This window comes from Erithacus rubecula (assembly GCF_903797595.1).
Source record: "Erithacus rubecula genome assembly, chromosome: 6".
In the NCBI taxonomy this organism is placed as follows: Eukaryota; Metazoa; Chordata; class Aves; order Passeriformes; family Muscicapidae; genus Erithacus; species Erithacus rubecula.
This window is the reverse complement of record NC_136688.1, coordinates 17,894,245-18,033,421: the sequence shown is the minus strand read 5'-3', so window position 1 is coordinate 18,033,421 and position 139,177 is coordinate 17,894,245. Positions and strand designations below refer to the sequence as shown.

The 139,177-nt window shown below is 41.9% G+C and overlaps 3 protein-coding genes and 1 long non-coding RNA gene across 18 annotated transcripts; 1 reads left to right on the top strand and 3 right to left on the bottom strand.

Moving 5' to 3' along the window:
* Nucleotides 1-804: 804 nt before the first annotated feature.
* Nucleotides 805-1,266, bottom strand: LOC306803989. The gene is made up of 2 exons (XR_013774760.1): nucleotides 1,188-1,266; nucleotides 805-927 (listed from the first exon to the last, which is right to left on the bottom strand). It is a non-coding gene; the product is annotated as an uncharacterized lncRNA (long non-coding RNA).
* A 31,628-nt stretch (nucleotides 1,267-32,894) lies between these two features.
* BMAL1 (basic helix-loop-helix ARNT like 1) lies at nucleotides 32,895-81,314 on the top strand. 9 transcript variants are annotated; one of them, XM_079310149.1, is made up of 19 exons: nucleotides 32,895-32,949; nucleotides 56,711-56,834; nucleotides 57,474-57,621; nucleotides 59,473-59,493; nucleotides 60,382-60,420; nucleotides 60,766-60,807; nucleotides 61,860-62,017; nucleotides 63,822-63,901; nucleotides 64,877-64,969; nucleotides 65,960-66,077; nucleotides 67,996-68,145; nucleotides 70,076-70,322; nucleotides 74,358-74,464; nucleotides 74,804-74,954; nucleotides 75,488-75,576; nucleotides 76,382-76,490; nucleotides 78,092-78,185; nucleotides 79,643-79,745; nucleotides 80,612-81,314. In XM_079310149.1, the coding sequence occupies exons 3-19, from the start codon at nucleotides 57,482-57,484 to the stop codon at nucleotides 80,770-80,772; spliced, it is 1,902 nt and encodes a 633-aa protein (XP_079166275.1). In that variant the 5' UTR covers nucleotides 32,895-32,949; nucleotides 56,711-56,834; nucleotides 57,474-57,481; the 3' UTR covers nucleotides 80,773-81,314. The 9 variants fall into 9 exon arrangements, with proteins under 9 accessions (XP_079166275.1, XP_079166280.1, XP_079166274.1 ...); XM_079310148.1 differs by having other exon boundaries at nucleotides 32,946-32,987; XM_079310151.1 differs by lacking the exon at nucleotides 32,895-32,949 and adding an exon at nucleotides 32,969-33,103 and having other exon boundaries at nucleotides 70,079-70,322.
* Nucleotides 81,315-81,601: 287 nt separating this feature from the next.
* Nucleotides 81,602-108,886, bottom strand: BTBD10 (BTB domain containing 10). 6 transcript variants are annotated; one of them, XM_079310169.1, is made up of 9 exons: nucleotides 108,794-108,886; nucleotides 102,461-102,619; nucleotides 91,249-91,442; nucleotides 90,311-90,596; nucleotides 88,606-88,708; nucleotides 87,775-87,895; nucleotides 86,649-86,846; nucleotides 85,966-86,076; nucleotides 81,602-82,618 (listed from the first exon to the last, which is right to left on the bottom strand). In XM_079310169.1, the coding sequence occupies exons 2-9, from the start codon at nucleotides 102,559-102,561 to the stop codon at nucleotides 82,314-82,316; spliced, it is 1,419 nt and encodes a 472-aa protein (XP_079166295.1). In that variant the 5' UTR covers nucleotides 102,562-102,619; nucleotides 108,794-108,886; the 3' UTR covers nucleotides 81,602-82,313. The 6 variants fall into 6 exon arrangements, with proteins under 6 accessions (XP_079166295.1, XP_079166294.1, XP_079166298.1 ...); XM_079310168.1 differs by having other exon boundaries at nucleotides 108,631-108,813; XM_079310172.1 differs by lacking the exon at nucleotides 102,461-102,619 and having other exon boundaries at nucleotides 108,631-108,864.
* Nucleotides 108,887-114,141: 5,255 nt separating this feature from the next.
* PTH (parathyroid hormone) lies at nucleotides 114,142-116,092 on the bottom strand (the record flags this gene model as incomplete). Of its 2 annotated transcripts, none has more annotated exons than XM_079309361.1 (2): nucleotides 114,142-114,614; nucleotides 116,007-116,092. In XM_079309361.1, the coding sequence occupies 2 exons, from the start codon at nucleotides 116,090-116,092 to the stop codon at nucleotides 114,368-114,370; spliced, it is 333 nt and encodes a 110-aa protein (XP_079165487.1). In that variant the 3' UTR covers nucleotides 114,142-114,367. The 2 variants fall into 2 exon arrangements, with proteins under 2 accessions (XP_079165487.1, XP_079165488.1); XM_079309362.1 differs by having other exon boundaries at nucleotides 114,142-114,617; nucleotides 116,007-116,036.
* Nucleotides 116,093-139,177: the final 23,085 nt, after the last annotated feature.

Genomic DNA, 139,177 nt, shown 5'->3' with positions numbered 1-139,177 from the left:
CCCAAAAACCAACCACTAGCATCCACACACTACAAAACATAACACCATCGTGGATGGAGTTTCAAGGAGAATGGGCTTAGCACCCTCTTTTGGTTTTTTAATGTCAGGGATTTCAGGCACAAGGGTGAAGTGGAATTTTTGTGTCCCCAAAAAACACACAAAGCTTTGCTTCCCTAGGCATAGCAGGCAGCCCAGACCCAGAGCCATCACCTTTTTCTCATTCCTTTCTACCTGCAAAAGCAGGAGTTCCACTTTCTTCCTCCTCCCCAACAGCAGTGGAGTTTTCTTTGCTTCTCCTCAGCTCAAACCAGGGAGAGATGAGAAGGTTTTGTGAAGGTAACTCAGGGTTTATGTGATATTAGAGGTGATAATTGTCATGCTCCAAGAGGATTAGTAGAGGTTTGATAACTGATGAATTCACTGGTAAAGTCTTGGGCCAAACATTCCCAGGAAAAAAATTTCCAGAGCTTGGTCATACAGGAGAATCTTTCTGTGCTTGAAGTAAGTTTGGGGAACTTGATATTGCTTGAGGAGTAATAACAAACCAAAGTGCATTTGTTGTTTCAAGCAGATGAAGACAAACCCAGACAGCCCTGGGAGCCTGAACACTTCCCCTGGATGCCAATTATAAATCCCTGCCCTTGATCCACAGAGTAGGATCAAGGAAACCAGCAAGTCAGGCTTTCTCAGATGTAAGGAGGTCTCTGGATCCAAAAGTTAAAAAAAAAAGCAAACAAAAACCCCCAAAACAAACAAACAAAACCAAAAACAAATAAAGAAAAAGCAAACAAAAACCCAACAAAGCCAAGCAGAGAGTTTTTTCTGTTTGGGGTGCAAGGGAAGGAGCCCTGCAGAAGGCAGGAGTGGCAGGGGGGTCACAGGTTCTGGAGCAAAGCTGTGGCACCCACACAGAGGCTGTGGCTGCCCCTGCAATGAGAAACATCAGAAATGCTAATGCTGTTATCACACATGTGGAAAGCTGAGGGGGCTGAAAGGCTTTAACAACCTGAGCAGGTTGTTCAGAAGTTAATTCTGCAGTGACTCATGGGCAAGCACTGGAGAGCTCTCCAGAACAAAGTCAGGGCTCATTACCCCATATAAACTTTTTAGCACTTCTATTTCCTGCACAACAGATTTCAGAGTTCCTTTTGAACCCTTTATGGCCCAGAAGTTATTCCAGAATGTACCTGAACAATCACAGCTCTACTACAGCCCAACTACTGGTTTCTCACAAGCTGTTGAACTTCCTGGCTCATTCCTTATTTTTAGTTGGTTTTAGCTCTCTTCTTGATGTACTAGCTGCAGGAAAAGGCAAGAGCACAAAGTACCCTTTCCTAAAGAGCTCTGCTGTGATGCTGTCTGCAAAGTCCAACACAAATCTGGATTTCTGACCCTGTGTGGCTGCTGCACAGACACACACCAGCCCCAATTCCCAGCTGGCTGGAGGAGGACAAGTTCCCTCTGGCTGCCCCCTGTCCATTCTGCAGCAGTTTTAATTCCTGGGCTTGGCTGTGAGAGCAAGGCAGGGGCTTTACCTGACCTCTGCTGAATAGTCTATGCCAGAATTACCAAAGGCAGCTTTAATGCATGATAAAACCATGAAGGTGTATTGGCAGCACTGCCATAACTAAAGTTGCTGTTAATCTGCTGTATTTTTTGAATGGTTAGTGAATAATTCTTCCACCAGGTTTTCTAATTTAAAAAAAAGATCATTATTAGTGGCAGTAAAATTATTGGTTGTTGAATAGTAAATAAGGCAGGGTTTGGGAACTGGAAGGATTTTATACTGAGGAAAACACCTTGTGCTATATCAGAACTTAAACCAGGGTAAAAATAAATGCAAATCTTTTTCAAATAAGTAATCAATGTAAATCAACCCCTGAGTTCCAAATAACAGTGTCCCTTTGTACATATCATGTGCTTATTAAACACAAAACATGGAAAAAATGAAGAACACTGTTAGTTTGCCAAGGAAATTTCAGCAATGCTTAGAATGAAATTAATAGCTGAAGTCCAAGTCTCTTAGAAGAAGCTGGTGGCTTCTAAAGATCATCTGCATGGGGTACTACAATTCTGGATATCCACTGCAGCTGCTTGGGGCACCTGGCCTAAAATTTTTAGTTACTTGTTATGGCTAGAGAGAATTTTACAGAAATATCTTTAGCAGAATGTCAGGGAAAACAGAGAATACTGACAATTTCCAGTCCACTGTGCCTTATCTGTGGTGCAGCTGAGAGACAAACAGGCAGCACAATCCAGGTTTGGGTGTCTGTGCTAGGGAAGGCAGCACAGTGCTTTTATTCTGGGCTAAATCCTCAAGAGCTTCTTTAAAAGAGAGCTGCAAAAAGAAGGGGGATATGAGTTCTCACCAAAAAGCCCCTCTATTTCTGGCCTTTATTTCACTCTCTTTCCCTTATAAGTGAGGCTCACTTTAGTTTCCAATTTTGAAGATTCCAATCAATCTTTCTACAAGGGCATTAATTATTTAGATCAATAAGTTTATAGGCAGCTTTTCATCACAGCATGTTTTACACAGACACACAACTTTTTGGGTTTTTTTTTTCCCCACCAGAACAGCACAAAATTATTCTGATCACACAATGTAAAAAGTCAGTGGGCCAGGCAGCTTAAGCCAATTTCCTAGGGCTGCACAAAACCAGACCATGAGTCCTATTTCTGTTTCCTGCCCTTTGCTGCCTACAATATGAATGGGAAATGCCAGTTACAGCACACATGATCCTCTTTGGCAGATGGCAGATGGAGAGGGCTCCTTCTCTTAGCAGCTGTGATGCAAACAGTAGCTCAATTTGAAACATCTCCAATGTCCCTCCAAACAGGCATTATAATTCTTCAACAGCCCATAAATGTTTGGGAACACACAGTTGATTTCTGGGCACTCTGGCAGGTATGAAATGCAATGTGTCAATAGCCTGTTGCTGTGTGAGACCTGGGGGCATTTTCCAGAGTCAGGGTAGCTGGGATCCCATATGGCACAGCCTTTGTGAGACACAAAAGCTGCTGTCACAACACCCTGATCTGATGAACCTCCAGCAGATAGGCTCCAGCACCTATCACAAACCTGGGAGAGAAATAAACTGTGATCCTGTTTTTCCCTAGTTGCTTTCAGTCCATGGAGTGAAGCCCTCTGCCAGAAGAAACAACCTGTGCCAGTTCAGCACAATAATAGTCAGAAACTCTCATACACCCAGACTACAATGCCAGTTTTTGTGTGATTTCCCATGCTGCGGAGACAGGGCACATGGAAAACAAAAGGTTTAGCACACACAGAGGATAATGTGCTAAAACAGTGACAAGTAACATCATGAAGGAACAGGCTCTGCTCCTTTTCATGTGGCTCTGAGTAAAGCCCAGCAGATTTTCCCTCTCCTTCAACAGCAAAATGTTTCTTTGCTGCTGCTGCCCACACATTTGAGGAGTGGAATGAGCAGGAGTGAAGGGATTCAGGAGACCTGAGGCCCCTGATGGCTTTGACTCATGCTGTGTGCACAAAAATCCATCATCCACTACCTTGCTCTGCCTTTATCCTGCATTTTCCTGCGAGCTTCTTCCCACCCCTACTCATTTTCTGCCAGGCAGATTTAAAAATGGACAAATTGTCATTCCCAATTAAACTAACAAAACTAAAACAGGAATGCAGCTGGAGTGTTTTTCTGGAAGTAGAGCATTCCCACCATAAACTTGCATTCAGTCTCACCTGTTTACCTGGCTGCTTTGTCTCATGCATCATTAACAGAGCTGTTAATTAGTGTCCCAGCTCTGCAAGCACTGGGAAGCAATTTTTGTGACTGGTTCCTACATCCTGCCTGATCTCTCTTTGCTGCTGAAGGTTTCCCAGCCTTGACTCCAAGTAACCAGAACAAGTTTGCAGAGCTGATAGATAAAGAACTTTTATGTGAAAATTGTAATCTGAAAGAATTGACCTTGTAAAAGGGGCCTTTTAAAAAGTCACTTTTTAAAAATGGGATCTAGCCTACCACACATATTCAAAGGGAACAGAAACGGTTCATTGAGAAATTGCCCAAGAAGAAGACCATGGGTCACAAAAGTACTGAAAAAAGTTTATGCACACAACATATCAGCTGTCTTCTGTTTCTTCTGCATGGACAACACAAAAATAATTACACCCAAAGGCACAAATGGAGGTGGGGGTTTTTTTGTTTTGCTTTGATTTTTTTTTTTTTAATTTTTTAATTTTTTGCAGGTGTTCATGGAATTGCTTTATTTGCTACCTCTTCTGGAGTATTTCAAACAGAATGTAAACTTATGACCAGAATTATAAATTTTGCCTTAAGATTTAGAGGTCCACACACAGAGCAGTTTAATTGATTGCTTTTTTCAGAATGCCAAGAATGCACAGCAACACCTATCCTGTAATCCATTCATCCCTTCTTGAAAAGATAATTGATTCATGTCTTGGAAAACATTTACAGACTGCAAACCATATGACAGTTGGAAGTTATTAAATACCAGAGCAGATGTGTCCTTCTCAAAGAAGTGTGACTGCAGAAATGAGAGCTCTCCTTTTTTTTTTCCCTGTGTCTAGCACAGAGCTAAAAATTGCTTTTGGAGTAAAACACAACATGCAGCTGCTCCCCTGCACCCCAGCAGATGACTTATTGTCATCAAACACAATGTTTCACATTGGCTTCAGATTTCTCCACTTTCAACCCAATAATTCTGGATGCAGCATAAGTCAATGTGGTCAATGGAATAAGGAAAAAAAATGAGTATGGTATATCAACCAGCAATTATTTAGCTGGGGGAGAAAACAGGGAGATTAGTTGGCAAGCAAGAATTTGTTCCTGATGATGAAGATGGACACAAAGACAGAGGAAACATTGCTAATTATTGCATTGAATCATCAAAAATGACCACAGCTTCCAACTGAAGGGCAGGACAACAGCAGCAATTGCAGGCATGTTTCACAAACAATTTCAAATTAATACAAATTGAGGCATTTCCTCCAAGCAATGTGTGCATTCACAAAAAGGGCACGTGTCTGCATAGTTTCTGTGCTTCTCTACAGCTACAAACAGCAGATCAAAAATTCACCTTTCTGGCATGCAAAAAAGAATTCTTGCTCCAACATGCAGAATTCCAGCTTTCAGAAAACAAATTTATGATTAATCTGAGAATGCACATGCATAAGATGTATATCTATATTAAATCAAATGCGTTTATACTAGATAGATTTACCTTAAAAATGTAATTAAAATGCTGATTCATATGGGATTTCCCCCAAATTAGTCAATAGGAATGAAAAACATCCAAAGTAATAGTTCCTGTTCCCTTAGACTTCTGATTACACAGAAGGGAAATGGCTACACCAAATTCAATTTTTCCCTCCTAACTATGGTAGAACATACTTTGCACTTAATGATTTTCTTTTCTATGTCCATGTGTATTTCACAGGCATTGTAATCTAAATTATACCTAAATTATACCTAAATTTTACCTAAATTTTACCTAAATTTTACCTAAATTACCAAACCATCCGGGCTCATTTACTATTTTGTTTATTTTGTTTACAAAAATGCAGAAGACCAGGATGTCTCTGATGATTGGAAGAGGATCAAACTATATTCTCATTTCTCTTCAAAAACCTCACCTTGGCAGAAGCAACTTGAACAGATAAGGGATGTTAAACAGTGAATTAATCCCTAATTCCAGAAAAGCTGCTAGAGCAAAATTACATATGTATTTGGCAAAAAGAATATAAAATAACAGAAAAAAAGGAAAATAAGTTTAAAACTTTCTGTTAGAGACTACAGTTGTTAAAAGCTGTTTTAAGGATTTAATGAAAAATCTTCATAATGGAATAAATGAACACCTATTAATAAAAAAATAAATTTATACACAGAATGATGAGGCCAAGAAAAAAAATGCCTGAGTGAATATAAATAAAGAAAGAGGTAAAGTGCATCAAAAGTTTGATGATTTTGGATATATATACACCCTCTCTTGATTTACACTGGGAGGAATTACCATATTTTGTTTATTTAAAATATATTTCAAAAGATCAACAGAAAGAAAGAGATATCAACATTTTTCCTTAAGTTCTCTACAATGCAGTAATTATAAATTTCTACAAATGCAGAAATTTACTTAGAAAAAGTAACCAAAATTAAAATTTTGATGGTAGCTTTTTTGAAATGTTTCCCCTAATCATTTCTGTATTTTAAATACTTCCTTTCAGTTTTAGAATTAAATCCACACAAACTTGCTACAGAAGTTCCAGCTGAAATAAAATGATTATTAAGTGAAATCAGCTTTAAAACTGCAGGAGTGTGGAGAAAGAACTCTTTCACTACCTGTAAAAGCCTTACATTGCAAAAAAATAAGTTCCAAGGAAAGTATCAATGTACTTTGTTCTGAATAAGGTACAATTCAGTGCAGTTTTAGTGCTGTAATATGATCACATATTTGGCAGATAAGGCACAAGATTTCCTAAGGTAATGCAATGTTTCCAGCTCCTGGTAGCCAGGATAATTTTATTATTCTGTTGGTTAAATCTGCTGTGTGTCAAAAAGTGCTGCTGGTTATTCCTAATTCAGCTCTCTCAGGTGCTCAGAAGGGCAGGATAGCAAACAGCATCATTAGTAAATATTTGAATATTACAAATATTAACACTTGTTTGTAGGACACTTGGAATTACCTTGGAGCCCAGTAAAGGGACAAGATATTGGGGCTAAAAGACAGAAAAACTTTGGAGCTTTACACTTCCTTAAACTTCTTTTCAGCTGACAAACGTTGATAAAAATGAAGTCATCTCCACCCTTATCTTCTATTCCCCTTTCCAAACACCATTTTGTTTTCTTCACATGCAGCTCAAAACCACTTTTTATCCCAATGGACAACATTTTCTGCTGGCTTTTGTTTTATTTTTATTTTGTCCAATACCTCCTCTTAATATCCACTAAGTGCATTTGTATCAGCTTTACAAACATTCAAAAAATAGATTAAAAACTTTATAACAGGGCTTCAAAAATAATAAAAAAAAAGACAGACTGTACAGAAAGCCTCTCACCAGGGAAGCCAGAAGAGGCCCTGTGGTGTTCCCACACCCAGTCAATTAAAGGATTACCACTATTAAAAAACAAGTCTTTCTTTGGGACTATAGATTTAAGCGCATTATCTGAAATTGGTAGGGATCATCTTTGCTTGTAAAATGCCAGCAGGGCTTACAGACAGCAAATTTTGAGTGAGACCAGCACAAAAAAAGCCTGAGTGGCTTCTGTAATAAACCAAACCAGACCTCACACCAGCTCCTACTAGAGCAGAAATGTAATTCCTGTATTTTGTTTCTTTTGATAGGATCATTTATCAGCAAAAACCTCCTTCCATTTTCTCTCCCATGACTAAGGACTTGTGTCCAAACTGGAAAGCAGATCCCATTTGTTGTGTCTAAGGCAATTGATCCTTAAAAAAGAAGCATTTATTTGATTATCAAGACTATGCAGGCACAGCACAAAATAAGGTGTGGGTTTTTTGGTTTTTTTTTTTTTCAGTTTGGATTTTACATAGATCCAAAACTAATTAAAGAGCAACCAGGTGTCCACTGTTTTTATATCACAGAGTGGTCTAAGTGCTTTGGTAGCTAGAGAAGAAGTTGGTAAAGAATCAACCGCATGGTAAGAACAGAGCAAATAATGTGTGTATTGCACAGTGTGATTTAAGGCTGTTATCATCTCTCAGGACTGGAAAAGGAACACACAGGGACAGATTTTTTATATAAACCTACATTCTGTATTTTGTTATATAGAAATCTTTTCAACATTTTTTATATAGGAAAGATGAATAACAGAGATCCAAGCACACTCCAGGCCCAGCCTCTGCCCTTAGTGACATTAAGCCAAGCCACAGCAACACTTTTGGGCTCAGTTTGACCAGTGTGGCTCTCAGACTGGCCAACCACAAACCACAATTGCTGTGGGAGATGGTGCAACTTCTGTCCACAGCCACCTCTGGATTAAATACTGACAGAGGGCTCTCACAACTGTAATTTACTTAAGCACCATTGCAAAAGGTGACAAATGTTCCTTATTTCCTCACAAAGGTCACGACTGAGGCTTTGTACCTAAAAACAGCTGCAAGCAAAATATATTTTTGTGGGGGGGAAGAGACACTCAGCAATAGTTTGTCCTAAAGATACTCCCATGATAATAAAAGGTAACAGCAAAGCAAAACAGAACATCCTAAAACAAAGAGACAGCCTTGGGGCAAAGAAATCAAGGGTCAAGAATTATTCATGAACATACCTCTCATTGTGTTAAATGTGTCTCAGCAGCTGACAGGATCAAAAGTAGCCTTGATCTGGATGTGCCTGCAAAATGAAGAAGAAAAAGAAGGAAAAGGAAAATAAAAATAAAAATAAAAAGAAGAAAAAGAAAAAGAAAAAGAAAAAGAGAAAAAGGAAAAAGAGCAGATGGATGAAACAAAGCATTTAAGCAGCTTACTTTACAGTAATACTAAATTTTTTCACTTGATGAGCAAATACTGGATTAGTTATGAGTCCTGCCATGGCAGGTGGCACCTACAGTTGTGACTAGCATAGAAAACATATTTAACCTCACCTGAAAAAATTAGATAAAAGTCAGTTACAAAGGCTGGGAAGAATTTAGAGCCAACTTTGAAATAATAATAACTACAGAAGTTTAAAAACTGTAATCTTAACATCATTAAAATTAGAATGATTTGATTAGAATGGTATTGATTTCATATACAGGGATGAAATATCTCAGTGATTATTATTATTATTTATTATACATAAGTTCTTTGTAGAATATATTTTATCATCCTATATCCCATAGCAGAACTTTTCTACTTATGCTTTTGGAGTCATTTATCTTGATACAGAATACAGAACAAGCTCTTTGCTCCAGAAATACTCAATTTTAATGTGAGCTAAAGCAGTTAAAATTCTTTAGTAAAGCTCACTGAAGAGAAGTATAGTATAGGCATTAAAATTCTTCAATGACACACATAGTCCTAATCATTTTAATTTTCCTGATCAGCTTCAGACAGACAGCCCAAAATAACATTCAGGAGAGTTGCAGCTCCTGATCATGCAAAAGACACGGGATCAGAGATTCCTGGGATGGGAAAACCTTACTAATGGGGCAGATTTGGAACCTCTCCATCTAAAAATGGAAGAGTTACTTACAGGATTTACCTGCACTGGCAAGGCTCAGCACTTAAGAAAGCATTACAATACCATATAGTTTATCTTAAGTTTATATTATGAACATAATAATAGTAATAATAATATTAATAATATGGAGTTAATATCGATAATAATTTATAGTGATATATAATTAAAATAATAACATTATGTTCTTCACTTATTTGTGTGTTCAAAACAAATGTCTTTGGTTTTCTCATTGTCTTTTGGCTGTCTCATTTCTGCAGGAAATTAGGACACCTGAAGCTCCCTAATCACCACTCAACCTTGTTCCTAATCATTTCTCTCTGAAGTTATACACAATCTGCTTTTCATGGTTAAGGAATTTTTTGCAAGAATCTGAAAACCTCCCTGAAAAAAAAAAAAAAAAATTAATGAAATAAACTGTGTCTTCCTCTTCCAGTGCAAAATGAACCCAGAGGGTTTTCAGTGGAAAGCAGTTTCCAGCCAAGCAATGCTCCACCACACTAAACTTTATGCCATGCACAGTAATATAATCTCTGGGATAAAGTGCACAGGGGCACTTCTGGCTGTTAAAATCAGGTAAAATGCCTCAGAATAACAAATATAGGTACTGCCAGAAATGAGGAGCAATACAAAGTCACTATTTATAAAGGAAGGATGTGCTCATAACATTGTTTTATCTGCCCTACAAGCATTTTTTTCCTGCTGCTTTTTATCCAATTTGCTCATGTTCCTGGCAAAAATGCAATCTAAAATGATTTCTAACTTCCCTACTCCACCCCCTGCTTAGCACAGGGCTCAGCTTCCAGCTTTATCTGAAAAAATTAGCTTATCATTAGATCTGTGGCAAATTCCCTCACAGATGGTCTTCCTTTATCTTTTCAATGCCTTAATTGGATCTTTATTTTGTGGTGATCAGGCTTAATAAAGGTCCATTTCACAAGACATCCTCCTTACTGTTATCACATTGTCTACAATGTTATCACATTGTTTTCAATCTCAAAGATTCTTTCAGGCATGTTTCTTTAAATATGATAAATATATATCCAAATATTTTCCAATGTAGTTTTACATACTCTCAGAATACAATTGAATTTTTGCAGACTATTAACAGACTGCATGTGTTGGTGATTAAATACTTGGAAAATTTTATAGACAGTCTTTATCCCACCATTTTTATTGCCCTGGCTTCCTTAATTTCTACTTTTTGTACTAACTCTTCAACCTGCACATTTAAATTTCAGATTAATTTTTCTCTAGGCTTTTTCACAATTACAGGTTATAGTAGTTATACACTTGCAAGTTAAATGCATCAAAATTTGCTATGCCATATTAGTGATCAACCAAAATCAGTTCCTATGATTATTTTGTCCAGTTTGAACAGAAATCTCAATTAAATTGCTTAAGAGAAGCTCAATGCAAAATTAAATCAGAAGGGAAAGGTTAGGTTTACTGTATCTGGGAATTAGTTTCTTGAATTATTCTGTCATGGGTTGGAAAAGTAAATATGTTTTTGGGAATCACAGTATCACAGGATGGGAAAGGGTGGAAGGAACCACTTTGGGGCATCTGGTCCAATCTCCCTGCTCAAGCAAGGCCTAAACCTAAATCAAAGAGAATTTAGGAAATTGCATTCACCCTCTTTGGGAAATTTACCTAAGCACATTGCTATTTTCTGGTAGTATGTGTGCTTCTAACAAAAATACTGCTATTTTCTGTAATAATGAGATCTCTTTATGACCCCTAGGACATCATAGTTTCCTTCTCCCATTTTGCAATGAAGATAATAAATCTTCCACATCAGTCTAGGGATGTAAACTATTCCTTCCAGAAGCCTCTCACATTATCACTTCCAAATTTGTGTAACATGCTAAATTCTAATAGGATTAGCTGGGTATCAACTGTAACATGAACTAATGAACATCTAATGAAGTAGCCCAAAGCCCCTGTGATAAATAAGTAGATAATTAGATAAGTTTCCCTTCCACTTGTTCATCACCTAAATATTTTGCCTCTTAGGAAACTGAGGGATTTCACAGGCAAGCAGAAACTGAGGAGAGGGACCTAGAAATAAGTGAAATCTGCTTATTATATCAAAACTATATAGGTTGCTCATGCTTCTTTGGAAATACTATTAGTTCCCTATCTTAATCATTGGACACTTCTAGGTCTTTGAAAATATGACCCTAATTCTCTTTCTCAGATGAGATTTATGCCAGAATCTCCCAAAGGGCTTCAGGGTTGCTCCATTCAACTCTGCAGTGCCTGATTTCAAGTGTCCTGCAATGTCCTGGAAATCAGAGGAAATTGCATTAGATGGATGGGACTCAGCATTCTCCAGGTGAGTTTTAATGGAAGTTTTAATAATAAGTTTTATTTCAGGCACACAACAGCAGTGTATTTAAGAAAAGCCATGTTGAGTTCAGTGTTCAGTGCTGTTTGAATTCACTATATCAGGTTTGCACTGCTATTCTTGCACACTCAAACTGCAGAACTCAGAGGTCCCAATCAAGGAGGGATGAGAGGACAATGAAACAGCACTGGGGGATTCTCAGTTAATGCCACACATTAAATAGCACAGGGGGAAAATGTAAAGCTGCTTGCTGGAGACACTTAAAAAGGCAACAAGGATTGGCACTGCAGATGCCACACAGTCAGCAGTGCAAGCAAATAAGGTGTGGTCTGGAAAGTTAAAGAAAATAATCCCACAGCACAAGAGAGGGAACAATGGAACAGCAGCATAACAAGATGAAAAATATTTTCAAGGGTACACGTGTTGCAAGGCAGTATTTGTTGGGACTGGAAGGGAGATGACTGGAGCTGTCAAGACATGAAATAATAAGGGCCTGAGTGAGAGTTCTGGCCATGTGAATGGAAAACAAAGGCTGAATCAGACTGAGCAGGAAGGAGCAAATGTGCAGTGCTAGAGAAAGAGAAAGAAAAATTAAGAGAAAAAATGAGAAAGAAAAATAGAGGGTTTTTTTTTTTCATTCAGCAAATAATTTCATACTTTATAGAACTAAACAAAGCTTAATACTTTTATTTTTAAAGAATAAATTAATAATAGAAGGCAATTAGCCTGCATTTAATTTTCAGAAATCCATTCTTGCTTCTTTTCTGGCTAGAGAACTGTGTGCAGCTCAAAGCAGTACTTTAATTCTTGACCCACTCTTGAATGACTCAGTGTTGTCCCATTGATTCAGAAGAATTTGTTAAAACTTGGAAGAATGAAAACCTTTATGTTAAAAAAACAGTCACTCCAAAGACTGTATGTCATTGAAGACAACACCATTCTTCTTAAAAGAGAGATTTTTGGCATTTTTTCATTAAAAAAACCCCAAACATAAAATCACTTTGTAAAATCTGACTGAGGCTGAATTAGGATAAATTTTCCCCAGATTCTCCTGCATTTAGAAATGTGAAGGCACATCCTTGTTTTCTTTGGTTCTTTACTGCTGGTGACCTTAAACTCATGTTTTAAGATGACTTTTAGATATAACATCCTTACAGAAACTGTGCAAGGATTATATTGACTCATGAGACAGTGCCCTGGTCTCTGAAGATTGGTGGGATAAGTTTGGCAGCAATGAAACTTTTTGTTAAATTAGAGAAATTTTAAAAGGGATGGTGAACCCCAAACTGTTACTCATCAGCCACACCAGCTGGACAGGCAGTGCTGAGATAAATTTTTTTAAGCAGCAAATTCTGAGTCAAGAATTTATGGAGCAGTTGCCCAATTCAGTTATACAGCAAACAATCAAGAGAAAATAAAAATAGAAGAAGGAAATACATAAATCTACTCCAGTAGAAAGTGACTGGCTCTTTAATTTTGTGATGTTTAGATGCTTCCTTCCTGACATTAACAGCTTTATACTCCCCACTTGTAAAAATAAAATGAACAAAAGTGAAAAGGAAAAAGGCATAACTTAAACCAGCCAGGATTATTTTACACAAATTTATCTAATTAAAAAAAAAATAGTTTTGTTGATTGTTCAAATTTTTTGAAATTGTGCCTTTGTGCAGGCAGGTTTAATTGCTGGGCTGTGAAGTCATGGGATGTGCTCAGCAGAGCAGAAAGGTGAGCTCCATCCTGCTCACTGAAAGCAAAGAGGGCATTTTAGGGATGGCTCCCTAAGCCAGGGGCTGTGTCCCCAACAAAGGGCTCTGATTCCCAGGCACATTCCCTCCCATCACACCCCAATCCCCAGCTGCAAAGCAACTCCACTCTAACAATGGTTAAGCCTCTGACTTGTGGCTTGAAGCGATTTCTTTGTCAGACTTTTGTCTGTGGGCATAATTAGTTGTTTAGCCAGGGAATTTCTTGGCACATCCCTGTAGCCTAACACTTTTAAAATCATTGCAGATTTCTACCCATTGGGAAAAGGGGTCCAAAATGCCTCCATCAGAAGCCATTCAATTAAGGATATAATTAATTGGACAGAAAGCTTTGCTTGAAGGTATTGGTGCTATTTCTGGCAGGCTCACAAGGCAGTTCTATAAAATCAAAAAGAGGAAATGGAATTATTAACTATTTATTTGTGCCTAACACGCCATTTAGCAAGGCTGCTCCACATCTGCATTGGGATGGGTGGCACTGAACCATGCCTGGTACCTGGAAATCCCTGGTGACTTTCCTTTGTTTGCTAAAACAGGAGAAGGGAAAGGAAAAAAAAAAAAGAAAAAAAAAAAAGGGAAAAAGAAAAAAAGGAAAAAAAAAAAAAAGGGAAAGGAAAAGGAAAAAGGAAAAAAGAAAAGGGAAAGGGAAAGGAAAAAGGAAAAAAGAAAAGGGAAAGAAGGAAAAAGAAAAGGGAAAGGGAATGGGAGAAGGAGGAGGAGGAGAAGGAGAAGGAGAAGGAGAAGGAGAAGGAGAAGGAGAAGGAGAAGGAGAAGGAGAAGGAGAAGGAGAAGGAGAAGGAGAAGGAGAAGGAGAAGGAGAAGGAGAAGGAGAAGGAGAAGGAGAAGGAGAAGGAGGAGGAAGAGGAAAAGCAAAAGAAAAAGGGAAAAGGAAAAAAGGAAAAAGGAAAAAGAAAAAGAAAAAGAAAAAGAAAAAGAAAAAGAAAAAGAAAAAGAAAAAGAAAAAGAAAAAGAAAAAGAAAAAGAAAAAGAAAAAGAAAAAGAAAAAGAAAAAGAAAAAGAAAAAGAAAAAGAAAAAGAAATAAAAATACATTCAGATGAGAAGGGAATCAAATTGGAAGTTTTGAAAACAGTCAACCAAGGAACATAAGATATGAACAGATTTCAAGCATAAGACATAGAGATAATTATTATGGTAAAACCGAAATAATTTTATTATTATTAATATTTTTAACTTTCTGTAAAAAAAAAAAAAAGCTGGAATAATACCCTATAAGTGAAATATTTAAGTGAAATAATTATATATAACTGCTTTTCAGGAAATATTACTAATCAGGAATATGTGTACCAATATTTAAGATCTGCATCTGGCAGAAAAATCAGATGTAGAGGTTGGATTCACAAATCCAGCAAAGAAGCTGCTGACCACATTTCTTGGTGTAAAATCAAATATTAAAAAATCCAAACGTAGAGCCTTCAGCATAACAAACTTTCACATAAAATCTTTTTTTTTTTCTCAAAAAAGATTTTTGCCCCCTGCTTATAAGAAATTCACAAAGTATTAAAAGCAAATCAATATTTCCCTCCAATCACTAGGCTAGAAAGAACTAAAGATTCCCAAAGTGTTAAAAGAATTCACATTATTCTGATTATCACAGATACAATCTTGAAAAATTACAATCCAAATAATACTTAATCAACTTTTAAAATAAAAAATCATCAAAAAGCAAAAGCAAGGTCATGAATTTTTAAATCATATTCAAATAAGAATGAAAAACAGAGACAAGGGAACATTTTCAACAGTTTGGAATTTAGCATCCATAAAATACACAATCCATACAGCAATGATTTAATTTGGTTATTTTTAAAGCAGGTAACACTTGGTATAAAAATGTGAGAGAATCTAGACAAAAATTTAATTTAAAAATACTAATGGAATTATTTTGCTTTATTAAAACATCAAATTCAGAATAGCTGTTTGCTCCTTGTAAGATAAATGGTTTATATATTATATAGTGTATGTACTATATAATTGAGTTTCAATTTTTATTTTATTCATATATTCATATTTTAAAATAAGTTTCAATATTACTGTAAATATGAACTGATGATTCATAGGGAATTATCTAAATAACTAAAAAATACTGCATAACTATTTCTAAGGTTTGGCCATCCCCAGTCAGATGACAACACAACTTGGTTCTAGCCTTAGTTTGAATGCTTGTACTTTTACAAATAAAGAACTGACTCAAAGGAACAATCCCAAAATACTGAAAACAACAAGTTGAAAGCAGTTTTATGAAACTATTAATTCTTCAAATACTATTTCATGGGATTTTCAAAAATTCAGTGACTTAGGAGCAAAAGTCTCCACAATTAATGAGGTTAGGTTTCTGTGATTTCATACAAATCCTCAATTCTATTTCATGTAGCTTAGATGGGAAGTTAAATTCTAAGCTGCTGTCTCTGTGTAAAATGCAAAGAGCACATTTTATTTCAGTTTATCAGTCTGAAAATGGACTCTACCACCAAGACAGCACAGCTGAACAAGTGTCTGTGTACTACCATTTTTCCCATTAAAGACAGTGTAAAATTGTTCAGCAGTGGAGAAATTAATATGCAAAGCTCCAGTACCAATTTCAGACAGATTTCAACATTTCTACTCAGTGCTTGAGTACAAAAAACACTCTCCAGCATTCAGGTGGGCAGAGGCCAAAATAAGACATACTGCTGGTAAACAGCTAACATAAATATTAATTGCAGAAACAACCAGATTAAAAAAAAAAAAAAAAATTTAACATCTGTCTCTGCTTACAGAAAGAACAACAATTCATGGCTTTGAAGAATTGAAATCTACATTTCATTTACAAGTAGTTGCATACAGTTCTAAATTGAGCACATGAACCAGATTGCAGAGTTGTGGGCGACTTTTCCAGTGAATAAACAATGGAATTAGCCAAGCTGCCAACCCTTTTCCCTAAAATATCACATATAAGGCACTACACTCCCCATAAGCTTCCATTTCTCTCCTGCCAGGCTCATTTTGTTATTATTTATTGTGTTAAGTGGTTTCATGCAGTGTTCTGGATGGAGCAGCAGCAGAAGAAAGTATGTCCAAGCAGAATTGACCTATCTAAGTTTTCCAACAAGAATAGAAAGTGCAATTTAGCAGGATTGGCCCATTTTTGGTTGATATCCCATCCATAAGCTCCAGCCCAGCAGAAACTGATGGATCTGCCCAAAAATGGCCAAATGCTGCAGAGCAGGGGAGTGTGAGCACACAAACAATGGGAGAGGGAAGAAAGTGCAAACAAAGGCTCAGTGAGGAAGGAAACATAATGAAACACTTTACCACTGCAGACCATCAGAATTCTACAGGCTTCACCTCCTCCATGCCCATCAACTTGGTAACTCCAAAATACTTTTGGATAATTTTTTTGTTTTGGTAGCTATTGAGTCACTGCCAATTGGGCAAGACAATTTCCTTTTGTTTCATAACAAACATCACAGGATCAGCATCTTTACAAAAACTAAATTTTGACCTCAACATCCACGAAACCAGAGCTGTCCTAAACCAGCAAACCCCTAAGCAGCTTACCCCTCAAAAATGCATGCCATGAATAGAGTCTCCAGAAGGAAACAATGCCAGCTTGGAAATCAGAACATCTGATCTCAACTGGAGAGATGTCAACTGAGCATAAATTGTGAGAGGTGATACCTCAGCAGGCAGAATTACAGATGGTCATGAGCAAATGATGACAGCAGGTGCAGCACCCAAGGGTTTTTGAGCTCACTGAAACTCTAAGAAAATTTTTATCCTTGGGAGCTGAACAGGGCATCTTGTTTTTGGAAATGCAAGGCTAAGGACTGTCCACAAAATTAAAATGAAAAGAATTTCCTGCTTCATGTCAAAAATGCAGCATATCAAGTTACATCTAATCCACAAAAATTCAAAAAGAAATTCTCAGAGGAAATTTTTCTAGATGCAGTAAACACTGATTCTTTGTTTAGCTACAGAATGATACAGTTATTTCCTAGAACTCCAGGGGAGCAAGCTATTCTTTTTAGTAGTAGCAGAAATTTGTAGGTAGAATTCTGATCTTTCTTAAACATGCTAGGAGTTCATAAGCAGGGAAATGCACATTGATCTCTAGAATAGGACATCTATTTGATTTGAAGATACAGGAATAAAGTCTCCCATTGCACAAACACTCTTACCTTCCCAAACAATAAAATAATCAAGATTTTCAGGTGACAAGGGATAACACCAGCTACTGTCTATTGTCCACTTATTTGAATCAGCTCTCGAGAGTCACTGATGGAAATTCAGGAAGGAAAATCACTCTGAATATAATCTGCATTAGGTTTGAAGCAGTGTTCAATGTGACCTCTGTATTTGAGAATAAACCCTGCAATTCCCACTCAGTCAAAAGCATTTCCAGGTCTTTTGGAAGAAGTGACTGAAAATTGGCTAGGAAATTCATAATGACTAGTGATGAAGTTTTTACCCTACTGCAGAGACCAATGAGTTTTATGGTTCATTGTGGTACAAATCTGAGAAATGTGAAAGAAACAGCGTCTCAGCAAGTTAATTTCTCTAAATTTTACTAATTTATATGGCAATTTACCTGGCAAAGAAGAACATGAGAAGAAATGCTTGAGGCAGTTCATAAGATGGTAAAATCCCAAACAGGTAATGCTAAATATTCCAGGTTACAGGTGAAAACAAATTGAATAAATCTACCATAATTTTTGGTGGCTTCAACATTATTCATTCACTAACCATTAATATTAGAAGAGCATTTTTAATTGGAAGCCATGAATGAAAATATTTACATAATTATATCTTTACTTGGATGCTACTAAAATGAAAGGGAGACTGAAGGAGACTAAAAAGCCAAGATAAACATGTATCATATTTTTTTTTCACTAAGGAAAGTGAAGCAGTACACAGAAGATAAGGCTCTAAAAAATTCAGCAGATTCAATTCTCAAAACAATATTTTCAGGCAATTACAGCCTTGGCTTCATCTGTTGATCCAAATCATCCAGCAAGTTCATATTGACAAGTAAAGCTTGTGTTTATTTGCATTTCAAACAGCTAAAAATTAACTCAAGATGCTATATTTATCTGGATCCTTACATACAGATCTTTGCACAGGGCTATGAAATGAAAACATTCAACAGGAAGTTGGAAGTTCTGTCAGATGAAATTGCCAAGAACAGAGTTAATATTGGAAGCACTTTTAAACTTTAGCTCAGGGCTTTTGTTAAAGTGAGTTAAGTGAAAATGAATGTGGGCATAGGAATAGCCAGGTTTGGGCTGCCAAGCCCTCATGCTGAGAACCAGGGGAGAATGTCCTTTCAAAACGTTTGGTTTGCAGATGCAGAAACACAAATTTTTTGTGTTTACACTCACTTCAGGTTGTTAAGAAGTGTCTCTCACTGTAGGAAGGAGCAGCTGGATCCTGAGGCAAGGCTCTGCAGGAAAATGGGCAGTTTATGAAATATCTGAATTTCTCACATCAGAAAAGTGCTGGGTTTGTGTTTTGTAGCAACACATGTTCTGTAATGGGGTTGGTATAAAAATACTACACAACTCTATGAGTTTATCAAGTGAATTTCAGCAACAGAGGTCACACAACTCATAAAAAGTCAATTTATAATGGGAGGATGTCAGTCATGATGGTAGCAATAATTTTCTGTGTGGGAATTCCAGCACTCCTCTAAATCCAAATGATGAGATGGTATCTCATGAAACAGCAAGGCAGAATTGCTGATACAGATGACAAAATACCAGCCTGGATGATAGATCTGAACTGACAAGGCTTTGGGGACAGAGATTCTGGGAGATCAAACTCCCTCCCCTCCAGCTTGAATCTGGGCTGAGCCAGCCCCATAGGATCTGCAAAGTGTCAAAGTTTGCATTCCTGACCCAGCTTTAAACAAACACCAATCCTCCCTTAGTTGAGACACAGGTCAATATTAATTAAAGCTCCCAAAACAGCCCTTCTGCAACGGTATTGCTATTTTTTGTCTGCAAAATGTTGTTTTGTTTTTACTGTGAGGGATTTAAACACCCCCCACATCCCTCTGCCTACTCACCTCCAGACTGTGATGACATTTAAGCCATTTCATTTTGATGAAATTTGATGAAATTTGATGAATTGATCAAAATTTCATTTTGATAGATTGAGCCAATTACACTTTATACAACTCAAGAACTTGCTTGAGCACACTCCTGCCATTTTTTTAAACAAACAAAAGAAGGCTCAAGTGCAATGCTTTTATAATTGGTTAATTATAAAATAAGGTTTATTACAGCTGCTTACCATCAGCATGAATGATTTTTCTTGCAGCATAAATAATAGGATTCTTTGATTATATCTTTCTATTGAATTCCCAGCAGGTGGAAAAAAAAAACCAATCCAGAAGAGCTTTTGCTAGAAAGACATAATAATAAATATAAAATATTTATAAAATTTAATATAGAATAAAATTAATGTAAAATATTTAATTAATATAAATGTTAGAGTATTTATATTTGCAATAATAATAATAATAATAATAATAATTAGTCACCCTTTCTCTTTACTCAAGCTTTGGGGGAAGAAGCCTTCCTTTAGTTTTGAAAAAAACCCCACTTTATCAAGTTTATCAAGTTTACCCAAAGTACACTGATTGATTTAAATCACTCTGAGCCAGGAGCCCTTAAATCATGTTCTCTACAGAAAATAAAAGTAACTGTTCCTTTCCATTCCATTCAGGTTTACAAGAGAAACACTGATTTCAATCTGTTTTACAGGTAGTGTGGCTAGTATTTTACAATATATATTAAAAATAGGTGCATTGGTTTAGAGCCTTTTATTCTAAAACTGAAGGAAGGGAATAAAATAAACAAATTCCCTAAATAATTACATTGGAAATCAGACAATAGTTAGGGGGGAAAAAATGGAAAATAAACTAGATTTACAGTAACATTCAATAGTGAAAATGATAACTTTGTTTCAAGCAGACTCTGAATAACCCAGTTAAATGCAGAAATCTTTTCCTTCAGAAACGTTCTGGGGCAGCAGAGCAGCAATGAAACCCTTATGTATAAAACACATAATTTCTGGATATCAGAGTAATTGATTTTAGGTGAAGAATAAATAAACTCTGCCAGCAAATCTGCTCACAGACCTTCTCCACTCATGGTTTACTCACCCAGCACAGAGCTAGTGTAGCTCTGCCCTCTCCTGGTGCACCCAACTCATGCAGCAGACACAGGAAACACACAGAAAAATAAATTATTGTGTAGAAATGTCGAGCTTTTCATGGGTTTAGGTGTTCAAAGAGACAAGAGCAGTTGTTGGGTGCTGTGAAGTTGTTTATTGTACAAGCACATCAGTCTCAAAAGGTGAAGAGTCCAAAGTCTGTGTCAGAACTATTTGACATAGAGCTTCTTCTTCTTCTTCTTCTTCTTCTTCTTCTTCTTCTTCTTCTTCTTCTTCTTCTTCTTCTTCTTCTTCTCCTTCTTCTATGTGTAGTGATAGTGATGATGATGATGGTGGAGGATTCAAGGATATATTCTCACCCCAATGCAGGGGTTTTTACTTGTAAATCACCCAATGAGCTAAAAAACACAAAACATTTCTTCTACACTTATTTAAATAGGCTTCAATTTAAATTTAAATCCTAGCTCTATAGTAGGAAAGTGTTGTCAATTCTTCTGTTCTATCTAGAAAATGTAAGCAATACTCTTACTATGTTTCCATTATTCTCTGGCACTGTTTTTAACTTTTAATGAGGCCTAAACTTTACACTAGATTCAAGGGCTTTTTACTCTCTTAAGGCACTTAAAGCATATCCTCACTTACTTAAAACTAAGATTTACACTTCCATTTCATATCCATGTGGCTTAATAATATTTGTACTTACTTATAACAAAATCTTACACTTCTACTTCATGTCTGTGTGGCTTAATGTATTTTAATTTCCTTAAAGGTTTTAATTCAACCCCTGCATTCTTTTCTCTCTCTGTTTTACACACTCCAATACAGCAACAAGAAACCAGCCAACCTGACCACAGGCTAATTCACTGGAGTTTATGTGCACTGCACTGTCTTAAAATCACTTCTCTGGGTTCTGATCTATCCCTTGTTAAGTGTTTATGAATAGAAGAGGATCTTTCCAAACACAAGAGAAATTAAATCTTATATTTACACTGCAAAAAAAAAAAAAAAACCAAAAAACCAAAAAACCACACATTTGTTTTTGCTCTCACTTCATTTGTAGAAAGACCTCAATAAATGCTTTATTTTATAATTGCTAAATATTTTTTGTCTTGATCTGAACAAAGTTTCTCTCTGTAACTGCTTTAAGCATTTAGATAATGAGATTGTTTTGAGAGATAGCCACATGCTCAGATCTGAGTGGTATCTCCTGATTAAGCGAGTTAAAAATCTGAAGTTTCATTTAATTTGATATTTTCTTTTATCCCAGCACTATGACACTGCCTTGTCATGTTCTCTCTTTTTAAGATATTTCTTGCACACATCTGACAAACTCCAGGCTTGAGTCCCAAAAGTGCAAACACACAAATATAAAAATGTTCCTCATGAGTCAAAAAACTTAAGAAAATTTGCCAAACCCTCCCTCGTGTCTGTGGTAGCTTTTCCACCTTCACCAGCAGAAGCAGAGTGTGTGGAGAAGGAAGAATTGCAGATTGTTTTGCACAATTGGCTCCTGGGAACCTCAGGATCTGCTTTAACAATCTACATTAAATTCTCAGATAAGCACTTCAGGTTTAATTTTAAAAATCTCATTTTTAGGACATTTGTGCAGAATGAACAATGATAAGGAAAACTTGTCACAACATTGCAGAATAACAAGAAAGCTCTTCTATAAGTTTTCTATAAGAAGAGAATTCCTTATTTTCTGTTTCTGCTTCCCTGAAAGTAACAAAGGGATCATCTTTGGGCCTTGGCCTCTCACAGTGATCCAAAGGTTGCAGCTGAATTTAGAACCTTAACAAGCTTTTGCAATAAAATAAACATCTGACCCTCCCCTCCAAAAAAAGTCTGCTTTCCAAACAATAATAGCTGGAAAAGTGAAGAGAGGTTTGTTCTTGTGAACACCAAAGAACAAATTCTTCCAATTTGTAATGCAGGTGATCTAGTAAAAGGCTTATAAATAACTAAACAGTTCTTCACAGAGGGAGTTAGCCCAAAGTCTTGGCAGAATCAAAAACTCCAAGTCTGTGGAACCTAGGAAAGGAAAAGCTCTAACCTCCCATCCCTATAGGACTATCTTTGTATTTCTATAAAATAGTTTTTGTCCTATCCTTGCTAGCATAGTCTATAAAGGAAAATCTTCTCTTAATAACAATTTTTGTCATATAGAGGAGTCAAGGATCTTCCCCAGGCAAAGAGCAAAACTGCTCTGAGAGGAAAATGTGTATTTATACGTATAGATTCACAAGCTACACAAAAGTTCTACTGCAGTCAATAACAGTTTTAGAAACACTGATGTCACAATATCTTACAAAAATGTGTATATATATATATATATATAAACACACACATATATATAATAGGTGTTTTTTGGTCCATTTCACCCATTAACATACTTTTTCTCCTATAGCTGTACTGTTTAAACATTATTTTACTGTGTTGCCTGCTACTTTACCATTAAATCAGCTCATGCCTCCACTGGCCTTGGAGACTTGGTAAATGTAGCACCTCCAGCTAAAAAGAAACCTGCCAGAAAGAAAGGAAAAGGAGGCATTTTCTCCTCTCCAGTTGGGAAGATTCTTTTGCTGTGTGCCTTGAAGCAATAACACTGTATAGGTGGTAAGAGTTTCAGCCTCCCTCCCTGGCAGAGCTTTATTTCACCTTTTCTCCAGTTCCAGTCAATGCTTCTATCACTGTACAAAACCTTTTCAGCAGGCAAGATATTCTCTTCCAATTAGGGACTTTTCTCCAGCTTGCTTTTATCACTCCCTCTCACTTCTCTGCCCTCAGCAGATCACTACCTGCTCTGTCCAGGGAAGATGCAGAAACTTGATTTAGAGCTCTTCATCACAGGATACCCTGACAAATCACAGCTACCTGAGTCTAATCCACTGAAAAAGTACCAAAAATCTGCTACTGCTTCAGTCTGAGAAAGCTTGTCAGAAAAAACACTGCTCCTTCCAGCTGCCTTCTCCTATTAAGGGTCTTTAACAGCTCTTATTACTCACAGAAGCTGCAGCTCTCTGCACTTGATTTATTGGGATGAATCTAGGCTTTAACAAGACCTGAAAGTTAGAAGGGACTTTCTGACAGTCTGTTGTTAAAAAGAAATGCAGCAATTTGAGATCTGAAATTCTGATGTGGATGTGTCTACATCTGTGCTCTTCAGCAAGCTGAGGAGTTTCTTACCTCCACTTGTTCTGTCTGTAAAAATAAGCAATATTACACACATTATGGTCAGTGGTCACTGCTGATTATTTAATCACAGCATAGCTCTGAACCTGCATTGTTTACTCTAAACCCACTACCTTCAAAACAGATTGTTAATCCCAATCAAAATTAAAAGGGAAAGAAAAAAGATCCTTCAGGTTTTCAGGTAAAAACTCATCTTTACAAAAAGTGTGACACAGGCATAAATGTGACAAAAGACTCCAACAGTTCTTGAGTAAGTGATAATTAAAAGTTTTTATTGAAGTGTTTTAAACAATCTTTTCATATCCATAGTGTAATTTGTTCATTGTCTGCTTCTTATGACAAAAAAAAAGAGAAACATAATCACTCTTCCTTTGGGGGTTAACAGAACCCTTGTGACTACTTGTAACCATGGAAATATGAAGAGCTTCTCAGAGCCCAACATCAAACTAACAGAGGTGCTGGGAGACAGAAAATAGATATATGATGAATTTGCTACACATGAAAGCCCATTGAATCTGAACCACCTGCATTAACAACATAAAAAACAAAGTCACAAAGCCTTTTAATTGCTTAAAAGCATATGGCATTTCCCGTGGCTTCTCACAGAAAATAAAGGGAAATGCCTTTAAAGGTTTGTTTTTAAAGCACTGAGAGTGTCTGAACTATTTAAAAGCAGAGACAAGAGATAAAATGGTTTTTATGTGAATAGCAAAAGGAAGAATGGGCATGAAAAGACTGAAAAAGGCCCCTTTGAAGAAGCAGGGTTTTCATGGAATATGATTGCAATTGTGGAGATGATGCCCATGGCCAATGACATCTGAGCTAGTCTGCACCAAGCACCACCAGGAGTGTCTTCTCATCCTCTGCTGAAATACCATATATATATATATATATATATATATATATATATATATATATATATATGTATATGATTATCATAACAAGAAATGCACATATTTACCTGCCTTCCCTGTGGCAGCCCAAGCCACAAAACACTGTTTAACCAACCACAACTCCAGTCCTCAAACACAGCCATCCTCAGAATGAAACACCTTTGGAAAAAAAAAAGAAACCAGGTGCATTCCTTGCTGTAGGAAGCAAGACACGACCATCAACAGGAAAAAAATCACTTCAGTAACTTGTCTCAGCAAATTACATCTACTTGGGAGATAAATTAATGAATATAATAAGAAAACCCCCTACAACCTGTGTGCACACTCTGTACATTATCCAGGGGCAGGGTGACTCAAAGAGCCAAAATTTGCCAGCACAACCAAACAGATTGTCTGTCACTCCTGTAGCTTTGGCACCATCAGACAAACTGCTCAGCCCTCACTGTGTGACCACTTCCTTTTCTTTAGCCCACTGATAACTACAAAAATCAGAACTGTCTTCCAGGAGTAATTGTAGGTCAAGAGTGAGACATATGGTAGCTGGATGAAATACACATTTACTGTCTCTCACAGCTATGATTTATTCATCACACCACCATCTATTTTCCCCATTTGCCACAACCTGTTTTTCGGGTCTTCATTAAATTTTAAACTCAGGATCAGGTTAATGCCATGAAAAATGAAGATACCACCTGGACAACGTTTTCTTGCAATTTCTTTGTCATTTTATTTGTACTTTTGGTTTCAGAGCTACCTTGCATACATTTGCAGAAATGTTGAGTTAGGGTAAATTCATTAAACAAACCCACAAATTATTAAAATTCCTTAGGGTTACATGAGATGTATAAAATGGATTTTTAGTGTGCCAAGAGAATCTTGGCCACCCTTCATATTTCCAATAAGTGTGTAATTTCTTTTCTTAGTCATATTTGGGAACTCAATAATCATGAGAAATATCAAATGCAACATATAGAAATGTCTGAATACAGGTCAAGTAATAGAAGTCTGTGTTTTTTTATTAGTGCAAAATCTTCCCATTGGCCAATTAATAAAATGATTGATTAACTTTCATTATTATTTGTGGTGTTTTAGCCTTTTACTCTCAGAACCTCGACCTAATACCTAAAATCACAAACAAAACCCAAAGATAACATGAAAAAGGGAATTAGGTGTAGCACAATAAAACACCAGCAAAAAGAGCAATGATTTTCATTTTTATCTTGTATTGCAGTGGAGAATCTTGAGAGACTTTAAAAATATTTTAAAAATATTAAAAAGAATGCTTTATGTTGTTTTGTGCCATTGACATGATTGAGTATGACACAGCTTCAAGATTATGGAAGCAAACCTAAGGAAACTCAAAATAATTGGCTACCCCAAGCTGCTACTTTCACCTTGGAGTTTGAATTAATTAAAAAATCAGGCATAAAACAACAGCAGAAAACCACATACCTAAAAAGATCACTCTCCTGAGGAGGCAGGAGGGAATTTTAGCACAGATTTTCTTTCCACAGAAGGAAGAAGGCTGCAGGTCTCACACCAAGGCTGGGCTCTGTGGTGAGGAGCCTGCAGGAGGATGTGTGAGAAGGCACAAAAAGGTTTGATTTTGGAATCACTTCTCCATCTCTGCTTCAAACATTGGTTCATAGGACATAAAGCTCATAAATAAACTTCCTGGAAACACATCCAAAGAAGCAAGGAAATGGGCAAGGAAATAAGGTAATACACAGAGTATCTTCAATTTCATTGGCTTTATGTGAATGTCATTGAAGTTATACTGGACAAGAAGTGCAACTGCCCATTGGCAGTTTTTTAATTAAAGAAAATGGCATTGTTTTGGTCATTAAAATGTGTTGATTGACATATCCTATAGAAATCTGTAGCACTCAGAGCAAGGCATAACCATGTGCTTAGACTGTACCACAGTCAGACTATGGTCCAGACTAGTCCTTCCATGCCCTTCTTGTCTCCAAACACATGTTCACAGTGAGGGGATAGGTCTGGGTTGTGTTCAAGATAAACAGTGTAACAGGTCACTTTGATGATTGGTTTTTTGCTCATCACACTGAGAACTACAGAAGGAAAAGGAAAAAATAAAATACAAGGGAAAATAATTACTCACAAAGCATAGAATTATACATTATATGAGTCAAAATCATTCCAGGAAGGCCCTAATGTTCATGTTTGTGGACTATTTTGTCATCTGTTTAGAGCTGACTGGGATTCAAAATCCACAAGGATGGAAAAGGCTTTTCTTTTTGCATGAACAGATAGATGAAATCCTAGGACTTTATGGCAAGAGGCAAACTACTTGATAATTGTTGGATTTTGGAATTAGGTTGCAACTTGGCATCTGCTTCATCCTTCCACAATGTAAATATTTCCAAGTGAATCAAAATGATGTATGTAGCTCATCTTTGTATATAATTATTAATACATAGCACCTTTTCTGCTGTTTGTGCTAGTTGCTGGAATTTATCCCCAACATATGTTACTATGGATTCCTTTTCATTGCCTTTTGCAGTCACCAAAACAGCACATCCATTTTATGACACATGCTGTATATATATTTTTTTTTCATCACATCACCACAAAACATCCCTATAAAGCAGTTGATACAATGGCCACTTTTTAACATGAAATGGACAGAAAATATCCACGGGGAAAGACAAGACACTGAGATGAAACATGAGTGACTGAGCACAAATATGAGAATAGGTTTTACAGGATTATGTTAAGTATCCTTTAGATTGTAAAGATGTCAGCTAAAGCAAAACTCTAATGTACCAGCTGCTGTCCAAATAGATCACAAAATGAAAGTCCTCATGCTGAGCAGGGCTTAAAATAGAGCAGCTGATGAGTAAGACACTGTCTCTTATATAAACTTCACGTTTCATGTACTAAGACATCTCATTGTCAGATATTCGTGGGGTTGCTGCTTGCCATGAAAAATCTGCAGCGGAACAAAAGCATCAAACTGTTTCACTTCTCAGCTCCCAGATTGTTATTTTCATGCCACACAGAAACTCCCTTCTAGTCTGCTTTGTGATTCATGTGTTTGGCTGAATAACTTCCCTGGAACTCAGAACAAGAGGGAAACCTTCCCTAAGTGCTTCCTGTCTTTCTACATGTACTAATAACAAGACAGAGTCCTCCCACCCTTCCCATTTACAACACTCCAGGCACACCTACTGCTTGATGCACTCATAAGCCTCAGAATTAGTCTGCTTTTCCTCTGGTTTTTAAATAGCAGCTTTCCCTCTAGCAACAAAACAGTTTTTTTTGTCTAACATTAGTATGTACCAAAGCAGCATTAATAGATTGTTTAATTAATAGACAACAGAAAAGTCGTAGCCTGGCATGAAATATGTAAGATTCCTTGCTCTTTCCCTTTTTCCTGTCTACAGCCACTCAGGGCTCTGAAAGCACCTTCATCTCAAAACCCTGGACAGAAAGATGTAATGCTGAGGGGAAGAGCAACCTATGTCATGTGTTGGACCCTCACTGCAGAGGCCTGATGGAACAAGCAGGAATTTTGACTGTAAGAATGACATAAAAACTCCAGAATGAGGTTGAGTAGATTTACAAGATGAAACATCAAACAATAAAGTTGCTGCCCCACTACCCCACTATATCTTGTCAATCTGGAAACCCATCTTCCCACCATGGATTGTTAAATTCCTATTAGAGTTATCAGCACTAACTGAAAAGAGAATCAAGCCCACAACTTTTGCAGTTTACAAAATTTATTTTCAAAATGTGCCCTAGGCTTCACGATTTCCTTGTGAAAGTAAAATGTTTTGTCTAATTGATATGGGAAACCAAGTGGAGGTGCTGAGTGACTCCCCAAACTCTTTAAAAGGCTGCCATGAGTTGCCCCAGTTCTAATTGTGGCTTATTATGTGGGTGTAATCCTGACCAACTCGTTAATCTCCAGCCCTGTTTTTCCAACCTGCAAAAGGGAGGATATTATATACTTATTTAATTAATAATCTGTGACTGTTTAGTTAAACAAAACAAAACAAACTATTTAAATGACATTTACAATCCCAGCTGCACTTTTCTGTCCAACTGTTTCTGCTTCTTACTGACCCTTTAAATCAAGGCTGGTTGGAATCCAGTCTCTGTTCATTTCAGTACCAAAAGCAAAAGTTTTGGTGTTTAATGGAAATTAAAAAAATTTAAGACCCCTACCAAGAAAAGGCAGCAAAACTCTACCCTGAATCTCAGTGTCCTCAGTAAATCCTGAAGAAACACTGTCAGCAGTTTTCAAGAGTGTCTTTGGCCCAATCCTCTTCTAACAGAATGTCTAGGTTTGTATGTGATACATTAAAAAAATGTAAGCAATAAATACGGCGTTGATTCAAAATTACTCCAAGAATGAATACTTATTTCTTATCAACAAAAGTGATAAAAAACTCCAAAACATTTTAATAAAATCCCAGGGGGGAAAAATGCTGTTATTTAAAAAGGCTGCAGCTTTTTAGGATTTTCAACTTAAAATATTATATTCATTAAAGTTTTCTTAACATGTTTAAAGTTCACCACATCCTCTTAAAGCTCACACTTCCAGACTCTGAAACTCAATTCCATATATTTTCAATGAAGTAAAAACTCTGAAGTGCTTTTACCTTCATTAAGGTAAAATCCAGATAAAGACAGAAATTCTTTGTCCTGAACCTTCTGCAAAAATTGAAAATATATTGCAAAGAAGTACTTAGAATTTCTTAATTCCCTGGATTTAGTCTGATTTTCCTCCTCAGATTCTTCTTCCTGTTCATGCTATGCTGCCAGACAGTGGATTGCCAAATCCTGGGAGTTTCTCTGAATATTAATTGGTGGTCTCAGAGACCACAGGGCTGAAATCAATGGATTGGATAAGAATCTTCTCTTTTTGCCTGAAACAAGCTTTTAGCCCTTTAAATTATGATAAAGGCCAGGAGGAAGAAGAATGGGTTTTTAAAAGCCCAGAAGGAAGCAGGCACATGAAAAAGTAATGTATTGCTTTATGTTTATGAACTTAATGCTCAAATGTGGAAACATTGTGGTAGAATGTGCATCCTTTAAAGCAGCAAGTGTTTGTACACACAAAAGCAGAAAAATCTAATATTTCTCTGGCTTAGGTTTAGAGACAAATGGAGGAAGAGATTGGATAAAAGGGTAAGACAGGTTATTTAATATTGCATGGCTGAAAACCTATAAACAAACAGCAGCTGGTTAAAATGCTCTAAAGCAGCTGGATCCACAGCTAGGTGCTGAAATAGTTACCCTATCTTGGACATATTTTGGAAGACATGAAAAAAAATAAACACATATAATTTTATCTCCAAACCATTTCACAAAAATTCAGCCTCCAAAGACTCAGAAATCTGTGTCCTCTGAGTCTCTAACTCATGAATCATGTTTGGGAGATAACACAACCAAAGCATCAAAGAACTAATTTGGCTGGTTACTTCTGAAACATCCGTGGGTGTTCCAGAGATATATCAAGACTGCTTGAAAGCAACTCCTGCCCAAAAAAACTCAAATAAAAAAAACAACTATCAGTTTTTGGGTTATCAGCTGAGAAACCAGGCTCCTTTTTCTGCAGGGAAATTGTTATCTAGATTTAAAAACTCACAGATTCTAAAGTGAAACTGCTGATATGGCTTTATCATACCTTAGGTAGGCTGCACTTCATGGAGATTGTATCTGCCACTCTTGACACAAAGTCAAAATCCTAAGACCTGGAAAGTTTTTACTGTGGTTAAAAAAACCAGCTGGAACATGAGCTACTTTGTCCAATATTCTATTAATAAACCACAATTTTCAGCAGCCACATAGCACCCCCTCTTCCTGCTTTTAAATTGTCATTTTAAGCCAAAAACGAGTGTAAATTTTAGTGTTTAAACATGGTGTAACCATTAGCATATTAACATAGCTAAGGAGGCAGTTAATGTTCTGCCTAAGATCTAATTCACTACATTCTCAGAAAGAAAAAGCATAAAATGTGAAAATCAATCAGGTGAGAGTTATCTGGATGAGGAAATGCTTCTGCTGTAGTGTCAAACACAGCAGTGCACAGCAGTGCCCTGAGCTGAGCACACAATTCTCTGCCCAGCAGCTCCCAGGATTGTGTGGTGCTCTACTTCAAATGTTCCCTCCCTGGCAAGGAGAAAATGCTCCACCTTTGGTCAAGCCTCACCTCTCCTGTTTGCCTTTTGTCTCTTGAAACCTGTGGTGCAAACTTTTTTGGCATCAGGAGCTGAACTCGGGTCTTGTCAAATTTAAAATTGTCGTTTCTTAGCTCCTCAACCTTTAAAATTTCAAGGTATAAGATGCTTGATTCAGCTGCAGGTAGAAATTCCCTGCACTGACCTGACAATCTATTTCAAAGGAAGTCACAGAACAGGACTGATACAGATCATCACACGCTGAGATTTGGAGTTTGATTAACCAGATGCTGTTATTTTCTCTAATATCTCATGAATAGAAACCACGGTGTAAAAACAACTCAAAACAATTGCTCACTGGGAAATCTGACATATGGCCCGCTAAGCTGCTCTCCTACAGAAATAGCTAAAGATCATTACTCTTGGCATCACTCCCTACTACAGGCACTGGGCTCATTAAAACAGACACTATGTGATCGAGCCCATAAGGGAGATTATTTCTACAGGAGGGTAGAAACAATGAGCAGAACCACAAAGGCTCACTTGAAAGAAGTAGTCAAGGAGACTTCTCCACCTCCATAACTTCTGTGAGTTAAAACAAATCAAAGCAGCAGCATTTTGCTGGAAATAAAAGGATGCGTTTTCTCCTCTCTCTTCACGGTGTACATTCCCATCCTGCTAATGTATATTTTATTTCACAGCTTCTGCTGGAGGGTTTCGGATGTGAGCAGAGTTTGTATCCAGCAGGGGCCACTTGTTGCCTGTGTTTAGTCCCCACTCAGTCAGGTGGAAACGAGCTTTTAACCCTGCCCAGGTCAGGGATGGTGGACCGGGATAACCACAACCACCGTGACTCAATCCTGCTGCAATCCACACTTCCTTGGTGATGTTCCACTAGGAAACATAAACCAAACCTCTGGGACGTGGCATCACAGCACAGGAAATGTTAAGACAATTCGGATGTGGCAATGATAATCTGATGCAGGGATCACGCAATCACGTTCAGCAAGTGTTTGCCTTTGGAAGCAGCTGCACTGTGATTATGTGCTTGCAACACATCATCTCTAGGCTGCCCCGTGGATTATCTAAATTTAGAATAGAACGTGGTGCTCAGGGTGGCTTTACCACATTCCACCGATGCCTCAAGTTTTAGCTTTCATATTTTCCAGATTCTGCACTGCATTGGTGTGTGACTCTGAACTTCATATAAAGTGTCAGCAAGTTCTCCTCCCAGCTCAGTCACACAAAACAATCCTTTTCCAGCCCCAGAAACAAGGAGCAGCTTCAGCCCCAAAAGTGCAAACAGCAGGAAATTGAGGAGAGAATCCTGGAATTGGACAATTAACCCCAAATATGGGAATGGACCAAAACTCGAGGCTGGTTGTTCATCTTCTGAGTAGCCACAGCCCAGGCTCTTGCACTGCCCAAGGTGAATCCTTGGAAGGGCTGTTAAACATCCCTACTTTATTCCTTTAACTCTGTGCCCCCTCCAGCCATCACTACCGCCGGCCTTTCTGCCCACGCCGCTCCGGTGCGGTGTGAGAGCGCTGGAGGCGATGCAGCATCGATGGCAGGGACACGGTGCCAGCAGCACAGCCGTGTGGGGCCCAGGGCCGGCCGGGGCTCGGGGTGCGACACCGCCCCGCGCCCCGCGCACGGCCCGGGGAGAGGCGGCGCTGCAGGGCAGCGCAGAGGAGCCGAGCCTGCAGGCGGGCGGGCGGCCGCAGCACGGCACCGGCTCCCCGAGCCCCGGGCCCGGCACGGGAGGAAGGAGACGAGGCCCGGGCCAGGCTGAGGCGGCGCCGCCATGACCCTCACACCTCGGCGCGTGACGTCACGGCCGCGGCTGACGTCACGCGGCGGTGACGCAGAGGTTCGAGCGGGCGGCGCCGGCGGCGCAGCAAGCGCGGGCGAGGCCGAGGGCCAGGCCGAGGGCGAGGCCGAGTCCCGGCCGCCACCCCGGGCACACCCGCTCCCAACCCTCCCCGACCCCGCCGCCACATCCGGGTCCCGGCGGCGCTCCCTCGCCGCCCCTCAGCCCCGCCCCCGGGCGGGGGGCGGGCCCGGGCCCCGCAGCCGCGCTCCCGATTGGCCGGCGCCGCGGGGCCGCGCGGGGATTCGCCGGCGCTCGGGGGGGCGGGCGTTGCCCGCGAGGCGGGCGCCCATTGGGCGAGGCGGGCGCGGAGCCGCGCTCCCGTTGGCGGGCGGGCGCGTCCGGTGCGGGGCCGGGGGAGGGTGCCATTGGCTGGAAAGTAGGTTAGTGGTGCGCCGTCGGGTGGCAAGCCAGGCGGAAAGTAGGTCAGGGACGGGGGCTGCCTGCGCCGGGCGTGCGGCGCTGCCGGGGGGCCGCGACCCCCGCCCGCCCTCCCTTCGGCCGGGCGCGGCGCGGCCAGGGGCGCGCGGAGCCGCGGTGAGCGCCAGGGGCGGCGGGCGGGGGGCGCCGAGGGGCCGGGGGGGGGGGGGGGGGAGCGCGGCCCCGGCGGAGCCGCCGCCCCCGGGGGCCGCGGGAGCCCCGGGAGGGGCCGGGGGGGCGGCGGAGGAGGGGGGCCCGCGCCGGGAGACGGCGGCGGTGCGGGACCCCCCGGCGGCGGAGCCGGGCCGCGTGCCGGGGGGGCCCCGGAGCGGTGTGGCGGCAGCGGGGGGCCGGGGCCGGCCGGCGGGCAGAGGCGGGCCGGGGTCCCGCGGGGGGCGTGCCGGGCGGTGTGGGTGTCCCCGGGCACGGGGGGGCTCGGGCGGCTCTCCGCGGATCCGTGCCCCGCGGCCGGGGTCTCCGGCGGCGCTCGGGGATTCCCCGGTGCGCGGCCGTGGCCGGTGCCACCTGCGGGCAGGTGCCAGCCCCGCCGGGCCAGCATCCGGCCGCGCTTCCCTGGGGATCCCCTAATCCCCGGCCGCACACCTCGCTGTGCCTTTGCTGCTCCTGTCATCGGGCAAGCAAGGCTTTCTTTCCTCCGGCAGCACAACGGGAACACCAAGGTTTTCACCATTCGGGAATACCAAGGTGGCTTCCCGATTTTGCGCTTGAGGAGGCAAGGGAATCGCTTTGCATTTTTAATTGCTGAGGTTTCTGTTACTCCCGTGCCTCGATTCTAACAGTTCTGGGAAGATTTTCGTACTCGGAAAAACAGCGGTGAAGGAACAAGTGGGTGTGTTTCCTTGCCTTGGAAGCAAATATGCCTGCTGGAATTTTGAAGTATTTCCTTAGTGTGTGAGGTAGAAAGGGTCAGCTGTGGAGCGTGATCTAATCTCTTTTCAAAATTCAGTCTTTAAGTAGACTTCTAGTTTTTACAATTTTGGAGCTTCAACATTCAAAATACCACCTTTTTTTTTTTTTTTTTTTTTTTTTTTTTTTTTTTTAACGTGCTTATATTAAATGTGTATCTTTTCTTTTTAAACGTGACTGATAATACACAGGCTTCAGCTAAGTCTGTAGGGGAGAAAAGCAAGAGTTTTTGTTTTTAATTCTGGATAACTGTCTCTGTAAACGGTCTTGCAGAAGGCTGAGTTTCAACTCTGCCCTCTTCAGAAAGTATGTTTTGTATCCTCCAGGAATATGCAAATGTAAATAACTCTTTGAAGCATCAGGAACTACAGACCTCTCTCTGGTTACTCTAAACCACAGCTGCTTATTAAGGAGAAGGCTTTACTTCTCCTGGCTTCTGTGGGTTTGTGCTTCTTGTGACCATTCATGGGTTTTTTATCCCTGCTTGTAGAAATTGAGTGTGTAAAATAATCCACAGCCACAGCATTTCATTGGGGTTTTATACTGTTTTATCCCATATTCCTTCCATACTGTGCATTCCCATTGTCTCTGTGGTGTGTGTGGGGCTGTGAATGATCACGCTCTAAAAGAAGTTCCTTGGGAGAGCAGACCCACAGAAAACATGAAGGAATCTGCTTGGTTTGTGTTTTAGGAAACTCAGGTGGCTGGAGCTGGGATTCCACAAAGCCAGAGCAGGAATTAGGGCCTGCTGCCACTTCCCTGAATCCACATGCTCAGAGAGACCTGCTGTGCTGGGGGACCCTTGCTGGGGATGTTTTAGGAAGGTGGTGTTTGTAGGGGGACTTTAAAGGAGATTAGCTTTTCTCCTTCAGATACCTGCTCTCAAGGATTCTTCTGGGCAGCCAGGAGTGGAATCAGAGAGCATTCATAGGATTTATTTGCTGGAGCTTAGAATTGCACACAGTTCTTTGATGCTGTGCAAGGCTGATGGCAGAGCTGAGATCTGTGAGAGGTGAGGAAGGCAGGTTTCCCAAGGGAATTGGTATCAAGGATACTGGAAGTAGCAGACGTGCATTGTTAAGTGAAACAAAGTAAATTTGGTGCATTTTCTGTTTCAGTTCTGTAACCTGCACGCTTTTCATTCTTAACCTTTAGCATCACTTTTGTCTGTAGCTCTGTTTCTAAAAAAGGGCAGAAAAGTAGTAAAAGGCAGCTGCCTGTATCTAGTGTTAGGAAGTTTTCTGAAGTTAGTTGTCTTCAATAAAAGCTGTATAAAGGCATATCATATGCAAGTGGCTGCAAGGAGAAGCCCAAAATAAATACATATTTTTAATCTTGTATAGCTTTGTGGTTCTCACCAAGTTTACAGAATGCAATATTTAAGCTTTCTCTATTTACTTTGATACATTAAACATGTTTTGAAACTTTAATTTTTGGCTGTCATCATATTTTGAGAGCTTCAGCCTGAAGTACTTGATTTTGATAAATGCAGTAGCTGACTAGATGATGCTGGCTGGAACTCAGTTACCAGCTATTGAAATGTGGTTATTGAGAGTTGTGCTTGATCAACCCACAGAAGTTAGAGCCTGTGCTTTGGAGGTGCTTGAAGATGCAAATGAGGTGGTTGATGGCATTTTCAAACCTGGTGAAAGAGCTTTCAGTGTGGGTCTTTCATAGATCTGGGCAGTAGGTTGATGATGGATAAAACAAAGCAAAGGAGTGCTCTGCCTCTGGATCAAATCCAGACTGATGCTCAGCTGTTACATAGCTGAAACTCAACTTATTGAAGCAGAAAAATGATGCACTTAAAAAATCAGGAGGCTTTTCTCCCTAAGAGTTGGTGTTTTGAGTTATTTAGGAAGCCTGTTTAAGTTTTGTGGATAATTTTTGTGCGAGGAAGAAATCTCAGTTGTGATTATCCATTTGGTTTTATTTGTATTTAATGACTCTGAACATGGTCAGATAACCTGTGACGTGTATTAAATTGAGCTGCACATTGAATGGGATGGGTATTGAGGTAACTCACAGCCATTAACTGCTTATTACACCTGCCTTTTTTACCTCAATTTGTTGGAAAAAATGCAGTAAGGCTACTTATCCAAGGCCCAGACTTCATCTCCTTGGAAACCTGATCTTTCACCAGATGTTGAGAAATGTAATTTCTTTTTTAATCCATTCTGCAGAAGAACACAGATCAAAACAGCATCTTCTGGCTTTGTTAGTCTGGAATATCCATTGCCTAAAAAAACAATCTGACATTTCAGTCTTTGCCCCATAGAAGATTGATAGTTTACGTTGTGTTTGGTGTTATTTGAGATTTATTGTAGCTGATGCTCAAGTTGCTGGTTTATAGCTTAATGTGATTGAAGAGCTGGCTGATGTTGGGTTCTTCACGTGTGAAGTACAGGATTGTTTGAGCACCCATGCCTGCAAGGATTCCTCTTTCTTGTCTCTCTGTTCAGCCCATGCTTTCTACTTTGCAGTGCAAAAGGATATTTCTTAGGCAGCACACTGAGAATTTGTAACCTTTTCAGCCTGCTGCCATTTGAGAAGCTGTTATTCAATGTCTGCTGTGTCAGATGCACTTCTGGGTCAGCTGCTGATGTCAGAGCAGCTTGTGGCCCTGTGCTGGAGCTGTGCTGGACTTCCCTAGGTTGGCCTTGTGCAGGAATGGTGCCAGCAGGCTGCTTGGAGAGCAGGAGATCTCCTTGGCAGCACTTTGGAGGGGAGAGCTACCAAGCCTCCTTTCTTGGGGCACAGGGTGTTGATGTTCTCTGCTGCCTGCAAGGGGCCCATTCATGGCCCAAGCAGCTGAGGCTGATGGTTGTAGTTTTTGGGGTGATTTTTTGGCTTTGTTTTGTACAGGCACAGGATGTTTAGTGGCACTGGGAAGGGCAGCACACACATGGTTAAATCTTTAACGGTTCTTCCCTGGTGGCTGGGGTGGAAATCCATCTTCCCATGGGAAGGATGTCTCCATGTCTCCAAAATCACTCCTAGAAAGGCATTTTCTGATAATTCCTAGGTGCTCCTTCAGTTACAGCCTTTTGCCTTAATTCCTTTCTGTGTCAGCTAAAAAATAAGTGAATGGAATCCACATGTTTTAAAGATTGGATGTATTCTTAATACAGGACTACTCAGAAAACTCTGAAGTTTTTATTATCCATTTGGGATTGATGTAGGTTTTGAAGGGTGAATGAAATAAGACTACCAGAGAACTCAGAAATTATTATTCTTCTTGATCTCAAGTTCTTTTCATAATGGAAACTTTTTTAAAGTGCCTTTGCCTTTTATAATTTGCCTTCCTGAAACGTACAAAATCAAAAAGACTGGTAGAAATTGCTAAGTAGTGCTGTACTGTAGAATATTTATCAGGTGAAACGAGAAGGAAAAGTTACTTCCTAGAAAAAAAAAAAAAAAAGAAGAAGAAAATAAAGCTAATAAACTTTTATTTTAACTTTTCTGTTTTTTTCTGTCTTTAAAGCTGTTATTTTATACTTTCCTTGAACTGGTTTGGTTGGGTTTTCTTTTCCTTAACTTGTTATGAATGGATTTCTTTGTCTGTGGGTTCTTCTTGGAGTGTTATGAAATTTAGGACTTCTGTTCCAATTTGAAGCAAAATGATCTATTAAAATATCAAAACTTTCATCCTTTATGCTGTGCACATGCACTGTAGTTGTTGAGAGTGGCAGCAAGTTGCCTTTGGTTTGAGTTCTACTGATATTATTTTTATCTTTCACTCAAGGACCTCTGATAATTGTATTTTAAATCTCCTTGCATTTTGGGCTTTCTGCTGCACTTTGGCTACTGGCTTGTTAGTTTTCATATAACCTTGGGAAATAATATTTCTTTTGCTCACAGACTTGAATGGCCTGGTCATTTTTCAGGGAGAGAATCTATGCTTTAGAATAGATTGCAAAAAAATCATGTTTGTTTTGGAGGTTTATGTTTTTTTAACCTTGTCTTCACCACGATGAGGTTTCCAGTTTGAAGTTCTAGAATTGTTGACTAAGAAACAAGAGGCCCATTTATTCCTCTGTTCCCTTTCCCAATGTGCTTTGTTGCCAAAGGATTTCATGTAATCTTGGCATTTGCAAATTGGTTTGTTATTGATGAAATTAATTCAATGAGCTAATGGAAAAAGTCAGTATCAACACTGTGCCCTCAACATAGTTAATATTTTTGTGTTATAGTCAGGATATGGCTCAAATTCAGAAATCCAGAAATTGACATGTGTTTATGAAGGCTCTGATACCTGGAATAGGTTTTTTTCCTTATCAATCTGATAAAGCCCCAGAATATTAGACAAATTTGCTGCCCTAGAATACCATTTTACTGTTGTTTTATTCTATACCAAATTTACTATGGCTTGGAAATTTCTATTACAAATAGTGCTGTTTTCTTCCTGTTTTCATAGAGTTTCTTCTTTCTTTTCTCATTTTAAAATTTATTGTCACTGCAATGACCAAACCAGCCTCTGAATATTATAGTTTATTTTAGAAACCTGTCAAGTCAGGGTCAGTGACTTCTTAGAGGGACTTGTCACATAAAACATTAGAATTGCTGGAAGTGTGCTGTAATTAAAGAACAATCTGTTCAAAATGTTGGTAAATGCTTTCTTTGCAGTTTGAGTCCAAACTCTAGAAATACTAGAAGTTATTTGTATCTTAGAAATACAAGGCCAGCAATTGGATATTCCTATTTTAAACTGAAAGACAGATCTGAGAGTTTATGCTAGTTTGGGTTCATGTTGGATTTTCTGTTTCACTCCTGTTAGAAATTTTAGAATGTTCATGTTTTTTTTCTCTTCTGAGACATGTGCCACTTGGTCAGCTTGTCTGGCCAGGAAACAGTCTGAAGAAAGATGGGCATTTCCCTATTACAGCATTTAAAAATCTAGTTCAGTCTGTTTAAGATATCCCAGCTGGCAATAATGAGATCTCAATTACTGTACTTGGCATTATTTGTTGAATGAGGTAATTCCTGTCCTCATTTTTCTGCCTTGACCATGAGACTCTTCCATAGCAAATGCCTGCTTTATTTTCTTAGCTGAAGTGGATCTTCATTTGTCTTACTCTAATGCTTTTGTCATTATCAAGAATAAGGTGATGAGAGGAAAAAGGCCCATCAGGGGAGAAGATTACTGCAGTCAGCTATTGGAGAAACTGTTTCTATATTCCCATTCCTGGTGGAGATTATCAACTCATTCATTTTAGAGGAAATTTTAACAATTGGATACAGCTGATGCCATTCTGCAACTTTTCTCTGTGTGTTCCTCCCAAGAATTCTGGTCTGACTGATGGATTTTTGCAGATTTTTTGAGGAACTTGTGGGAAACCTGCCATTGTTCAGGGCTCTGATGATCAAAACATCCTGGTTTTGGTGCCCAGCAGTTTGGTTTATAATGACACATGAGTTTTTTGCATCACCTGTGGACAGCTGGATGAGTTTGGACAGCAGTTTTGATGATATTTGAGCTGGGTTACCATGGACAGTGCAGCCTCCATCAGTGTTCCAGCCCCTTCCTGGCTGAGAATTTCCATCCACATCCCTGCTGCCATTTGTGTTTGGGCAAAGATCCAGGCCTGCGGAATCTGCTGGGTCTCAAAGCTGGTTGTTTGCCCCAGGAGAATGATTTGAGATTGCTGATGCCATACAACTTTGGCTTCATAAACATTTCTGCTTTTGTGGTTTAGGAAACAGCTCACAGTGAGTATTCCTGAAGGAGAGGTGGGAGAGGCTGGAAGTGTGAAGAGTGCTGTTTGAAATGTGTTACACTGCAGCCTTCATGTGGAAGAAGAGGCTTTGTGACAGAGTATTTTTGGATTAAGCTGTGTTGGGTCATTTCTTTCATAAATCTACATAAAAACTTGAAAAAATCTGGCTTTGGCAGTGAAACCCAGAAAAATAACTTTTTACTTTCATCTATGCAGTGGAGCTTTTATGGTGCCATTTGTGAAGGATTCTCTTTTATAACAAGGAAGAGTAAGTCAGGCAGACCTTTGCCTCTTTTCCCTTTCCCCTTGCTGGCCTGTGTGCCTCTGGGTTTCCAGATGAACAAATATAGAAGTGTTTCAGATACCCAAATCTCTCAGGAGCCCATTCACCACCATCACCTGACTTTGCCAGAGCTGAACACTTACGTGTCCAAGTTGTTGTCAAACTGATAATTTATGTAAAACTGGCAGAGACCCAGCCATGCCTCCAGTTAAACTTGCCAGGATGTCTGGAGGAAATGGAATATAGGAGAGAGACTGAGGGGAAGAAGATTTTTTTTCCCCAAGACAATACATGGTTTGAACTCCATTAATTGTTCACAGCTCTATCTTTGAGGAGATTAAAAAAAAAATAATAATTTGAATTGCATTTAAGAATGATTCTCAAACTTGGCCTAGATTTCATCTTGCTGCCAGCTGGTTTAAATATTCTGTTTTCAAGAAGCAAAGCTTTCTAAAACCTACCCAGGCTTCCATTTAGAGAAATATTGGCACTGTAGTTTGTTTTTGATGTTCTTATCAAGTAGCTGTTCAGGAGAATTATGTTCATAAAAAAAACTTTCTAAGACTGCAATGTGTCCTTATCAAAGAGATTTACTAAGAAATTTGAACTTTATTTGGAATATAAATGGAACATAAGACAAAGTTCAACTCGTCAGATAACAGGAGAATCCATTTCCACTTAAGGTGAATTTTTTTGTTAGAGCATATGAACACTAATAAAGACCAAGCAGTTGCACATCTTGGGAAGAAGCAGAACAAAAAAAAATACATCTTCCATGTAACAAAAAAGGGAGCGAAAAGTGTCCTATTGGTATCTCATTATAGACCCATACTGGTGATCATTATTCAACTTTTTAAGGTTTTTAAAGTTTCAGAGTTACAGAGTTCTTGCTGCTTTTTAGACAAAATGAACGTGCCTTTTAGAACAGGATTTGCTCAAGCCTCCATGGATTCATTCATTTGTATAATCTACTTTCTTTGGCACACATTTCATTTCATGCATACTTCTTATTTTTTAAAACAAATATTTGGTCGCTCATCCCACTTGTCCTCTAGTTTTAGGATATTTCTGTGGTTTGCTAGTTTCCTGTAGCCCCAAACACACTGGGATCATGGAGTCTCTTGACAAACCTGGAAAAATACTGGTTTCTGTCATTTATCAATGAAACCTATTTTTTCCATTTTTCTGTTGAATTTTGTTTGGTGACTTTGGGAAACCTGGTAACTGGAGTCTTAGCCTGGCCTCTGACTTTATTTACAGGCACTGAAGAATTCTTCCTTAGAGCTGCCTGTGTGTTTTTCTGTCCTTCAGTCTCAGCTCTGTGAGCTCTTTGTTTGCTCTTTTGTACCTGTGTGTTTCGTGGTGGTGACCATGCTTTGGAGCAATGCTGTGTTGGCAACCAGGTCACAGAATAATGTTGGTGCAGGTTCTCAGGTTTGCCTGGAGGAGTGGCTGGCAGGTGGATTTCAAAGACTTTCAGGAAGCAGAAAAAGAAACTTCCCTGCCCTTCGAACACCTGGAAGAATCTTGATGCACTAGCTTAAAGGAGAAATGTTAGGGATAAGTACAGCTGATTTTGGTTGCCCTTTTGAGCAAATCTCGTTGTATTTTGCAGTAAAGGGTTAGTTTTTCACCTCCAAATACAAGCCAGCATATCCCCTTTAACTCCTCCCTATGACAGAATTTGGCCAAGTCTCTGTTTGGCAGCAGTTTCTCTTCAGTCATTGCTCATGGTAGAGTTGTGTATTTTCCACACATCCTTCCAGAAGTGTACTCATCCCAATCATTTCCACATGTGGGTTTTTCCTGGTTTTCCACCCTTCAAAGGGCTGGTCACTTAGTTTTCAGGTAGCTCCTTGTGTTGTTCTCTGCTTTTATCTTCATAGTTTGCACATTCCCACTGCTCAGGCCTTGGACATCTCAATGCAGTTGGGATTTGGTGGTTCCATGTGCCATCCCAACACTGAGCAATATTTATTAAACCTGGCTGGGGTAACATTCATCCAGGTTCTTTCTTGACTGTGCTGCTGTGGATGGGAGATAGATTTCATTTGAGTGTTGATGAAACAGCCTTCTGGAAAAGGAGCAATTTTATCCAAAGCAGCAGCTCACAAACAAAACACATTTCAGAGTGTTTCTTGAATGCTTCTGTCACCCTGGGGACTTTGTAGGGTTGCTTGTGCTGTAATCTGCCTTTGAGAGTTGACCTGTGTGTTCCCACATTGAGGTGTGTGTTTGCAAGGGAAGTTAAATGGTCACTCATTGTCTCTCCCCTCCATTGTACAGTGCTGGTATCTGATTTCTGAATCACCTTACTGTCATCTACTCAGACTTCTGGCTTTTTTAAAAACTACTCTTTGCAGGATTAGGTTTGGTCTGTTTTGTATCTCTGAACAGTTCATTGTGGGGTTAGGTAAGCACTGGTGCTGTGTGGGAGTACCCAGCTGAATGCTGGAGCCAGGAGGTTAAAAGCTCTTGCAGTTAGGGTTAAAAGGTTAGATTTTTCAACTTGTCAACTAATGAAATGGTGTGAATTCTGTCACCTGAATCTCCCAAAGAGGAGTGTGTGCTGCACTGTTAAAATCCACTTAGTCCTGTATTAAATAAACTATTGAACTGATTCATAGTCACTGTGTGTGAGCTGAGCAAGGATTAGTCAGTAGAGTTGATTCTGGCAATTTCCACTTGGCTTGCTTGAGAAATACACGTGCCCTTTCTAACTAGCAGCCAAGTCCTGTTTCTGTATGTCACACTTCCAAGAGGAAGTGGCTGAGGGTGGAAGGACTTTATTGACTGGCAGTTCCCAGGGCAACATTAGAGAGGTGCACAAAACAATCTGTGCCTTGGTAAACAAGGATATCAAGCTGGACTCAAAGGTAGGTTGATCCGTGTAGGATGTTAATTATGTCATGACTTTAATATTTTCCTGGCCTTGATAAAATGTGAATAGAAAACTGAAAGGAGTTCAAGGAATGAACTGCTTTGCAAACATAAATTTAGTGTGTCAGATGAAAGGAACACAACTAAACTTACTTAAAGGAGGTAAAAGCAATTCACTGGATTAATCCTTTGGTCAATGAGCAGATAACATTATCTGGTAGGTGAAACTGAAATGAGGTTTAATAGCACATAGGTGCCTTAGTGAAATTCAGGCTAGAAAATTTGGAAGTTAGCAACCAGAAGAACTAAGCTTAGGAACAGAAAAGGTGAGAGGCAGGTGAGGGATTCTTACAACACATTAATTCTTCCAGGATATCTTGGTGAAGTAAACTTTGACCTGAATTACAGCATTATCAGCGTGTCTTATAAAACAGTCGATGAGGTTACCTCCAGTTGCAGCAGAGAGAGCAGAACACATGATTGTACAGGGGAACAGATATGAATGAATCTGGTATCAGTGTTGAGATAAAACTTATCTGTACTCTGTGTTTGAGCAGAAGGAAGTGCAAGGACATACAGCTTTTACCAGGCTGAGAAGGACAGGGAGGGCCAGAGACTCTTGGAGCAGAGAGAAGGGGACTACAGAGACTCTTGCAGCAAATCAAGTCAAAAGGTTAAAAATACTACAGGGGCTTCTCATGTTGTTATGCTCTAAAGCATACATAAGATGTAATACCCATGGGTTTTGTTCAGCAAAATTAAAATGCAAAGCAAACATCACTTTTAGTTGGTAATCTTAATAATTCAATGGGTCAAAATATAATAATTCTTTATTTTGGCATAAGAATATTGAGTTTTAATGCCGGTGATTTGCTAAAAGGTGAGAATTTCTTGCACTGGTAGGGAAGGAGAAGAAAGTGGGACAAAAACCTGAGGAGCTGATACTGATATTTAGGAAAGCAAAGATGGAGAGATTTAACAGGAAGATAATGAAAGTGCCTTTACATTTGTCAGTTAAGTTACTTAGGGTAAATATTTTGTGTTTAGTCAGTTACTTCAGAATTTAGAGAATATACATTTAAGCTTGTACCTTTAGGGACTACAAATAAATTCGATGCATGTGGAAGAGGAGACAGAACCTTTGGAGAGAGTTGAAGGGACTTTAACAGATAAAAAAGCATTTCAGTTGAGAACCAGAAAAGTGACTGAAGAAAACACAAATACAAAAAGTGTGTTTCTCTATTAAAGTCAGGGCACAATAGTGCATGAGACTAAAGTGAACATTTCTGAAAAGCAGGTCTCTAAAAAAAGCCAGAACTCTTTGTGCCTATTGTGTAGTACACGATCCTCTGAAATAATGTGATTCTTTTCTGCTCTGAGCACGTTTGTCTACTTGGGTTTTTCCTTGTGTGTAATCAAAGGTCAAAGGTTGGGCTTGACAATCTTGGAGTTCTTTTCCAACCTTAATGATTCTGTGATCAGTAACAGTTTGCCTGTTTTAGTGTGTCTTTGGCCTCTTGAAAAGAGAATTGAGAGCTGTACTTAATGATAGGGAAGATCTGGAGAGATTTGAGGTGAGTGGGGCAGTGTGTACGGACTGCAGTGCTTGGCAAGGTGAGCTTTGGGCCTGCCATGCTGCTGTTTGTTTTGGGTGGTTTGTGCCTGCTGACTTTTATGGGGCTCCTTGCTCTGTTTCTGGGTACTGCAGGTTTGGAATTCCACTTATGAAAGCAGACACTGAGCATATAAACCTGGCTTCCTGTGTAAGACTGATTTCTTTCTGATAAGTGAAACTGTACAAAGTGCTTTGCTAAACTCTAATGTTACTGATTCAGTTCAAATGTTCCACCTGGTGCTGGTAGGGTGATAATTGCAGGTGAGTTAACTTCAAACAGAGTTGACCCGAAAGGGTTTTTTAAGGATATTGTATATTTCACACTTTCCCTATTATATCATACTTGTAAATAGAAGTTTCTGTGAATACATAGAAATGGAGATTATGTTATTTTACTGATAACAGATGAAGGCAAGAGAGCCCATTGTGTGCCATAAAGAAGACCCAGGTGCTGCAGAGTCTCCAGCATGGCTGTGAGTTGCTCCTGATGAAGGATTAGGGCCCATAGTTATTTTCAGCCTAGGGACTCTCAGCAGAATCCCTTTCCATGAGCTGCTGCTGCCTCTCTGTGCAAGCCACATGAGCTCCTAGGCCTCCTGTTACCTGGCAGAGAGTTTCCACAGCCTTCCACCTCATCAGAAGAGCTCTGTTGTTGTGAGCCTTCCAGCCAATGTCCCCATGACATTTGATGAGTTTGTAGATCTTGGTCCTGCCAGTTTTCTAAGCTGAAGAGGACCAGTTTGTTTCATTGTTCCTTAAGCAGAATTCATTGCTTCTATTGTTCTACTGAGTGAAAGTAGAAAGTTTTCCATTTTTCTAATAAATTTAATAGCTGTGGATTTGTTGGCTGATATCCAAGCCATCCTCTGTTCAGGAGCTGTAAATAATTATGAGCATTTGTAAGTGGTAACTAAGGGACTGCATTATTAATATTTGGCACTTGCAGAAATAAAATAATCTAAACCTACTTAAGTTTTTTTGAGGAGGAATGTGAACTGTCTAGTGATCCTTCCTAGGTCCACTGGGATCAGACTGTGTGGGTTGTGGAATGTTCTCTTTCAGAATTAAAACAATGGTTTGGACAAACTTCTGCTTGCAACTGGTAGTCAGATGTCCCTTTGCTCTGTGCTGCATCTCTTCTTGATTAGGAGGGGAAGGAGGATGTGGATGGGTCTCTGAGTCAAGGACAGGAAATAATTTTTAAAAAAAATCATGCATGCAGCGTTCAGTTTTATGAAGAGTCCTTTTTTGGAGTGGGTGGCTGTGGTTTGTTGTGTAGGGTTTTTTCTAAACAGGTTTTCTTCCTCTGTTGCCCATGTTTGGTCTCACCAGGACTTTTTATCTCTTGTGGTTTTTTGTTTTTTTTTTTCCTATGTGTGTCTATTACACTCTGTTCTTCTCCACTTGCATTTCCATTATTTTTAATTTTTGTAGTGGTCGAGATGTCTGCATAGCAATAAGGATCCCATTGAGTGAGCTGCTGGTATTCCCTGATCATTCCTCTGCCTTTATAAAGGCTGTCATGATTTAGGAACATGAGTCTTTGTTCCAAATTCAGCAGCAATTTTAAAACTTCTTCCGTTTCAGTTGTAATGTAAAAGTACACATTCAAATTTGACTGCTGATTTAAATTAGAAATCACAGATTTAAAAGCCTGTCTGGAAAATGCAAGTCTGTGGCTTTTATCCAGCTGTATCTCTGGCTGCTGAATGTCACAGGTTTGGAAATTTGGTGGTTCTCAACATCAGTGTGAATGTACAGAGGCACAAAAAAGGAATATGTTGTATCATCCATTTCTCTAAAGGGCTGTCCTATTGCTGTAGGCCTTCTCAAGAAAATAAAAGCTTGTACTCCCACTGCAGCAGTGACTGCAGAGTGGATGGAAATACTCCTCTCCTGTGCCTGTACATTCATAACTTGTCATTCACAAAAGAGCAGAGAAAATGTCACAGATGTGGATCAGTGGAAATGGTATCAGCACACCTTGTCTTGCTCAAACCAAGGAGGGATTTCCATGTTGAAAGCAAGTCCTGTGGGAGTGCTGAAAATATCTTGAAAGTGCAGGAAGGCTGTAACAGGGATATTTTAACTGCTTGCTGTAGCTGGATGGGACATTTATTCCCATCCCTTTCTCTGCCACATCTCCTCTCCCTGCTTTGAGCTGCTTCTGGATATCTTCTGACCTTCCAGCAAGGCACTTGGGATTTCTGTCTCCCCAGAAGACAATAACTCGAGAGAAGTTATTGTTCAGCCTGATGAATTCAACACACTGTACAGGCAGGCTCTGGGGACTTGATAAAAGTATCTGCTGGAGTACTGGAAGGTAAATGTTGGGGAAGAGTGACAAGAGAATACCAAAGGAAGTAAAGCCATCCCTTTGGCACTAAGGTGTTCTATCAGCTCTTCTGTGAAATTTTGCTGTGAGATTTTCAACATTATCTTGCCTCAAAACCAAAACTATTCAAAATGCTGGCTTTAATGAGGTTCACATTTTAGGGTGTTTGGGGCTCACCTTGAACTTGTCCCATTGCACAGAAATCCCAGTTTATCCAAGGAAGAGAGAAGGAAGCATAAGAAGTAGTTAGTGCTGCACTAGAAGCTAATAGCATTCACTGAAGTGTTGAGTATATGGTGCAATGAGACATCTAACTTTCCCTGTAATGTCCTGCTGAAGAATTTTGGGCTGTCAGTGTGGTTTCACTGCCCTGCCATCCCTTGCCTGGTGCTGTAGCAGCCCTTAGCAGTGCTCTGGCTGGACAGGGAGTTGTCACTACAGCAATTCTGCTCCTAATGTGCTGTGTCAATATTAGTGCTGGCCCGGGGGCCTTGGGAGCCTGCCCTACTTCTCAGTGTTCTCTGTGGCTGTGCTTCCACTGCTTTGTGTGGCCCTTTTGGAAGGGCAGGGTGTGGGATAATGCCCCAGTGTGAGCTGCCATGGCTCAGAAAGGCAGCCCTTCTCAGCAGCAAATCCTTCCTTTAAAAACCTGCATTTTGGCTATGGCTGCTGAAGTTACTCTGAAGTATTGACCCAGACTGAAAATGACATGTGTGTCTTTTTTTTGATGTGTATTTCTTTAGGTGTTTCCCATAAAACAATTTAGCAAGTGCTGAATTGTTGCAGTGTCAGGGTTTCACTAGTTTGATTTGGATTTACCTGGCAAATAGTGTGACTTGAGCTTATTTATGTCAGTTTTTATTGTTGCTCCACCAGCAGAGGGATTCCAGGTGCACACAGAGGTAGGTGCATGTGTGGGGAGAGGTTTTCTTAAAACTGGAAATCTGTCAATAATTTTAGAGTTGTAAATTTCTGTTTCCACACAAAGTTTAATGTATACAGTAGCTATGCCATCATTGTACATTCTCTGGATTTTTGTTTTTTTACCCAATTCTTACTTGTACACTTAACCAAAAAGCTATGATGCCCTCTTATCCAAAAAGCACTGGTAGTGCAGGGGAATAAAAATTTAGCCTCTGAGATTGTCCCTATTTCTTCCTTCAGACTTTCACATGGATGTGATGCATTTGTGTTTGACAGCTGATTTTGTGTGATGTAAAGAGCTTGTAAGAAACCAGTGGGGAAAAATGAGCCTGTTAAGGGTATGTGAGCTGGAGGAGCCAGAGTGAGGAATACCCCAGCTTGGTTCCATTCAGGGTGAGAGTTTCTTCCTTTTCCCAGGGCTTACTTTGGGATGGAAGGCAAGGTGACAACCCTGTTGGCTTTGCTTTGTCAGGCTGGCAGAGTGCTGAGAGCAGGGGTGACTTCTTCCAGCCAGAGATGCAATCCAGCAGGACCAGAGGGAATATGCAAAAACTGGAAATGAAAGTATCAGCTATAAATAGAACCACCTGCCTTTGCTCCTTCTGGTGATATTTTTATACCCTCTTGTTCCAATGTTTTGTTCCCTGAAGATATGAAGTATTTAGCTGCAGTTTGGCAATAGGTCTCTGAATGAAAGGTCTTGCACATGCCAAATGTGTTTGGGTTTGTTGTAGCAATCATATGACTGGAAAACAGCTCTGTGCATTATCTCTGAAAGTATTTGGACCTGGTGCTTCAACTCTAAAGAAACTATTTTCATCTTAATAGATGCATTTCAGGGCCTAAAAGAAGTGAGCAGTTGGTTCAGCCTAATCACCTGAAAAATGGCTAACTTCCCATAATGCATAAACTTTAAACGTCAAGTGAGAAAATATTACTTGGAAGTATTATTTGTGCCATGGCTTGAATATATTGTCTGGTTTGGAAGCCTACAATGCTGCAGTAAGAAGAAAATGAGGCCCTGACAAAAGCCCAGAAGGACTTGGTGGCTGGAAGCTGGAGTAACTAATGGAGCACTAAGATAGTGCTGTGCCAGTGAGAGGAGTGACTGAAGTTAAAACTTGTGCTCACTTGCAGTGTTAAAGGCAAGAGATCCTGTTACAAGAGGCATTAAAGTACAAGCAGTAGTTCTGAGATTGAGGAAGAAGCCCTGGAAGGGGTTCCATGGTGTGCCAAGATCACAGGGTAAAATTCTGCTTTTGACATAAATGAGGAAGTGTTTTGCTAGGCTGCAGTTTCATTTCAAAGACACATTTCTTTGAACTTCTGAGAGGATTTTGCCTCCCTGCCACTGAAAGACAACTTTTGAGATTGTGAACTACAGGAGGAATATTTGCTGGGTTGTGAGGATCCACGAGCTTCACCGAGCTGCAGTAAGGAAATTAAATTTGCCCAGATCATATCAGAGTCAAAATAATACTTGCAGTGTACAGTTGGGCTTTATTTATCATCTCTAGATTAGAAGATGTGCATTACTGACATGAAACTTAATTGTTCTGTTTGGCTAATTGAAGTCTTTAAGACCTGTATCTAAAACATCTGTCTGCTGTAAACTGGTGCTTGTATTTAGGAGCTGGATGAGCTCCTGAAACAAAAAGCTGCACCTTTTGGACTGCAAGTGCAGAAAGGAAGCATTCCCAGCCATGGGTTACTGAGGCACTGATTGTAAATTCCCACTGTACATTTGTATAACATGGGGAGTGAGTTGAGTAGCTTATCTACTCGTTATCTTGTGTGCTTCTCCTGCTCCAGAAATGTCACTCCAGGTTGTGTGCAGTCCTCTTAGAAAGAAATTTCTAATCTCCTATAAAGTTTGGCTTTGAAGTCAACTCTACAGTGCCTCTTCTGTTGTTGGCAGATCAGAAGTAATGTGTACAACTTGGGAGACTTCACAGAGCCACTGCCTCCTCAGCTGAGAAGGTTTTTGTTGTTTTGTGGGTTTGGGTGTGTGCTTCTGATCAAAGCATGCTGGAAGTACACGAGCTATTAAAGAAATCGACTCTGATTAGGTTTTTCCTTGAAGCCCATTAATGTTGGATAATTGATTTACCCGTATGGTAGGATGGATTTTCCTGTCTTTCACACACCCTGTTCTGCCTCCCACCCTCTTCAAATCCCCTGGCTGGCTTAGGGTTGGGGAGCAAGGACTGCATTCAGTGGCTGTGAACAGTATGTACCTCACACAGAGGCTGGACCTGCCCTGGAAACTCAGAGTTTAAATTGTACTGATTGAGAGAGTAGATTTCTTTTGTTGTGCCTGGGTTAGTTTCTTTTAACTCTGTCATTACCAAAAGAAGAATTGATTTTGATGTCAAGGGAGGAGATTGAAATAACTGGCCCAAAGGACTAAAAGTTTCTGTTGTCTTTTAAGTCTACTCATTCTCCCCAGTCTTGAAAACACAATACCTTGTTTCTTCTCACACATACATAATATCTTCTGAAGGATGGAAATAAATGAATAGTAAATATCACACCCTAACATGGATTTTATGAACCTACTTTACCAACATTTAACATTAGTGGAACCTATTTTTATTGTTACTTTGTTCCATAATTTATACTGCAGAAATTCTGGGATGCTGTTGCTGAACAACATTTCTGAAGCATTGTTTTAAAGTATGTTGGCTTGGATGCCTTGGGTTTAAGTAAATAAAGCACTTCTGACATTGGGCTCAGTCCTTTTCCTACAAGCAGCTGGATTTGTCATGATGACTGCTTTTTATTCCATTTTATGGAATAATAGCTGTATCCCTTTCCAGTGAAATCAGTTTGGCTGTTTTGGAACAGCAGGACCTGTTGAAATCCAGAGGAGTGTGCTGACTGAGAGTGGATCTTTCATTGACAGCTAGAGCTGGGTGTAATTCTTAGTGTAACTTTTTTTCCTCTTTGTAGGAGATCAGCTGTTAACTCATAGATGTTATGTGGGGCAGCAACACTTTTTTGGTAAAACTCCTTAATGTCTCCCTGTTGACATTTGAGGTGAAATACGAACGTGTGTTCCTAGAATATCTGTGGTGATCTCAGAGTGTCTGTAAAATGTCACTCTGTAAAATGAGGCACCCAGCAGCACACAGAGTTTGCAGAGCTCTGAGGCAGAATTCAGTGGTTGCTGCTCTCAGTGGAGACACCTGAAGTGCTGCTTCAGTCTCATTCTGTGTGCTGGGGCTGAGCTTAGCAATTCCTGCAGCACTGGGAGCTATACTCAATAGATGGATATATATATATATATATACCATATATATATTATGTAAGGACCAGTACTTCTTGGTTCCAGTGGCCTGTACAGAGACTACAGTTTGTTTCATGTGTAGAGGTTTCACAAATCCCTTCCAGCCTGTCCTTCCTTTCTGTTTTCCCTGTGGAAGGAGTTTCTTGGAACCTGAGGAGTGCATGTGCTGGCAGATTGATTATTGAAGCAGGCCAAATTCCTTTGGTAACAGCAGCGTGTTAGTACTGATTTCCAAGAGTGTGCATCACCACCTTTTCACAAGGGCTTGATTAGTTCCCTTGTGATGTTTCCTTTTGATGGCTGCCCAGAATGAAATATGCAAACAGGGCAGCATAAGCTCACTTCAAAGAATGAGTGCTCAAAGAGTCTAATCTTGGCTGACGAGAAGCTTATACTAGATCAAGCTTTCAGTAATGGTTGCAAACTAGCAAGCTTTGTTGAAACACTCTTGCCGCTGGGATTCAGTGAGTAGGTAGAGAGGCAGACACTCCTGAGATGTGAGGGGAAATGGAATCTCCTGTGGCTGAGGGTCAGCTGGATAATCAGGGTGCTGGTTCTGATGGTGTCTCCAGGGGCTGTTCTGTAGAATTGTAAGCTAGACCTTGAGCTTTGCCACTACAGGTATATCCCAGTCCCCTCCTGTTATGGAGGGAAATACTTCATCCATAGCACAGCTGGCCTAAACAGGTTTGATTCCTGGGACTGACATGGGTTGGCTTTGGTTTTGATCCATTTTCCCTTTTGTGCTTTGAAGGTGATCCATACTTCTATCCATAAATCCTTCTTGTGTGACTACACCACCTTGAAACACACATTTATCTGCTTCACTGAGAGAAGATCATGAGCGAGAATTTTTGGAGGTTGTTTAATTCTATTGGGTTCTCTTTCCAGAACCAGCCTGTCTTCCTTTCCTTCCATGCTGTCTGAAACTTTATACTTAGAGCTGCAGACAAATGCAAGCCTGGGGGGTGTCTCTGAGACACCACAAGTGTGCTACCAAGCAGGGGGCTCTCTACAGACCAGAGAAAAGGGTCACCAAAAGTCATATAAAGACCCTTCAGAAGTCAGCAAAGGGAAATGCCAAGTTCTACACCTGGAAAAGCCCCATGTCTCAGATTAGGGACTGAACAGCTGAAAAAGAGCTTGGCAGAAAAGATATTGGGGGTTCAGGAAAGAGCCTCCTGGATGGTGTCAGGAGTTGGGCTGCCAGCAGGCTGAGGGAAGTGATCCTTCCCAATTCTGAGTGCTGCTGAGACACTTCTGGGTTCTGGGTCTAGTTTTGAGCTTCCCCATGCAAGAGAGCTATTTTGGTTAGCAGTGACTCTTGGTTTTAAGGCAGAGACAGAGAAGACAACAGAAAAGCTCTTTGTTAAAGTAGCTGGAAGCAAAGATTGCAGATGCTTTCCCTCATAAAGGAGAGATAGGAACCAAAACCCCTCTTGAACTGAAAGCCTTAGTGTTCTGTGATAAAATTTATTGTTCTGTGTTTCCATCACCACTTGAGAGTGTGGAGAGCTGTGATGAGGTGATGTCATGATGTGACCTGCGCTGCCTTTTCTCAGACACCCTACTGATGAACAGATGTTTTTGGTGTGGGACTGTACCTGAACAGATTGGTTTACTGAGAAACTGCACATGGAGTTTTTCTTCTGTTTATTGGAGACTTTTTCCCATCCTTGCCAAAATTGTTTGTCTTGTAGCTTTGTGGCTGGTTAAAATTCATGGGTTGCTTCCCTCCAGCCTGCTGCTTTTTCCTTAGGAAAGCTGTTGGAAGAGGGGGTCTCTTGGGCAGCTGAGGGCTGTGCCTCTGCCTTCCCCAGAGCAGGGCATCCCCCTGGCTGTGTGGTCAGGGTGCAAACATGAGCAGCTGATGTCAGGAGTTTCAAAACTCAGATGTGAATCACAGGCTGCCAGGAGCTGGTGGACATGCTGAGGACTCAGTGGTGAAAGGGTGACCTCAACAAACAAACCTGGGTGCAATCCTTTCTTTGCAGAGAGTGTGGTGAGATGCATCTGCATGTGAGAGGAAGCCACAGGGCTTTTTGTCTTCTGGGGGCGCAGAGTACTTGCAAATGGTGTTAGGGAGCCATTAAAACCAAACAGTATCAGTATATTGGGAAGATAGGAGGAATTCTGACTCAAGTATTCCTTAAGTGCTGAGGGCAAAGAAAACTATCCTGCTTTACCTCAAAGATCTTCCTGTGATTCCTATGGAGTATTCCATAATACAGGTTCTGATGTAGGAGCTGCTGGTTATGATGCTGGAAGTTTCAGCTTTCATATTTTCCAGATTCTGTACTGCATTAGTATATAACTCTGAATTTCATATAAAGTATTAGCAAATTCTCTTCAGTCAGACAAAACAATCCTTTTCCAGCCCCAGAGCCAAAGACACCACTGCAGCTTCAGCCCCAAAAAGTGCAAACAGCAGGGAATTGAGGAGAGAATCTGGGAGGATGGGACTGCAGACCCTGGAGCTGGAATTGGATAATTAACCCCAGTGTGGAAATGGATCAAAACTTATAAAAGTGTGAAAATTTGTGACTGGTTGTCCATCTTGAGTGTAGGCTCTTGTACTGCTCAAGGTGAATCCATTGAAGGGTTTTTAATAAATCCCTGATTTATTCCTTTAACTCTGTCCAGCCTCTGTTCCAGGTAAACCTCTTTGGGCATCAGTTACTTGCAGCACTGAGCCCATGGATGCTGCTCTGCATCTTGAAATCATCCCAGGGGCACTTGGAGTCTCCATCAGTGAGGGGAAGTGTGTCAGGAGCCTCCAGCAGCAGCACTCTGCTGCTAGGGGAGATAAATAACCTCTTTTTCTGTTCTGCACCAGCTTGTGCTGTGACACAGCTCCAGCAATGGAATACTGCTGTGAAGGGAAGTAGATGATTTCCTTTCTGGAGCTGTTTTTGGTTCAGTCATTACCCATAGGGACAGTGAGTATCTTTTCAATGACTTCTTCAGGAAACCACACCAGGGTTTTCCTCTGTCATTGCGAAATTGCGCTTTTGAGACACGAGGCGCTGGTGATTCATAAAGTTATGAATTGCAGTTCTTTCAGCATAAATCTGTTGGACAGGGCTGCCTCTAGCCTAGGGGGAGAAAGAACTGATGGGCTTGTGTAAAGAGGTCCTGACTCTGGGTGGGTGCTTGGCTCCTGGAGCTGACCTACTTTAGCAGTGGCCTTGATTTGCTCAGAGGTGTTTGTGAACTCGTGATCAGCTTTGCTGCATGATTAAGCTGGTCACGTGTCATCTCACTTTTTTTTTCTTCCCAAGGGATGAACAGTAAGATTTCTTTTTGCTGTCTCATTAGCCTTGTTTCAGGGGATCAGAGAAGGATGGAGTGCAAGGAAGGGAATCCCAAGGAAGTAGTCCCACACAGGCTGCAAAGACAAACTGTCATGGATACAGTGACAAAATATCATTTGATTCTCCTCTGCAGGAGAATTCAATCAGGAAATAGACTCCATGGCATTTTTTTCAAGTAGGTCCTTAGAGTACTTTGGCAACAGGTTTGGTGTCATAAATGGAAGACTTGAACTTTGCTTATGTGTATGGGTAACTTTTGTGTTTTTCCTCAGAGAGAAATTTTTTTTAGGCATTGGGCATCCAGCAGATGGAGGCTGAAAAGACAGAAAATATTCAATTTCCTAGAATTTTAAGAAAGCCTTGTGAAAAGACATTTCTCTGCACTGTTCACTATTTAGTGGGGCATGCTGATTTTTGCTCTGATCATTGAGTTGACATCTTCTTAACTTTAAAACTCATTTCAAGAGACGTGCATGGTTCTTAAATCCTGTAATGCTAAAACGTAGGACTGTGGTTGTTAGGACTGGATGAGCATTTGGGACATGGTAGAGAGAGGGCTGACTGAAAAATAAATTGAGACTTCTGCTCTTTATGTATTTTTTTTCTGCTTAAATGGTCAAGACACTTAAAATAGCTGCTTTGAAACTATCAAATATGAACAGGTATAAAATAGCACAGCTGAATGGATACTTGGTTTCAAGACATCTTCTATAAAACTGATATGAAATTTGTTTTCTGAGATGAACAACAATTTGGTTTTTTCATTAGTGCATGGTGGTTGTACAGAGTGCTGGTTCTGAAGCTAAACTGCTTCAGTTGCAGGCATTCTTAAAGGGAGAGCACTGTAGCAAACTTACAAACCCTTTTTTCTTTGTTCATTCCAGCTCATCCCAGTCCTATGTCTGAGCTCATCATAGGTGGTCCATGAAATTACCTAATGCACTAAAATGTGAGTTCAGCCAGCACCCTCACATGGAGAGGTGTTCAGAAACACACTAGGTTTAGCTATAACTAATTTCTGCACATCAGCTGAGACTGAAGATGATGGGTTTGGGTCTGAAGCAAGCACAGAGAGATGGCCAGTGCCTGGTTTTACTGGAAAATTGAGATGCAGCAACCTCATCCACCAGAGTAACACCACTGAGTCTGTCACTGTTGGGCTGCTGGGGTGAGAGAGACAAAGCAGACAGCTGGGAAAAGGCTGGCACAGGGAGACAGAGCCTAACCTGCAAATAACTGGTTACAAATTCAATGGTATTTCATCATTTGACTTAAATTTGTACTGATTTAGCTTTGACCTGTTCTGCTGCCAGCTAAATGTGCCTCTACCAGTATTTCCACACATCCTCAAAAGTGGAAAAGAGCTTGGTTGGGTTATTTGTTCTTTAGGAAGGACCACAGAGGAGTTGTTGGATGAGATGGACAATGAGCCCTCAGCAACAGTGCCAGGACCAGGAGGTTAGATAATTTAAGCTTGTGAAATTCTGAATTAGCTATTCTGGCAGAGCTGAAGAAAATGATAACAAACAACTTTTGGTTTGGTTTATTTTTTTTTTTTTGGGCTAATAACTCATAGCATGTCTACATACATGCTTCAGCAGAATTGGTAATGGTGTGATCGTGTTGACAGGATGTTTGGCTTGTAAACTTCAGGGAGCTGCTTGTTCTGTGAACTTGGGAGGTTCTGCTGCTGTCACAGGTTGGGAAAGGCAGCCAGGATCCTCACAGGTGCATCAGCCAGACAACTGTGTGTCCAATAGACTTTGGAAGTTTTCTTGCAGGAGGAAAATGTGGAAGAGTTTCTAAATCTTCCATAGAAAGTTTTGCTGAAAAACTTGTTTTGTGGCAGCAGTGTGGAAGGGAAGGGCATCCACGTGTTTGTAGTATGGTTGGGAGACACATTTGAGGGCTTGAGTTGTAGTGTGGGATGTGGATTTTATGTAAATCTTGAAGCCTGCAGAATAAACCATGTTTAACCCTTGTCCTTCCAAGATACCAACTGCTGTTAGGGTGGAAAACTAAACAGTAAGCCAAGCCCAAACTTGGGCCCATCCTTAGAGTCAGTCAGGAGTGAAGGGTGAGCCTGTCCTTTGCTCTGTGGCAGCAATTTCACTCATTCTGGCAGCATCTGCCAGCAGATGTGCTTGTGATTGCCATGGTGTGACCACTGTGAGCAGAGGGGGTTTGTGCAAAGGTCACAGGATGGTTAAAAGGGCCCAAAAGGAGGTGGTGCCAGAGATTCCTTCTGCCCAAAGTCTGGTTCTTTGGAGATGCACATCTCCACATCTGACCCTTTGGATGATGGATAAATCTTCTACACTTTGTAAGGAAATTAATATTTGATGTCTGAGTTGGAAACATCTGTTGCTTTTAGAAACTGTGTCTAAAACAATTGTTTTTAAGGTGTTTTTTTAAGCTTGTTGGTTTTCCTCCCATTCAGGTTTTTGAAAGTATTTGACCAACAGAACATGAGGCATGGAAGAGTTCTAAGGTTATCAGCTGCTTTGGGCTGAGCATCATCATCTTTGCCCAAGTGGATTTAGGCTTCCAAGGCAGGCCTTCAGGTAAAAACTCTTCTCTTTCACACTTGAACTTTTCACAGGGCTTCTTCCAACAGTGTAATTGTTTGCAGTCTAGAGGGTTAAATAATGAATATTTGAATTATTTGCAGCCTAGAGGATTAATAAGCCAATTAGATTCATTTGTACCTTTAACTAGACTTCTTAGAACACCATTGGGTTATAATGTCTTTATTTGTAGAGTCGGCTGTTGAGAGATGTTTATTTCTGTGGAAATGTTCTGAATTCAGTGGAAATTGAACCTCAAAAGTTTGTGAATTCTAATGTGATCTTCAAATGGAGAGACACACTAAAACAAGTGTTCCCTGTCAGAAATATTCCTGTTAGGTAGAAGCAATTTGGCTGGCCAGGTAACATTAGTAAACCTGGTTTAGTTCAAGATCATTCTGATAAATTTAAAAACAATTGTGTTACATAATGTGTTTTGAGAGTGGTCATGGTAACTGGAAAAGGAGAAATTACCTGTTATTTTTACTGCAAGAGGAAAGAATAGAAAATGACTGCTGCAGTTTTTTAAGAATGCTAAGTCTGAGAAGTTGTTTGATAAAAAAATACGTGTCTGCTTATATTAATGCAGTGTTGTTTTGGTTGGGGGGTTGTTTTTTATTTCTTCCCTAATGTTAGACAGTCCAATGGCAGACCAAAGGATGGACATATCTTCTACAATTAGTGACTTTATGTCACCAGACCCTGCTGACTTGATCTCCAGTTCCCTTAGCACTACAGGAATGGACTGTAATAGGAAAAGAAAGGGAAGCTCAACTGATTATCAGTAAGTTGGATTTCTCTTGATTTAGCACTGCTAAAAGGAGGTGGTATCACAACAATACAGTGGGGGGAAGAATATAGAAGTATTTATAATAGTTTTTAAATAACTTCTTTACAACATGCTTTAAAGGTTTTAATAAAGAAGAAAGCAACTATGCACCAAGAGGCAAGTTCATTGTTTAATAATAATAATAAAAATAAAGCTGCCATCTCAGTGCAGCTAGAATTGAGGGATATCACATGGGGTAAGGCTGAGGAGAAAAACTTCTGGGTGGTGTGGGAAAGGTACAGTGTGAAGGTTAATTATATTGACTGTTTACATAGGAAACACAATGTCTAACCAACAGAGGGGGAAGATAAATTTATTGAAAAGTGGAAGCAAAACCAGGAGTAGTTCCTTTTCTTCACCTATTTTTTGCCTATTTAGTCATTTCCTATCAATGTGCTGCCCCTTTGCCTGCTGAAGCTGTTTTGGTCTCTTATTTGAATTTGAATCTAAGTAGTCTCTGGTTTGAGGTATTAGAGCTGTCTTTCTTTTAACCAGCTGGTTTAATCTTGTAGTGGTTCTCAACTGTAGAAGGAAATCCCACCAACTCTACTTCAGAGCAGTGAAGGGCACAGCAGAGTTTGCTCAATTCTCAGACCTGTAATGTCTCCTTCACTGGGAGCACCAAGAGCAGCCTACTTAACTGCAAGTGCCTGTGCAAGCCTCCTCTGCATTGTAACTTCACAAAGTGTGGCTGCAGGGGAGCTTGTGAGTGGCCACATCCATTATTCATCCAGCCACAGAGTCCATTTTTATGTAATTTAGCACAAATTTTATTGCTGGGGGCCTTTGGACTGTTGGCAGCTCTTTATACCAGGAGGGGCAGAATTTTTAATTCATGCTGAACATCACAATTAAGAATTAGATTCTTTTTAGGAGAACTTATGCATGAAACTTTACCTCTCTGGGATGCCTTTAGTCTCCCTGAGAAGTCCCTCTAGTTAAATTGACTGCTACAAAATTGAGTGAGCAGCCTCAATCCTACCAACTTCCTCTTCTCTAGAAAGGTTTTCTCCATTTTTATCCCTCCTTAGATGTGTAGACAATAACTCAGGTGTGCAGATTGGGAGATGAAGAAAACATTTAGCATTATTATTATTGTTATTGTTATTTAAAAACTGATCACAAAGATAATTGATCTAAGTGCAGTGATTTGGCTGAGATGAGAAGACATTTTCATAATATATAAAACACAACCTCTTATCATGGTAAAGCTCAGTGGTATTTCAGGTCACTTTGCAGTCCTGAAGTGATGCCAGCAGTTAGTTTCAATGTAGAAATTCTGTTTAATTTCCTCATGATACGATAAAATCTGTATAATGTTCAGCTTGGGACTTGAGACTAAAGCAAAATGTGCATCTGTCCTGCTGGGCAAGAATCAAAAACTGAGAAACTTGGGATACTTTATTTTTATTTTTATGTTTTATTTCTGGCCTTTAGAGTCCTCTGAAATCCCATTTAACTAACCACAAGGACAACAAGCATAAAGCACAGATCTTTCCTTTCTGAAGATGAAACAATATCTCAATGATTTGCATAACATAATTTAGGTTAGTTATTTTATTAGTTTTTCATGTTAAGTGTAATGAACTATGCTCTCTTATTCTTAAAAAGCAGAATTATTTTTTCAGAAAGTAGATTAATTTGAACAAGCTTGTTTCTTTAGAAAATGCTCACTGCTATTGTCCTGTTTTCATTGTGCCTTTCATTTCAAGTAGAATATGAATTAGCTTGAGAATTTCAGCAGAAAATGTAAGACATTGTTCTTATTTCCTATATATGGTGTACTTTATTTTTCTTTCTTTTCAGGCTCGATGGCTTTCCTTTTGAGTAAGTATACATATTTTAGTAATTGGTTTCACTAGCAAAAAGATGCCCAGTGGTTTTTCCCTGCCTCTTGCTTCCATAGACTTAAAATTTACAGGTAGAAATTAAACCAGAATGAGCAGGCCTAGGGATGTCCACATAAGCACAGTTGTACAGATTTACATAAGTCAAAACATTCTCTTCCTAATTTATTTTGTCTAAAAAATATGTGTACTCATGGGCATTTAGCTTTTTTTACCAAGTACAGCTATGAACACTTAGACTCTCCTGCTTAGTTGTGCATTTGTGGCTACAATATTAAATGTAATAAGGGGGATTATTTCTATTCTTTATGCCTCTCTCCTTACTTCTTTTCTTCATGGTGAAACAAAAGCACACCATGTATATACAATGAAAGTTGTAGTTTCCAGTGTGCCTGATTAGTTTCATACAGGCTTTTATTCTCTCCATGCATTTGGCCATCTCCAGTGGTGTGTTAATTTAGGTTATTACCATTTTTTACCCCAAAATCAATTACTCTAAGGCAAACTGAGTTATGGAACATACAGACATCTGCAGAAAGTTGGTTTTTTTCCCCCTTCCTCTAGTGAAGTGAAAAACATTTTTGTAACAGATGATATCTTTGAACTGCAGCATGTTTTGCTGTCAAACACATCAAACTGTGCCATTTAGTGAGTTCTGAAGGAGACACTACTAATTTAAGAAAATGTTTTAATGTTACAAAAACCACACAGCTTCCTTAGTCCTTCCAGGTTGTTGTTTTTATGCTCCTTTTTCAGTATTTATGATTTAGAGAGGCAGGATTACTTGATTCTGACTTTATGGTAGTTGGATACCAGTTCTGCCAGTCCTGCTGAATTTGTGATGTGTTGCTTTGTTCTGTTTCTGCAGGGAAGGTATGGATACAGATAAAGATGACCAACATGGAAGGTACTGTTGATACAGCCACTGAAATCTCAGTTCCACAGCTCTGACACAGGATCCTGACTGTGGATGCCTGTTCTCAGTGTCACTGTGGTCCCAAATTGTTGCTTTGCTGGGATGAAGGAATAATCTAAACCATCTTAGTTAAAACAACAGAACAGACAAGCTAAAACACCCCCAAGTCTGTGGCACAATGTTATAGATACTGATATTTTCTGTAGAAAGGTTAAATAAACATTCAAATTCTAAAAAAAACTGATCTTAATGAGAATCAGTAGGATGTGAGATGCAGTATAAGAGTTGGGTTGATTGCTTTCAACACTGTAACTTTGTCATGTCATTTCTCAACAGATTGGAGTATGCAGACCAACAAGGCAGGATAAAAAATGCAAGGTAATGTTCTAAACAAATATATTTAAAATAATTGTCTCTTGTGTTTTGCCATCTATGAATTATTTGTGTATGTTTCTTCTGAAAATAACTTTTTCTAGCTTGGGCCTTCCTTTAGTTTGCCATATCTTTGTACTGTTCACATTTTTCATTAAGTTTGCATGAGTGAAACAACTAATTTGGTGAGCAACTTGGTTTTAGTCACTTCATTGCTGTTGAAATGGAAGCCAGATATGTTTCTGGTAATGTTACATTCTTCATCTTCTTTCAGACTTGATAGTGGGTTGTGATATTGTTAGCAATGAATCTTAATATGGGAAAATATAAATTTAAATAAACATCGGTGTGTTTTCTGGCAAACCAGAAGCTTGTGCTGCAACCTTTCCTGTTGCTTATAACCATTCTTCACCCAGATAATTAACATCAAATGTCTGAAAGGTGTCTGGTGTCCTTTCCACAGGGATGGCAGGGTAGCTCACTTAACCTGAGGAGGTTTTGGGCATTGTTCCACGTGCTCCACACTGCCCTGCTCTGTGTGTGTAGGTCACTAATTTGACTCTCCTCTGCTTTAATGAACAGCTGCCTCATTTGTTGCCAGTTTTGGGGTTTTGGTATTGTAAGATGATGTCATTGTAATGCTGGGTTTTATCTTTGGCTTGGAATGAGAGAATTGATTTGTAAATTCCTAATTGTGTGTGCAGGGAGGTTCACAGTCAGATCCAGAAGAAGCACAGGGACAAGATGAACAGTTTCAGTGTTCCATGTGTTACACACTGTGTGTGTATGTGCAGAGAGGCTCTCAGTCAGACTGAGAAGAGGCACAAGGACAAGATGAACATTTTCACTGTTTCCCATGTGTCTCACCCTGCCCTGCTCTCTCTCTCTCCCTGCAGGGAGGTACAGGAGGCACAAGATGAACAGTTTCACTGTTTCCCATGTGTCTCACCCTGCCCTGCTCTCTCTCTCTCCCTGCAGGGAGGTACAGGAGGCACAAGATGAAGTGTTTCACTGTTTCCCAAGTGTCTCACCCTGCCCTGCTCTCTCTCCCCCTGCAGGGAGGCTCACAGTCAGATCGAGAAGAGGCGCAGGGACAAGATGAACAGTTTCATAGACGAGCTGGCCTCGCTGGTGCCCACGTGCAATGCCATGTCCCGTAAGCTGGACAAGCTCACCGTGCTCAGGATGGCTGTCCAGCACATGAAAACACTTCGTGGTGAGTTGGCTGTGATGCCTCAAGTTTTAGCTTTCATATTTTCCAGATTCTGCACTGCATTGGTGTGTGACTCTGAACTTCACAGAAAGTGTTACAAGTTCTCCTCCCAGCTCAGTCACATAAAACAATCCTTTTCCAGCCCCAGAAACAAGGAGCAGCTTCAGCCCCAAAAGTGCAAACAGCAGCAAATTGAGGAGAGAATCTGCAGACCCTGGAGCTGGAATTGAACAATTAACCCCAATATGGAAATGGACCAAAACTTAGAAAAGTGTGAAACTCGTGATTCAGGGTCCATCTTGGGTGTAGCCACAGCCAGGCTCTTGTACTGCCCAAGGTGAATCCTTGGAAGGGTTTTTAATAAATCCCTCTTTAACTCTGTCTAGCCTCTATTCCAGGTCAGGCTCTTTAGGTAACACCTGGGCTGCAGGGGCATTCTAAGTGTCATTTCCCCAAAGCCACCCTTTTCCTCTCCCCCTTTTTTTTGTTTTTTTTAATTTTTTATTTAATTTTATTTTATTTTGCCTAGAAGGAGTAAGTTAATTAATTTTGGGAGGACTTCTCTTGTTTTCTTAGCATCTGATGCTCAGTGTTCATTCACAGTTTACTAGTTCATGGTCCAGTAAATACCCTGATGTGACTGGGGCAACTTGGGGATGAGAAAAGAATAATTTTCCATCATGTGACCTATTGATCACTGCTGCCAGTGCCACAGCTCCAAGGCAGCTGGGGAGAGGGAACAAAGGGCTGAAGGGCAGTGCACAGTTAATTCTGGTGCAGTTCTGAGCACTGCTCTAAGCAGGCAGTGCATCAGGTTGTTGGGTAGAGTGGTTACATTTTAGGTATGATATTCCCACAGGACTTCTGAGGTTTTGTGTTTGAACCTTTTAGCTCTGTGTGAAAGAATAGAGATTGCTTTGAAAACTGAATTTTGGTCTTTTTGACCAGTTCCTGTTGCAAGCACTTGAAGGGAAACATGCAGGTTTGGAAGAGTTGAGGTTGTGAGAAATTGCTGTGTTCCTAAAACTTCAAATGAGTGCTTAAGTACAATTGGTGCTGATATTTAAAGCTTTAAGCCTTCAAGAAATGCACCACTGAGGGGACAAAAAAGGGATGCAGCTAATGGTAAGAAAGACCCTGGTGATTGCTCTCATTTCTAGGAGAGCATTCAGTCATATTTTTGAAAGGCTTAACTTTCCTGCCACTGTCATTTGAAGAGGATAACACTTCAGTGGTTACTAATTTGACTCTCCTCTGCCTTTTTTGAAGGGAATAGAATGAGAAGAATGATTCCTTAATAAATAGCTGCCTCATTTGTTGCCACTTTTGGGGTTTTAACATTGTAAGATGATGTCATTGTAATGCTGGGTTTTATCTTTGGCTTTATCTTTTGGTTTTATCTTTTGGAATGAGAGAATTGATTTGTAAATTCCTGAGTATCACTTGTTTACATGAGCTTGTCATATTTTACTGAGTTATAAGGAGAAGAAATAGTTTGAATGCTTTTATTCTTTAATATCTTTTTTTTGTCACTTCTAATTCTGAGACTAGGCCATAAATCAAGGACAAGCTTTGGGTTCAAAAATATGTCAAGGAATATTTTTATATCTCAGAGGCATTTAATTTGCATTTCTACCTAATGCAGTACTTATGTCATGGCAAAAAAAGCTTCATCCTTTAAGTTAATACCAAAAAAAGTTCATTTTAAAGAACTCCTACAATGAACAGTCTAAGAAGGAGCCAAAGGAGAATTGCTCATTAAGTGTGTAATGGTGGGATATAGGAATTGTTTGTTTGTTTTCTTTAGGTGCTACAAACCCATATACAGAAGCAAACTACAAGCCTGCTTTTCTATCAGATGATGAATTAAAACATCTTATTCTCAGGGTATGTTCCAACTTTTAATTAATATCTGTGACTGTAGCTCTCCCAAAGCACACCAGCAGTATTTTTCTGCCTTGTATCTCAGCTTAAAAATGTTTTGATTATGGAGGATAATTAAGAAATCTGGAGACTGTGAGTGTCAGTGAGTTTAATGATGACTAGCATTTCTTAATTTAAGCAGAAAGATTGAAGAGGGCAATTTAGATGGAGCCATCAGAATCTTCAGTTATTACATGTGTAAACCAAAATCACACAAATTGCTTTCTTGCAGACTTGCTGCCCTGGGTTACCTTGCCATGATTTTCAGTGTACAATGATACCATGAACACCTTTTTATTGAGGTCACTGATGTAACATGACTTAGCATGTTCAGCTCCTGCTGTTACACTGCTTTTATCATGTGGAGAGCTTATCTCATTAGTCACTGGCTAAGCTCTTCTAGTGGCTGTATAATTGTTGAAGCACTGCAGTGTCCAGATGCAGAATTTAATTTCTGCAGCATTGTGACTCTGAAGATACATAACTGGAGCCTATTCCTGCATGCTTGTGTGTGACTGAAAGGCAGTACTTTGCAAATAGGAATTAGTTGCCTCCAGGAACAGAAATACATATCCAGGTTATGGTTGGTTTCTAAAAGAGGAACTTTTTAAAGTACAGTTAAAATAACATTTTAATTTGAAGGCATTATTAAACATAATCATAATATTATTGGACAAGAAATGGGTTCTTTCTTCTCATAAAAGTTATTTTACATTCTGGGCATAATGCCCAGAATAATGCCAAAAATGTTTGTAGATGCAAAAAAAACCCCTTCATTGTAATTTCACATTTTTCCTGTTGACTCAGTTACCTCTAAATGTTAAGACAGCTCTCCTAGTGTAGAAATTCTACTGCACACAAAGTGTTTTTAAAGGTTACAACAATGCATGGAGGATGTATAACTTGGGATTTGACTTTTCCCCTCCCCCCCTCAATTAGGCAGCAGATGGATTTCTTTTTGTTGTGGGCTGTGACAGAGGGAAGATACTGTTTGTTTCAGAATCTGTCTTCAAGATCCTCAACTACAGTCAGGTATTCTTTTCCATTTTAAGTCTTAAAAGATTTGAGAGCTTTTTGATGGTTGTGCTTTTTTCTGAGGGGTAGGTATGAGAGGAGCCTGTCCTGAAAGCTGAGAGGTCTTGCAAAGAAAGAGCTTTTTCTCTGCCATGTCATTAGAGAAGATTGTTTTCTGGTTTCCATTCAAAGCAAGGAGGGGAAAAGGAACTAAATTTAATTCACTGATTGATGCATTCTGCTCAAGGATTTACCCTCAGGCTTGCAGAAGCATTACCTAATTGGGAGTGTAAGCAAATACTGAAACATTAGTCTGGGCTTCCTCCAGTAGCTTCACATGGATTTTCCAACTTAGTTTTCTTTCTATCTGTTCTGATTTTGCTGGCATGCTTACTAATGGAAACTGGAAATCAGATATACCAAAGCCAGGTTTTTCATATATGCTCAACATAAGGTTTAACTTGGAACATGCACTGTGTAAATAATCTTCATTTTTTTCCTGTCATCTGCACTCCTCATCAAATTTAAAACCTGTATTAGCTTCAAAAATCTTTCTTGGCCAGCCTTTAGTTAGGTATATACTAAATACCTATTCATTTGTAAATAATGAAAGAGAACATTTTCAGTTAGGATGGTTTTTTTTTTCATTCAAATGTGTGGTAGAAGTAAGACTGAGTAGAAACCAGAGTATTTGGTGGGGGGGAGTTGAGCATGCCAGTTCTGCAAAACTCTTACTGAAAAAAGATGACAGAAATTACTGTGTAATGGTAGTCATAACTTCCATACACAGAGAAAAACCTTCCATCAAATGACAGAATCATAAAATTGTTTGGAAGGGACCCTTTAAAGGTCATCCAGTCCAAACCCCCTGCAGTGAGGCTGGGTCTGAATATTTGGTATTCCTTGCTTACACCTATGTGTAAAAGCATTATTCATACTGGATGCTAAAATAAAAAAAATACACTGAGCCATTATTTTACTTTTTGACTGAATGTTCAATCTCTACAGAATGATTTGATTGGTCAAAGTTTATTTGATTATCTCCATCCTAAAGACATTGCCAAAGTGAAGGAGCAGCTCTCCTCTTCTGACACCGCGCCACGAGAGAGACTCATAGATGCAAAAAGTGAGTGCTACCACCTTGGGGAAAATGTCATTGGAGCCACTGCTGAGGGGGATCTGCCTCATGCCTGAAGTGGGGGATGCTGTCTGGGTTGTCTCATGCCAAGGGAGTTGCAGCTTAAAGATAGGAAGAAAGAAAAAAAAAGAAATAAATGTGTGGAACAGGTACAACAGGAAGCTGGTGGGTTTGGCAAGCTCTGTGGCACAGAGGGATTGCTGGAACTGGCTTCACCTGTGAGGTGTCCTCTCTCTTCCAGGCATCAAAGCCTGAACTTTCTCTGTAGAACAAAGGAAGCATTTGTTCTAATCCCTCATTCTAAATGGTCAGCATACACTCACTATTATCTTGGTAATCCTTAGATGTCAGCCAAGATAGAGGATTCATTTTATTTATCTATTTGCTTACTGCCATCAATCACTCAGCCTTTCTCTCAAGTTTTTAACTTTGGAATAATTTCCTGACATGTCCCTTAGCTCTGCTCCACTCTGGTATTTTAAAGTAGTTCTGTATCTCTGCTGCTCTGGGGGTGAGTGGGTGTTTAATTCCCCTCTCATAACAGGAGTTAAGTGGAAGGTGGTCTCTTACAACTGCAGATTTCCAGGTTGTTAAGTTCTCATGTTTGTCAGGAGCAGGAATCTCCTGGATCTCAGCTCACAGAAGCCACCAGCTCAACTTCATAAGCTGAAGTTGAGAGAGATCATTCGAGGGCAAGGCAGCCTGGAGGCTTCAGCACAATCAGCTGAAGTTTTTTCTGGCTCCTGGTTTCATCAGTTGTCAAGCATGAATATCCAGTGCTGCCTCCTGTTTCTTTGGTGTTTTTTTTCTTTGTATGCCTCTGACAAAGTTAGGGCAAAAATAAATACTATGAATTACAGTCTTCCCATCTGCTATGATAGACGGATTGGTAGAATTTCAAGAGCTCATACTGGTGAAGAGTATGAGGATGTGTGCACGTATTTATTTTTGTCTTGGCATGAGTAACTCAGCACAGCTTGTACTCACACCATGGTGCAGCAGCTTGGAGGGCATGTGGCACAGGGCAGCCTGACCTCCTGCAGATCACCTCACTCCAGTGCAATTGTAAGGGAAACACTTCCCACTAGAATGCTGGAATTGCTTCTTCCTCCTGATGTTAAAGCACCACAAGGCCTGGGAAGTTTTGTTCATGTGACAGCTGCTTGGTTTTACATATCCCCCATACAGACATGGTTGGAGTGGATGGCAGGCTGTGGGATTTAAATCCTCCATCAGCCCTTGGAGCACTGGCCTTGCTGATACCTGTGCTCCTGATGCATGCCATGGAAGCATTCCATGTCTTCCTGGAGCCCTGGAAGGGAAACACACCAGAGGTTAGGTGTGTTTTGGTTGGTTTTCCCACAGAAAAGAATCCCCTGTGAGAATATGAGAAAGGTCAGGATTTATTGTTAGGGCATGTCTGTGTGCACTTATGTCTGCAAGGCAAGAGAGACTTCTGAGACGTAACTGGAGCTCTTGGGGATTTGCAGTTCCTGTGTGAGTCCCTGCTACCTCTTTTCCTCCTTCTGTCCCTGGAGTGTCATTGGGGCTCTCCTGCTCTATGTGCACATGTGTTTTCTGGGAGGGTTGTGATAGAAAAGTGCCAGTCTGAAGGGTCAGGATCCTGCTGAGTGACTGTGTATGGAACTCTTCTCTGGCTGTGGAAATATTTTTAATCACTTCAAAGGAACTGCAGTGTTTATCCCAGGCCCTGTGTGGATTTGTCCAATCCCTTGCTGCTCTTGGCACTCAGCACGCCGCTCTCTCGAGCTCTAACAGCACAAAGCAGAGTCAGAACCTCACACACATCAGCACCTGCAACCCAGGAGGGGTGAAGCACTGTGGGGTGGGGTTTGTGGGGCAGTTCCCTGTGCCATTCCCCTGAGCCTGCCTGGTGTTTGCACAGCTGGGCTCCCTGTCAAGACGGACATCACGCCCGGGCCCTCGCGCCTCTGCTCCGGAGCGCGCCGCTCCTTCTTCTGCAGGATGAAGTGCAACAGGCCCTCTGTCAAAGTAGAGGACAAGGATTTCCCTTCAACCTGCTCAAAGAAGAAAGGTAACCATCGTGCTTTTATTACCTAGGCTCTCAGGATTTATTTTCATACTGCTCGTTTGCAGTGGTTCTATTTTGTATGATTATTGATGTTATTAAGATTCTGAACTATATCTAGGTCTGTTACTTCTTCAAACTCCCCCTTGCCCCCTCCAGTATCTCTTACACACCTCTATTAGCATTTAAAGCCAAATTCTCCACTCTGCTTTCTTGAAACTTTCAGGCAGTTTGTGCCAGCAGCTCTGAGGGGTTGTTGCATCATCTTCAGGCATGGGTCAGATTTCAGTTTAAAACATGGTCAAGACATTCGGTCTTGACCACCTGGACAGTGTCTCCAGTAAAGGGGAGCTGTTCCTTGTTCTCTGCTCCACATTTGCCCAGTGATGTGTGGATGGATATCCATCTTAAAAAAGTGTTATTCCAAGTTCATCTGTGGGTTTGTTACGTTCTGAGTGCTGGGAACATGTTATTTCTACACCTGGAATATTTGCTGGTAGCATTAGCAGTGTTGGTAGTATTTTCTCCTCTGCAGGCTATTATTCTAGGCATGTTGGAATATATATTTAGCCCAAATGTGAAGGTTTCTTCTTTAAGTACTGTGAATAACACATTTGGTGTTAAAGTGTAAATACAAACAGCAAGAGAACAGAGGCAGTTTTGGTGTATTCTTTGGCTGTGGCAGCTGCCCCAACTCCCCATGAGGTTCAGGCTCAGCTTCAGCCTTGCATCCTGCTTTTGTGCTCACTGTATGTTCTGCCAAACATGGGTTTTGTAGGAACCTCAGGTCAAGATGAAAGAGGCATCTTATTTATAAATCTACTCATTTCTTCATACATTCCTTTGGGTTATTTGCTCCTTTGAAATAATAAAATGTGATGCAATTTCTGCTCATAATTACCAAGAGCAACCTTGGTCTGAGCTGTGTGATGTTTCAGCATAAACAGTGGTTTTGCCAAGATAAATTGTTTATTGGATTATCTGAGATTAGCTGCATTACAGCAGGAGTGCTGAAAAACCCTTTAGAATCACAGAGTCATTAAGGCTGGAGAAGGTTTCCAAGGTCATTGAGTCCCAGCCTTTGACCAAACATCCCCCTGTCAACCAGACTGTGGCACTGAGTGCTGTGTCACTTCTTGAGCACCTGCAGGGATGGGGACTCCAGCACCTCCCTGGGCAGCCCCTTCCAGTGCTGGACAATCCTTTCAGTGAGGAAATTGCTCCTGATGTGCAGCCTGACCCTCCCCTGGCACTGCCTGAGTCCTCTCATCCTGCCACTGTTTCCTGGGAGAAGAGGCTGATTCTCCCTGGCTCCCTCCTCCTGTCAGGCAGTTCTAGAGAGTGATGAGCTCTCCCCTGAGCCTCCTTTAGCCCAGGCTCTCCTTCACAGAAGCACAGAATGACTGGGTTGGAAGAGATCTTTAAGATCTAAGAGTCCAGCCCATGCCCTAACACCTCAACTAGACCATGGCACCAAGTGCCACATCCAATCTTTTTTAACACATCCAGGGATGTTGACTCCACCACCTCCCTGGTAGACAATTCCAGTGCTTGATCATCCTTTCAGTGACAAACTTTTTCCTAATATCCAACCTAATTTTCCCTTGGCACAGCTTAAGTCTTGTCCTCTCATTCTGTCAGTGCCGCCTAGAGAAAGAATCCAACCCCCAGCTGACTACAAAAACCTTTCAGAGAGTGATAAGGTCACCCCTGAGTCTCCTTTTCTCCAGGCTAAACACCCCCAGCTCCCTCAGCTTCACAGGGCTTGTGTTCCAAGCCCCTGACCAGCCTTAGTGAAGAGTATCCCAAATTTCCTGCACAAGAGAGGAGGTGCATTATGAGCAGAACCGAGTTTACTTCTCCAGAGCTGTATCCAGCACCTAACCGCTTTCTTACATTTTGCTACTTTGTTTTCTCCACCCTCTTGTTTCCACAGCAGACCGCAAAAGCTTTTGCACTATCCACAGCACAGGCTACTTAAAGAGCTGGCCTCCCACAAAGATGGGGCTGGATGAGGACAACGAGCCGGACAACGAGGGCTGCAACCTGAGCTGCCTGGTGGCCATCGGGAGGCTGCACCCGCACGTGGTGCCGCAGCCGGCCAACGGCGAGATCCGCGTCAAGCCCACCGAGTACGTGTCCCGCCACGCCATCGACGGCAAGTTCGTCTTCGTGGACCAGAGGTGGGAGCTCCCCTGCTGCCACAGGCACACAGCCCTCCTGCTGGGCTGCTGGCATGATTTTGCTTTTCTGTTTGCATGTGTGTGTGCAGGAGCAGCGGGGTGGGAGCGCTGCAGCTGTTGTTCGTTCCGTTGCCATTCCATCGCGGTTCTGTCGCGATTCCGTCGCGGTTGGGATGGATGGGTTTGGCAGGGAGGGCTCTCAGATATGTGTGTTTAACAGAAAGGTCTTTGAATGTAGAATCTGAAGGAGGAATAGAAATGAAAGCAGGTTTTGATATTGCTGAGCCAGTCTTACTTACAGCCAAGAAGGCAAAGGCTATATTAGTTAGAAAAGGCTTTTGTGGCTCAGAGCAAAGGATAAACCCACCTCAAACAGAAGCAAAAAGATTCCACAAGCAAGCAAGAAAGCCAATGTTGCAAGTAGAAAGAAGGTCTCAGTTTTCCACTGCAAGGAAACTGAAAAACAACTTCTAGCTTAAACTGTAATATACTGGCTTTTAGTGATTGGAGAATAGTAACATGAATATGGTAATGTTAGTAGCAAGGTTACACTACAGGTAATAGTAAAGGTATTGATTGGTTGTTATGTGTTAAGATGCTCAGCAAAGTAAAGTATAGAATGCATTGTAACCAGAACTAGAGTGGCTTCAGACAAGCCTACAGCTGAGCTTAGCTGTAGGCCAGGCTCTATCACCCATGACCTCTGAATTGCTGTATCCTCTGGATACAATAATCAGCATTTTCAATAATAAATAAATTGCTGAATTATCTGGACATAATAAACAGCATCTTGAGAGCAAACTGGAGTCCTGCATCCCTCTACACATCACAATCATCAGTCAGAGTTTATATGTTCTGGGAATTCTTCTGCTTGGTTTTTAACCTCTGGCTTGTCTTCAAGCCATCCTATACATGAAATCAATATATTTTATTTCTTCTTGAGGCTCTGTTCTGTTTGTTTGACACTTCCTGATAACTGGAGAGTCAGTAATAAATTTTTTTCTTGGTGTCCTGGTTCTTTCCAATGTTACCTTATTCAGATATTATATTCTACAAGTACATTAAATCACCATTATCTATTTCATAGAACTGAGTTATTCTTACCATTGCCAATTAGTTAGAAAAGTATTAACTACTTCTGCAACAGTTAATACCCAGCACTGTCTTTATTTCATTATTTTGCAAGAGCCTAAACTATAATATATTTATCACACTAAAATACATGAACTACACAGGGCCAAGGTATTGGCCACAGAAGTTGACAAATTATATCAAAAGCAGTTAAAAGTGATTACAAATCATACTATAGCAAAATACTTTGCAAAAGTCTGTATGTGCTAGCAAAAGCCAATAACTACATAGTTATTTTTACACCCCTAACAGCTTCCACCCAGGTCACTGTCCAGCACTACCTTATGGACAGCTTTCCTTGCAGCAGCATAAAAACCCTCAGAAAAATTAAATTGCTGCCTTTTTAAGTTTTTTTTACTGCAAGCTGGGTTGGTTTTTGAGGTGGAGCTCAAAGCTGTTACTACACATTTATTCAACATGACTGATTAAATTTTAAAAAATCCCCCAGACTTCCAAAAAACCTGGCAAAATAACACCAGGATCATTTCTGCCAATTCATTAGGGGTGTTATGTATGTGTGTAATCTTCAGAAGAAGATATTTTGAAACTGGACCCAAATAGGTTCCTGTGTTGCATGAAAGCTCTTTTAAACAGTTAGAGGCTGGGTTAGCTTTGCTAGCTGTACACTTACATAACTATTTACTGGGCCACCTTCTGCTGGGTTAATGCTTCTGCCTGTGCCCCTTTGTGTCTGTAAGAAGGAAAGCTTTTCCTGAGGGTTATCTCTGGGAAATGCTTTGAGAACTTGTTCCCCTGTGCTATCTGCTTTCAAACATCAATTTGCTATCTGAAGGGCTAATTCTTTTCCAAAAGAAATGGAATTGAATTTTTCTTCAGCAGCAGGCACGGATGACCTGAATCTTCATGACAAAGGACTGGATCAAGGAGGGAGAAGTAGGAGGTTGAAGGGTGGTAGTGGAGAGGTTGTGCTGGGTTGCTTGGTTCCCTTCCTTGTCCAGAGGGATTGAGGCTGTTCCAGTTTCCCTGTGGCTTTGGCTCAGCTGCTTGAGACACAGAAAAGCACAAACCCCAAACTGACAGACCCTGCCTGCTGGAATTGCTTCCAGGGGACACTCAGCTGATCTTTAGTGCCCTTTGAGAGGAACTAGAGGATAGTCATGGGAGGAAGTGCAGTACAGAGAATATCTATTTATTTTTTTATGTTACCTATTTGTTTTGGGGTGGTTGAGTTTGTGGGTTTTGGTTAGGCTGGGTGTTCTTGGCTTTAATTTGATAGAAAGCTTTTGAAAATGCCAACTCCTGAGTGGTGGGAGCTGAGGGAGCATTCCTGGCTTTCTGTTGCTCAGAAAATGCCATTCTGTCTTGTTCACAGACAAGTTTTATTTTCAAAAGATCAGACATATTCCCCTGATGTGTAATTTTGAGGCATTTCTAAAATAATGAGACTCAGAAAATATTGACCCATTGGATTTAAACACATATGCTTTTGTTGAATTGCTTTCCAGCTGTTGTTTACAGTCCCTGGGATGTCTGTGCTACTTCAAAGGGCTCTTTCAAAAGGAATTTATTTAGAAGAAAGCCTCATCTGTAGCCTGAAGTTGACATCCAATGATCTCCTGGAGAATTTTTAGGCACCTGTAAAAGTTGAAAACAATTTATTTCCAAGTCAGAGAAGAAACTTTTCCTAAACTGTGAGCCCTTCTGTCCTCATGGGCTCAGGGTCCCTGGAGAAGCACAGCTATGGATTAGGTTCTGGATTGCCAATTAACTGGGCTGCCAATTAGCCAGGGAGCTGCTGAACAGTTCACTGCTGCAATGGCAGCCACACCAAGCAGAGTTTTCAAAAGAATCATCTCTCCTCTTATTTGTTCAGAACTTGTAATTGGTCTGCAGGGTGAATTTGAGAGTAAAATTCAGTTTGTTACCTATGCAGATGTCATCAGATAGAGCTGCAGCACTCAGAGCTGCCTTGTTAAGTCAGAGAGGAGAGCTGAGGGAAAAAGTAAATACAGGATGAAATTCCAGAAGGACACAAACAATTTCCTTCCTTGCATAACAGGACATGGTCAGGTATTGAATGGCCAGTCTATTATGTCTGTGATTTGCTGCAATTTTCCTTTCCACAGCACCTGCTCACCCTGCTGTGAAAAGAAAAGGGTTCACAAATCACCTGTGGCTGCTCATGCTGTTCCCCATCTGTGCTAAAGTTCTTGGAGTAAAAAAAAATTCCTCATGTGGAAATCCTACAGATTTTGTGCTTCAGCTTTTTTCTGTTTGTTCTTATCCATAATTATTAATATGTACCAATTTCTACATTTTATGATATTTAGTTTGGGCTTTTTTTTAGATTGCAGAACAGGTGTTGATCTACCTAGGTTTGTTCCTTATTGCCCTTCGTGTTTTATTTGCATTGGAGAAGTTTGGAATTGTGACACTTACTTCAGTTTCTTCAAGGAACTGTCACTTCTCCCTCAGTAATTTTCTTCTAAGAAACATACAAAATCCAAGTTGAGTTTGGTGAGGTGTTTTTCTGTCCCACTCCTGAATTTTCCAAACCTTTGATGTCTGTTTTGCAGTGGCACTTTATGCAGAAAGCTTTGTGTGGCTGCTACAAGGCAGCTTTTTTCAGGCTTAAATTCCCCAAATTACAGCAAATCTTCAAAGCTGTTTAGCAAGTCTTACATCCCCTCTGGTGGGTCAAATGTAATACCTGAGGGCTCTGGGTGTTAAGTACTTTTTTAATTACCTGAGAATTAAAAATAGTATTCTTAAGGAATTTTTTTTAACTTTCTAAGCTGAAAATTCCTTTCTGCATTACTTGAGCCTCGGTGTGAGCTTTAAGAATCTCTGACTAATGCTTCAGCTTGAAAAGATTGATTTCTTCTTTTTTTTTTTTTTTTTCTTTCTTTCTCTTTATTTTCTTCCTCTCCCACCCTTCCCCAGGGCAACAGCCATCCTGGCATACTTACCCCAGGAACTTCTAGGTACTTCGTGTTATGAATATTTTCATCAAGATGATATAGCACATCTTGCAGAATGTCACAGACAAGGTAAGGTTATTAATAATTCAGGAAAGAAATTCTGTTCTGAATATCAGCAACAGTTGTTGTGTTTAAAGGAAACCCAAACAGACTTGCAAAGATTTGGGTGTTGATGTTTGCAGGGGGTTTAGTCAAGAGCATTGTGCTGCATGTGCCAAACACTGTGATTAGCTTGGACTTGCATGGATTTATAGGGAATATTTGAGGTTCAGGATGGGTGAGGGGGATGAGGGAGGAATAACATTTTTCTTGAGGGATGTGGGGAGGAATTAACTGGGTTTTCCCTTAGAAGGGCTCCATTTATATATGTAAGTATGTATACATGACTTGCTTTCTGCCTGTCTTCAGTTTTGCAGACAAGAGAAAAAATTACAACTAACTGCTACAAGTTTAAAATAAAAGATGGCTCTTTTATTACGTTGAGGAGTCGCTGGTTCAGTTTCATGAACCCTTGGACCAAAGAAGTAGAATACATTGTCTCCACAAACACAGTTGTTTGGTAAGTGCTTTTCCCTCAGCAGGTGCTTGGGAATTCCCATTGCTTTGCCCTTTTCTCTTGTGAGATTTGACCTATTTGTAAGATAAAAGGTGTCTTCTCCAGATAACATGGGGAGAAGGGGTTTAGTTTAACAATTGCAGTAATTTAATTTCTGCAGAAATTTGCAGAAAATAGAAATATTGTCTTTCTTTGGGAAATCTTTGGGAAAAAGATTTAGGCTTTGTAGGAACTTAGGGACATGCATTTCTTTGCTTTAGCAGATATTTCCCCCCATTTTCCTTTCTCTGGAGATGATTTCTCAGCAGAATAATTGCAGTAGAGGAGTTCTGTGCTGAGGGAGGCTGTTGGGGTGCACTCTTTGAGGTGGACCAGGGTGGCTGATTTCTGTTGTTTACCCAGCCCTGGTGTCAGTCACAGGGTGACACTGACACACACTGCTGAAACTCTGCCTGCACTGGCTTTTAATCGCTGGTAGGGTTTTCTACCTGTCAGGTTTTCTCTCACTGGTTTTTTCTAACCCTTGTCCTCCACAGCACCACAGTCCTGGAGAGTGGGGACGGGGCCTTTCCCCAGCTGGCAGCATCCCCACACAGCATGGACAGTGTTCTCCAGGCTGGAGAAGGTAACCCCAGTGCTCAGGGGGCTGCCCTGGGGCAGCTCATCCTGCCTGCTCACATCTGCTGCCCTTCTGCACCCAGACTGCTTCCTACCCTCAGGGAAATAAGGGTTAGCTTTGGGTCTGAGCCACACCTGCTGAGGGTTGCTGTTGGTGAATGTGCATTTCCAGCAGCAGGCAATTATCCATTCTGGATAAGCAATGCTGAGGCCTTTCCTGCCCTCTCAGTGTGGGCTTTTCCCTGCTTGGAGTATGCCAGGCTCCTTCCTGACAACCTCCCAAGTGCTGTGCAAGTGTGAAATGACATTGCAGGAACAGCTCCTAACTGCTCAGACCTCCCTTCTCTCCCCACTTCTAGATTCCTGCAGTTACCTGCAAGGGCTTTATCTGCAGTCATCAGGTTATCCCATATTGAATGGAACATGCACTGGCAAGTTCTCCACAAAAAGCAGAGAACAAACATGTTTGGAGAAGAGCCTGTTTGGGCACAGAGTGGGGCAGGTCTGGCAAGGCCATTCTGCACCAGCTCTGGACAAGAGGTAGCACCAGATGCTGAATTCTGGAAGATAACTGCCAGATTCTAAAAGAGTTGGGGTCTGTTCTGTCCCTGCTGGCACAGAGGGACATCTGAGACCCAGCAGAGCTCAGTGCAAGCCTGAGCTTTTCATCCATTTGAAGGCACTCACCAGTTGGTGGGACTGTCCATAAATCAGTTCAGAAGGTCCTGCAGCTGCTCAGAGCCTGAACACAATTTCCCTGTGGAGAAGGTGTGCAAGCTGTTCTCTGACCATAGAATTTCTGCTCATTTCAGGTGGCCCCAAAAGGACCCATCCCACTGTGCCTGGAATTCCAGGTGGAACAAGAGCTGGGGCAGGTAAAATAGGGAGGATGATTGCTGAAGAAATCATGGAGATTCACAGGTGAGAGAAAATGGTGTGAAGATGTTTTATTACTGTTCTTTAGTTAGATTTCCTTAATTTCCTCTGAAAGAACTTATTCAAGCTGAATAAGGAATGATCCAACTGTATTTCTCCGACAGCTCCAGATTCCTGTTCAGCATCCCTGTGGCAGTCAGCCCCCACAGGGAAAACATGAAGTTGCAGCTTCCTCTTGCAAAAGACTGACACTGGCATTTTTTCTGCAGTGGTGATGATGATGTCCTGTTCACCAGAAACAGGAGTTAAAAAGAGCAGCTACCTAGAAACAAATCCATTCCAGACTGTTCCTTTCCCAATGACTTGAGGCTGTGAGTGGCACAACCTCCAAATGCCAAAGCTATTGAGTGTGTGCCAAAGCAGCAATGTTTGTTTTCCTGCAGTCCATTCACTCAGATGCTTTTGGAGCTGTTAGATGTGCATGATGAGCTTGTGCAGCTCCCTTGGAGCAAGGACACAACGCTGGGGCTTTCCCATGGCAGTGAGGATGTGGGGCTGGGTCAGCACAGGGTCACCAAGGCACTCTGGGGATCCACAGCTGCTTCTCTGTTCTCACCTGTGAGAGCAGCTGCTTTCAGTGGCTGCCACTTCATTCCTGTTGGCTAAAAACCCCTGCTCCTCACAGATTTCCTCTTGGGAGCTGTGTTCCCCTTCCTATGGAAGGGGTCAGACCCAGCAGGTGTTGGTGGCAGCAATTTAAGCAGACTGAACACATTCAGTCTGTTTCCCAGTTTTGTTCCTGCTGCAGGCAGGAGATTCCCTCCATCCTCACTTCAGGCAGCAGCAGACCTATCCCTAAGGCCTCATTCCTCTCTGTAGGAATAGGAAAAAGGGGAAAAAGAAGAAAAACATGGCTGAGCCAATACTTTGGAGCTTAACCATCCCTTTTAGTAGCTGTAAAGCATTTAATTAGTCCAAGTGAGTGTAGTAGTGCAGTTCCCACCCGCGTTTGCATTTCAGTTCGGACCCTGGGTTAGTTCCAGTCCTTTTTCAGCAGCTGTTACTATTTTCCAAAGCTGCCTTCTGTTCAGCTTTCCCAGGGGAGCTCTGCCAAGGAGAAGATTCCCATTTCCATTGCTTCTCTCTGTAACTACCCCTCCTCCCTTCAGTCTGGAGATTTGTTGGTTCTACAGTCAATACATTATTCATTATTAACAATGTTTGATCAGGCTGTGGAAAATGGAAGTGAACAATGCAACTTAGAGCAGTTAAAAACAATCCAGTGTCCAGCAGGGGCTCCCTGGAGGAAGTTGGGTTTCTGTGAGGGAGGCAGCTGGAACTCTTAGCTGGTGGAAATTGAGTGAAATACTCAAAAATGAGGCTTTCCTTAGCAGCCAGGACCTTTTCCTTCCTCTGTGAAGGCTGTCCAGGATGAAAACAGGGAGGAGGCAAAGCTTGCAGCCCAAGCAGGCTGGATTTACACAGAACTGCTGGTCTGGCTGCAAATAACAGCAGTGCTGCTGTGAGAATGGGAGATTACAAAAATGAAGCTGATGCTTTTAGCATTTTAAATGAAGTCAGCATTTAAAACTCCCAAGTCCTCCGAGTGGCTTGTAAATCCCTGCCCTGTTTTGTGCATGTTTTAGGATAAGAGGATCATCACCTTCCAGCTGTGGCTCCAGTCCCCTGAACATCACCAGCACACCCCCACCCGACACATCCTCGCCAGGAGGGAAGAAGGTGAGAGGAGCTTCCCCTGGGCTGGTTGTGCTCAGGGAGCAGCTCCTGGCTGCAGAAGGGAGAGGGGATTGTGCTCAGGGAGCAGCTCCTGGCTGCAAAAGGGAGAGGGGATTGTGCTCAGGGAGCAGCTCCTGGCTGCAGAAGGGAGAGGGGATTGTGCTCAGGGAGCAGCTCCTGGCTGCAGAAGGGAGAGGGGATTGTGCTCAGGGAGCAGCTCCTGGCTGCAGAAGGGAGAGGGGATTGTGCTCAGGGAGCAGCTCCTGGCTGCAAAAGGGAGAGGGGATTGTGCTCAGGGAGCAGCTCCTGGCTGCAGAAGGGAGAGGGGATTGTGCTCAGGGAGCAGCTCCTGGCTGCAGAAGGGAGAGGGGATTGTGCTCAGGGAGCAGCTCCTGGCTGCAGAAGGGAGAGGGGATTGTGCTCAGGGAGCAGCTCCTGGCTGCAGAAGGGAGAGGGGATTGTGCTCAGGGAGCAGCTCCTGGCTGCAAAAGGGAGAGGGGATTGTGCTCAGGGAGCAGCTCCTGGCTGCAGGAGAGGGGATTGTGCTCAGGGAGCAGCTCCTGGCTGCAGAAGGGAGTGAGCCAGAGCCCTGCCGTGCTCACAGCCCCTGAAGGGCAGAGCAGCAGGTCCCAACCACCAGCAGTGTTTGACACTCCCTCTGCCCTTTAGGTGGTATTTTTTCAGCAGAGCTGCAGGGAACAGCTCTCCTCATCTGTCTGCACCCTGCAGAAACTCTCTGCCACCCCGTGCTGGTGAAGGCTGGGAGTGCTGGCACTGGAGCAGTGGCTGAATCCCAGCAGTGCTCCCGTGCTGCTGGAGCACAAACCAGGACAATTCTGTGCTTGCCTGGGCACTGGGAGGTTATTTTTATGTCAACACCGTGCACCTGCCTTGCTCTGAGATTGCTTGAGTAGCACTCAGGTGACATTACCAGCACCTGAAATCTTGTCCTGGCTGCTTCCAGCAATCTCTAAATGCTTGTGGAAGTTTTATCAAGAGCAAGAACAACACTTGTCCAGATCCTTATGCACTTCTTCAAGCTTACTTAACCTTTCTTTCTCAGAAATGATGACTTGCTTGTAAGAATTGCTTGTACTGGAACAGACAGTAAATATTTCCATCTATTCTCAGCTGTCTTTGTTCCTGAAATAAAACTCCCAAGTTGGAACAGAATTACAATTCTAGTGATAGTTATTGTTTCTTCTTCTGCCCTACGGTATTCAACATGATAGCACAGAACAGGGGCTGCTGGCATGGCATAAAGGAAAATTCAGGTGCAGGGCTGGGTGTTTTCAGCACCCCCTTGGTATTTATCCTTATTTAGAAGATTGTTTGTTATGAACCAAAGGGTTATTTTGGGAAGTCCATCTACCCTATATTAAAAATTCCAGTATAGGACACTTGAAGACTTAATGCACCATTTCATGCTGCTTTAGAGCCTCTGTTTTTTGTCTTTCAAGATCTTGAATGGTGGCACTCCAGACATTTCTTCAGCTGGGCTGCTGTCAGGACAAATCCAGGATAATTCTGGGTACCCCTATTCCGACAGCTCCTCTATCCTGGGTAAGTGAAGCCACACCTGAGCACCCTCACTCCCAGCTGGACACTGCAGATGGTTGGTTTTAGCAGAAATTGCTTTTTCCAGCTGAGGCACAATGCCCACAGCCAAGTGCTGGCAGCCTGTTTTGTAAACTTACCTGCAAGAGCCTTGAGGGATGGGAACTCCAGGGGCTCTTTACAATGCTGTTTATTGTATCCTGATGATGCAGCAATTGACAGGCTGTGGGTGACAGGAGCCCAGCCCAAAGCCTTTTCACCACAGCTGTGGGTTCATCTGAAAGTTTCTTCTAGTTCTGGTTACAGTGCATTATGCACTTTTCATTACAGAGCATCTTAAAACATGACAACCAATCAACACCTTTACTATTCCCTATAGCCTATCATAACTACTAACATTACCATATTCACGGTACTATATTCCAATCACAAAAGTCACTATGTTACAGTTTAAGCCAGAAGTTGTTTTTCAGTTTTTTTTGCAGTGGAAAATTCTAAGATCTTTTCTCTACTTGCACAATTGGCATTTTTTATTTGTCTGTAAAAATCTTTCTGCTTGGTAGAAACATCTTTTGTTGAAGGTAAAGGATAAATCTAAGAAAAGCTTACTTGCTCTTTTCCTTCTTAGTTACCCAGTAAAACTCACTCAGCAAATTTTGATATAGAATTGCTATCATTTCTATACCTTCTTCAGATTCTGCACTCAAAAATCTTACATCTGTGTATGTGTGAGCCTGCTGCTTCCCCCCACTTAGCTGTACCTAAGGGAAGTGCCAGGGGTGTGCCTGGAAGCCTCTGTTCCCTGGCTGAGTGAGGGAGCAGTGGCTCGGGTGGTGTGTGAGCAGCCTGGCTGAGCTGTGCTCCCTCTGCAGGGGAGAACTCGCACATGGGCATGGACATGATCGACACGGAGCAGGGCTCCAGCAGCCCCAGCAATGACGAGGCAGCCATGGCAGTCATCATGAGCCTGCTGGAGGCCGACGCGGGGCTGGGCGGGCCCGTGGACTTCAGCGACCTGCCCTGGCCCTTGTAAATCCCCCAGCCAAGTGCATTTACCGGTGCAGCTCTGCAGCCTCTGAAACTCGTGGGACTGAGAGGCTTTTATGTGGGAACTTCATAAAAGCTGTGTCAGAACTCAACTCATCCTCCCATGTGTAACTTCAGACAAAGTGGAATAACCTGCTACAGTGTTCTGTGTTGATTTGGTTAGCTGTGTATAGCTTGCGATACTTGTATATTTTGGATTCTGTTGTTTGAAATTTTTTTTTTTTTTTTTTTTTTAAATCACTGTGCAACTCACTGGCATCAGTGGTAGCTTTTATATGCAAATGACCATTTCAGATGTATGGTGTGTTTTTACACTGCAAAACAGTCCCCATGTGGATATTTCTTATACTAATTGTACCATAAAGCTGTTTATTCTTTCTTGTAAGAATCCTTTACTATAAATATTGTTAAAGTGTAATGTATTAGACAGTTAAATATTTTTAAAATAAATGTTTCCCTTGTTCTAAGATGGAGCATTTACTTTGATAAATAAATTTGATAAAACCCTGCTGAAGGTGCATGCTAGAAGCACTTGGTATTTATCATTTCTTTAGCCTTGGGGGGGAAAAGGGAGGAAAGCCAGTGCCTTACTCACACTTACACAACTTTGCATGACAGCAGATTCCCAGAGAAGCTGTTGTTGCTTACTCCCAGACCCAGGTTTATCCTGGGAAAAGCACAAGAGGCAGGTGCATTGAAATAGGCTGATTATCTTGAAGAAATACTTGTTTTTCACTTAATATTAACCATCCTTCCCCTGAGAAAAGAAAAGCGACAACTCGCAGAATTCATAACTCACAGCTAATTCGAGCCCATTAAAATAATGGAAACTTTATTTGCATGAAAAACTTGTTTACAATCATTAATAAATGAAGAATGAACCATTTGCATTTTCCTATTTCATGACACTTATGAAAAATGTATTAAATAAATATTTGTGAACAGCTTAAGGTAAGGCAAAATTTAGGATAAAGCCCCTGTCCGTTGTTCACAATTTTTCAACATGGCTCACGCTGCAAACGAGTGAAAAAATTCACTAAAGAACTCGAACAAGATGTTACATGGGTCATTGAATCACGTCCCCAATCCAAAAACCCAAGAGTAAATAGTTTTGTGCTCAACCATATACAATAACTTTAAAAGGGTCAATCTATTCAGAGCAAAACTATGTACAGTTAATACCTTTGATAGAAGCACTTTGTTAGTATTGTGCAATACATTTATAAAAAATGGCTTCAAATTCCACTTCTCAACCATTTGTAAAGTGCTACTATCAATTCCCACTCAGCTTCCAGGGCCGCGGAGCGGGGCCAGGCCAGCTCGGGAGTCACCAACGTCACACACCTACCGTAAACACAGACACGAACGTCAGCGAGCCCAGCGCCGGAGCCGCGCTCCTCCCACAGCGGCCGGGGCGGCGGGGCCCCGCCGCATCCTGAACACGGGGACACGGGGAGGAGCCGGCGGTGCGTGTGGCATGAGCGGAGCGCGGTCGCCGCGGGAGCATGCGGGAGCGGGGCGGCGCCATCACAGCGCGGGGTTCTCGGGCTCGGGCTCGCCGCTGCCGGGGGGCGGGTGCATGGGCAGGATGTCCAGCTCGTCCACCTGCGGCGTGGGGTGCAGCACCACCAGCTGGTCCTGCGGGATGTCGGCCGCCGCCGCCGCCAGGTTGGTGATGGATTTGCTCTTCACGCACTGGAAGTCCACGTGGCGGCTCTTCCCTTCCTCCTTCTCCCAGGACATGCGGATGAACGGCCGCTGCACGTAGTTATAGATCACCTCGGGCCGCCCGCCCGGCCGCTTCTTCACCTTCTCCTTGTACGTGGGGTACCCTGCAAGGGCAGCAGCACACTCAGCACCGACTGTACACAGCACAGCCCAACAGTGACTGTACAGCACAGCCCAACAGTGACTGCGCACAGCACAGCCCAACAGTGACTGTGCACAGCACAGCCCAACAGTGACTGTGCACAGCACAGCCCAACAGTGACTGCACAGCACAGCCCAACAGTGACTGCGCACAGCACAGCCCAACAGTGACTGCGCACAGCACAGCCCCAGGAGCACTGACTGTGCACAGCACAGCCCAACAGTGACTGTGCACAGCACAGCCCCAGGAGCACTGACTGTGCACAGCACAGCCCAACAGTGACTGCACAGCACAGCCCAACAGTGACTGTGCACAGCACAGCCCAACAGTGACTGCACAGCACAGCCCAACAGTGACTGTGCACAGCACAGCCCAACAGTGACTGCGCACAGCACAGCCCCAGGAGCACTGACTGTGCACAGCACAGCCCAACAGTGACTGTGCACAGCACAGCCCCAGGAGCACTGACTGTGCACAGCACAGCCCAACAGTGACTGCACAGCACAGCCCAACAGTGACTGTGCACAGCACAGCCCAACAGTGACTGCACAGCACAGCCCAACAGTGACTGTGCACAGCACAGCCCCAGGAGCACTGACTGTGCACAGCACAGCCCCAGGAGCACTGACTATGCACAGCACAGCCCAACAGCGACTGTGCACAGCACAGCCCAACAGCGACTGTACAGCACAGCCCAACAGCGACTGTACAGCACAGCCCAACAGCGACTGTACAGCACAGCCCAACAGCGACTGTGCACAGCACAGCCCAACAGCGACTGTGCACAGCACAGCCCAACAGCGACTGTGCACAGGACAGCCCAACAGCGACTGTGCACAGCACAGCCCAACAGCGACTGTGCACAGCACAGCCCAACAGTGACTGTACAGCACAGCCCAACAGCGACTGTGCACAGCACAGCCCAACAGCGACTGCGCACAACACAGCCCAACAGCGACTGCGCAGCACAGCCCAACAGCGACTGCACAGCACAGCCCAACAGCGACTGCGCACAGCACAGCCCAACAGCGACTGCGCACAGCACAGCCCAACAGCGACTGCACAGCACAGCCCAACAGCGACTGCACAGCACAGCCCAACAGCGACTGTGCACAGCACAGCCCAACAGTGACTGTGCACAGCACAGCCCAACAGTGACTGTACAGCCAGCCAACAGTGACTGTACAGCACAGCCCAACAGCGACTGTACAGCACAGCCCAACAGCGACTGTGCACAGCACAGCCCAACAGCGACTGCGCACAGCACAGCCCAACCCAACAGCGACTGCGCACAGCACAGCCCAACAGCGACTGCGCACAGCACAGCCCAACAGCGACTGCGCACAGCACAGCCCAACAGCGACTGCGCACAGCACAGCCCAACAGCGACTGCGCACAGCACAGCCCAACAGCGACTGCGCACAGCACAGCCAACAGCGACTGCGCACAGCACAGCCAACAGCGACTGTGCACAGCACAGCCCAACCGCGACTGTGCCAGCACAGCCCAACAGCGACTGTGCACAGCACAGCCCAACAGCGACTGTGCACAGCACAGCCCAACAGCGACTGTGCACAGCACAGCCCAACAGTGACTGTACAGCACAGCCCAACAGCGACTGTGCACAGCACAGCCCAACAGCGACTGCGCACAACACAGCCCAACAGCGACTGCGCAGCACAGCCCAACAGCGACTGTGCACAGCACAGCCCAACAGCGACTGTGCACAGCACAGCCCAACAGCGACTGCGCACAACACAGCCCAACAGCGACTGCGCAGCACAGCCCAACAGCGACTGCACAGCACAGCCCAACAGCGACTGCGCACAGCACAGCCCAACAGCGACTGCACAGCACAGCCCAACAGCGACTGCACAGCACAGCCCAACAGCGACTGTGCACAGCACAGCCCAACAGTGACTGTGCACAGCACAGCCCAACAGTGACTGTGCACAGCACAGCCCAACAGTGACTGTACAGCACAGCCCAACAGCGACTGTACAGCACAGCCCAACAGCGACTGTGCACAGCACAGCCCAACAGCGACTGTGCACAGCACAGCCCAACAGCGACTGCGCACAGCACAGCCCAACAGCGACTGCGCACAGCACAGCCCAACAGCGACTGCGCACAGCACAGCCCAACAGCGACTGCGCACAGCACAGCCCAACAGTGACTGCGCACAGCACAGCCCAACAGTGACTGTGCACAGCACAGCCCAACAGTGACTGCACAGCACAGCCCAGTGACTGTGCACAGCACAGCCCCAGGAGCACTGACTGTGCACAGCACAGCCCAACAGTGACTGTGCACAGCACAGCCCCAGGAGCAGTGACTGTGCACAGCACAGCCCAACAGCAGTGCCAGTGCAGATGGTTTTTGCTGTGTTGGGTGACCTCTCCTCTCTGCCCCAACAATAATGTCCATTTCACACATTGCTACAGGGCACCAGCATCACAGTTCAGTGCCACAGCTGCTCCTTGTCAAACCAAGAAGTGCCATCAGAAATAATCTGTTTTTAGCCAGCATTACAGGCAGAGGCAGTTCTTGTTTAGCTATAAGGCTCCCACCTTGTTCAGCTGAAATCAGTTATTTTGGAGCTCACCACTTAGAAGCATTTGCTTTTTCTTGGCAAATTACAAATGTAACTATGACAACTTGGTGAGTGAATGATAGAAATCCTCCTAATTATAAAGGATGGATTCTAAAATATCTGGGTCAACAATCAGAAGAAAAATGTAATGCAAAGAAACCCAGTTCTTACATTCATGATAAAAATCAGATTACTCAGTGAGATTTTTACAGAGCAGCCTCCTAACTTACATGATGTTTATTTCAGATCAGTGTTTCTTTGCACTTCACTGATCCACTGGATAGTTTTGTACTTCCTAAAAGAAAATGTTTGCCTGCCACTTAACATGACATTTTTCATTTCACACCCTGGAAAGGATACCAGGCCAAGAACACAACATCCAAACTGTTACTCCAGACAAAGCACAGAGATTTTGTGTGGAAAGCAGAAGGCAAAGGGCATGAGATGCAAGTCATGCAGGCAGCAGGAAGCACCTAAGCTGTGTGCACAGAGCCAGCAGCCAGACACAATGTGCACACCAGTCTGGAAACCATCATCAGGTTTTCTGCTGCTTGCTGGTGCCAACCATTCCCCCTCTGGCCCTTCTGTCACCCAGCCCCAGCAGGAAAGACAACACCAACCCCTTGCTTTTCCAGCTACAGAGAGAACCATCAGCCATAAAAACCCTGCAGAAAGACTCTCCCAAAGAGAGAGAGTACAAGCACTGCTTCCCTTACCTTCAATGCCCAGCCGGATCTTCTTGAGCCCCCTTTCCTTCAGAACTGATTTGGCCACATCTCTGTTTTCAATGTATTTGAAGAATCTATACAACTTTGTGCTGTAAATAACTAAAAACACATTTTAATGAGAAAAAAAAAAAATAAAAAATCCCTGTATTCAAGTATTAACCTTCTAGCCTTAAAACAGAACAGTTTATCTTTTCCACTGTTTTGCTTTACTCCAGTATTTTTATTTCAGAAGAGGGGGAGAAATTCAAGAACTCCAGAGAAAAAGAGTTGAAGATACTGGGGAATGGATTTCGTGCACATCTTGCAGGGAAGTACAGTCCACTTACAGGTGCTTAAACTCATCATCCCCACAACTGTAATACTTCAAAAATATTAACTCTTGCTTTTTTCCTTAGTTGCTCTCCCACAGCTAACCTGACTCCTACCCAATTCTCTCCTCAAGCCCTTTCTGAAGAAGTATTTACTTCCCCATCACTGGCTGACAAAATCTCAATAATAAAAATTAGCTTCTCCTTTTAATTACATTGAACATAAGCAACATATGCATCTATGAAACAGAATATTAAGCAGAACTACCCAAAGTAAGAGGTTAATTTCTGTACAACTTTAAATGACATTCATGCTACCTCTACCACAGTGTGGCTTGATAGGAACAATGAGGATAAACTTACTTTGTGAATACTCCTCTCCCATTTGGGGGGGATACTCTTCATCCCAGTCAACAACATCATCATCTGTCAGCACAACAATGTGGCACTCCCTCTCTCCACTCTGGGCACTGGCTACCATTAATGGCAGAATCATTTCTTCCAGGTAAAACTCAAATTGCTTGCGAGCACCATCATTTGACAACTCGTGCATGAGAGCACCTAGAAGAAAATTTTAAGCATAGGCACATTTGAGAGCTTGGTAGAGAGATGAAGGCAGCAATAAGAAAGAGAAGATCTGTCTATCCTGTAGCATTACTGCAGACAGGTGTAAATACACAGTCTGTGAGCTTATGTAAGTCCAGGCCTTGTTTGAATATTTACCAGCCTGCCCTGCAGATATGAACCTGGTGTTGGGCAGACAGAGGAGGGACTTTGAGACCTCCTTTATGTTTTACTGCTGCTAAACATTAGGTAATTGTGCAAGGCTGCTCTTGGTTTTCCTAAAAGAAACATCATTGAAGCCAGTTGCTGGGAGAGCAGAGCACACAACCCATGTTTCATAAGCAGGAGCTTAAAGCCAAAGCTCCTCAAAGCCCTCAGGGCCTCAGAGCTGCTAAATCCCTGTAAGGACAGAGAGCTGGGGTGTGTGGCCCTGCTGGGGGAGGCACTGGGGTCCTGCACAGCATTCCCAGCAGGAATGCCAGGGGCTGGCCCTGCCCTGCACACACAGGGAGAGCACAGCACGTGCTGGGAACCCTGGAGCAGCCCACTCCACCAGCAAAGCTGTGCTACTGCCAGCAGGGAGACAGCCTCCTTCTCCTAGGCAAGGAGCTGAAAAAATTATCTGCAAAAAAAGGTACCACTGAATGTTCCTGCATCTGTACTGCAAATGCAATCACAGAGCTAAGTATCCCACAGGGTGACCACAGCACAGAATCAGATGCTGAAATATCAGACATTGCTTTTTAAAGAACATAAATCCATTGGTTTTAGGGCTTTATTACATAAGAGATAAAAAGAGATGGATTTTATTCATGTAGTGCCAGCCATCTTCTTTATCTCAATAAAGGACACGATTTAGAATTAACACACAAGCACTTAAGTCAATTTGTGTAATTCAAGTTATTTTAATAAACTCTGTACTTACTCAGATCTCTGCATTTTATAGTACTATACTCAAAGGAGATACAGAGATAGTCACATGCTTCTCTCAGCTCAGGAATAGATATCCCATCAGGACAGCGTATCACCCCAGTCTTGTAGTAATCCTGCAGGATGCACAAGAAAAAACACAATGCACAACATCCACCAGCAAACATTTCACCATTTCATTCATGATACCTTCTCCACAAAGGAAGCCCCCAAAATGTAACCAGTGTTAAACTTTGTGGATCTTCCTGTCCTCAAATTTATTCCTTTTCAGAGCTGCATCCAGAGTAGTGAGTTCTGGTTAAAATTATTATTTAAGTGACAACTATTAATACTGAGAATTTTTCTGTCTTTTATCTATACTTCACTGACCTCTTCCCATTCCAAGGCTGCTGACAAAGCAATCCAGCAGCTCTGCTTTCTTGTGTGGGTATTAAATAAGGGGCCATTTCCATCTCAGATTGAAGTGTGCTTTACTCCTGCTAGCTGGGGGAAGTTCACTTCCAGTATTCTGCATTACCTAACTGTAGCTCTGAAAGGGTGCAATACACCTGAATTTGGTGAACTAAATGCATAGGAAAAGGTGAACTGATTGCTGACAGCAGTCATTTTTTGTTTCTTTCATGTGCATTTTCTCTCTCCCTGACTGGCACATGTTCATGTCTAGGAAAATGGGGTTCATATCAAGCATTTTACCCCCCTCTACTAAACAATATAAAGAGCAATATTTATGCCATCCACAAAATCTAGATATGCAAGCTGGGTTAAACCAAGCAGTTTTACTTCTTAACAGTGCTTGCCCTACCAGTATTTGCCCCTAAGAACTCACCAGAATAGCACGAAACACAGTGGAGCCAATTCCTTCAGCAACTTCATACTCTCCTTTCTCATTGGGTCGTGTAAAGTTGTGTTCTCTGCCTGATCCAAACATCCTGCTCAAGAATGAAAAGAACCTGGGTTAGAATGCCTTACTATGGTTTTCTTGTTTGCAAATAGGAAAAATAAAATGCAAGAAATTGTACAGAATCTGCAGGGGAGAAGCAGTGCATCCTGTTCAGCTGGGATTATGTTTTTCACTTCATGATCTGACGTGTCTTTTCTGACCACTCTTTGAGAAATAATATTTAGAAAAAGGCAGTCTCACAGGATACAGGCTTAAGGCAAATGATACATTCTTATTATAGTTACTTTTACCTCCCAAGCTGTTCCTGCTCAGTGTCCTGCAGCCTGACATTGAGGGAAAGTGGGTTTATAAATAACCTGGTGTTAGAGCACTATTTTGGTATCTCTATTAACCGACTTTTCAATTAGCAGAAGATAAAATAAGCTTGTTCCTTGAACTAATCCCAAAGGGAGAATAACTCAGCATCACACATGCACAAAAAATCCATTGCATTAGGCAGCACCACTTACTCTGAGACTGGGCATGGAAAAGGAAAATATTTCATTGCTTTATTTCAGCTGTTATGCTTCCAGTCTGCCTGGATATTTACATGTATGCATGGATTGTATAATATACAAGTGCTTTAACTCAATTATTTAATTCTATTGATTCCTACTTCCATTTATTTCCTTGACAGTTTAGACAGAGAAGCATTTCTTGCCTTCTCTGTGACTCACCCAACTTTTCACAAAATAGAGATCTGAGGTACTATTTATCCCACACTGAGGTGATTTAAACATAGCAGAAATTGTTTAATCACATTTATTACCTGTGCTGTGGCACAGAGATTTATATAGGTGTATTTTAAATATGATTACATCCTTGTGTGCTGAGAAATAGTTCTTTTTAATGAAAAAGCCAAATCAAAAATGACACAGACAAGCCTTTCTTTTCTTTCTTGATGCAAGATTTTAAGTGCTGCCCTCTGCATTTGGATGAGGCAAAACCAAACAGAATTTGAGAAAGTATTGAATCTTTTCCCACCAAGCAAACACGTTAAATATGTTGCTCATTATAGTTTCTGCAGAAAACATTACACACATATGGCAGCTTGCATTCAAGTGTTGATCATTTAGAGCATTCAGCCTCTGTACTGAGTGGCTCAGGGCTGTTATAGTGATTATTTGACATTTCAGAAGATAAATAGGCTGAGCTTGAACATTGTCATGGTAGGCCCAAAAGGAAAATAAATTCCTTCAAGGTTTTCCTCCTTGCTGTTTGAAAGGGACTGCTTACACTAACTATGTTTATGAAGCACTTAGCTTTAAAAACAAGGAAGAATGGGGCAGACTGAAGACAGAAGCAATGCCCAGGAAGACAAAGAAATGGGAACACTATGAAATGGTAATTTATTTATCAGCTGTCTTCTCTGGGTAAGAGACATCTCTTGACTTCCCTGCCAAAACCAGAACTTACATTTGATTTTTACTTAAAGACATTTGCAAACTGGTAACATTAAACATTAGCAAGATCAGCTGCAGCAATATGAATCCAACAGCTATTTCAACAGTTTAAATACCCACAGTGGATTTATGGCTCTCTATAACAGCTGGGACTAAAGAAAAAAACCCAAACCAAAAAAGATACAGACCTGCCCAACATTGTGTTAGGCTGTGCAGTGAAGATGGAGGGATCTACAACAAATCTGGTGTTGTCCACGATGAGCGTTACTCGCTCGGAGGTTCTGACGTTCCGAGCTCCCTCTTTGCCATTTTCATACACAAACACCATTTCCCCACCAGCCTTGCAGCTGCCATCTGAGCTGGACTGGCTGCTGTTCCTGCTGCTGGTGCCCATGCTGACAACTGAACCATTGGGGGATGTCTTCTGGGGCCGGGGGCTGCTGGGCCGGGATGAACTGTGATCCTTCTCGCGGTCTTCAGGGGCGACAACGCGGAAGGAGAAAAAACAGGAAATTAATTTACAGATCTACCCGAGTTCTAAACAGCTTGTGTCTTTCCAGGCACAAAGCACAACAATTTGAGAAGTTAAGTACAAATTAGCTTAGATAAATCTATTCTGGTTAAAGAAACTTTCAAAAACAACTGCCCATTTATGGGATTCTGAAGTATGCATCACCTAAATATCAAATCCACCTCACCTTCCCCAAAAGTTTTACGAAGAAAAATTACTAGTCTAGTACTGAGAAAAGAACTCAACAAAATACAGAAGCTATTGCGTCACAGTTGGTGCAACAGCTCAAAGAAACAAACCACATTTTGTCACTTCAAAAAATCCCTATTTCCTCTATTTCCAAATACAGTAAAGGGGAAGTATTCCGTCAATTATCTTTGAAAAATCAGATTGTGTTTGTGATTTGACCTAAATAAGAGCATCATGCAGGAATAGGCACTGCAGACTGAAAAAGAAATTACAGCCTATTCAGGAAGGGTATTCCCAGCCCAGGGCACATGCAAGAAATCTGTATATTGTGCCACCAACAAGTAACACTTTTAATTGTATTCCTTTAACGAAACAGTACTCCAATTTAGAGAATTTTAATCCTGAAATGCAGAGATCTGCACACACCAGAGTGATACTGTCTTGTTGGTGAAGTGACATTCCTGATGCAGGGAGTGAGCTGCGACTCTGCTCGTTCGTGGGACGAGTCACGAGATCTGTCACTGGATCTGCGCCTGTCCCTTGACCTCTCATGCCCCCCACTGGCACCATGGAGGCTCATTTTGCTGTAGTCTAGTCCTTTAGCAACACGGGATGAGGTGCTGCAAACACAAACAAGTGACATGGTCAGCACTTTGACATTTCAGAGGCATTACACATCTCAGTTTTCAAGGCATTCACACTCCACAGACGTGTCCCAAGATTGGGATTATCCAGCTCCGTTTGCTTTGTTGTACTCACGTTTGTATTTACAAACAATTAATTACTTGGAACATTAAGTAGACAGCAGGAATCACCTGTCAGCTGCTGTGTGATTTAAAGACAGCACCTGATCAGCTGAGCCTGCCTGTGAAGATGCATTCACACAAATCTCTTCAAGAATGGACAGGTTAAACACTAATGAGCATTTCATTTTGATACTTACTGTTATATTAAATGTTCTGATCAAAGAATGAAATTAGAAGTTAGGGGTCATTTTTTTCCTCAAGGCAACCTGTTTTGGCAAAACCTTCTCAGACCACAGGCTGACTTTGCACTTTTTCTGCAACTTGCCCTTTGCAAAGGTAGCCAGTCTCAAATGAGTGGATCTATCAAGACACACCAGCCCAGAGCTTGTTTCTGCACATTATGTTTGGAATTTTCACTTATTCTTAAAAAGAACAATACTAATCCATCACAACCCAGGCAGCAAGTATGAACTACACTACCAAAGCCACAACCTACCAGACTGTCAGTAACAAGCAGGTATTTGTTCCAATCCAGCAAATTTAATGGTAATTGTTTAAGATGTTTTAGACTGTGATTAAGTTACATTACTCAATTTAAGGTATCAATTACATTTTGCAATTCTTAAACCAACCAACAAAACTAGTCACTTTTGAGATCCACAACTCTCAAACTATCTAAAAATTAAAAATCAAGTGTGAGACAACAGTCCTTATTTATAGGTTTAACTGAAGAAATTCTCAAAGCCTCAGGTAGTGGATAACCCAAACAGACACCTGCACAAGGTCTGACAGCCAAAGCAGAGTCCTGATTTCCCAGAGGAACCCCAATGCCCCATTTGCTGGCAGCCTGCAGATCCCATAACTCCTACCAAGAGACTTCAAACCATGACTGCAGGGATGCTGTAGAACACACAGGGGTAACAATGATGGCCTGGCTAAGACAAGCACAACAAATACAAAAGCATTCACTGGACAAGCAGGTTGAGCAGTGTCCTCTTTTTAGGTTGCTTAGAAGTAAGGACAGAAAAAATTTAAAAAAAAAACTATCAAGGCTTTACATCAGCATGAGATGTTTCAGGTTTCAGTGATTGACAGGAAGAGGAGCTTAACTGAGAACACAAAGGCTGTGACAGATGAGTGCTCAGCACAAGGCAAGGAGTCAGAATGTGCCTCTCACTAAGGCACAGAGCTTCTCCCCACCCTGCCTGAATGAGGGCAGGATCTCCTGGCCACAAAGCACCAGTTTGGTGCAGAGGGAATCTACTGCAATCCTCTTTCCTGCCAAGCTGAAAATATGCTGCAGCAAGAAATGCATCTTTGGGATGTGGAGTCAGCCAAAGGTCTATTGAACAAGGGAGAAGAACTGCAAGCCTTGCTTCTGGCTGAAAACACTCAGATTTACAGTCCAAGAACAATGATCCAAGCACTTCCATTAAAAGGAAATTTCCTGAGGACTTCCAATGCAGTTCTGAAGGTATTAAGATTTATAACATTTCAGCATGACTAACGTGTTTCCTTGATTATTTTACCTCTCTATTAGAGAAAGGTAAATTCTTTGTTTTTAAAGTGAAATGCTCAAAAGTTTGCAAGAGTGAGATCTGCAAACCTCAAAAAAAACTTAAACAACACAACAACAATTTAGGAAAAACCTCTGCACCTTTCCTGTGAGACAGATACATACATACATAATATAACCATTTAAAAAGATACAAAACACACCTATAAATTATGAGAAACATGGATTACAGTCTCAAATTCAAGACCAATGTCTAGCCCCAGTTTAAACACAACAATATTCATTACTAGTACAGCTAAACTTCAAAAAAAGGTGATTTTTTTTTTTTTAAGAAGTTCTGTATTTCATCTGTGCACTTATATTTGCATGCTCTGGTATCATCAAGGGTGCCTCAAAAGGGGGTGTGTATGTGTGGAGTACTCAAACACCTACATAGCAATCTGGTGACAAAACATCTCTAAATCCCAATAAAGCCTCATGTGATCAGGCCTCTGTTGAAGCACAGCTTTGATCCTAGACCTGATAACATTTCCAGCCATGCTGTGAGAAAACAGAGTTTTGCAGGTGTCACATTTTATAGTATCAAAATGCATGACTCACTGTTTCTCAGGCACTAAAGAGCTCTATTTGCTTTAAATAAGGGAAACACACTAGAAAATGAAACTGAACCACTGTAATGGGATGCAGGCTTATCACACACTTTGGCAGAGCAAACACGAATTCCCCTTTAATAGAGAAGGCAATTAAAATGTGATTGTTAATCCAGAGAAGCATCTAAAGCCACATTAGCCTCCAAGCAGTGATTCAGAGCTCCCAGTGAAGCAGGGCAAAGCCTGGTGAATAATCTCTTTGCAGGAGCTGATAAGAACAGGTGCTACAGGAAGCCACCCTGACTCAGCTGGCACCACGCTTCCTCCTGAGCCTGCCCCAAGAAAGGGCCATGCAGGCACAGCTCTACCTCCCCAGGTGGCAACTGGGGCTGCTTCTGCTTTGCTGCCAGCAAGCCTGGGGGAGAGGGGCAGGGCTCAGGGATGATCTATCCTGCTCCTGCTGCCATCCTGCAGAGCCTGGCTCAGCTCAGCTCACCACGCTGTGAGAGGCAGAGGCTGCCAGCTGGAGGAGGACACCATCCCTGAATAGTAAATCAACTGCTTCTGAAACAGACAGATTAGTAAATAATTTCCAAGGGCTGTTCAAACTGCAGCTGGCCACAGCACTCATTTGCTTGCTCCTATTCCTTTAATGTACAGGTTAATGCTAAGTGTGAGACCGATGCATCATCTATGAGCCACAAGATGCAAGCCAAAATTGCAATATTTTTGAGAATTCAAGCACTTTGGCATGAGAAAGCACTGGCTGAATCATGAATCTTCATTCATCTTAGTAACAGCCATCTAAAATGTCAATCTTAAACCTCATCACTGTTGAGTCACAGTTCACAAAAACTAGGTTTTTGAGCTGTTGGATGTGTACCCGACAAATTTGAAGTTCCATGTGTTCAATAGCATGAGCACATAAACAGCTTGGCTCTACAATGAACAAGAACACTAACATGACTTTAAATCTGAGCAAAGAGAAAATACAGAGCTGGAGCTTAGCCTGTCAGAAGAGACAGGCATTGGCTTTACCCTGCAATACCTGACTAGGAAAGTTGTGTCCCTGAGCTGCTCTATTGGTACTCTGAAAAAGGAGCTCACTTGTGGCCAGTACATATGAAAGAAGATCTGTGACTTTTACTTTCCTGTAACGAGGCTTTAGAAGAAGTTGCAAGTATTCAAAGAAAGAGGAAGACAGAACTACCACGTAATTCTGACTTATTTGATGGAAGGACTTGGTCACATCCTGTTTTCCCCCTCTAACAAAGCCAGGGGGGCAGAAGGTTGTTTCTGTAGGGAATACACAAAGTCTCCCCTGCACACCAGCAACATGAGGGATTAAGTACAAACTGGCCCCAGTGAGGAAGGCAAGACAAACTGGCATTCCCTGGGGAGCTCCAGAGCCCTGTTGATGCAGCTTCCTAGCAATCTACACCAGGACTGAGCAAAGCAGAGCTGCCCCATTTGAAGAACAGGCAAACAGGAACTCCTGTGGCCCACAGGAGCAGTATGCAGACAGATACACCAGCAGGACTCCTCCAACAGCAGTCAAGCACTGCAAGCTCCAGGTGCCACGCTGCATTCACCCAAAATCTCAGCCACAGCACCCAGGGGAGCCAGCACAGAGCCTTGCTTCAAGCCTCCAAGGAAGAGAGCTGAAGCTCACCCTGAAAAGAAGTATTTGCAAAGTCAGCTTTCAATGGATCCCTCAGCTGTTGGCCACCAGCTGCACTCAGGCTGTGGATAAGGCACAGCACCAACCCGTAAACAGAATTTTCTCCAGTGTGCTGAATGACATATTGCATTTAATGTAAAAGGGTAAGAGAGGAAAAAGAACAAAGAAAACACCATATTAAGCCCTCATCCCTTCATTCACTAAATCTGGAAAATGCTCCATATATGTAAGACCACCTAGTACCCAAAAGTTTATAAAAGGGAAGAACATCTTGCTTTATCAGTTACTTTCCTACAGGGAAAAAAAGAAACAAACCCCCCCTGCCCCAGCTAAACAAACTCAAACCAAAACAAACCAAACAATCTCATGAATATTCATGTACTTTGGCAACATTCACAAATTCAATACTCATTTTTCCCTGGCTCCAAAGGAACATTGGAACATGTGCACTACACCCATTCAAGAACTTAAGTCAGCTACAAAAATTATTTTCCCCCTCAGACAGGGCTCAAGGAAGCTCTGTCTTTGTAAGGGAATGAGGCATTTTCTTTAAAAGCAGTTGCCTCATGAAGAAAACCAAATAAGCTCAAGGTTTTATTTAAGCAAATCTATTTAGTATGATGTGAAGGAGGGAAAAAAAGGATCATCAAAATGGCAACTTGTCATACTGGTAATGCTTCCTATTTTTGTAGTTAAGGGAAGAGCTGTTTTTAAAAAAATGTAAATGCTCTTCAATTTAATGATGCTTTGGAGTCATCTGTGGAAGGAGAGTTTCAGTTTGTCTTTATGCATAACAACAGATTGCTTTGAATATATTACTAATTATTACAAGAAATCATTAGACTGAATTAATCCTACTGCCAAAACAATTAGCATGTATTCCAACAAAAAAAAAACAACCATTTGCATCCTAGTGAATACTGCCAATAAATATACTTGGTTTATAAAACCAGTTCTTGTCTACACAGAATTATGGTGCTTAACCAATATATTTATTACTCCCAAACCCACCCTGAAACCTTCACTAAATGAAAAGGACACAGCAGCGGAAAATGAAACAACATTTTTAACCCTTTTTCCCCCCTGTTGCCTAAAACTTGTATTAACTCTCTTTAACACATAAACTCAGATGCACCCTGTGCTAGGGCAATTCCCATAATCAACACTTGTAGAGCCAGGCTGCAGAGCTTTATCTGTGCACTAAGTTCCAGCTGCCGAGCTCCGAGGCTTTGGGAGAAATCCCTTCTGCTCATCCTGCCAGGACTTACACAACGACAGCGTTTATGTCCCTCTTCCTCCCCCTCAGCCTGCTCTTTGTCAGCAGACATTTCAATTGACCTGCACACAAAGGACACTACTCTGCTTTTTCCTCATTCTTCCCCCGAATAATGCCCACACATTATTCCCCTTAACAAACACTCACCTTCCTCTCGTGTCTATCAGGGAGGAAACACAGAAGCACGGGAACAATAATTTCGGTATCAGAGCACAAAGGAATTCTGTCCCTTCCAAAAAGGCAGCTTTAAAAGCCAGATCAGCATCCTTTGGCATCACTTGTTAAGCTGGGCATATTTGCTATTTCCATCGCTTCCTCAGCAGCCCACGGCACCGCCGGCGAGCCTCACTTGTCCCTCCATCCCCTTGGGCGGCAGGATGCGCTGGATGCCGAGTGTCTGGGGTTTCTGTGCCTCAGCCATGACGTGTGACCCCGCACTGCCGCGGGCCCGCAGCCATTGGGCACGGCCGGGCAGGGCAGGGCAGGGCAGGGCAGAGCCAGCCCCGGCTGCCGCAGCTATTCCGCTCCCTGCTCCGCAACGCACAGCGCCGAGAAATGTTCCCGCAGCTTCCTCAGCCCCGCCGGGAAATGTTCCCGCAGCTTCCCCCCGCACGGCTCTCCCGGGCAGGGATCAGCCCCGGCACACGCACATCCCGGGAAATGTTCCCGCACTCCTTCCCCCCGCACGGCTCTCCCGGGCAGGGATCAGCCCCGACACGCAAATCCACGCCACTTCCAGGAACGGCCGTTTGTTCCCGTAAAGTCTGCCCGGATTAATATTTAAAATGAATTCATCTGACACTGAGTTCATAAGCAGGTACAACAAGGCAGCACAACTTCTATTTTTTAACTACAAGCACCCCTTTTCCAGCAAGTTTATGCTAGGGAAAATGTACTATTCTTTGTAATAACTTAAACATCAGTAGTAGATAATTGCATTAATCAGTACATTTCCTGGTCAGAAATCACTGCGCATTTTCACATCAATAGGTCATCGAGGCCAGCCCACCATGCACTAAAAGCAGCAAAGCAAATCAAATTAATTTGCGAGTCAGTAAAATTTTCTAAAGATTTTTTGGTGGGAGGATAACTATAAGACAGCTTTCTTTAAACGATTCTTTTTAGAATGTCTGCAGGCTGTTCTAAGGAGTCACAAAACACTGGAGGAATAGCTTAAAAGTAAGTCCTACAGTAAATAACAATCAAGATGTTGTAGGGTGGAAATTAAAACATGATGCAAGCTGAAGAAACAAGGAGGATTGTTCAGCAAATGACTGCTGTGATAAAGAGGGAAGTCAGTAGGAAAAACAAGAGACTTGTGATTAGAAAGGCAGGAGAACATCAGCATTCCAGGCTCAAGAGTCAGCTCTCCACACATGGAAGGAAGATTTCTGCTCATATAATCTCAATTAGCCAAACCAGTGAATTTTCTCCTGGTTTTAGGGTCTTGTAATGGTTCACACAAGCACACTCCCCATGCCCCAGGGGAAGAATTACCATCAGCCTTGTGAGCCTTTTCTTCCCTTCAATATAAGCCAAGGAAGACACTGCTATAAGAAGCTGCATGAAATGCATCCTGGAAAAACCTCTTTCAGGCATTTTTTGCCTCTAATGGAACAGTCTCCCAGCAGCAAGAGAAAGTATCCTGGTTCCCTGTACGTGGCCTCTTCTCCACAGCAGAATTAGGATGTGTTTTCTTCTTCACTCCTACATCAGGTAGAAAGAGCATGCCATGGATGGATTGGCTTCCAAACCCCACAAAACCACCCCTCAGGACAGGACATGCACCCATCAAAGCCTTACAGAGACAGTCCAGAAGCCACATTTGACTTGGGGCTCCATGGGGAGCCCTTAAAAAGAATTCTCACTGCTTAATTTGGGGGCTGCCACAGGATCTTCCTTCAGCTCAAAGCAGAAACTCTGTCAACACTTTCCACCCTCAAAATTCTTTAATATTCACATAACTCTGGTCTTCAGTGGGCTCTCTCAATCATGAGTAATGTAGTTAGTAATGCAGTTCCATTTCAGGAAAGGATCTCATGAGTGGAGTGTTCACTTGCCAAAGGGATTTCTTAAAGCAGCAAGGACTTAACCTTTAGGAGGAAACACATTCACACCTTATGACTTCTACCAAGCTACCCAAACACAAGACCTTCATAAAGGACACTGGCTGCCTTTATTTATATACCAATTTCTGCTCCATTTTCAACATGGATGTTAAATAAAGATCAAACTAAGAAACTCAGAGCAATATTGTTCTCTTTAGAGCTGGAAAGGATCTCAGTTTATTAAAAAACAGCTCCAGAAGTTCAAATTCAAAAGAGGTGGGACCAAACTGGAGCATAGAAAGCCCAGCAGGCAAAAATAATATTGGGAGGGTAAAAATCCCAGCATTTAGCATCTGCTAAATAATAACAATAACTTCTCATCTATGGACAAGATTTAAAAAGCAATTAAAGATTTTCAAAGATCCAAGAGCCATGGCAACAGAAGCAAAGCTGAGTCACATTTTGTTCATAAATGCAGTAGTGCCCACAAGATTTTGGATGTATTAATATCTACATAGAATGAACAAATAAGAAACTGTCAAAAGGGACTAAAACAGAAGCAGATTTATAAAATTAGACCCAGGACAAATCTGAAGGAAGAGGCAAATTTAAGTCAAAGGTTTTTCAACCACAACTCTAGAAAAAGCACTCAGCGCAAGAGAATTAGAACTAAAGTCTTACAACAACAATAATGCCAACACTACACAGAAATTACATGTGAAAAATTAATAACTGGTGAAAAATTGAATAAAAATACAGGACAGCAACACCTAATAATGAAAGCATTAATTCAGAGACCATTTATTTAAATCTTCGCCACCTTCAACATATGGTTCCTGAACATTTTCTTCCATGTTATTCAGGTACTTCAATAAAAAGCATCTGGAAGAATTTTCTGTAATAGCTTAGACAAACAAGACTATTTGTATGATTATTTAGTCATCTCCAACACCATATAAATTCATCCTGACAGGCTCTGCAGATTCATACCAGGGATCATATGCATTATATTTTTAGTCCTTATTTTCCACGTCTCTCCCATCTGAGTTTTCCATTCCATTGCCCACCTCAGAACAAGTAAGAAACAGGAGGAGAGAAAACAACAGTACAGCTTGATAAAACTGGACACTCACCACACTGTGTCCCATGTCCTCAGCCCCAAAGAGACCTGTGGCTTTCCTTGCTGCCACACAAGCCCTACACACAGGGCTGCTCACATCCTGAGATTATGGTTTCTATGAGTCAAGAAAATTATCTAAGCTATTTTAAGAATGTTAAGACTGGAGGATTAAGCACTCCAAAGCACCAAGAAGTGACAAGCTAAGCATCTATCTCCTATTATTACTCCCTTGTTGAGATTATTTATTACAAAGCTCTTATTTCACCATTATGTTTTCCAAACCAGAAGTATTCTCCTCGTGATGATAACAAGGTATCATCAAGATAATAGACTCATATTTTGAGTAAGACAAACAAGACTGGAGTACTCAAACCTTTTAACATAACAGTTCTAGTTACATTATTACAACAACTGCCTCCAAATGCATTTTCCCCCTCATGTTGTAATTTCACACAGACTTTCACTTGTCTGGAGAAGTCAGAAACTACAGCAATATGTCTGTATTCAGCCACATAAAATACAATTATTTTGTTCAGGCTTTTGAATAAAGTACACCATTTTCCAATAATTAGATTCTCTGAAGTAATCAAGTATCTCAAAGGAATAAGGTAACAAAATATTTATCCTTATTTATCCACTATCCTATTACAACATCAAACTATTATTTAGATTCTCAAAGATTCCCCAAAACATTTTATTTGGGGAAAAAATAAAGTGATCAGATGTTAAGTTAAGTACTATATCCCTAGCACACATTAGTTTCCATAAAAATGCTGTTCAGCACTGGACATAAATTGTGTTTTGCCAGAAACATGTCCAATAGCTGCAATTATCTTTGGGGCATAGATTTCCTACCTTGTGATGTGTGACCCTTGAATCCAGATAGCACAAAATTATCAACAGCAGCTTTTCTGAAAACAACAGGCCATGGATGTCCTTGAGATAACTCCTATCTGCATCAAATAATCTTTGCAGAAAGCTGCATGGCCTTTTATTGAAACATTTCCCCAAAATAGATAATCCAGCCCAGACCACACATGGTCAGACATGTGTCCTGTTCCTCTGGGCTGGATTGACCCAGCTGCAGCTTCTTCCAGCTACCACACTTCATTTCAAACTTGCTTGCTGCCTACAGCTTGTCACCAGAATTTCTGTGACTGACCAAGAAGCCATTCTTGAACCTTTGGGTTCTCCCTGTCTCAGAAGATACTCAGTACCTTCAGGGAAGATGTTGATCTGAGGCAATTCTGAACTGCTGACACCAGACTTGCAGTAACTCCCCTGCCCACCCAAGAGCCCTTCTGACCACACGATGCTGCTGGAGATTCTCCCTGCTGTGGCAGTGCCATGTCCCTGAGAGGTGACAAAGCAGGCCCGTGTCCTTGGCTCCGTGCTGCTAAACCTCAGCTGGTCACACGGAGAGCAGCCGGTATCTGCAGGAGCCAAGGAGCCCTTTTCAGTTCCTAACAGCCCATCAGGGCTCGGCTGTAGCAGAGCAGTTCAGGTTTCATTCAGAGCTGGAGGCCTGGGCTGGGCTCAGCCGGGGGTTAAGGCACTGCCCAGCCTCACAAAGGCCTGTCCCACCCACACGAAATGCCAAACACGGAGCAGCAGCAGCAGCCGCACAAACCCACGGCGAGCAGCAGCGCCTGCCGCCCTCCTCGGCTCTCCCTCAACCACCCCATCACTCACAGCACAGCCCTCTAATTACACCGGGCTCCCCGTCAGCCTTTTAATTACTGCTGCATTCTTCTGTCCTGCCCTCTTGGATTTCTCACAATCCTTCAAGAATTAATGGCAGGAAAATAACCCGCGCTATTAATTGCCTACAGAGCACTTTGGACAGCACTTGAGTCCAGTTTATCTGCATCTATACAACTAAAATGGTAAATGAGTTGCTGGTATTGCATATGCTCCTTAGCTCCTTTCCTATCATCTTGCCAGTAGGAAAGCTTCAATAACTAACAATTTTAGCTCGTTAACAGAGAAGTTTCAGTTATATTTAGCACTTCTAAAAGGGCAAAGTACTTGAAAGATACACACTTATTTGGAAACTTAAATATCTTTCCAGCAATATGTTTCTTCTTATACATTTGTAAGGTGACTAAGTGCTTTGCTTAGTTCATTTTTGAACACTGTATGCTGGAAAAACATTAATTTATGTCATCATTTTGTCAAATCAAGAAGCATTTTAAAAAACATTCTTACTGTGAGGGATGCAAGCAAAAGCAAGATATGACACACAGCTTAACAAAGAAAGTGCCACAAAGAATGATACTGGCATGCAAGCAAATATTAGGTCTCACCATGGATAAGCTACATATATTTTAGGGACATAACTCATAGCAAGCACCCCCAAAAAATTCATATATTTAATCACTCAACTGGTGTTTTCATATGCACACAAGGCATTTAGGGTTTGAGTTTTTTCTTTTTTTTAGAAAAAGGACTAAATGCAACCCATGGCAAAACAAATCTAAGCACAGATTAGGGAAGCTGACAAATCAGGTCTGAAAACACCTTTTAAAATAATGAAGAAGCGTTCCAGGTAAGAAGAATTACAACGTTTCTGACAGGACTTGCCACAACCAGATACAGTAGCCTTTAGGATGGAGTTTCAGTGTAGTTTTTGAGATGCAAGAGATGGGACACAGCACCTACCTTGAATGTTTACAAAGTTTACGAGGTCTATTATGCAATTTCCGATCCCAATTCTCTGGATCACTGGAGTTACTGTCATAAGGATGAGGCCGTCCTGCCATTCCACTGCCAGCTTCCTCACACTACTGCTCTGAAAAGCACACATGCAGCACTCACAACCTACATTAAGAGAGCAGTGTTTACCTTTAGGTAATGCCACATAGGAAAAAAAAAAAAAAGTCAGACATGCAGAATTTAGTGTTGTTAGGTTTGGATTTTTTAAATGCAGATTACAGGAAATTAGGATACATTGAAGCAGAAATTGCACGACAATAGTATTTCACACATTTTGCTGATACTTGCACTAAAAAGAGTATTTTGTCACAAGAAACAGTTTTATAAATGCTGGCAAGCAACTTCAACTTTGCAACAATTAAATTCACTGTGTCCAAACAGAAAAGTCACTGGTTATAAAACACAAGACAAACACATCATGATTTTCTTTCAGATGTATAAAGTTAATTCAAAGGAGGATTCCACGTGGAGAACAGAGACCAACAGTTTTATGATTTCAATGGCTGACCAAGAGGAAAACAGAATTAACATTTATAGCTGAGTCCTCACTCCAAAATGGAAGCAACAGCAATCCTTAGAAACACTTGATAGGGTCCAGTTTCACTGACTTTTGCACAAAAGTCACAAAAAGGTAATAAAAATAGATACAATAACTACCCTTCCTTAAGTGGGGTCTGATGTTATGCTCACATCCCTTTAGAATTCTCTCACAGACCAAACCACTCTGTGACTGTCAGCAGAGACAGCCAAGCTCCAAAGACTGCTCTTCAACCTCTAAGTGACACTCGTGGCAACAGAGTTGGAGAATTCAGAATGACCTGGTTACAAAAATGATAAAGCAGCCACAAGTGAGCAGCTGATCACAGCACATCTGGAAAAAAACTGAATTACAGATAGATAAGCCTTCCAAGTATTGGAAAGTCTACTAAGTTTCTTTACAATTTTAAGCTACATATTGTAGAAACATTGTCTCTCTGCCTCACCTCACCCTTAATAGATTTGTATCACATTCAATGAAACTTATCACACCTGGAAATGAGTCACAAAGCAATTGAGACATCTTTAAAACAAAGTTATTCCTCAAATAAACTGTCCTTTAAGTCATGGAAAATGGAATAGCTCTCCTGGCAAATTTAGATTCTCCTAGCTAAATTTAGACTCAAAAGTTTTTATTACAGGGGAAGAAGAGAACAAGCTTCTTAAAAAATGTTAGTTGCATCCAAGTTTTGCCTTCATGTCCAGTTTTACCCAAGCAAACAGGTTTAATACAAAGTATACAGTCTCCACCACAGGGTTGGGTCTCTTTCCTGTTACAGTTTCTAGAATTAAATGCACTTGGACTGGAAGACTCCAATGGTCAGGTGTCCATATAGAGACAGGAAAAGGAAAAATATTTTATTTCAAATGACAGGAAATACTCAACTTTCTAATGAAAAAAAATAAAATAAAATAAAAAAGTGCCTGAGGTGCCTGAGGACAAAGGGGCATCCAGCACCCACTTCTGGTTCCTTGCACAGAGGCCAATATTTGAATTTAGCTTCTATACCCTAAAGATGTGCAAAAGCAGCTGTTTTTATGAGAACTGCAGCTGAAAGGTCGATTTAAAAACTTCCACACTCTCTGCTTTCTGCCCATCTTTCTTCTGAAGAAAATTCAGCAGGAAGATGCAGGTCCAAACACACTTCAAAGAAAATGCCTGTTCAGAGCAGGATCAGCTCCACCATGTGCTTTGCTCTGCAGCTCCACACTCAAATCCTTACAAACAACAGATGCCACAGAAGGACAGAGACAAACAAATGGAACTGCTTCTCATGAAGAACAGCATTCCCAGCTCCCAGGGAACCCCAGCAGTGTCACTGATCAAGTGCCAGGCTGGCACCCAACTCACAACCAGGGCACAGCAATGAAAAGAAGGGAAACAATCCCAAGTGGCCAAAGCCACATCTTGTGAAACTTCTTGTTTAGTTCCAAGCATGTCACACTATGGACAGTGTTCCCTCCATCCTCCACTCCACAGCATCTCAACAATTAACACTACTCTAAAACAATTTGCTGGAATGCAGCCAATTTTTTTCTCCTTGACTACTGCTGGTAACACTTTTGTGCAGATTATAGACAAATGTACTTCTCAATTTTGTTTTTTAAGACTATAAATAAGGAACTCTTCTGTTTTGCTCTGTTGAAAACAGTTTCTTTTTTCAATTAGGAAATACTGCATAAACTCTGAAGTAACTAACCAGTCATCCTGATTAATTTTTAAACACTTCTGCAAAGCCACTTTTTCCCACAGCAGAAAAGAACTTTTCAGCTGTGGTTTGTTTGAAAAAAAAAACCAAAAACAAAAAATCCCTGCAAAAGTACCTGGCCCCAAATACTATTCTAAGCCTTCCATGAAAAAAAGGAACCACATCTGAAATGCTGGTGAAGAGGCACTGGGAGCACATGAAATAAAGAATCAAATCCAAATACCCTCAGCAGATCACACAACACTGGTGTATTGGTCAAAGTGGTTGACATTCTAATTAGCTAATTAGAGATTCTCCAGGTGTAAAGAATGATTTCATACCCTTCTGTAGAAACAAGTACTCCAGAGAGTCATCACTGGGAATAATAAGAAATCAGGAAGCAGACTTTAATTTTCAAAGCTTTCAGCACAGACAGCCAGAACACTTCAGATTTGCTAACATCAACTTGAAGCCAGAATCATCACTAATTTATCAAAGTTGTAGGCTACTGAAATACAAGGGAATTATAAAGACCCAGTGGGTCTGAGAAGTAAAAAGTCAATGTTGTAGAACCACCCCAGACATTGCAAAATAGAGTCATTAATGTGCTTACAGCACTACTTAAAGAGCTCATGAAAGGATGTATCATACACCAATTTGTAATAGATGTTGAACAGATTATTTTAAATAATAATTAAAGCACATTCACATTGTGCCATGACAGAATGCACAAAGGTTGCAGAGCAGATCAAGCAAGACTCAGACAACATCAGATGCTGGACAGAAGTGCATATGCACTTTTGTGAAATGCAGGACTTGCATTTTTCAAGGCACTGCAGGGCAGCAGGGGGTAAAAAATACTCTCTGGAAATCTTTCAGGAAAGAAGTAAAGCTAATCAAAACATCAATGTATTTCCAGGCAGTCACACTGTAATAGCTGAGAGTATCTGTAGGCTGCAAAAATCTGGAGTCTTACTAAAAAAGATGATTAACTGTACCCTGCAATTTTGAGGCAGAGGGACAAGATGTCTTCTGGTCACCAGCTCATCAGGTAGAACAAAGATCTGATGGCTCCTGCTGTCAGTACTGAGGACAACATTCAAACAGCTAACAGGTAATACTTCAGGCATCTGCTCTGAGCTTTGGTCAGAAGCATTTCCAAAAGCAGGACAGGTTTCAGAAGTTCCTCTGCTCTAACCTGCTCCCTCAGCACTGGAAAGGTGAACCAGGATAATCAGGAAGCTCCAACATAGAAGTCACAAGCAAGGACAAAACCTGGCATCAGTTGTGACAAAAACTCCAAGACTCAGATTAAATATTTAGACTTTCTGTAAGGGGTGACAGTCTGCTGTTCACTGCCTCTAATCATCAAAGCACAAAAGCAGAAGCAACAAAAAGGAACTTCCAAGTCAGATTCCCTGGGAATGCAAGCATGGTGACATTACATCCTAATTAAGAAATGCAGTTCAAAGGACATAATGCAAACACCACATACCATGGAAATCCATACCTGTCAAGTGAGTTTCTTGCAAACTAGTGCAGACATCAGCCACAATTCAGCCACATAAAATAGCTTTATAAATGATCATCACTGAAATATTATCAAACTGACTCTGATTAAAGCACAGCTCAGAGACATCCTTTGCAATACAGTCTCAACATTAACATAGCAGGTCAGGATTGAAGCTTAATGAGCAAGGGGCAAGAAAAAAAAAGGGAAAAAACAAAAACCTGAGCAGTCAGTCACAGGAAGCCGATGGTATTCCTATCTACAGCAGCATAAACAACAGATACCCAGCGACTATCCTGCAAACTTTAACTTTGTAACTCCTGAAGGGAACACGGTGATTAAACAGCTATTCCACACTGCAAGCCTAAAAGCAAGAGGCAGATGACTGCCAGCTCCCCCTCTGTATTAGGGCTCACTGTGGGAGAGCTGCCTGTAAAAGGCCCCATGAAGAGCAACTTCTCCCTCCAGAAGCAGAACTGTGGCTGTGAGTGCAGGAAAAGGGAGCAGAAGCCAACTCCTGGCTGCTGGGAGCACACAGAGAGCAGGCAGGCATGGGGCTCCATCCCACTTGGCACCAGGGATGAGACAAAGGGCAGCAGAGCAGCAACCACAGCTCCTGAAGGAACAAGCAAGGTCTGTGCCCATGGCTGTACCCAGCAGTGACAACACATCTCAGGGAGCAAGAAAATTCACACACACAGTTTTTTTCCACCTGAAATGAAGTCTAAGTAAGCTTTCATACATATTTTAAAGAGATACACACTTCCAGTGATAACCAACTGCACCAGGCCAAGATTTAAGCAAAGCTGTGCTGAAAGGAACTGGCACAGAATGAGGCTCTGACTTTTGTGTATGAATACAGGACAAAGCAGCCTCAGCCTGAAGCACACAAGCTGCAAAAACACACACTTTATAACAAAGTGACAGAAAACCCAACAGTGATGATGACATCTGTTACTAATTTAACACACAATGTCATCCACACATCAGCTGTTCACCACTTTCAAATGCAATTGTGCCTAAAAGGAAAAGTGGGCTTCAAGAAGGAATTTAGTGTGGGATATGAAAGCTGCTTTAGCTTGTTGCCTTTCTCAACCCCCTGGTTCCCTGGCATTAAGACACAAACATGCTGAAAACACTTCCCAGAGCAGCCCCAAACAGCACCATGTGCACAGAGGGCAACAACAAGCACAGGCAGGATGCACGATGAGGTTTGGAGACAGAAATGGTACAAATCCAGGGGCAACACTCAAAGGCTTTTGGCAATCTGGGTCTTAATGGGAAAAGAAAGTGAAATCTCTGTGATGTTTTGGAAGAGACACTGACAGACCTGACAAGCACAGTGCAACAATCTTCCTTAACTACAGGGCAATGGATAAAAAAAGGGAGGAAAAAATTATCCAGTTCCTTTTGACTGTACTTGTGTTCAAGCTACAGGAATTCCTGGTATCTCACACCAGATGATGCAGAGACACGTGTTTCAGCTCAGAAAAAAAAAAAAAAAAAGATAACAAGTGTGTCCACCAGGTTATGGACTCTGAACAGCATGAGGTTGATAATTTGAATTGTTTCTCTGGCAAACCTAGGAGGGAAAGACAGCATCTTCCAGGGAAAGGATCAACAAAGCTGAAGCAACTGAGGTAAGTCCTCTTTAAATGAATCACCAGAGGTGATTCGTGAAGAATACAGGCAAACAGAAGTAAGGAGAACAGTGTCAACAGTCAAAAGGCTACTGAGAAGCCAGATTTTAAGCATAGATTCGAATTTGTAATAAGCAGCCAACAATAAAGAACAAAAAGACACAAGGCTTAACCACTCCTTTGGACAAAGAAGCCAGACAAGAGACAGCAACAAACCTGGGAGAGGTCTGTGATGGAGCTCGATCCAAGTTCTGAAAGAAAAGGGTTCTGAAGTGACACACTGGGTGGGACCAGAGATAAAGAGGAAAAAGATGCAGACGCAGTAGCTACAGACAGAAGTGACAGTAAAGAAAAAAAACTAATGACAGGCGACTGCAGCAAGCAATTGCACTATGACAGATCTATGATATGTTTATGATATAGACAGCTGATATTTTCTACAAATCAAACATGGTGGCGTAGAATACAGATTATAAAGACGCTGGAATCGCTCGAGTGGGTAAATGCCATGGAACGAGACGGCGGCTGTCAGGCAATCCCGAGCAACACCACGGGCTCGGCACAGGCCTCCGAGCGCCTGCAGGTGCTCCCAGCAAACAATGCAGGATGAAAAGCAGGAATTTCAGCCGTGCCCGTGACAGAGCTGCCGGGGCACGGCGGCAGATCGCTCTGCGGGGCTCTGGGGCTGAGGGAACCGGGGAGCTCCCGGAGCCTCCCCCTCAGGAGACACTGCCAACGCACCTGGACACGCTCCGCTGCCACCTGCTCCGCGTGACCCCGCGGGGGGATCTCCGGGGACCCCTTCCGATGCCAAAGGCTCTGCAGCAGGGCCGGCGGGAGCCCCGGCACGCCGGGCTGAAGGGTGGCACAGCCCCGCCGGCCGCCCCCGGCCGCCCGCACTCACCGGCTCCGGCGCGGCCGCCTCCCGCCGCCGCTCCGCCAGGCCCGGCACCGCCGCCAGCTCTCGCGAGAGCCGCCCCCGCGCCGCGGAGGAGGCGGCGGCAGCGCCCGCATCTCGCGAGACTTGGCGGGGCGGGGCGGGACGCCGTTGCTAGGGAGCTGGCTGAGGGCGGGGGTGGGAAAAGCTGCGGCCCGTGAATGAAAAACCCAGCGGAAAAATACCGCGGGGAGTGAAATGTGTTAATAAAAGCGGCACCGCAACGAGTCAGATGGAAACGAGATAAACCCCCCGCGCAACCCTCAGCTGAGAGTGGGGGCGGCCGCTCTGAGCGGCCGGGGCGGTGCTGGAGAGCGAGCGCCGCCCGATGGCCGTGGGGAACGGCGGGGCGGGGGAGCCGGGATCTCCTCTGGGGAGCCGGGATCTCCTCTGGGGAGCCGGGATCTCCCCTCGGGAGCCGGGATCTCCCCTGGGGAGCCGGGATCTCCCCTGCGGAGCCGGGATCTCCTCTGGGGAGCCGGGATATCCTCTGTGGAGCCGGGATCTCCTCTGGGGAACCGGAATCTCCTCTGGGGAACCGGGATCTCCTCTGGGGAGCCGGGATATCCTCTGTGGAGCCGGGATCTCCTCTGGGGAGCCGGGATCTCCTCTGGGGAACCGGGATCTCCTCTGGGGAACCGGAATCTCCTCTGGGGAGCCGGGATCTCCTCTGCGGAGCCGGGATCTCCTCTGCGGAGCCGGGATCTCCTCTTTGGAACCGGGATCTCCTCTGGGGAACCGGGATCTCCTCTGCGGAGCCGGGATCTCCTCTGGGGAGCCGGGATCTCCCCTCAGGAGCCGGGATCTCCTCTGGGGAGCCGGGATCTCCTCTGGGGAGCCGGGATATCCTCTGTGGAGCCGGGATCTCCTCTGGGGAACCGGGATCTCCTCTGGGGAACCGGGATATCCTCTGGGGAACCGGGATATCCTCTGGGGAGCCGGGATCTCCTCTGCGGAGCCGGGATATCCTCTGGGGAGCCGGGATCTCCTCTGGGGAGCCGGGATCTCCTCTTTGGAACCGGGATCTCCTCTGGGGAACCGGGATCTCCTCTGGGGAGCCGGGATCTCCTCTGCGGAGCCGGGATCTCCTCTGCGGAGCCGGGATCTCCTCTTTGGAACCGGGATCTCCTCTGGGGAACCGGAATCTCCTCTGGGGAGCCGGGATCTCCTCTTTGGAACCGGGATATCCTCTGGGGAGCCGGGATCTCCTCTGGGGAGCCGGGATCTCCTCTTTGGAACCGGGATCTCCTCTGGGGAACCGGGATCTCCTCTGGGGAGCCGGGATCTCCTCTGCGGAGCCGGGATCTCCTCTGCGGAGCCGGGATCTCCTCTGGGGAGCCGGGATCTCCTCTGGGGAACCGGAATCTCCTCTGGGGAGCCGGGATCTCCTCTTTGGAACCGGGATATCCTCTGGGGAGCCGGGATCTCCTCTGCGGAGCCGGGATCTCCTCTGGGGAGCCGGGATCTCCTCTTTGGAACCGGGGTCTCCTCTTTGGAACCGGAATTTCCTCTGGGGAGCCGGGATCTCCTCTGGGGAGCCGGGATCTCCCCTCAGGAGCCGGGATCTCCTCTGCGGAGCCGGGATCTCCCCTCAGGAGCCGGGATCTCCTCTTTGGAACCGGGGTCTCCTCTTTGGAACCGGAATCTCCTCTGGGGAGCCGGGATCTCCTCTGGGGAGCCGGGATCTCCCCTCAGGAGCCGGGATCTCCTCTGCGGAGCCGGGATCTCCCCTCAGGAGCCGGGATCTCCTCTGGGGAGCCGGGATCTCCTCTGGGGAACCGGGATCTCCTCTTTGGAACCGGGATCTCCTCTGGGGAGCCGGGATCTCCCCTCAGGAGCCGGGATCTCCTCTGGGGAGCCGGGATCTCCCCTGGGGAACCGGGATGTCCCTTATAGAGCCAGGCTCGCCTTGTAGAGCCGGGCTCTCCCTGAAAAGCCAGGATCTCTTCTGTGGAACCGGTGTGTCCCCTGAAGAGCAGTACTGAGGGTGTAATACTGCCATATAATACAGTTTATATCTAGCAGAGTTGACGTCTCTGCTATCTCGACCTTCGTCCTAAAACTGATTCCTGATTTAAATTGCAATTCTGTGTTTGTACACCCCTATAGGAAACCCAGAGTCTCTGCAATCTGCAGTGTGTTTTGGAATAGGATTAGCAGACGTGGCTGTCGTTCCATAATATCGCAGTGGAATTACCCTGTCCCGCAGTTTAGGGGACACTGAAGTGTCACAGGTGTCACTAAACCCTTCCCACTCCTCGTGGGGCAGAGGAGGAATAACCCGATACTGAGCCCCAGATGGATTCAGATCTAAAGAAAACATTTCTCTTTTTTTCTAAAATATTCTCTGATGCAGCATTATTAAATACAGGCAGGGTTTGGGTTCCATACCAGGTGAAAGGATTGTAGAGCTCCTTATGCACACTGGGGACAGGAGTGGAAGAGGGGGCAAGAGAGTGAGACTTGTGCCTTTGCTAGATCCCAATGGCTCATAAGGGATGGCAGCTCTGCTCCAACAGACAACAAACCACAAAGCTGTTAAATTAATTCTCTTTGCCATCATGTAACAATGGCCAGAGAGACAAACCACACAGTTCTAGAAAGGCAGCAGCAGAACAATGAGGGGCAAGCAGCTGGCACAAAAGCTGTCAGAATGTGCAAACAAGGTGAGGATTCAGATGCCACATGTGAGCCAAGCAGCACCAAACACCAGCATTTACAGCAGGGGAGATCTGGAGCATCTTAGAAAGCCAAATCAGCCAAATAGCCAGCAGGAGGTTTTACCTACAGATCTCACAATCTGTCCTGTTTCTGTTTGACTTCTTGTGATTTTGGCTTTGCTGAATTTTCATCACCTTGTTGGGGGTTTTTTTAATGTGCTACTGTTTAGCTTCCCCTGAGGATTGATACAGATACTGGTGCTCTTTGTTTCAATGAATCACCAGTGAGAGACATGACTGATTTTCACTGACAATTCTAAAAAAAACCAAGTGTGTACAGTCAAGATGCATCTGCACAGGACAGGCCTTCCAGGACACAGGTCCTGGCAAAAAAAAGGCAAAAAAAGTCCTTTGTCAGATTATAAGGCAAGGAAATCTTTCCCTCTCCTTGACCCCAGTGAGGCCCCATCTGGTCTGCTTATTTGATAAACCTTTATTTGATATACCTTTATTTGATATACCACTTTTATTTCTTTTCTGACTGCTGCTGTTACAATTTATTATTAAGAGATTTATTACCATATATTAGCATTTCAGTGGCCCTATAATCTCTCACCATCCTCTTTCTGCTCCCCTCAGTCTGTGAGAGAGAGATGACCACAATTGCACATTTGTTCAGCTGAAGATGAATCTTTGCATTTTTTGGTATTAAAGTGTTTTTGATAACATCCTCTGCCCCTTTTGCTGCTACACTGATCAGAGGTTTAAGCTGAAAAGCAATAACAAATCTACTTTCTAGATAATTAGTAAGTAATTACGTTAATATTACATCTTATTTTTAATGGGCATTACCTAGCACTAATTAATCTGCCACTGTGCTGCCTTTAGTCCTGAAAAGACATTCTGTAAGTGTACAGGAAGTTTAAATATCTGTGCAGTCATCATTCATCTATTGCATAGCTGAAGATTAGGAGGGATTGCTGTTTGGAGAATTGAATTTTTTGTTTAGATCAAAATGAAACAGGTTATGATTTTGGCACTTGAAGAATATACAGTTTGTGTGTGTGTCATTATTGTAAGGGGACATAAATAAGTTTGTGCTAGGTGAAACCTTTTGTTTAGCCACTATTATGCAGGAAGAATGAAAGGAAAAATAAAAATCACTTTGTACTTTCTTTGCTGTCATAAAATTAAATGGCTTAAAAATCTTACCCCAAATGCTAAATTATATGCAAACAGTCACAGGCCAGTCAGTTCTTATGCTTTAAAATAATGTCCAAGAGCTTTTGGTCCACTTTATTGGTAATATATAAGTGAGACATAGGTACAAAAATGCAATTTTATTTATTGAAGTTAGCACAGATGCCTGATTAAAGAATAAATAGAAAGTGCACCTTAAGGCCTTGATCCTACAACCAGATAGGTGACACAGAACCTTTGTGCCATCTGCTCCCAGCATCAGGGCCTTTGCATTGCTAGAAGGATCTCTAGTCACAAACACACCCCTAGCCCTCAGCAGGCTTCATTTCTATTTGTAGATATTTGTATATTTATGTGTAGGGAGTCGGGAGGGGTTTGCAAGGCTCCCCAAGGCGTGCCAGACATCAAACAAACAAATAAAAGCCAGTATGGGAACATCCATGAAACCACTTGGGCTTACAGCAGCAATTTGAGCTCTGCCAGTGGAAATTTGGAGGCACCCACCAGTATTCCTACTTGGAAAACCTTCTTATTCATCAGAAACTACTGAGGCTCCTGAGCACATACATGCACAGACCATGCAAAGTGATTTTACGTTTGCTGCTTTTTAAAATCATTGCCAAAGTTGATTTTTCCCTGTAATCCTTTCTGAGTCTTACTTGGAGTTTGAATGTATTCCAGTTAATGGTTCCTCTCCCAGGCTGATTTCTGCATGTTAATAGTTCTCATTCTGCAGGTCTGGAAAACTGAGATCCCAATTTTACTATAAATTGCATATGGAAATGAGTAATTTTATTCATGAGAGCCACTGGTCTCACAAAAAACTACACATGAGGCCTAGCACAACATACAGAAGTTCAGAGTCAGTAAAAGAGGGACAAAAAGCAAATATCACAAGATTTTTGTTTCAGTTGTAATTGTCTGTGTGGAATTATTTCCCAGTCCTATAAGTTAGGGCCATGCTTACATATGTGCAACCATCTCTGCTCCCACTGTTTCTGCAGTTAATTATAGGATTTCATCTTTTGGAGGAGGGGAAGGTAATCAAACCCTCCCTTCATTTCTGTATTTTGCAAAATTGTTCAGAATTTGTTTTAATTTTAGCCCTTTGTACTTTAATCTTAAGCTTTGCCTTCCTCTCCTATCTCTTTTCTGTTTGCACTCTTTAATCCTGAATTATTATTGTGCAGCTTTGTAATTAAACCGTGTAATTAATGTTCATTTGATTTTAGGCCTTCTTTTGAAAATAGATGTGGGTTTAATTTATGTATTTCCATTAGTACAAAGTTAAACAAAATTTAACCCTAGGCCCTATTCTTGAGACAGGCTCCCCTGCATTTATTCCTTGCTGGTTAACAGTACAAGCAGGCTTAGTGATTACACACAATGAGTTGTAGAACTGGCCTTATATGGTTTTCCAGTTTTCTTACTGGTTTGGGTTTCTTTCTCCTGTGTTGCTGGCAATCTATAAGATACATCAGCCAAAAGTGGTGGTCCTGGGTAGACTGTAAATACATTTTATTATTTGCTTGTGAAATGTCTCACTCAGCGGGGCTGCAACCTTGAAGAGAGCCTTGAAGAGAGCCTTTAATCCTTATGCAGCTGGAATAAATAGGAATGAAATGCCCTAGTTATCAATGCTACACAGACAGGTGCTCACGTGGACAGACAGCTGCTCTCACTAGGGCTTTGTTTTGAAGAGGACATCCATGTAGGCCTTGTCCAGCTCCGGGGATTTCTTGAGGAGCTCGGGGAGCAGCCTGCGGCCCAGCAGCACGTCGTCCTTGCCGCGGGGCCTCTGGGCGCGGGCGTCCTCCAGGGCGCTGTGCACGTCCTGCAGCTTCATCTGCAGCCAGTCCTGCCTCTCCACCGCGTGCCGGTGCTCGCCCAGGTTGTGCATCAGCTGCATCTCGCTCACCGACCTCTTCCTGCTGCAAAGCAAAGCAACAAACAGCTCCCTAGAGCTTCTGGAGGGAATCACGGGCTGTAGAAGCTGCCTGGCTGATTTGTCATGGCAGTTGAAAAGGAGAGGGAGGGTGAGTGGGGATTGGTGTTTGGTAATGGATGTGTTGGGTTGATGTGACCAGGAATGTGTGTTCTGTCCCCATCTGTTGAAGCCGGGTGGGGCAGTGACCCCTGATCTCCTGGCACATATTATCTGCTAATGGGCCAGCTTTAAAAACAGGTGGGGCAATCATCTTTATCTTTTCCACAGCCCATCCTCCCTCCAGGAAGATATCATCTGCTACTGGGCCATTGAGTCCCAGTGCATGACTGATAAAATTCCATCATCCCACTGGGAGATGCTCCAGCCAGGGGAGGAGCCAAGGAGCCAAGCCTTTCCTACTTAGAAAAAAACCCTGAGATTTTGGACAGCAAGTTATCTGTCTTTCCAATGGATTCAGAGGAAAGCCAGACCTTTCCACATCACCCCTGAACATTCAGAGGAAACTGCCCCTTCTCCAGCAGCACTGCTCCAGCTGAGCCACATCTGCCCCTGCAGGAGGATGCAGCACCATGGAATGGGACTGCTGCCACCACCCTGACTGACTGACTGACAGGGTGTCAGGTTGTTTTCTGACTCTGTCAGTGTTTTTGGGATTGTTCTTTGTAATAAAATATTTCTATTTTAATTTTCCTGGTAAAGAATTGTTATTCCTAATTCCCCTATCTTTGCCTGAGAGCTCCTTAATTTCAAAATTATAATAATTTGGAGGGATGGGGTTTATATTCTCCATTTCAAAGAGAAGCTTCTGCCTTTATTGGCAGACACCTGTCCTTCAAACCAGGACAATCAGTGAGAAAGCATCCAAAGTGGGAAGTAGTGTGGTTTTGTGACAATAATGTCCCCATAATTTAGTTCAGCTGTTTTAGAGGAGCTTGGGACTCATACAATATTAAGTGATCAATGAAATGATGGCATTTATTCAGTGGTAGTTTTCTGTGATCACCAGGGCTAAGGAAGCATGATTCCCTGTGGATCTGTGTCTGAGCTGGTGGATGTCAGTGTCCAGGTGTGAGTTACAGCTAGATTCTCACAGTGCAAAGCATGGGCACCTGTGTAGACCCCCAAGACAGGGAGCTTATCCTATTTGAATAATAGGAGAAGAATTTCATTATTTTTATCCCTCTACTCAACTGCCTATTTTAAAAAAACATATATACACTCAGAGTGTCTGAGACCTCTGTAGCTGCTTCTAGAGGACAGAACATGGCCAAAGGGTTCAAAAGCAGGGACAGAACTCTCACACACATGCACAGACAAACCACCACACTCTCAGTAGCTGCAAAAGTCATGCAGTGTGAGATAATGCACTTACACCATCGGTCTTCCTTCAGAGGTTGTAAAAAGGCACATGGCACATAAAATGATTGCAGCCCGGGCCAGCTTTCTTACAGAAGTCATTTTGTCTACAAAGGTAGAAATGAATAAATGTCAAGTCTGTAATTCAAGGTATTTCTGTTCCTTCCAAACAAATTTAAATTAGAAAAAAAAAAAGTTAAAAAACATCAGACAAGTTTTCGATTTTTTTTTAACAGGTTAGAGCAAGGAAGGCAAATGAAGGATTTACTTCTAATACTAATTTTGTGAGCAACTCATTACTTCCTGGGCAGCTCCGTGAATTTTGGCCATCTTTAGCTGCCCTGCATCATCATCATCATCATCATCATCATCATCATCTAGGTACCTCTTGCATAATTGGATGAAAAGCACCATGTTCTTCCAATATTATTATTAGTATCATGACCATCATCAATATGATTTTGTATCCTTCAAGTCCAGTGACATACTTATGTATAGCTATTCAAATGAAAATTTTTCTAGAATAAAACTTTCTCTATTTCTCTATTTCTTTTCCATATTCTTTAGAATGAAGAGGCTGACACTTTCTCTGACAATTGTTCATAGATATGCCAGTCCCTGTTAAGTTAGAGGAGAGAAATCAGTGTTAAACTCCTCATTTTTTCAGAGATAATCCTGCATTTCCTGTATGAATTCCCCTCTGATTTTTGCATCACCGTCAGAACTGCCACTTGAAATGTATTTCAAAAATATTTACCATTGATGATGCTACAACAGGCAGAAATGACACAGTTCCAGTATCAGTTTCCAGTCTGGATTTTCAGTATTGGCAGGCAGAAAAGGCATCTTTTTGTTACCACTTAAGAAATTTGATACAGAGTAACTGAGACCTAAGGGATATGAAACTCCACAATGCCGGTTTTTGCACTAGTTTCTCTGCAGCTTTGCTGTAGGTCAGAAAAGCATTTAGAGCAAGGTCTCAGACGTGACAGTATCAGTGAGGTACTGGCAGTCCATCTAACCCAGGATTATAAATTCAAAATTTGAATTTGCTTCAAGATGTTCCTCATTCACTGTCTGTGACTTTTTAATTTCTCAAATTTAGTTCAGATAACAGAGCAGTTTGATCTTACTAACATTCACTTATTTTTTTAAGAAAGTCTGAAAAGAAACTACCACGAAAATGGGTAAAGAATCAATGATAAAATATTCTAATCAGTCTTCCAGAGAACTTGGAAAAAAGTAGAGTATACTTACCAGAGAGAATGTTAAAGAGATTTGTGGCTTGGGTATGTCAGCAGATGACTGTCTCTTGATGTCAAGTGTATTTAAAGACCACTGAATTGGTTTAGTGGACCCCTTAAATGTAACTTCAAAACAGAGCTTCTAAGTAACTTGGAAGCCCTTTTATTGTCTCAGTTGATGTCACTGTCACACACACCCTCCTGACCCTCATGTACCCACCCTCAGATGCTTTCGTTGATTTGACATTTCATTTAAAGGGTGAAGAGGCCTCAACAGAAAGAAAGTCCTGGGAAGCTGTGAGAAAGTTTGGCTTTTAAATTCAGAATTGTGCCCAAGATAACATGAGCTCTGGAGCTGTTGGAAAGGTTTGCAAAGAGCTTTGGGTTGTTAAATGCAGGCAGGTAAAACTTAAATTTATAGACACTACCACAAAGAAGAAATAACAGATAGAAAAATTAAGTGTTATCTCTTCAATTGAAAGGCATCTGATGATATTTTGTAGGCATGAGACTGTGCACATAAATACAAAGGCAAAGTATGGATGAAAAAATCTGCAGGTTTTTAGGAATTCTTTGTGCCTACAAATGAGACCTGACCTATAGAAGACAATTCTTGCTCCTCTTGGGACAAGAAGAGGGAAAACACAGTGGATTCTGAGTTTCCATATTCTGAACACAGCAGGCTAAGGATGAGCCAGGACAGGGATCAGTGGGTACAAGTGAACAGAGCAGTCAGGAGAATATAAACCATTAAATATTCCAGGTACCTGCCAAACAAAGACATCTAATTCAGAGACTGGCTGCAAACTCTTGGTATAAATGTTGCAATACTGACATTTCTTCCCCTTTGGAAGACGAGAAAGGGAGCACGGGCACCTTTTTTAGGCTGAAACACAATAATATTTAGTAGATTTTGGTTTAAATGTCTGACTATTTCTTTATGCACAGCAGCCAAATTTCTGAGGCTAGATCTGAGCTTGAGTAGGGTGTCCTCTTCTACCTTCACCTAAAGTCACAGAATGCTATATGGGAATGAGAAAATACAATAATATATCTCAAAAGTTAATTACAGGAAAAGCTCCTCCATGCCAGGAGGCATTGCAGACACCAGGCAGGGCATGAAACTTCTGGGGGTGAGGGAGAGGCCTGAAAAACCAAAGGTGCTGGAACCTCAGTGTGAGAGGGAAGAGCTGGCCACAGCCTTTTCCTCTGACAAGAGCTTTTCTCCATCAGCCAGCAACCTACCCTTCCCTGACCTTCCCTTATAGATTGTGCAGATACCTGAGCCAATTGGGCATGAAGAAATCAACGTTGCTTTCTTTGCAGCTGCTGTGCCACTGACGTTGAGTTTGTGCCATTGGATGTAATCAGGGCTGAAAACAAGGGGAAACGGTGAGACAGGCAATGAACAATGACCATATTGCAAAAATCCTGAATTTTTTTTTAAACTTTTTTTGCATATTCTACTCATTTCATCAAGGGAAAGTATTATACCACATCTTGAAATTAAACCCATCCTGTGGTGCATCACTGGAATATGGTCAGAGTACTCAAAACTTTCTAGAATTGTACTGTTTAGTGACTAAAGCACATTTTCAAAAATTAATGATATCATCTGATATATTAATATTCCTGCAGTATTCTTCATTCTCCAGATTTAAGGCTTCAGTGCTGCAGTCAGATTCCTGCAGTGCCATTTCCAACAGCAGGCTTTTCCCACATTGCTTGTTCCAGGGGGTAATTCCAGATAAAATGTTTTCTTAACTGCAGCTATGGCTTAAAGAATATTAGTAGGTTATTGAGCAAGGGAACAAAGTAATTGATGACACACTGGATGATTGGTGAGGCAACTTTCTAAATGTGTCCAAGGAATGTTTCTGTCTTGACACAATGAAGATCCAAAGTGACAGTCAGTAAACTCTTTAGAACTTCATTTGATTGACAAGATTTGTGGCTTTTCAAATACCACAGCAGAAGTAATTTATGTAAGCAATGTTGGGTGTCTTCAGGTTGGTTTTGGGTTCAGATGAAGATAAAAAACAGCACAAGGATTTCTCAAAAGGTCACTTATCACAGTTCTAGTTTGTGTCCAGTCCACTTCATACAGTTTGGTTTTAGCAGCCACTGGCAATTTGCATTTGGACATCTTACTAACATATTTTTTCTCCAGTTACATAAAATACTTCGCTTGAGAATCGCAGTATTCCCAAATTTCCGTGTTTTCTTTCTGAGGAAAGTATGTACTGACGATGCCTTTTTCTAGGCTATGGACATTCAGACAAAGATGGATTGAATTCAAACATCACTGAGAGAAAGATCAGAGAGAGAACAGAAGCTGGAAGATTCTAGTCCCCCTTACCTGACTTCAAGTTCATTTGTTTACCTGTGGAGATGGACTGAACACTGTCATGGTAATTGTGATCCAGATTATTTCTAGAATTAGATAATTAAATGGAACACATGCAATGGATGAACACTTCCTTTTGCCCTCAGTGTAACTCAGCCATGTCCAGTTTATCAGAGAATTCCTGGCCCTGTTGACCTCTCATGGGCATGGCAGGCTTTGCTGATGGGATCAGGAATGCAGGAGTGCTCGCTCCCTGCATGCCACCCTGGATGGTGGCTGCCTAGAATGTCACAGAGCATTACATGGCTCTTTTGAAGACCAGATGGAGCATCCTGCTTACCTCATCTCTCTCTCATGAGAAGAATCTGAGGCTGGGTGAAACAGCCCAGAGCAGCCTGGAGGAATGCTAAAATGGCTGTCAAGGGAAGTTATGAAGGAGAGCTACCTCTGGGTCCCTACATATTTCACTGGCCACTAACAGAAATGCTGGCTGCAAAAGCCATAGTTAGTTTCAACAAGTACACATTGGCACATTTTTAAAGTTCTGTCAGTGAATTGTACACTAAACACGTGAGCATTTATAGAATACTTATATAGTGAGTGAAAGTCTGGGTTTTGATTTGGATTTTAAAGTTCTGGTAAGTTATTTTACAGTCAGTAATTAATAAGTATTAACCTCATGACACTGAAACACCATGCTGTCATTGCTCTGCTGAATTCAATGCTATAATGAGCAATACAGGACTTTATGACCTTTTCCATAGACAAAACTGCTGTTGGATCATTGGATTTTAGGGATAATACCAAACTGGAGGGCTACTGAGGGTTCAGGTTCTTTAGTGCCATCCCTGAAACTGCCATGAGATCCCTGACAAGCCACACAAGGACACCAGTTCCTACAGCAAAAGTAACCCCAGAGAGAAAAGCATCTAATATTGAAACAGGGATGAGTTCTGAAATCACTCCCATTCCATGGCCAGTCCCAAGCACTGCACTCATTTGGGATTCAGGAAGTTCTCTTCAGTAAAAATCTGCACACACAATCACACACATGCGCATTCAGTAAAACTAACATTTAAAAAGCATTTAGGACATCTACTAAAAAGAGGTTTGAATGGTTAAATATTAGGAACAGCAGGTAGCTGCAAGTGTCAGGTTTGACCTACCAAAACCATTGTAAGAATGATTGTGCCAGCTCTGCATAAAAGAACCATGAAGACTCAGGATGACAGAGGACAAAACAGGGGAGGACTGCAGGTTTTATGCAGGTAGCCACTTATTTTTCTATCCTTTCTCCTGAAAAGATAGCTCAGGTTCATATTCCCATATTTTTTGCAGCCACTGCAGATGAGCAGATAGCACCCAAGCAAGCAATCTGGAGCCTGATGAAATCTCATGGGAATGATGAGTGCAATTTGCAAAAGCAGGATGACATTTCAGACCTTTCCTGCAATCCAGTGACTATCCTGAAAAAACCTTAATCCCCAATCTGCTGAAAAATTCATAAATGCACAGAATGGGCATAAATCATCATTTGAGTTTTGAAAGAAAATACCTTGCTATGTGCTATGAAAGCATGCAAGGAGATGCAGAACCTCTAATAATGGTGCTGCTAAGAAAGAAAAGTATGTTGTACTTAATACAAAGCTTTTCATTATTTGAGCTATACATTACAGCAAATAAAATGCTTTCTGTTACATATTAAGGACTTTGTCCCAGAAATAAACCTCTTTAAATGAAAACTTCTAGGTAAATATTTATCAAAGTTTAACTCCACTGACAAATATTTTGAACTGAAGTTTCTTCAGGAAAATCCTTAATGTATTTTTTCATACATTTATATTATTTGCTAGAGGGATAACAATTTTTTTTGTATTTTCCTTGCTTTATTTAATACAATCTTTTCACTAAATTATTGGCAAGACTATTAATATTTGCCAAAAGCAAATTCTGGAACTAATAATTTTCTTCATTTTAAATTCATGCATATTATTTTAATTATATATATATATATATATATATACTTGTGTGATGATCAGAAATTTTCTCAAAAGTAATTTTTTTCCTAGCATCTCCTGAAATATTAGTTGTAACATGAAAATGTAATTCTCACAATCTAGTCCACCAAGAAGTATAGTACCTTATATGAATGCTGTACAGACTATCTCAATTTGAAATTTTCAATTTTTAACTGTTTTTCCTTTGCTTAGTTTCCACTGAAATCTATTCATAGGTTGTGTCTCCTTCCATATGACATTCAGGCTCTTCATCTTAATTTTCTCTGCTTTTTATAAAAGGCCTAGATCATCACTTGCATGCACTGCACATTGTCACTTTAATCTCTGCAGTTTGGACAAGGTAAAAAATCAAAATTTGCTTGTCTTGCTTTGGGCATTAATTACAAACTAGAATGATGGGTAATTGAGGACCTAACCCTGTATTTCTGCCCTCATTTTCTGTTTTTCTTTTTGAGATGGTTTCCCCATCTCATGGGATAGTCTAGTGAGGGTAAGAATTAACCAGTTCTGCCCAAGTAGTAATTTCATTTTCCATGGTTCCTGGTGATTATTAAAATGGTCAACCCTACAGAATCCAGTCCTTTTTTTTTTTTTTTTTCTGGGTAAACCTCTGTGAAGAGCAAGCTTTTCACCATTACCCAAATTACTTTCCTCCTATTGTCCCTCTGCCCTCTTCTCACTGCCCACTAAACAAATGGCTCATTCTCAACATTTAAGAAATGATAGCAATTACTGTATTTTTATCTAAAAAGAAGAATCCATAAGAAGTTGTCCAAGCCTACACAATCCTTCTATAAACTGTTCCTTCTCTTCCTGTAAGATGCACAATTTTGTATGACTTCAAGATTCAGAACTCTGAGCACAGATTGTAGTTTTTCATTGATTCTGCACAATTTTCACTCTGTAGCAGTAACAAGGGGCTTCATAGTTTTGCAGTGATCCTACAAATACATCTTAGAAACAGAGAATAATGTAGGAAGGATCCTAAGCCATCTTCCCTAGCAGCCTTGTGAAATTACAGAGCAGAGTAATTTAGGCAATTGCTGAATTAGTTTTCCCAAAATTGGTGCCCCTTTTACTCTTTCCTACATCAAGAAACACACAAGGAATCTTTGTGTAAAACAAATGACCCCAAAACCCCAAGGCATGGCCAGAAGCTGATAGGAAATAGGGCATACAGATGCTGAGGTGGGAGTGCATCCTGGACCCCTGAATCTCTTTGGATCTGAGAGATCTACAGATATTTGTGATGTGTAAATGCACCTGGGGCACACAGAGAAGGTGGCTTCAGATGAATGCTGCTCTGTGCTGGCCTCTGTGCTGTAACTGCAGGAACAGGCTCTATAAATAGCCCAACCCAGTTACCTTTTTCAGAACTTAAGGGATGGCTAATCCCCAAAATAGCTGAATTACATAACTCTGTTCTCTAAACATCCTCATTCACTCTGCAAATCAGGTTCTTTGCACACCCCTTTAAAATTAGTGCATCCCTCTGGTTTACACTCAGCACTTGCTGGAGCAGCTGCAGGGTTGACACCAACTCGAAGGAGCAAGTGATAATTTTCAGCATCTGAAGATTTGGGCCTTGGCTGCAGATATTTATGAAAGGGTATTTAAAAAGAACAGCAGGTCTGAAATATCAGACTATAACACTGTGCTACTGGGTAGGGTCAAAAAGGCATCTTTTTAATGCTCTAGGCTGGATGCATGTGGTTGAGTTATATGAGGAGGAGCAAATATTCAAACAGAATGGTGCACATTTGCAAGGCTGGCCTTGAATTCAAGTTAGTATGAGAAGCCAGAGAAGTGTTGTTTCCTCTGCAAACCATTACTATTTAGCATTTATTTAAAAGAAAGATTTCATTCTGGAGCACTGATAGCTTTCCTTAAAGGAGCCACTAGACCTAGAGTATGCTGAGTGAAAAAGCTGTTCTTGGATCAAATTCCAACTCTCTAAAACTCTTAGGGCCTTTTAAAATGGAGCTGTCTGTTGGAAGTACTTGCAAAAGAGAATACCCCAGGAGTCCTTAATGTCTGCAATATATTTCTGCCACTTTCTGTCTCCTCAGGCTGAGCAATCACTGTGGCCCAGCACCCAGATTAATGTAAAGAGAGGACAGTGCATTGCAATGGGCAGATGTGTGGACATGCTCAAATATGACCTCATCACACTGAGGACATACTTAGAGAACAGAATCCTTCTGCAAAGGGTGCCCTACAACTCTGTTATCACTAATGCCACAACAGCTCTCTTGCTCGTGGTAATTCTCATCAAACAAAACCAGCCAAAGCTCTGTGCACAAATCTCAAAGCTGAAATCTACCTGCAATAACAGGAAATATCACCCAAGGGTCCCTGCATCACCCCTGTGAGTGGAGATACCTTTCCATGGTTGTGGAGACCAAAAGCTGAGCTGGTTTGGTGTGAGAAGGGGCATTGCAGCCATGGGGCGGCCAGCCTATTGCTGCTCTGTTATGTAATGTGTACCAGCTTTTGGCACAAGGGATCTGACACCTGCCAGAGGCACAGATTTCCCACTCTGCCAGGGCTGCAACCTCATCTTGTCTTCCCCTGCAAAAATATTTGCAGGTTGGATTTTTAATCTTCTTATGTGTTTCTAGATTTTCATTTTATGTGTCTGTGTTTTGTGTTCTCCAGGCACACTTATTTGCTTTCCATCAGCCTTACTATTTTATCCATCTCTGTTGAGGTTCTCTCTGGGATTTTTATTCCTAGTTTATAATCAGCCCTATGGCACACTACACACCATATTTCTGAAGAAATATTAATAGATACTGTTCTGCTCAGTTTATAACTCTGTTCTTTTGAAGCATGATGTAAAGGCTCTTTGCAAAACTGTGAGTACTGATTGGGATGACTGTCATTTTTGGGATTTCTGGAGAGTCTCACACTGACAGCTGTTATTTCTGGTGCCAATCCCACCTCCATGTAATAAAATACTTCTCTGTGCTATCTCACTGCACAAGTATGATAAATACTTTGTCACAGGCATTTACTCACATCCTAGTCCTCCTGTGATGGTGAGACACAGGTGTTAGCTCAGCTTCTGTGCCTGCATTGTAAATAGCATTAGACTAACTAGGTGATGATATCACATCAATATTTTGCATTTCCACAGAAATAGCTCACTCTTTTTTTTTTTTTTTTTTTTTTTTTTTTTAGTACAGACCATGAAAAATTGCAAAGGGCATTTTAAATTTATCATTATTCAGAAGACACCACAGTCCATGAGACATCTTTAAAAGAGGAGGCTTTCAACTATCTCATGCTTCACAAAAACACTTAAATACTCAGATGTCCTGTAGCACAAGTGCCTGCTCAAAGCAGGGTCAACAATTAATTCAGACCCAGCATGCTTTATTCAGTTGGCTCTCAAAAATCTGTAAAGAAAAAAATCCTGGAAGCTCTCTGGGCAACCTGTTTAATTACCTAGGTGGGAAACACTTTTTCCCTTAGTCAGAATCTCCCATACTTCTAGCAGTAGTGCTCTTTCTTTCCAGTCCTTGCTCAGCCATAACTAGTGCAAGGTTAATATTTTGCACCAGTCCAAGCTGTGATTGTACAGGAACACTGAGGATGCTTGACCTGCAGTTTCTGGGCTCATCCTTCTTGAAGCAAAGGGAAAAAACATGTGAAAGATATGTAAACAACTCAGATCACAGTTTCCACCCTGTCTCTGATACAATTGTTGGGGCTTTTTTTGTTTGTTTTTTTTTAAGGGATTCTTGGCTGAGGTAGTTACACAGCAGCTTTGAATGAAAAATTAAAAACAAGGGGGAAAACAAAGCAAATATCATGTTTGAAGATATATAGAGTGAAGTGGATTGAAAAGAATAAAGTTTTAGCTGTGCAAAGGAAACTGAATTAGGCACATCAAATGCCATTTAATTATAAGCCAAGTGATGCAGTAACTAGGGAAAGACACAAGTTATGTAAGGTAGGTAGAGGATCTTCAGAATTTAGTTTTGTTCACACTAAGCAAAATAGAAAATATAGAGATAGCCTCTGCTCCAGGGGACAGTGAGCAGGTTGTGTCAGTCTGAAAAAGGCTCTTCAAAGTGATGTGGTGTATTATACAACACTAAGATTTATTTAGGTACATTGCTTGCCTGAATAATTAAAATGGAAACCACTGCAAGAATAACCAACATAAAGAGAGAAGTTCCTGCCTCGCTCATCTCTCAGAATTATTTGAACATTCTAAAAAGTGGTAGACAGAGAAGATGGATCTTGAGTATGACCTGGTTTAGAAACTTCTGTATTCCTAAGAATATCACTTGTCAAGAGATATAATCTACTAGTACATGAGTTTCCCACAAGGATTTTATCCCCTCACTTTCTGTTTTCATCAGAAAAAGAATCCAGACATGGAAAAAATATTTATGTGAAAGTATTTATGTGAAGAACACTTGTGCATTTAAATAACTTTTCCATCAAAGTGTTTTACCTCCTTTAGAATTTTTATCATACATTGCTTTGGCTGTAAGTTGGCTTTGGCAAGTTTTAGAGAAAATTACTGCAGCTTAAGGGTTTCAGCAAGCACTGGCAAAACATTCAAATACAAAAGGTTTTGAAAATGTAATGCACTTGCAGCATCTCAACAACAAGTGTTCCATTATAATTAAAGTGATTCCATTAGTCATGAATATTTGCAATCAAGGGTGGATCTGCTGAGATGGAGGTATCACAAAGGTCATTTTTTTTTTGCCTAACATGCACTTTTCTTGCCTCATCTTATCATTACATCTGTACATCCAATTGATTTCTCCAGATATCCTGCTCAGAACCAGAAAAACAAAGCAAAAGTACAGAAGCTTATGCGGGAGCAGGTGTTGTTTGAATTTATCACAGCAGATCACACACACAACAAGGAGAAGCAGCCCTTTATAATGCTCCTCTCTTTGCTCAGTGCATGAAATGTTGAATAATTAAGTTTGCTGATCCAAAACAGCTGTGACAACACTTCCAAAGGTTCAGTGGTAGTGGCTGCTTTCAGTGTAAATTCAATGGACCAAATTTTCCTAGGTGGTTCTTGAGAGCAGACTGCCAGGGTGTTGGGGCTTTTTATTGGTACAGTCTCAAAAGCTCTGACTCTTTTGTGAGGTTCCCCTGAGAGCACTGCTCCCACAGGCCAAACATGCTTGCTGGGAAATGCTCTCTGTGCTGTGATCTCCAAAGGAGAATCTACAGATTAAATTCCCCAGCTCCCAGCTTTCTGTTTTGAGAGGCAAGCAGGCATTCCCCAGCAGAGACAGGTCTTTCAATGCTGTAGAGGCAGGGATGCACAGCAGGAAGCTCAGCCTTGGAAAAGGAAGATTTTTATTAAATCCTGAGTTCTGATGTGAGTGTATTGAAGATACAAGAGTCCCATGCACTACCAGCAAGGATAGGGGTTCATTTGCTGGGGAAATGAGAAAGAATGGTAAGAATCTTGATGGGAAATTTCTTATCAGCTTTACATGGATATCCTTCAATTCTTGAATATATTAGAAAGATATTTTTCTATTACTGCTGCCCTCTCCTGGGCTTGGGGGACAAGGAGGTGCACAATGCATGGGTTTGCTTCTTCTACTGAAACTAATATTATATTAATTGTGATATTGAATTCTTTAACTGTGCCACTGCGAAGCAAATCTCTCACATTTGTGAGAAGAATGCAGACAGCCAAAAACCCTATTCCTAAGGAAAAAAATCTGACCAATTTGCTATTCAAATAATACAGAATGTAGAATAATAGAATCATAGTATGGATGGGGTTGGAGGGGACTTTTAAAGGTCTTTAATGGAAGAGGCCAGCCAAGGACAGTGACACTTTCCACTAGACCAGGTTGCTCAAAGCCCCACCCAACCTGGCCCTGAGCACTTCCAGGGATGGGGCAGCACCAGCATCTCTGAGCAATCTGTGCCAGTGCCTCACCACCCTCACAGGAAAGAATTTCTTCCTAATATCCAATTTCACCTGCCCTTTTCCAGTTTGAAGCCATTCCCCCTTGTCTTGTAAATAGTCTTTCTCAATTTTTCTTGCAAGCTCCCTTCAGGTACAGCAAGGAGATCACTCCAAAGCCTTCTCTTCTCCAGACTGAGCAATCTCAATTCTCTCAGGAGAGATGCTCCATCTCTCTGATCCCCTTGGTGCCTCTCCCTGGCTCCCTGGCTCCATGTCCCTGCAGTGCTGGGACCCTGAGCTGGATGCAGCTCTGCAGGTGGGGTCACCAGAGCAGGATCACCTCACTCAGCTGCCCACGCTGCTCCAGTGCAGCCCAGGTGTGACAGAACCCTCCCACAGTCACTGTGAGAACAAAGAGAAACTGGGCCAAGTTCACCCTGCAGTCATCCTGCTGAAGTCAATGAACTGTGGTTGCACAAAGGCTGGATCTGGACTGTGCTGGAGCTCATTTCTTGTTCAATTGAAGGGTTGACAGGTGAACTCCTACAGATTTAGAAAGAATACTTCAGGATGTTCCCACCTTCCTGTTGACTTCTCTTCCCAGCTAGGTCACTACCACAAACATTGAGCTGCATGAATTGGGCATATGGATGTTTCTAATCAAATGCAGAGCAAAGGCTGACAGATTCCTAGACAGAAAAAACCAGCAGAAACTGGGCCTGTTTGAAAAAAAATTGCAAATATTTGAGAGAAATCAGATGTAAGAATCAAGATGTAATGTTAGTGATTCACACAGTGCCTTACACAATAGCACTTACATCAGTATTCTGATGCAGAAAGGAAGTCTTAACCACAGAAATCAGCTATCTCCAAAGATCTGCTCAGTCTGAAACAGGCTGTGCCAAACTGCTCCTAATTCAGAACTGTCACATGGCTTTTGTGACATGTTTTTAAAGCATGCAATTAACAAGCTTTTGAAAATGTTTTTGCTTCACTTTCTTGGGACTTGAGCTATAAAATGTGATCCAATGTGGAAGACTTGAGAGCCACTGATCTATGTTAAAGTAATTTTCCCACTTTCTTCTTAGTCCCTCCTTAGTTCCAGTAAAAAAAACATCCCCTGAAACCCAAGGCATGCAGAAAACAAATACCCTGACATTTTTTTGTTTGCCAATGAAAATAAAATTTTAGTTGCATATCTTTGTGCTGGTTTGGGCTGGGGTTGAGTTAATTTTCTGTGCAGTGTCTGGTGTGGGGCTGTGTTTGGATTTGTGCTGAACACAGGGTTGGTAACACAGAGATGTTTTTGCTGTTGCTGAGCAGGGCTTGCACAGAGCCAAGGCCTTCTGTGCTTTTTGTAAAGCCAGGCTGGGGAGGGAGCTGGGGGAGTCTGGGAGGGGACACAGCCAGGACAGGTGACCCCAGCTGACCAAAGGGACACTCCAGACCATGGGATGTCATGGTCAGTGGGGGAGAGAAGGAGGAAAAAGGGATGTTTTGAGTGATGGTGTTTGTCCTTCCCAAGTGGCCATTACCTGTGATGGGTCCTGGAGATGGCTGAACTGCCTGCCCTAGGGAAGCAGGGAATTAATTCCTTGTTCTGCTAGGATTGTGTGCACAGCTTTTGCTTTCTCCATGAAATTGTCCTTATCTGAGCCCATGAGTTTTGTAGCTTTTACCCTTCTGATTTTCCCTCCAGATCCCACTGCACTGGGAGTGGAAAGGAGCTATATGGGGCCAGGGTAAGCCAGGACAAACTTTTATATTGATTTCCCTGTGGAGAGGCACACATATCCTCAAGGATATAATCTGATCCTTAGAAAATCATAGAATGTTCTGGGTTGGAAGGAACCTTAAAGATCATTTATTTCCATCCTGTCTGCCAAAGGCAGGGACACTTTCCACTGGAGCAGGTTGCTCAGAGCTCCATCCAGCTGGCCTTGAACATTTCTAGGGAGATGGGGCAGCACCAGCTTCCCTGGGAAACCTGTGCCAGGGTCTCACCACCCTCACAGGAAGGAATTTCTTTATAATATCTGATCTAAACTTACTCTCTTTCAGTCTGAAGCCATTCCCCTTGTTCTGTCATTACAAGCTCTTAAATAGTCTCTTCCAATCTGTCTTGTAGGCTTCCCTTGGGTACTGGAAGTCCTTAGTTTCAATGATCTTCTGGTATCATCAGACCTCAAATTATCCCTCAAACCTTGAGTTATCCTTCAAGTAAATTCCAACTGTCATCCCAGAAAAGGCTTAAATCTCCTTCAACATTCAAAGGTAATTGTATTCTCTGCTAGAATTGCACAAGTGCATTTTGTCACATTTTGTCAGGTGACATTTGTTCCTAGCACAAGAGGCTAAACCCAGTTGAGCCACATGTTGAGCTCCATCTTCAATCCTCTGCAGGTGCTGTGTGCAAGTCACACGATTTCCAGGCATAAAACCTAAAAGAAAAATAAATCCATGACCACTTAGATCTTCTCTCCTTAGCAAACACTTAGGAAGCTCTAGAAGTACAAAGTGTAAGAAGTATTTTAATAATCAAATGAAAACCTTTCCTACTTTAGGATTACTGCATTACTTTGTGATGACATAAAAGGAGAGACTGACATCCCAGAGAAGGAAACAAGAGGCTCAATAATTCATCCCCCTGCTTTAGAGGAATCTTCATAACCACTGAGAATTGCTGTGTTTGGATCAGTGGGAGTACACTGAATTTATAAAGCAGACTGTAATGCCATAAAATGTGTATCTTAGGCATCCCTGCACAGCCAGGTGAAGCTGCATAAGCAATCAAAGCTTAATTAAATAATCCAGCTACTTAAAAATAAGCTGAAATGACTCTTTCTCTGGGATGAATAGGTGTAGGTAATTGGCTAATGGCAAATCTCAAACAGCATTGTAATTGTTTGATAGTGTTTGTTAATTTGGGAATATTTATTAGAAGTATATTGAACATAATTCTGAAAGCCCTAGAATTCTGAAAGAAAACAGTAATTTAAGGGATTGGTATGGGTTTATGTTACAGTTTGTGTTATTTGCCTCTAGATGGTGCTGTCATGTTGAGATGAAACAATCCCATCCACTTTTAATTATAACCCTCAGAATTAATGAATAATAGCTAAACATTTCTCTCAAAGTCAAATTTCTCAACATTTTCAAAAAAGCAAGGAAAAGACCTTGTTGGAATGCCTATGAGTGTGCCATATGGTAGTTTCAGATAACTGATGTCCCCCAGATGGCTTAAGGAAGGGATTTTAATTCCAGGAAAATCAGCACTAGAACCAAACAATACTTCATAAAAAAGGTACAAATTCTAGAAATTTTAAAGCATTTGTCAATAATACCTTTATGGTTAAATATCATCATTCCAAATAGGTGATCATCCAGCATTACAAACTGGAAAATAAAGCCAAAAGGCTTTAGCAGTGGAGCTCAACATCTTATTGTAAGAACAAACCCCACTGTCACCTGCGTGGGTTGTGCATATTTCTACTCAACATTCTCCTTCACATGATGCAAGTATTATTCCAGAAACTCGAGGTGATTTATGTGTCTGAGAGATTTCTCACCCTGCCCATTGTCTTTGAGCAGGACACAAGTGTTTGCATCATTTATAAATGATGTGAATTCTTCTGGACCCTTTTCTATTTCCAACAAGCAAGTCTTTTTACTCCTGCACATTCCTTTCAGGTGTCCTCCATCAGCAGGAGGCTCTCTCTATCCTGCCTTTTGCTTCCTAATTCCTCTGCCACATGTAGCTGTGACACACTCAGGAGCATCCTGGTTAACAATGAAACAGAGGAAGGTTTTGGAAGCCAGCACTGTCTGCCTGGTAAGTCTGAAATTTAAATTGACTCTTAAGGTGTGAGTAGTTTTGTCTACTTTTTGAGGTTACTTAATATCCATCCCAAACTTTTTTTTTGCCCTCCCAGCTCTGTAGAGACAATTATGCAGGGTTCATCTGGTTCCTTTCCTTGCAGGTTTCATCTGGATCCTTTCCTTCTAGGCTCACCTTAGACTAAGCCCTATTGAGACACACCATTCTGCTTCCTTTCCTTGAGTTTAAACTTCTGTTCATACCAACAGTTCCAGTCCAGGTGAAATGGAACACCCAATTGCTCATGATGAAGATCAGGATGTGGCTGTCACTGTTCCCACACATAAAGAGTCTATTTGTTCTCAGGCAGCACAAGATCAGAGTTGCAAATTACACAAAGCTGGCATTTACTGTGCCCTTTACCTTTAACACACAAATGCATTGAACAAAAGCAACAGAGACTCCAGTCTGGGCTAGCCCTGGCTAACAAAGAGAAGAAAGCTGAAACTTGGAGATTGCAACGTGAGAGTTTCTAGAAAATACTGGATGAAGTGTTGTTTCCTGACAGAAACCCAGGCTCAGGAGCTGCTCTTCTTACTCAGCATGACACTGCTGGTGAATAAAGCTGTACAGAGAGAATGCTCAAGAATATTTGTTCCCTGTGGCTCTAGGATTGAATTTTTTTTCCTGCATGACCTGACATTAGGAATAATTTAACTTCTGCTCTTTAGGATCTGCTCCACTAGCCATTTTTCAAACTAATTGCTTTACAGAAAATCATGGAATCATCATAGGATATTCCTGATCTGGATCAAGATCATCAAGTTCAATCTTTTGATTTTGCCTGCAATAATTCAAAACACTGAACCACCTCAACATAGTAGAATTGTAAAAAGCATTCCCAGCAAAGCCCCAGACAAAGTTCTGGTGCAAAAAAAACTGTATGCTTTTTACAAATATAAAAGACACCTCCTTAAGTCAACACACCAAATCTTTTTCATCTTTCACAATTCAAACATGTCAGGAAATCAGTGCACACAGAATTGTGATAATTCATGCTTCGATATTAACATTCAGTAGTGACTTTGATGTTGGAGCAGCTACTACCATGAATTCTTTGTTTGAAAAGAAAAATCATATGGAAGGTACAAGTCTATTGAAACCTTCCCATTCCTCATACAGTCTTATCTGTAAAATTACAGATACAATAAAATATGTAGTATTTTTTATATTTATATTTATATTTATATTTATATTTATATTTATATTTATATTTATATTTATATTTATATTTATATTTATATTTATATTTATATTTATATTTATATTTATATTTATATGTATTTTATATTTATTTTTTATAAAACTTCATCAGGAATAAGGGGTACAGATTAGATTTTTTTTAACAGGAATGTCTTTAGCATGCAATGTACTGCGGTACTCTCCATAACAGAAATTTTATCTTTCAGAAATGGCTCAATAGCTGTCCCTGCATGTAAAACTGAGGTTTTACCTGTTGCCTGAAAAGGCTGACCTGGAACAGAGACTAGACAGAGCAAAAGGAATAAAACAGGGATTTATTGAAAGGATGCACCTTGGGCAGTGCAAGAGCCTGGCCAGGGCTACACCCAAATCAAATCCAAAGTGGATCCCAGTCAATTTTTATAAGTTTTGGTTCATCTACACATTGGGATCAATTATCCAACCACAGCCCCAGGCCATGAAGTCTCAGCCCCTGGATTGCCCCTTTCCCTCACCACTGTTTCTGATTTTTGGGTACCAAAGTTGTACCTTTGGGTACCAAGTTGTCCTTGATTCTCTAGCTAGAAAGGAATTGTTTTGTCTAACTAGCCTGTGAAGAGAACTTACCAACACCTAAGATGAAGTGTCACAGTTACACACTAAGCAGCAGAGACTCTGAAAAATACAAAAGCAAAGACCCAAGGCATCAGCAGATGCCACTTACATGCAGGCAGTGTGCAGAGGGAGAAAGGGAGCAGAGGTGAGAGGGCAGGAGAAGGCTGGCTGTGCAGCTGCCCTTGCCCTCTATCCAAACTGGCAGGTTCAGAGCTGTAATCCCCTCCCTGCCTGTGGCAAAGGTGTGAAGCAGGCACAGCTCACACACAGCACACAGGGATAGGGGGGATTCATCATTTGGGGGTTTAGGTTGCAGCAAACGCAGGGTCTGTGCACCTCTGCCACACATGGAATGAAAATTAAAAAGCAAACCTCAGCTGGAGCTGCTGCTGCAGCTGCTTGCCTTGAGGGATCACATTGTGCAAAACCTGCACCTTTCTCTGGGTCAGGGCACTGTGGTTGGTGCTGCCAGGGGCACTTTCTGGGGTTCACTGCTCTTAGGCTAACAAGGTGGTTTGGAGGCAGTGGGAACAAAGCAGCTGAGGCCTGTAAATCATGTCAAGAGTTGTGTGAACATGCTTTATGACATGCATAGTCATTTTCTGAGTCAGCTTTGTGAATAGAAAGATGTTTCTTTCCTCCTTTCTAAGAATGAGCTTCATCCCTGAGAAGCACAGCTTTGGTTTAGCATGACTCACACAAATATTCTTGTATCCGTTCCATGGACTCTATTTTCTAGGGTCAGTGCATAGTGCAGAGCATCATTTATTGTCATTAACACTGAGATTTTCATCAGTAACAATCCCACACTACACTTTGCTCTGCTTGTGGGCAGCTCATCATGAATATGACATGATATCCCTTATGTGGATGGCTTTATTAAGTATACAAGTTGGATGGAGCAACATGAATTAAAGAAAACTGACATTTCAGCTACTTTTCTGCTCTCTGGACAAGACCTGCCCAGCACTGTCACTGTTTGCTGGGAGACAGTAAATGCTTTCAAAAAGAGTGACCTTTCAGACCGAGTCAAACAAAAAATACATATCTTGTGTGAGAGGGTACAAGGTCAGTTTTGATCCCACAGTGCAGGACCAACTCAAATGCCCCACTATCCCTACAAAACAGTCCTTAAACTACTACATTTCTTGAATAAGTATGCTACACATATTTCTGTCTTTGAAATGCAACCTCTCTCCAAGGCTGTAGGACTTTCAGGTGCAGCCTTTCCATGTTCTCAGCTTTTCAGGGTTCATGGCTATATTTGCTGAAGTCTTTAGGTAAGCCTAATGTTTAATATTTTTATAAGTATGTAAGACAGAGTCAGGTTTAGTTTGGCTTAGAAAGAAGAGGAGCAACTGTGGGTTTAGCAGCCTGAATCTTATCCTTCCCAGGCTGCCTTGATTTAAGCTGTGAAATTTTCTGTACCTTGGCTTCACTACCAGTAAAACTGAATTATGAACCTCATGCTGTTGAGTCCAAGGAACCAAATATAATAGAAAGGAGAATCATTTGCAAGCAGGTATGTGCTGGCCACTGGAATGAAGTACACTCTCCTCAACCTGTGATCCTGTCTCAGCCTTGAGGAGTCCAGCCCATTTCTGCAATGTGAGCAAACCAGCACACTCAGAAAAGGAATTTCATACTTTTTCACCTGTCTCTTAGTGAGTGTTCACTCTTTACTCTGTAATGAGCAGTGGGATTGCACATAAACACAAACACACACTCAGCTGTGACTGTTTATATCAGCCAGTGCCACAGCACAGCAGACAGGGATCCATGGAGGAAAATCCTTCATCCTGAGCCTGTCTTCACTTTATGTGTCTTGGGAACCAAGAAAGTCACCTGCCATCATCCTCCAAGTTATGAAATTATGTCTGCAGCTCTTCATAAGAAAATGGGCTTGCAGACATCAGAAAGCAGAGCTGAGTGCCAGCACACTGTGAGCAAATCTTGGTCAAGTTCCAAATGTGCAGCTGGCTCTTGGGTTTCCTTCAGTTTAGACTCTGCAACATGACTTTGGATGTGGCATATAGGTTCCTGTCTGACTCAGTTCTGATATTTATCTTTTTCTTCCTGGCAAAAGTAGTCAGCTTACTCTTATTTTCTAACATTTCATGCCTGCCAGGAAAACAAGGATCTGAGTCCTCTCTAGCATTGTCACTTCTTCCCTCACAGAAGGGCTTAAACATTCTGTGAACCAAAAAATTCCTTATCCTCATGGAACAATTTGAAATATCTAAAAAGCAACAAATTCCAGCAACTTTGTGGGCTCTGATACAGGTTCCTGTATCAATTGTTCTCCCCAGAGCACTCTGGGGCAAAGTTACATTTGTACACCTTCCTTCTGTACCTGGCAACACTAAGAATTTCTCTCCAAGTTTTCTTCCTCACACCTACAAGCAACTTCTTTGAATTGCCCTCAGTGTATTTCCCTCTGCATTTCCCACAGTGGACAGTGCTGATTCCATCACACAACCATCAGAAAAAAATACATTCTGACCCACAACACTTTCCTAAAGTCTCCATGGATTTTATCAGCTATTTTATTGAGCTTTTGCTTTTGTTTGTTAAGAATTGCTAAAGAAATGCTTTTCTTCTAGAGGACTCCACTCTGCAGTGATGAATTTTTTTCTCTGCTTTGTGAGACATTTCTATCAACAAAATTGCTGTTTTTACCCAAGATTATCTCTTTAATATTTATCAAAGTGTGCCAAGTAGCAACTTTTTGAGGCATCTGTCCCAATCAGAGAGCAAGATTCTCTGTTTCAAGGCAGTTGTGCTTTATTTAACATCAGCAGCCATCTGGAGTATTCCAACAATAAATTTACATTTTCAAATCAAGTTATTACTATCATGATCAGTTTCAAAACACAGCATTTTAATTTCACGCAGGTGAGCCATCACTGTCAAAGTTTTAAAAGAAGCCATCAGAGTAAATATGATTCAGATGGGAGTTTTCTAAACACAAGTTTTAACAAACTGGGGGAATCAGTATAAATGCTTCTTTAGTGTGTTTTAAAATGTCAGTGGGGGCAAATGAATATTTTATTACTTGAAAGATAACTCTTCAGCTTTCAGATGGGATTATATAACTTTAAACTGTACCCTAAAACAAGCCTTCCACCACTGCCTAGGCAGTGGAAAGAGAGGATAAAAAGGACAGACCCTGAATCCCAGAAACACCAATCAAAATGTGTTCAGGACCTGCAAATGAAGCGGATTCATAAACAATACAATATTGTGGAGAAAGCTCTACAATAATCAGCCTCCAGTATGTAAGATTCTATGAAATTCAGGCAGACAGAGCTCTGCAATAGCATAACATCCCAGAGAAACAGAGGAGAGCAGCTCAGGAAAGGACAGAGGGTGCTGGTGGGTGTGGTGAGACTATTCCAGACACTGGAGTAAATGAAGTTGTGAGGGTTGGTCATTTGGGTAACCTGGCAAACATTGCCAAGTGAGGCTGACTCACAGCTACAGGGCAAGGCTGCACTAATCAAACCCAGCAGTTTAAAAGTATAAAACCTCCTAATGCACCAGGACTAACCAAAAGGGTTATTCCAGCTAGGCTCAGCAAAGTAGTCCTAAAAGGAGTGCCCTGTGACAGGATAAACCCTTGCAGAACTTCAAAACTAAATGCATTTGATGAAAAAATCAGCTGTGGCCCCAAACATAAATTATAAGCAAGATTAGCCTGTACCAAAAATAACACAAAAACCAACAAGCAACAGCACCTTTGACTGGATGGCAACACAGAGCACTTGTGAAAAAATACTGTGATGGCTGGGATAAAGAGCAGCTGCAAGCTGTCCCAAAAGGAGATTAAAAAGCTCCATGGAAGGGAAGATGGGTAAAACTGTATGTTGCATCTGATAGGTGAAAGCCAAAATGATAAAAAAGTCCTGACCAACACACAAACATTTTTCAGCCTGATGAAGTTGAAGTCATCTAACAGAAACTCAAAGTCTTTTGCATTAAAGCAGGGTTAAAAACAAGTTCTATGCTGTTAAAAAGATGGTGATTTTGTCCAGATCACAGGCTTTTGGGAGTACAACACTTGATTGTTTCTGCTGCAGCAAGTGGTTTTTTCAGACTTCCAGGGGAACAAGGGGCTGCTTTGAGTTAAAAGGTGTGAGGAGAGATAATTAGGCCAGCATCCCTTGGAAGGTCCCTGGCTGTGTGAGCTATCAGATAGCCCAGGCAGCTGCAGGACCAGGGACCAGAGTCACTGTCACTGCACCTCATGGCACTGCACTCACACTAATTAGCTGAGCAATGAGAGACAGGGCTCTTGCAACTTGCCAGGTGCTCTAGAACATATTCCAGCTTCAGCTGTGTGTCCGTGCTCTGCTCTGCCCTGCCCTGGAGCCTGTCTGGGAGTCTCTGTGAGCTGCAGCCAGGGACTGAGCAGGCACCCCCAGGGACAGGGACAGTCTCTGAGAGGGAGGGAAAGAAGAGCACAGTGCTGCCTGAGCCTCAGACTGCAGGCACAGCTCCATTTAGTGACATTCCTAAGGGGAAGAAGCAGACATTGCTCTGCCTGTGACTCCCCACACAGCTGGCTGATGCTCTCCTAACTCTGGCAATCATTTGATTCTGGCAAAAAAAAAAGCCACCAGGTCAGTGCTGCTGCCATGCTTTGAGAAATGTCTGCATCTTTTATGCTCCATCAGTGATGTTACAGGCAGAGGCATTTCATGCTACACCATGAAACTTAAAAGATCACAAACCCTGAAGTGCTTTACTGCCACTTCCCTAATTTGTTGGTGTCACCACTGACAGCCAGAGCTGTGTTGCTCTATCCTGACACAGTTTTTTTCTGTCTTTTTCTGAGCTTCCTCATTTTGTAAGTCTTGGATTGAGTATTCCTTTCAATACCCCTGTAATGTGTTTTGCCCTAAATTAGTGCTGCATGCAGTGTAACAGGGGTCTTAGAAAGCCCAGAGCCCACAGTGGGGTGGTTGTGCAGGAGCCTGTGCTCACAGGAGCTCAGCAGAGCTCACCACCTACACACTGAGGCAAAGAACAAAACACAACACTGTGCTTGCAGTGTGTCTAGCCAATTCCAAAACAACTACAGCTCCTCTATCGTGCATTAGCATTTGCAGAAACAATGGATGGGAGCAGTGTAAACCAAAGTAGCAGAATCAGGGGGGGTTGCAGCCAAGGAAAACAGATTTTTTTGAAGATGGTCAAGCCTTGGGGTCACCTCTGCTTCAGACCACATGAGTTCCCTTCCAACTGAATTTTTTTCTGTGATTTTAAAAGATTCCAAGAGAGCACCCAGTTTGATAAGACAAGGAGAAGATAAAGGAATGAAGAAATAGAAATGAGACAAGGAGGAAATTAAATAAAACCTTCAGCCTTTTTAAGATGATATGGAAACTTGATTTATTTCACATTCTGTCTACAAAACAGGTTGCTGCCCTTCAGGTAAAGTTAGAGAACCCAAGTGCTACAACTTTAATTTCCATGAAAAACCAAGAAATATGAAGATGTTTAACTAATGGAATTAGTTAAGCTAAATGCAGCTGATATCATGTCACAGAAACTGGGATTTGACAGAAAAAAAACTCAAGTAAAAAATTAATATTTCATGCCATAATAGTTTTGAGGAAAAACTGTCCTGAGTTAAGCAGTGATAAAAAAAAAAAAGAAAAAAAATATTTTAGTAGGGCCAAAGACCAGAGATCCTGATCCACTGTTGAATAGAGTAGCTACACATGCCCAGTTTGATTTCTTCTTTCTAGTGAGCCTCCAAGCTCACCAAATTGATGTAAGGTTTCCAAAAGTGTTGCCTTTCAGGCGTCTGGCTGCCTCAGCTCCTGATTGCAAACCCTGGCTCTCTAAGCAGTGCATTCAACTTTAATGCCACGCTGGGTCCTGCCAAGAACAGAGATAAATGGAATTGACACCCCGAAGAGCAGGAAGGTGCTTCTCTCCTTAGGAGAGTGGCGTTGGCTTTCTCCCCGAGGGGAATCCTAGTTAGAAGG

Excerpts from the sequence above, each read along its gene's own strand:
- BMAL1 (XM_079310149.1), top strand. The coding sequence starts at position 57,482 with ATGGCAGACCAAAGGATGGACATATCTTCTACAATTAGTGACTTTATG. Across the intron at positions 59,494-60,381 it reads CTCGATGGCTTTCCTTTTGA|GGAAGGTATGGATACAGATA; the intron begins GTAAGTATACAT and ends CTGTTTCTGCAG. Across the intron at positions 60,808-61,859 it reads GGCAGGATAAAAAATGCAAG|GGAGGCTCACAGTCAGATCG; the intron begins GTAATGTTCTAA and ends CTCCCCCTGCAG.
- BTBD10 (XM_079310167.1), bottom strand. The coding sequence starts at position 96,906 with ATGCCAAAGGATGCTGATCTGGCTTTTAAAGCTGCCTTTTTGGAAGGG. Across the intron at positions 91,443-96,778 it reads CTGATAGACACGAGAGGAAG|CACCTCATCCCGTGTTGCTA; the intron begins GTGAGTGTTTGT and ends TTGTGTTTGCAG. Across the intron at positions 82,619-85,965 it reads GATCCGGCTGGGCATTGAAG|GGTACCCCACGTACAAGGAG; the intron begins GTAAGGGAAGCA and ends CTGCCCTTGCAG.